Raw genomic sequence first — 135,596 nt, 5'->3', positions numbered from 1 at the left:
GCTCATCTCTGTTATTATTAATTATCTACTATCGGACATAGAAACGAAATCGTAATTTCATGTCTGTTATATATTTACGTTCTACACCTTTCTCTGTAATCCTCGAATAAATGGACCCCTATAAATAATTAAATGAATGTCTAATGAGCACCCGTAACTACAATGTCTTTTTTAAGCGGGTTTATTATCAACGCAAAGTTAGGTAACTGTTTCATTTGAATTCATTTAAAATAATTATTTAAAACGTAAAATATCATTTTCGATTTTGTATTTGAAGTAAGAACAAAAAACTATTTTGGATTTCCCTTCTTAAATAAATTTTGAATTTATTTCCATTTAAAATTAAACACTTCCAGGGAAAATACATATAAAGCTGAATTGTACATATACATATATTTATGCATAGTATTGTAGTTTGGATGCAAATGAGTATATTAGAAAAGAACCGATCAGAATGATACTTGTTCTATTAACTGAATCAACTCACGAAATAATAAAACAACACACAATTCAAAATAGCCACTTTCGCAAAAACTGATTAAATTACTTGTATTTCTAAATATAAATATCAAGTGTTACGGAGCGGCCGAGCGGATGCGAGGCCGGGGTGATTCAGATGGAGATTACCCAAATCTTGTGCTTAACGATTATTTTAAGTTTGTGAGGAGATTGATCCGAGTGGCTAGATCAATTCCTCTGGTGGGATCTAGGGGAGTGAGGAATAGAAAAGGGGTGCGGACGAATGGCTATGTGGCTTAAGATTTGCGTTTATTCGTACGGGAGGTCTGAACAACAATCAGGGAGGGCACCCGAGGTGCCTTGACCTAATTTCTCTAGATTAATATACTTCCGCGTCGCGGCGGTTCGGGTGTCGCGATAGCTCGCTTTAGTGGCGGCAGGTTACTGGACGCCGGTGTGCTGACGCGGGAATTCTTACTATTTTAATGGCGGTCGGCGCGTGATTCTATTTCGCTATGCTGCGATTCGAGCTCAGCTGTTTAATGGAAGTCGATGGATTCTTAATCTATCCGGTTAACCGGAGCAAGGCATGGAAATCGCGATAATGGTTAGAATTCGGTTTTGGTTGGAGATGAAGGGTTAATAAATAAACTAGAATGAAAATGAGGATGAATCGAGCTTGCGAAGGATCCTCTACCTGGCTTGTTCAGCGGGTTGTTAATCGGTGACAGTCTCTTTTGATCGACCCGGTCGGATGACTGTGCGTGAACACCTTCGTCCCGTGGCGTACCCTAAGGTTGGAGATCTCCTAGAAGCCTCCCGTCCAACGGAAGTCGTAGTGCTGCCGTCTAGTCCTGACTCGGTGGTTGGATCGCTGGAGTACCGGATGGCGCTACTGCAGCTCACAGGAAAGTGGTCCTTGCAGGGAGTCCAGTGGTCTCGGTCTCTGACTCGCTAGGAACGGAGTACCGGGGACCAGGAGCTCCACTCGAAATTTCGATGATGACTGACGTTGACTTATTGACGATTGACTAAAGACTTTCGACTAATGACATTATGACTGCCGTCTTGATCGGACTGCTGGTTTTATTAGCAGGATGTTCCAATTGGTGGGGGTTTCCTAGGGGCCAGGTGAGGGTGGCGTTTCTGAGTCGTGCTGATGCGCTGCGGAGTCATCAGGTTGTTTGCCCCGGGTCGGTCGATGACTTTTGGAGCCGTTTTGCCGATGAACTCGTTGGATCCTTTCGCATCTTTCTTCCTAATCACATTTCTGTACTCGGATTTCCATGGCTAGCTCCGGTGATTGAAAAATAGGGGATTTCCCTATGTTAGGATACGGAAGGTGCCTACGTTACAGTTGAAATACACAAGTTTTCAATAAAAAATTAAAACATCATTTTGCATTTTTACTAACCTATTTCAAATACACAATTTACATTTTCTGTTATAATGGAAAACTGGAAACCGATTTCTATTTTACAAATTAAATTGATTTCATGAATCTATTTTATCTCTTCCATTTTATATAGATTGAGAGATCTATTTTACCCAGCTCTGCATAAACGTTTGTGAAAATTGTAAATGTTTTCATTTAAATCCTTATACTGAGATCAAAAATTTCCTTCGATTCAAAGAAAAATAATTTCTTTAACTCGTGTTTATTCGGATTAAATAACAGGGTATTGGTAGAAAGGATATGAAATTACCCCAAAGAAATATTTGTTTTTCATTCAAGGCAATGATAATATTATGCGAATTTTTTAAAACTGTAACGCGTTTAGTTGCAGCAAATAACGGTAGCATATTTAAAAACGATCTGTAGAAAGAAATAATTTCTCAGTTATGAGAACATATTTTATTTCTTTGAACTGAGAACAAAAATTCTAGAATAAGAAATTGTTTACGAGGAAGTTATTTCATTGAATGGAGTTAAATGAATGTAACACATAGTTTCGATTTCATACTTTATTATTTTGAGATACGAACTTTTCCATTGCAGTGCACCACAGTTAAATATTTTGAGTGAGGACTGTATTTCTTTGATTTTATGCTATAGTTTCTTTAACTCCCTGCGAATAAATAATTTCTACGAAAAGATTTTTGGCTTGGTGTTGTTACGAGGCTACCCGATTTTCCTCAAAATAGAGAGGCGCGCATTCTATTAAGTATGAGTCAGTTACCGGAAGATAAATATCGAACCCAAAGCAACGACAGTATCGTCCGATTAAACCAAAAAATAACAACGAGTGGAACAATAATCGAGGAATGTTTTGGCTTATTCGCACGCTCTCCGCATCGAACTGCACTCTGGACCAAAACACGGATCTACGCTTCCGTCAACATAGTGACTACCTCAGCACTTCCGATCAAGCTTCTAACAACAAAATCCAGAAACAAAGAAACCGGACCCTGTCCTCACGGGCATCGCAAGGTTGAAATCTCGTATAAAAGCGGTACCGAAAAGCAGCCATCAGTAGTATAGAAGAGTTCAAGACAGCGTACAGAGCAGTCTCAGGAGCGAGGCTGGAGCTTTCTGAAGAGCTGACCCTACCATAGTAACAGTTATGCGTTTCGGTACGTCGACATCCACGAGCCAACAATGAGAAGACCGACGGTGCTGCGAATTCCGGACCAGCGGGAGAATCTTAGGATTCTCCAACCCTAGGGCACGCCCCGGTTTGAAGGCGTTCACGTGCAGTTCATCGCAACCGGCAGGACGTAGGAGTGACGTCACCGGAAGTAAAGGCCTCTGCGAAGCCAAGATACAGGTCCTCTTCGAAGAGTTCCACTCTTCCACTCTTTTATCACTCCATTTCGAACCCTATTCCAAATTACTAACCCGCAATAGAATTCGGTATCTACCTTCCGGTAACAACTATGAAATTCTAACTCTTCAAGTATGAATCACAACTCATTAGCCGCCTTTGCTGAATAAGGCAAAGCGCACCTTGCAAGCAAAGAATCCCGTGTCAGCATTCCGCAATTGATACGCGGACGTATCTCGAGTACACGTCCGCGAGGCGCTAGCGCGCGGCCTACAACAATGGAACAATTAATGTTAGTCCGATTATCGTGAAGAAAACATTGAACCCCTCTCAGCAGGAAAGTGGATAAGACCTGAGACTTGATGTTTGGGGATGAGAGTATGAATAATCAACGGTTAACATTACGAGTGCATAATAAAATTTATTCGAGTTAATAGTTCTCGCAGAGAAATCATTCTTGATCGCTGTCGTCGAAAAAATAATATTTCACCTTGCGGGCCACGGGAGGAAGGGGGATAAGATCCGAGGGTAAACGATTGCAAGAGACAACACCGTCGGGAAGCATACGACCCGGGAGAGAGCAAGGGAGAACGCAGATCCGAACGGGCGTGTGACCCGAGCCCGTAGGGACGGAAGGGCCTCCCTCGCTAGCGTGAAATAATGAATGTAAATCCGATTATCGGGAAACCAACATTGAACCCCTCTCAGCAGGAGGTTGGATAAGGCTTGGGACTGGAGTTTTGCAAGTGGTGATGAAAGTCCGGGGCCTTTGTGGCTCATAGGAGTAAGTGAGAACACCACTTCCAGGAACTCCGAGCCTCGGGTCGTGTCAAGCCTTCGCTAGCGAAGAGAAATCATTCATGCTCGAGACCCCATACCCGGCTGCATAAATCTGTCCTCCTCAGAGGAAAAGATAGCGCATCAAAAGATTATGTGACTCGCACACGCAGCCTCCAATGCAGATAACGAGGGATAAGTATCCTATCGCCTTAACACACCGACCCACCGTACATGTGCTATCAGTAAAGGTTTAGTGTCGATGAATTCAGCCGCTGTTTCAATTGGTTGCTGCCATTGGATGAAGTTCTGAAAAACGCATGGCTCTGATAGTTACCCAACTTTGCGTTTATGAAAAAGCCGCTGAAAAAAGGCTTATTATATGTGCGGGGTCTCATCTAGAAGTACATTTAATTTTCTGCGGGTGTTCATTTATTCGAGAAGTACGGAAATTGGTGGAGACCATAAATATATAAGGGACATGAAGATATGAATCGGTTTTTATGTCTGAAAGTGAATGCAATAAAAATTTCCCTGCTGCATTTAACCGTATAAATATCAACACTATTTTTTGCAATGCTAATATAATATTCATACTTTGTTTCAATGCATAGAACAATATTCTTTAAGAAACTATTCACTTTTAATCGGTCGTGTTTTAATATATCGTTTAGGATATTCTGTCCGTATTCATGTAACAAACACTATGTTAAATGGGCAAACACACTGTAGGAAAATATTTTATTCATTTTCATTAATTTCGTTTGTTTATAAACATTATTTCCTTTGGAGAAGCTATTCTGCCGCTTGGGCGATTCAAAATCCGCGCTGCTTCTACCGCTAGTACGCTGCGCGACCAGAGGGGGAAGTAGGTCCACAGGTAATCATGGACATTAGAATATAGACTACGTCTCCATCGTACTTTTAAATCCAGAATTTATTGAGTCCAGACCCAGTAAATTCGAATTTAAGTGTCGATCAAGGTGCTCGGAACATGGACGTAAAATATATGGACCGCTCATTCCCTGTACTTGAATATGCTCTGCATGGGTCTAACAGAACAGTGAGAAAACGAGAATGTTGGCGATTGGGTCTACGCTTGTCTTTGCAACAGGCGTGCGCAATGAAGTAATTTGAGCACGTGAATATGTATATTGCTGTCAACCAACTATTAAGAACTTATTGCACATGCGACCAGCGTAGAGAAGCGTAGACTCGATTATCACAGTTCTCGTTCTCTCACTGTTCTGCGAGCGACATTCAATGAGTTCATATATTATAAATCTATGGCTCATTGTCAGAATCAAATCTGTGCATTTATTAATCCGATGGAGACATACGATTTGCTGGATCCAGACCCGATAAATCCCGGATTGAGAAGTGCGATGGAGACGTAGTCATACGGGACTGGGCATTAGCCTGCGCTCATGGAGACTAGAGACCAGGTGGACGAACACAATGTTATAGAAGTTTCCTCAAAATCGAATACAGATTATTCTTTGTTAGGTGGCGCCACATTCGCTTAGGGACCACCACCTGAATAAAGCGCGGCATGGATTTACAGACATACAATTGCGATACAGTCATATTATCCAAATAAACTAAAATAAAATATTCCATGATTATTTTATCTATAAATTATGTTTATTAAAATTTATTTGTGACATATGTAAGTATTGTAATTAAAAAAGTTTTAGCTCAGGTAGTAGAACGTTAAGTTTTCCGAGTTTTTAATTTCACAGATCTTCCGCATTGTCTGAGATTCATGAGATTGAGTACTCCACGTTGGTCCTTAGAGATAGCGTTACCACCTATAGAGAATATTTGAAACAATGTTCTGTATCCTTTTTTGTGGACACGAACTCTCATAAGGGACCCTACGCAGATCGTTCTCTTGGTCTCTGGTCACCATACCTACGCTGTTGAAGGCGAGGGAGGATGCTCGGCCATATTGATATGTCACGTGCTAAACATTACAGCGTCAAACAAAGTGCTAATTTAAATGACAAAATGAAAATTTTCAATTTTGTTCTCTAAATGCGAAGATGGTGTTCTGTGTGGTGTGTAGTTACAAGGAAAGAACTGGGAAAGCGAACGAAAGAAAACAAGATGAATCCGTCGTTTCGTTTCATATGAAAATTGAAAAATGAGTTCTTTTTAAATTTCGTAACGTTGTTTTTCATTTTAAAAAAGTAATGGTGAAAGAACGACGATGTATGTTAAATTATCTACGAATAATTATCTATTCCTATTAATTATAGAGAAAACACTTAAAAACCTAACATAGGCTACGCTAGTTACAGGTTTGGGTTTAATTTTTGCTGTTTTTGTTATGTAGGTACCCCTTACGAAATAATCATAACCCGGTAACTCGAAAGGTAGCCATGGAATTCCATAAATTAGCCCGCGATTAAGACATACGCTTGCGAAAGAAGTCTTGAGTCCGCCTGACAAAGATCCCGCCACCGACTCAAGTAGACCGTGTTGTGATTAACTGACCCGAAGCGCATTCTGATGACTCTGCAGCACATCGAACACCCCCGCACTCACCGCCCTCATCTAGAACAAGGAGCCCCCATCAACTGGAACGCCGTCCCAAATTCACCGATAAAAACCAGCAACCACCTCTGGAGACAATTCAGAGGATTCAGAACAGTTCAGAGCATCTAAGTGTAACAAGTCCCACGACTCATTATCGTCATCCACCGCGAGTTTGGAGTCTTTAGTTTTCGGCTTTCAGTTCCTAGCGAGTCTAAGATCGAAACCATCGAACTCGGAGGATCCCCTACACCTCGAGCTACAGTGGTGCTGCTCGGTACTCCGGCGGTCCAAGAGCATCAACCTAGGAAGGGACGGCGGCATTACTACATCCGTAGGACGGGAAGCTCCTAGGAGACCTCCAACGCTACGGGGACACGGGCGGAAAGTGTTCACGCACAGTCATTCGATTGATCGATTTAAGGAGGACGTCACCGAACTTGGTCGCTGATTAAGCCAGGTACAGGCCCTATCGCAAGCGCGGGTCACTCTCATTCTCCATCTTAACCTCATTTTGCACCCTAACTAGATTATGCGAATTCCATGCCTAGCTCCGGATAACCGGATAGATTAAGTCCTCTTTATACCTCCGATCAGACATTTCAATATTTCGCCTTGCGCTAGAATCACGCAAACCGCATAATTGTGACGAGCCGCGTTGCCCGACACCAGGGCTAGGGCAACACAACGCGCACAGGCCAGCCATGCACCGTGCAACGCCGGGATGTACACGACCGGACGCACGCGGTTACAGGTAACGCAAGCGGCCGCAGCGCGGCGCAGTTAAGGTTTCGGCGCTTCCGCATTCGACGTGAGGCACAGGAGACCATATAGCGACGCCCACAACAGCGAAAAGGCAGAAGCTACGGAAACGCGATTACATGCACTACCGATGGGAAGAAACCCAACTCAGCAGATCCGAAGCATCCCACAGGGACAGCAGGACGAGACCTCGGTTCAGGACAGTCGCGAAATTCGAGTCACGACTACACGAGACGAGCAAGCGAGACAGACCTTTGATCGAATAATAGGATAGAAGTCACAGCGCATATATCAGAGCGAGTAGCATACCATCTTGGAAACGCCATTCCACTTGAGGAATGGCGAACAAATAGTGAAGTACAAATTTGTCTTTTTTCTTTTGTAGCTCGACGACGGAGGTTTCGGCAGCAGAGCCGCCCGGGGAACACCCCTATCAATAAACGTTGTTATTGTTACACATTGGCTAAGTTACTCCACCCAGACTCTAGCCGCGCACGTCAAACGCTCCGAACGGCTTCTGTCTCAGGAAGAGAACCGAACGCAGACCGCGGCGTACAGGGTGCCATCTTACCTGTGGGTGCCACCGGCCTACCGTTACATAATTATAAATATGAAAAACTCCGCGTTCGTATATAAAGCGTCCAGTGACATACTGCCATTGGCCGCCTTATCGTGTTACCCGAAGCTTCGCAACGCGGAACACCGAAACGATAAGAATTAGACTCGGGGACCTCGGCAGATCCCTATAACTTGTAGAAATTCCACCTGACAAGGGTCAAATATAGTATTCCTCGTCAACCTATTAACAATCTCCATTTATTGAGTCCTCTTCAGCTCCTCATTCCTGTATATCCCACCAGGGTATTTGGGCTAGCCGCTCGGACCATCTCCTTACAACAATACTTAAAACGTTACGTGAGCGTACGAGGTAAGACCTCTTCAGGCAAAACCCAAATATTTCCCTCGGTCTCGCATCCCCTCGGCCGCCAAGTAATATTTTAGATATGTGTGGTATTAAATATAAAATCTGATTGAATTTTTTAGATTAAGTAACAGTATAAAGTAATTTATTTTAACATTTAAATTTATGTAGCAGAGCCATATTAATGTTTCGGATGTATTTGTTTGAGGATTCCGTCAGCTTTGAGTCGAAGGAAACAATGGGCAAACAGTTTATGATTAGAATTAGAAACCTTCAGTAAATATTAAAGAATTTGCTCGAAATATTTCGCAGAAGAAATGTTTGGTAGGACCTCTGTCAGTTGCATAAATAAACATGTTTACAAACTTATAGAAGTTAAAACACGGGGAGGCTTAGCATATCCTTCTAAGGATGTTATCCTACTTTGCCGAAAGCTGAAAAGATTTTCCAACAAGCCTTGAAATAAAGTGGAGGAAGCTATTTATTAAAAAGTTTTTCTGAAGCTTTTCTTCTAAATAAAGTTTGAGGAAGCTTCATTTACAGCGACAAAGAATTATTTGGCTTAGAAAGGAAGACAAGGATGAACACCTTTTAACTGTAACTTTTAATTTTAAAGTAATTACAAACTGAAAAGGCTCGTAAACTACATGTTGCTCTGATGGAGGACGGGAATGTACTGCTCTCGCTTAGCCGCCACGAGAGCCCTGAGAGTTCCCCCCCCCCCCCACATACATTTACGCACGCACACGGACGCGTCTGCGCATAAATACTCTCATTAACACAGAGATGCCGCTACTTGGCCCATTTACATTCTTATTGTATCTCACATTAACATCACGTATCGTATGCATTATGAATAAACTATTATTTCACCAATTTGTAACTAGAACGAATAATTCTATCAGACACTATTTGACAATCACTCATTGCATTTAACAAAAGCAGTTATTATCAGAGATGAGCAGGGTGCTCATCTCTGTTATTATTAATTATCTACTATCGGACATAGAAACGAANAGAAACGAAATCGTGATTTCATGCCTCTTATATATTTACGTTCTACACCATTCTTCGTATTCCTCGAATAAATGGACACCTGTAAATCATTAAATCAGCATGTAAATGAGCACCCGTAAACATAAGAAAGACTTTTCTTATCCGAGTTTATTATAAACGCAAATCGAAGTAACTCTTACGAATTGATTTCATTCGAAATCAGGTATCCAAAACGAAAAACCCCATTTCCATTTCGTATTTGAAATAAGAACAATAAACTATTATGGATTCCCAATTTTAAACAGATTTTGAATCTATTTGCGTTGAAATTAAATACTTCCAGAGAAAAGTGAATATTAGAAAAGAGTCGATCAGAATGATACTTGTTCTATCAACTGAATCAATTCTCGAACAAGTTAAGCCACACGCGTAACTCGAAATAGCCACATTGGCAAAAACAGATGAGATTAAATTGTTTACTTGCATTTTAAATACAAATACAATTCATAAAATTACGTGTCCGAAAAAGGCATGGACAACGGAGGGTTAACATTACGACTAGATGGCACGGTTAATTCGAGACGACATTTCTCGTGGAGGAATTGATCCTCCATTCCCTCTGTTAATTACTTGATCGCAGTCGCTGCAAAATGACAATCCGCCTTGCGAGCCGCGGAAGGAAGGGGCGATAAGGCCCGAGGGTGAACGAGAGGCATAAGATCCGCGAGAGAGCAACGGAGAACGCCGCTCAGGATGGGACAAGACCCCACCCCGGGGTAGAGAGAGAGTCTTCCTCGCCAGAGTTGTAGACATCGATGCTAATCCGATTATCGGGAGCCGATACCGAGACCCTCACAACAGGGAGTAGAAGGCCCGAGACAGGAGTTTTAAGAGCGGTAGAGAAAGCCCTGTGGCTATGCGACCCGTAGGAGTAAGAGAGAACGCCACGTTTAGGACCCTCGAGCCCCGAGCAGGCGGCCAAGCCGAGCCGGACCCGACGACGGGAAACTTATTTTTGGTCTTCTCCTTCCCTTTTCCCTCCACGTGTCGCGTTTGTCAGAAAATTCATATAACGAAATATTGGCCATTTAAATTTACATTGGGCTGTAACGGGACTGTTCGACCATCGCGAAACATTGTACAACTGGTTTGCGTATAATATCATATTGCAAGAATGTCAATTCCTTCGGAAATATAACATTTTATTTCCAATCGTGTTTCCTCTATTTACTGTGCTTATTTTAGTTTACGTTTTTTGCAAAATTTCTCTTTATATCATTTTGCTTTAATGTCAATGCCTTCAATTTGTTTTCTTTTAAGCCACGGAACTCTCAAATTTCGTCGTGTTTCAGTTCCCACATGGTTTATAAATTTACATGTCTTAACACTCTACCGACCGGTAGCGGTTCGAAAATCCTATGCCCTTCTCACCGGCCACTCAGCCGCAGATTTTCTCAAGCACCGGCTCGGTTAGCGCTGTGGACAAAAAGTCGATGAATCGACTGCTGGTCGGTAAGCGCGGGGAAACAAATATTCGATTAATCGACTGCCGGACGGTAAGCGCTGGGAACAAAAAGTCGATTAATCAACTGCCGGTCGGTAAGCGCTGGGAACAAAAAGTCGATTAATCAACTGGCGGTCGGTAAAGTGTTAATAAAGCAGGGACGACGAAAGGTTAAAGTTACGAGTAGACAGCATAGTTTATTCGAGACAACAGTTTTCGCTAAGGAATCGACCCTCCTTTCCCTCTGTCGATTACTTGATCCCGGTCGTCGCAAAATGACAATCCACCTTGCGAGCCATGGAAGGAAGGGGCGGTAAGGCCTGCGGGTGAGCGAGAACGCCGTTGGGAGACATAAGACCCGCGAGAGAGCAAGGGAGAACGACGTTCCGGAAGGAATGAGGCCGTAGCCCGGGGCAGAAAGAGAATCTTCTTTGTCGGCGTGAAAGCATTGACAATAATCCGCTTATCGGGAAACCGACATTGAAACCTTCACAGCAGAGGGTGGGAGGCCCGAGACCGGAGTCTTGAAAGCGGTAGTGGAAGCCCGGGGCCTATGCCGACCCGTAGGAGCAAACGAGAACGCCACGCCCCTCGAGCCCCTAGTCGGCGGCCGAGCCGTGCCGGCCACGCCAATGCGAAAGCGTTATCTAGTTGGGACTCGAAGTCTGGACGCATATGTCTGTCTCTACTCTGTGAGGTGGATAGCACAACAAATAGGCCATCTCTCTCGGACGCACGGCCTCCAGGGCGGATATAGAGAGACACAAGTATACAGTCTCCTTACCGCACCGGCTCTCCGTCCACGTGCTACCGCCGAGGCTGAGTGTCGACAGACTCGAACGCTTTCGGAATGACTCATCCCCCTATTCCCCTTAGCCCACCATGGTTGGTTCCCACAGTTGGTAATGGCCTGTATTGTAATCTGCCATTCAAAAGCGGGTGAAGACGTAAAGACCCCGGAAGGGGTATAATCGTTTTATTACCTTGCGGCGGTAGGACCTTTTCCCTGTTTACCCTGTCAATGAGCACGGCGAGATCGGCGAAAAAGGAATAAATTTTATAAATATTAACACCTGCAATACCGTCACACGGGGTCAATCGGTACGATTTTCAGATGTTTATGTTAGTAACATTTATTTATTTCTTTTAACAAGTTGGTTTCAATTTTAGATAACTGATAAATATCCTTGAATGCCATTAAGAAGTAATTTATAGGGTGAACCATAGTTTTGATATAATTTTTCCTGTAGATGCCCCAATAGACTCCAAGTTGTAGGTCAATAAATACAAAAAATTAGAAATATTAGGTCTACACTCAAGAAACAAGTTTTTTTTCCAATAGAAAATACAATCTGCTATTAGGAAGACCATGTGCAACCCTCATCAAACATATGTTTTCTCGTATTTTTTAGTAAACCGAAAAAAAAGGAGAGTAAATTCGTTTAATTTTCTGAGTTAAATGTGGCGAACTCAATAAACCAGTTGATTCAATTTAGATTTGGAGCTATCAATTCTATTTCAGTCAAGTTTGGAGTTGATTCAACTACAAAATGTGATTTCTCACTAAATGTAAGTTGATCCAACTCACTTATTGAGATCGCCATATTTAACTCAGAAAATGAGTTGAATTTACTCATTTTTTTTCCGCGCAGAAGTAAAACAACATAAATCTAGAAATTCATGAACGAAAACATAAATGCTAGTCTTCGTGAATGTCTTAAAATACATTTTATTCTCCTTAAAAATAAGCAGCCAATATAAAACTTTATAAATTTCTTTAGTATCTGTCAAAGTTATTTGGTCCCGTTTTTCTCGCTCGAGGGCAGTCTGGAAGATTTCTTGGGTGCCATTTTTATACACTCGATGACCAATCTGCTTAACGTAGTTTGTAATTGACAGTTTGTTTGTAATTGCGAATTGACAGTTTTGCAATATGATACTGCATGCAAACAAGTTGTAGCGCATTTCGCGACGGTCGAACAGTCCCGCTACAGCCCAAAAGTAAATTTAAGTGGCCCATATTTCGTTATATGAATTCTCTGACAAACGTTACACATGGATGGTACAGCGGCGGAGGGGGGTCAGTCATTCGGATAGCATTCGAGTCCGTCGACCCTCACTTGTCAGCCTCGGCGGTATCACGAGGACGGAGGGCCGGTGCAGTAAGGGTACTGCATACTTGTGTCTCTCTATATCCGCCCTGGAGGCCGTGTGTCCGAGTGAGATGGCCTATTCGATGTGCTATCCGTCTCATACAGTAGAGTCAGACTTATGCGTCCGGGCTTCGAGTCCTGACCAGAAAACGCTTTCGCGTTGGCGTGGTCGGCCCGGCTCGGCCGCCGACTAGGGGCTCGGGACGTGGCGTTCTCGTTTGCTCCTATGGGTCGCATAGGCCCCGGGCTTCCACTACCACTCTCAAGACTCCGGTCTTGGGCCTCCCACCCCCTGCTGTGAGGGTATCAATGTCGGTTACCCGATAAGCGGATTATTGTCAATGTTTTCACGCCGGCAAAGAAGATTCTCTTTCTGCCCCGGGCTACGGCTTCGTTCCTTCCGGAACGGCGTTCTCCGTTGCTCTCTCGCGGATCTTATGCCTCCCGACGGCGTTCTCGCTTGCCGTCCTTCACCCTCGGGCCTTATCGCCCCTTCCTTCCGCGGCTCGCAAGGCGGATTGTCATTTTGCAGCCACTGCGATCAAGTAATTAACAGAGGGAATGGAGGATCAATTCCTCCACGAGAAATGTCGTCTCGAATTGACCGTGCCATCTAGTCGTAATGTTAACCCTCCGTTGTCCATGCCTTTTTCGGACACGTAATTTTATGACTTGTATTTGTATTTAAAATGCAAGTAAACAATTTAATCTCATCTGTTTTTGCCAATGTGGCTATTTCGAGTTACACGTGATGTTTAACTTTTTCGAGAGTTGATTCAGTTGATAGAACAAGTATCATTCTGATCGACTCTTTTCTAATATTCTCATTTCTCTGGGAGTATTTAATTTCAAACGCAAATCGATTCAAAGTCTATTTAAAATTTGAAATCCATAACAGTTTATTGTTCTTATTTCAAATACGAAATGGAAATGGGGTTTTTCGTTTTGGATACCTATTTCGAATGAAATCAATTCGTAAGAGTTACTCCGATTTGCGTTTATAATAAACTCGGATATGAAAAGTCTTTCTTATGTTTACGGGTGCTCATTTACATGCTGATTTAATGATTTACAGGTGTCCATTTATTCGAGGAATACGAAGAATGGTGTGGAACGTAAATATATAAGAGGCATGAAATCACGATTTCGTTTCTGTGTCCGATAGTTGATGCGTCGTAAATTTTCCGACGGTATTTCACTGTATATATATTTAGAAACTATTTCTTTTAAGCTAAGATAATATTCTAACTTCGGTTCAGTGAATGGAACAATTGAATCACTAAGAAACTTGTTAACATTTAATAGAACATGTTCTATTATATTCTTTATAAAATTCTGTAAATTATTATTTAACAAAAACTACGTTAGGTGGGTCAGGGACGCTCCACAGTAATACTAAAATAATTTTCATTAATTGTTTTTGTTTATAAATATTTATTTTCTTTAGGAAATCCATTCTGCCCCTCGAGCGATTCGAATTCCGCGCTGCTCCCGCCGCTAGTACGCTGCGCGGCCAGAGAGGGCAGTGCGGACCAGGTGCAAGCCATCGATGGAGTCCAGTGTACATACCTCGTCGCTGATTTGCCGTCTCGTCTTTTCGACCGTTTATTGGTCGGATATGCGCCATTTTAGCAAATGTCTAGTCGCGTAGTTCGAAACTGGCCGTTATCGCCAACAAATGGACATTTTTCTGAACACCTTCAAACGTGGTATGCATAGACAACTTCAAAGTGTCGAATTGTGCTCCGTCGCGTCCTGTGACACAGTTGACTGTTTAAGAAGCCGATTTTTCCATTTTCTTGGCGAGGTTTTAACGGTTCTGCCATGTCTAGTGTGTATGAAAATTTGCTAGAAGTTCGGCGAAGTCGGCGTATTCACATTGAGCAGTAAAATCATCGCGATAAGTGCAGTGGACCCGAGAAGCGGAACCCGTGCCGTGTGTCCCGTCAGATATATTTGGTTTATTGATATTTTGAGTGTCATAGGCTTCTCGGTGTCTATGCATAACCTGAGGTAATTAAATTATTTGCTAAGTTATTGTCCAGTTACCGAATGATCGAATGCTGAGGACGGCCAGGTGTTTCTTTGCGACTATTATGAATTCTTTGCGAAAATTAAATTTGTTTACGTCAGTACTTTTACCCTTGCTTTTCGAGCCAACATAACCTTACATGAGACAATTTTGAGTAGGCGCTGAGAAACTCCAATACAAACGTTGATAATTTAGGGTCTTTGTTAGATCCAATGTGTTGTAGACCCAGTGTTTTGAAGAAACTAATGTTCTTTCTATATTTACATGCATTATGTTTCAGGGAAATTTTAACCTGGAGGAGTGCTACGATATATTTGTGTCTTATGAATAGATGCAAAATGTTTTGTTTATGCGTTTTTTAAGTATCCAAATTAAATTTCTCATTATTTGTGATACTATTGAAGGTAATGGACTTTATTTAGAATGTTTAACACTAAATTTACCACGAGCCAGTAAAATGACTGTTTTTAAATGATATTGGTAATTGGGGTTATAACTTGTTGGTTCTTTTAGTGTTAATATATGTTATGAGGAACACGAAATATAATAAATATAATAAATGTCTAAGTTTATTTAGAACGTCGTTTTATCCTTTCGATAGAGATAAAGTTGTCCAGCAAGTTATTACTTTTACCGATGTATTAGACTTCTTTCTGGTTTTATAATCTGGGTAACAAACTTGATCGATAAGGTTTCAATTGAGCACTTGAAAGATTTAGATCGCATTTCGTAATTGGAGAAAACAAAACCCATATATGTTGTGATCACTTGCTTTAGTCGATACATTTTGAATAAAAAATGATTTGGTATAAAAAGTCAAACTATCCTTTATCTGTTACAATAGAATGTACAATATTTCCATATAAATCACATAGTGATTGTGTTTTGCCAATATTCATATTAAATATATATAGAGAGGTTTCTCTCTCTTTTTTGTATGCTTATGTATATATGTACTTCACTTTAGTATATTACATAAATAAGTTTCAAAGAAAAAGTTGTAATTGATTTAAGATTGATGTGTTTGAATGACAAAAAAATGTTGGAAAGTTACATGTTAGATTTTTGTTTAATTAGTGTATTAAAATGTAACTTTATTACAATATCAACAGCAATATTGTTTCATTTTACTGTTTTAGATGTTTTTAAAGTTATAGCAGTTTTAGAAGTATTCATAGGTATCATTCTTATTATTAATTACTTTTGTTACAGAGTTTGGACAGTGTTCTAGTTAAATCTTTAGACTGAAAGATTTGCAAAACTAATTGGACCAATCGATTAACACAATGTCAGAAATAATTTACCCTCAAGGGTGTAGGTCCGTTACCGAAGACTTAGGTCAAGATGAGCTCATTCGGAGACTTAAGGTATATCCAGAAATTTAATTTATTTAATTGGTATTCACTGAAATTCATTTTCATAGAATAGTAAAAGAATAAATTTAAAACATGTACACAAGACTATAGTTTGATAAAATTTGATCTGCTACATATTTTTTTAATTGCGCAAGAAAAGTAAAAAAACAAATATCTTCTAAAAATGTTCCTGTTACGTATATGGTTTATAGTAATTGATTTCATGAGGTTTTCAGAAGCAAAACCTTTTTTTTTTATAATAATAAAGTCTCTTGAGTTTTAAATGACAAATTGAGGTAAATAAATACATAAAACTTACTTGCCACTTTCAGTTAAAATAATATAAATTTATTTGGTTTACAGACACTTGCGCATACCTTACAAGCAATGGGTCAGGATGAGGGAATGTATCAGCAATACATTCCTTTGGCACTGCATTTAGCAGAGGAACATTTCCTGATGCATCAAAGCAAGGACGTCCAATTACTCATAGCTTGCTGCATTGCAGATGTACTAAGAGTATATGCTCCTGAAGCTCCTTATAAGGATGCTGACCAGGTAACCAGTGAAACAGCTTTTATGGTGTTTTAATTACTTGTTCTACTACCCATATTAGACATACTTTAAGTTTCTCTTATTCAATTATAAACAAATTATTAAAGCATTGAAAATCTAAGAGTTGAACTGAAAGACGAAAGGGAATAAGATTCATCTAATTATTATATGCTAAATCAGCTTTTACATATTGTTATTTCTATTTTCATGATACATTAATGTCTGTTTCAGGTCAAAACAATATTTCTATTTTTAATTAAACAGTTGGCTGGATTGAAAGACCCTAAAGACCCAGCGTTTAAAAGATACTTTTATCTACTTGAAAATTTAGCATATGTCAAATCATTTAATATGTGCTTTGAATTAGAAGATTGTCAGGAAATTTTCTGCGCTCTCTTTTCATTAATGTTCAAAATCGTTAAGTAAGTATCTTTGTTTTATTGTTTACTTGCCCTTGTATTATGTTGAATTGCATTTGCATGCAACTGAATGATGTTTTCAGTGACGAGCACTCTGGGAAAGTGAAGAGTTTTATGTTGGATGTTTTGTGTCCACTTATCACCGAGTCTGATATCGTCAGTAACGAGCTGTTGGATATCATTCTAATGAATATTGTAGAGCCCAACAAAACTCAGAAGAAGAATGCATATATGCTTGCTAAGGAACTTATCATTAAATGTAGTGATACTTTGGAACCTTATATTCAAGCGGTGAGTCAAATGTACAACATAAATCGCGTACATGGATCTCATTTTCCCTAAAAACATAAATAAAGCTGAAATTTATTTATGTAATGATTTTTTTAATTTGAATAGCCTAGATCTTTGAAACACCTTGCAAATTAATAGAAAACTAATGTCATTCAATTGTAAAAGCATTGATATTCTTTTTTGTTTTTAAACATCATATATTAACATTTTTTAATCGTGCATTTTTCAGTCAATCTTTCTTGAATGAACTTACATGTATATTAATTTTTTTTTAAGCTGGTATGGTTAAACATTTGAAACATTAGAAGTGACAAAGAAGTAAATTATTAAGGGGGCTTGGTACTAACCAGATCAGTAACACAAATATCTAATTGAATGGTAATAATTTACAATATATTTATAATCTAAACAGTAAAAAATTGGATCATATAAATGGCATCATGGAACCAAAAATTAATGATTTTCAACGCGTGCGTTTCGATCTTTTAAGGAATTTTCTTTGTAGTTTTGTTAACAAAGAGAAATTACAAAAAATTAAGTAATGGGAAAGGCTACTATTCAGTGTAAACGCATTGAAAGATTTACAACATAATCAGTATATTTGACACGACGTTACAGGCTGTTTTAATTAATTGAATCGTCATGAGTAAATAGCGCTAAGTAACATGTGGTAAGGGAGTGATTCTTATTTCGAAAAATTGACTGTCCTTGCGTCTCACATACAGTCATTCTTATTCGATAAAACATTGTTTCGATTGTGGGATTTAATAAAATGGTGTAGACTTTCTGAATGCAAAAAACGACGGATTTAATGCTAAACGAGGTCAGGAAGCAACGGGTGAGCGAAGTCGGACAGCATCTCATGAACATCGATCAGAAGCTGGTTAATGTTGGCTGCAAATGAAAATGGGCAACGTGGTTAATTGTCACTTCACCAGAACGGCAGTTACATTGACGGTCAACGAAGTTGTTAATATAGATGAATGTACTAAAAGATTGCTAAAATTGTGGAAAGGGATCCAACGATCAAATCTGCACACCAGCTTTGGTTCCAAAAGGTTTTTTAAGGGGGAACCCTATTTATCTTAGTTTTATCTTAAACTGGATTAATTTTGGGATTTTTTTTTCGTACAAAAATTTAAGCTTATTTTTTAAAAAGATGCTAGGTTTACTGATATTACAATAGTGTATTTGCATACATTTTCTTTTTGACCTACAAAATTTATTAGTCGACTTACGAGAGGAAACGTGTACCGAGGTTAAATGGTTGCACCGATATGGTGGGCACGATAACTGCTAGTAATTTTGTCTTAAATCAAAAATAAAAAAAATATGTTGTAAAACACACCTTTCTTTAGGAGATGGACCTTTTTGAAACAGAATTATGAAAAATGTGATAGATACAGGTCGGTTTCCAGAAAGTACCATTTATTATTTTTTGTTTTGTTTTAGGGCACATAAAAGAGTTTAATTGACAAAAGTTAGCATAAATATAGCATCCCCAGCGAAAAGATATTTTACAACATACCTCAAAATTTGAACTTGATCGGAGGATGTCTTTGAGATATCCAGCCCACCGAAATAGAAAAAGTAGTTCCTAGAGAAAGGCGTTTAAAGTTTGAGAAATGATTTACATGTAAAAAGTCCATAAAATATATATAGCATAATTATACTGTAACATATATATAGTATACATAATGTATATAGGTATATATTGCAATTTTAATCTGGAAGCGATGTCACATGCCTGCCAAGCAAGGCTGATGTGCTCGCCACGGGTGGGCCGCGCAGTATCATTTATCTCTCGTATCTTTTACAATGTTTATTATTTTAACATAATATGTTAACTAGGTGTTCTTTAAATACGAAACTTTAAGAAAATGCAAAAAGAAAATCGATTGCTTTTCGCTGGATTGATGGGGTTCTCTTTTTAAGGTGATGTGAAAGTGGCGTCAAAGAGTATGACATTTTTGTCCGAATTGGGCATATCGAATCGTTTCAAATTTTACAATGAACAAACTTTACAACGTGAATATGGAGGCTGTTAGGAAAGTCCAGACAACCACATTTCAATTTTTTAAAAATTTGTTTATAAATATTTAAAACATTTTTTATGAAAAATGAAATTTCATAGTTGTGTAGACTTCCTTGAAACCTTCATATTCATATTTTAAAGTTTGAAACGATTCAGCACACGCAGTTTGAAGAAAAGTTTCGTCAACGATTCATCCCACAGATGCTACATTCACATCCCCTTAAGTGATAAAGACACTAGCCATAGTTTTCGTTTCTATTAGCAGTTTCGTATTTTAAAATATTTACTTGATAAGTTTTTGATTCCGAAGTGATTAAAAACTCTAAATTGATTAAGTGATTAAGTGAATTAAGTGATTAAGAATACTATAGTTATTAGGAAACAAATGAGCGTAATTAAAAGTGACAATGTTACTATTCTTTTTCATTTCTAACATGTACCGAAATTTTTGTCGTCTTCTCTATCAGATCTTCACAAATTCTATGATATAATTGTTTTTATAAAACGAAATTGAAGTCTAACTGAAAATACTTTACAAAAAGAGAACTGTTCAAATTAGTATCATTACATATAACGCCAGCATTGACATTATTTTTCCTCCTATAAATGTTTGCGTTTGAATTAGACGAACTTATTATAAGCTTAAGATATTGATTGACCATTTTTTTCAGTTCTTCAACCACGTCCTAATCTTGGGTAAAGAGGAGAAGGGCTTACAAATTTGCAGGAAGGTGTATGACTTAATCTATGAGCTGAACCACATCTGCCCAGGCGTATTACTATCCGTTCTGCCCCAGCTAGAATGCAAATTAAAATCCGCTATCGAGAACGAAAGGCTCGGAGCGGTTGCTCTATTGGCCAGAATGTTCTCGGAGAAGGGTTCTCAACTGGCCGTTCAACATACGCAACTCTGGCGAGCATTTCTGGGCCGATTCAACGACATTAGTGTAGCTATTCGTATAAAGTGCGTGCAGTACTCGATGCATTTTCTGCTGAATCATCCCGAGCTCAGGAAGGACATTACCGATACGCTGAAATTGCGTCAGCACGACGCTGACGAGAACGTTAGGTACGAAGTTGTCATGGCTATTGTGACCACCGCAAGGAAGGACTTCGAAGTCGTCTCGGACAGCGAGGATCTCCTCGAGTTCGTTAAAGAGAGGACTCTAGACAAGAAGTTCAAGATTAGAAAGGAAGCCATGGCGGGCTTGGCAATGATTTATAAAAAGCATTTGAATGATGCGGACGTGCCACAGGCCACAAAGAAGGCAGTCACGTGGATTAAAGATAAGATTTTACACGGGTATTATATGGTTGGAATGGAGGACAGGTTGCTAGTTGAAAGGCTTTTGAACACCTGCTTGGTTCCTTACCAATTGCCGGCCGAGGAGAGAATGAAGAAGCTGTATCATTTGCTCGGTACCATTGATGATCACGCCTCGAAAGCGTTCGTCGAGCTTCAGAAGCACCAGCTTGCGTGAGTATCACTCGTGTTAATTCTTCAGTACTTTATTGACAATTTTATTGCATAGGTTGATGTGAAATTGAGCTTATAATGGTATTTTAAGCTTTTCGATTAAAAATGGTACATTTTCAGGGTGAGAGAATTGTTAGCCTTGTACACTGTATCATAAAAGAAAAATTGTATCATGGATGTGAGAGCCTCTTCCCATAATGTTTCTGCAGCAATCAAATTTGATATAATGTAATGGTACGCAGTTTTGATCCGTGCCCATGCACTGAAAAACTGCATCCTTCGAGGGTTCGAGCCTCACGACTCCTAAGACCGAAATTAATTTAAATTCTAATATATAAAAGAAAAAGAGACTGCGGAGAGAACGAGGAGAGTGTTTCACGAGCGATCAGCTCAGCGTGTCTATATTCCGGATTTCGGGAGGCCCGTCCGCTAGAACCGGTTCTAGTGGGTTTTTCTAAGGCTAAGCGCTCCGGCGCCGTCTGGTCTAGGGTAGAATTTGGCGATTTCAATTCCTGGGAAGGTTCTGGAGTTTCCGGCCTCTTTAATTTAATTAGCTGCTGCCCTAATTGGATTAATGGGGTTTTCCCTGACTCACGTGCTCTGATCGGGAAAGGAAAGGAAAAGGAAATGATTCTTAGTGAGAATGACTTATTCCATCAACGGTGCGTTCTATTTGTTCATCATCGAATCCACAAAGGAATATGAAAACATGTGAAGTAAAGATTATTTGGATAGTGTGGTTTGGGGTAGGATTCAAATCGGACTTAATAACCGTCCTCGCGTCTCTCCGCATTTCCCCTTCCCCACGTCTCGAATTCTTACCGTCGCGTTTGATTTGAAACTCGGCCGTTAGTAGGATCGAAATAAAGAGTTGTTAGTTTACAACTGAGATGAGAAATTGGGATTTAATTTGGGTGACTGATCAGCCTAACTTGAAATAATCTTCTCCAATCAATTTGGACTCGCGGACTAAAATCAACCGCGGATTTATGTGTCTTCCGGAGTTATTCCCTCCGGATTTTAGTATTACTTACACTATGTTATCCAGCTGCGGTATTGGCTGGGTTAAGGTTTTGTAGAATAGGAACTCCGATTTCAATCGCAACGTGCGATTTAGAGGACACGAAGGTACGATTTTCGTATAGGATTTTAGTGAACTAGGATGTGGGTGTGGTCGTTATGCCAGGCCCACTGGAACACGGGACCTGAAAATAATTATATCAAAGCTCATTCGTTCTTGACGAGATGTTTTGTCCGCACTCGAATCGTGAGCGGCAATGCTTGGTCATCGAGGAACGAGCAGTCTCCCAACGAAGTTATTTCCGCGGTTTTCCAGAACTTCAAAACGAAATTGATTCCAGGCGCAATCATGCGTCTTCGCGTCGCGGAGGGTTTTCGAGAACTCTCGTTGATCGTTACAATATCGATATCCAAGAGTAAGACCCGTTGATCGTTACACGATCGATATCCCAGACTAAGGTGAAGTGAAACTCCCTTCAAATCAGTCGATTCGAATACAATACTTTTTTTTAAGGGTATTGGACCAAACTGTCCGAAACTTCGACACATGACTCGTGATCATCTAAGAATTGTCCTGACACATTTAAAATTTGGGTTTTTGGAAAAAATTGTTTAACTTAGCCCAGACCAGAACCAAAATGGCGTCGAGCTCTCATATTTCGATCGATATACAATTATCAAAGGCTCTGATATGAGAAACGAAAGGGTCAGGACAATTTTACGACAATTTAGAACACTCTGGTAATTGATAAACTCACATTTCAACGGGATAAAGGCAAAAAAAAGTGTTGTATGCGCTTCTATGTTAAAACGATGGGAATAATGTTTCGGAGTGAAAATTCAATTGACGAAATCACAGATGGCGCAGGGTGGGTCTTTCTGCAATCAATTAGGGCCTCAGAAAGCATGAATCCATAGGATTCCTGATGTTTTACTTCCGTTTCATTACAATTAATGTACGAAAACGACAGGTAGAGGATGCCATTTGGTACAATACCCAATATAATTCGACACAACTGTCAATATAAAAACAAACGTCGGCAACGTAGGCATTTAGAAAAATCTTCTTTATCGACGTCGATCAAGTTCCTCGACGTGTTTCACTTCACCTTAAGGGTGCTCTCTCGCGATGCTCCGCGCTCGAGAGCCGCGCTTCCCTCTCCCGAGACCTCTCTACTCGTACGGCATTCTAATTGCACATGTCCTACGTATGCCGAAATAATGGCCATAGTACAATTTCGCGCACTCTTAATTTGGACCCGTTACAATAATTGAAATAAATTAGGTAATCTTAAAATTGCCGCTAAGGCTCTAGTAACCGCGACTCGGCCATTTTAAATTAATGACGTCAGAAGTGAGGAAATTGCATGAATTTCCTAGTAGCTATTTTTAAAAATGAATGACATTTTCTAGCGAAGATTAGCACTGCAAGAAACTAGATATTCACGAAATGTGTTGAATGGCCAGTTTTTTACGGACCATGCACAAGGAAACGAGGCATAATTTTCTGAAAATCGGCCTGCCAAGACCAATGATAGACTTACTATTCCGAGGCAATAATTACAAGATAAACACAATATCATGACAAATACGGACCGTCCAACACATTTTACACATCCACTGATCACTTCGGCACCAACAATTTGACGTCAAAATCAATAACTTGGAAGAATAGTGGAGGGGAATTTGCTAATGCTCCAGCTGTTATTTTTCATACCTTGAGCTTGGGGCATTTATCCTCAGATGGCAGACTAGATGGTATATCTATTAACGAAGAATTCAGAAGTCTTCATAGAAGCCCAGAAGGATACGGACGTTCGATGCTCGATAAATAGTATGTTAGCCATGCATGGCGGCGCTGTAATCATCTCTCTATCTCTCTTAATCTTATGGCGATATATAGTGAATTCCATTCTTTCTTTCTCTTACACACAATACTCGTCTTTCTATATGCGTCTCTTTTCCTCCCATATGTGAGATGTCGTTGGTTAACACGTGTGATTTCTCTTTTACCTCCACTCCTGGTTTGTTAGCCAACTTTTAGAGCATCAAGCACTAACATAGGATCTGGGCTTCTATGGAACTTCTGAATTCATTTATCAATCACTTATTTAAATATTATAAAAATGAAAACAGAAACAGAAATATAAATCCATACTTTAATGAAAAAATATTCTTTATTGAATTCAGTCTTGAAATCATTTAGAAATTCAAACATAATGCATTTATAATTATAACATTAATTTTAGTATGTCAAAGCCCAAATTGATACAAGGTGATGTTGTCAGCAGTAAGTAATCCATAGTTGCCATGATTGCCTAGAGCCAATCAATCGTGAGGATTTTGATTTCTTCCGTAGCCCAAAATTTCGCTCGAGCGTCGTATGAGAGAATGAGGCAAAGAAATAGAAAGACAGAGCAATTGAGTACACAAGCAAGTACACATAAACATACAGGGACAAATCAATGTATAGCAACGTTGCTTATTTCGCTCGGTAGTTGTCACTTTGGTATAAAGCAATAATAGCTAGAATTTGATTTTTTTGTAACCTGACCTTTCGCCTTCGAGCACGTGCGGGAGTCGTTTAACAAAGAGAATCGAATCAGACGTTTAAGTCTTCGATTCAATGACCATTGGTGAGCTTATAATGCCCAGTGCAGTCTAGCCGATGTTTATTCAAATAATACGGATATTCTATAATGCATTTCCGATAAATTAGATTTAGAAATGTAGAGTACATCATATGAAATTATCTAAAATTTGGTTAATCGTGAATGGTATAACCTAATCTGTAACACGCTAGGTTCCGAAACAAAGTCAATCGATTTTAGGATAATGTATTTTTTTCGACTCATATTTGTGTATTTTGTATGGCTTATGACATAACAATACTGAATTAAAAATAAATATGGGCAATTAAAAATTAGTCGTATACAACAGAAAAGAATTGAATTTGAAATTATTTAAACAATGAATTGTCTGTGTTTAAAACTGAAATTTCATCCAGTGACTTAAACTCTTCTCTACTCTTCTTAAAAATGTGAACACATTACACACAAACACGTGATATAGATTAAGTCCTGCGCTCATCGCACGGTAAGCATCGGTCAAACGCATGTTGGCAAAATTAGACAAAATCAATGTCGCTAGTATCGCCATCTGTAGGAATCGTTAGAATGTCTGTCTGTTAAGGTGATAGTGAAGGCGCTGAGAAATTTAATCGATGTCGATAAAATAAAATACATCTATACTCTTTTTGGTAGTAATGGGTGCATTCGGAGGTGAAAAGCGGTTACCGATGAGTTGGGAACATGTTGCGATTTTCTGCTGAATGGACTGTTCAATGATCATAATATGGCGGCATCCAGTGTTGTGTAACCTAACCTCCTTATAGCACTGGCNTCCTTTTTTACAAGAGATATTAAGCCGTACTGTTTCAGATTGGTCTATATTAGGAAGATAGAGTACATTAGATTAAGGTTAAGTATACATTTCGAAATAATGTACCATTTTGTAACATTTAATGCACTTCTGCACTCTGTGTATGTATACTCTGTACTGAAGACCGTTTACTTCATACATTTCACTGTAATAACTGATTTCATTTGCCATCCTTGCTTCTTTAACTTGAATTTACACGGTTTGGATTTGAAATTGATCTATCCAACACGTTGAGCGTAGGTAGCGTCGAAAATGTGTGATACATAAAATGGCGTCTGATCAATAAACATGTTGAGTGAACGTACCCATTCAGCAGATGAGCGCTAACCGGTCACTCAACAGTTGTCTCCTCTGAATGCACCCAATGTTATTTTTGATATTCACTATACGTTGGGAATTATACGAAATGAAGCGTTCCACGTGTTAGTGTGAAGTGTTAATTTCAGTCGAATAATTATAAAGAGATCGATGTAAAAATGTCGAAATCCCGTGGATTCATGATTGTTTATACCCGAATGGGCCAACGGCGCCATCTGTGACGTTTAGTTGCAACTAAATTTTTGCTCTAAAAAACATGTTACCCACGAAACATGCCAATATTCTCTTGCAATTGTTGGTGACAGTATTTTCCATATTTTCCCATCTGACTCTGTAATATTTCATTTCCGTAGTATACTAAATTGTTTGAATTAGGTCCTGAAACTCTTCATGTTCGAGTCTAAGCCTTCAAAAAGTGTGAAACATCAAAAAAGTGTATAGACCACGCTATGTTGGTTCTAGTTCATGATAAATAAATAAGATTTTTATGAAAAATAAAATTTCATGAGTTTCAGGATCTACCTAAGGGTCTCCACATTCACGTGGTAAAATTTGAAAAACGAATTGGTGCACCCAATTCAGAGAATACTTTTAAGAACGATTTGATGTCTCAGATATATATAGGCTGACTCTTTCATATCACCTTCATCTTATATTTCGCACAAGTGGCGTAAAGATCATTTATGACTTTCTCGCTACGGTTACTAAGGTCTTAACACTTAGCCGACCGAACGGGGAGATCTCCCTGTTAAGTGTTAATATACACGGTGTCCCATTTGAAATAGTACGGCTTAATATCTCTTGTAAAAGAGAAAGGACAGCAAAATTGTTCAAATAAAAGTTGTGGTGTTCGGAAGGGGAAACTCAGTCCTGATGGTATCCAGGCCCTCGTTACTTATGTTTTTATGCTACGAGCATAAAGTCAGTTTTCTTAAATGGCAACAACATTTTTCACCCCTACAAGAGTTGTTCGTCATGCCGAGGAAAATTCAACTATACCATTTTTTTTTATTACGTCATCGTTTTCACATGAGTAATCGTACAAAAATCAAATGAAAAGGAAATAGTTTTATTTGGATTATCTTACATGTATTTTTGTGTAAGTGTCGCGAACTGTCATTGCAGAAGATGTTCGACGTTACCGGCATTAACAGCAAGGCACACTTCAGCCGGCGAAGAACAGACCGAAGGACTTTAAGTGGAGTGTTCGCGATTGCATGTCTGATCCGTTTTTGAAAATCCACGGGGGTTGTCGGTCGATTGGTGTACACATCTTTCACGTAACCCCACAAATAAAGATCGAGTGGTGTGAGTTCAGGAGATCGAGGTGGCCACTGAACAAAACCACTTCGACCGATTCAATGATTGGGGAAAACAATGTTTAGATGATCTCTCACAGATCGGCTGAAGTGCGGTGGTGCACCGTCTTGCTGGAACCATGCCTGTTGTCTAGTTGCTAAATGCACATTTTCTATGCGAATTGGTAATTCGTTCTGTAAGAATCTCATGCCGTTAACATTTTCATCAAACAGGGTCCAATCACTTGATCATCAACAATACCGCACCACACGTTAACACTTCACCGATGCTGGTGATCAATGCTCTGAGTCCAATGAGGGTTTTGGATTGACCAATAATGGCAATTGTAACGATTTAAAGAGCCAGTACTCTGGAATGTTGCTTCATCACTAAATACGACGAATCAAAAGAAATCTGGGTCTTTGTTTAATCTTCTTAAAGCCCAACGACAGAAGTTGATGCGGTTCTCCATATCCTGGGGAGATAATGCTTGCGTGAGCGTGATATGGTATGGATGATACCGACCAGATCTCAAGATTATGTGGGCAGTGGTATTCCCAAATCACGTTCAATGTCCCGTAAACTAACGTTAAGATTCATATGTATCATTGCTATAACAGCAATGCTGCCTAAATCGTCAGGGTTGAAATCTGGCTGGTGTTGTCGTTGCCCAATTTTTCCCAGTCGACAATTCCGTTTGATTTGGCGAATGACTGCAGCAAAAGGATGTCATCGATTTGGAAAACACTGTGCATACAATCGTGTCGCTATCCGTTACACTCCTCGACATTCACCTAATATTAGTAAAATATCTACACATTCACTAGCTGAATAACCCATTGTAAATGACACTGTGTGAATTCGATAAAAGATATTTTGTTACCGACAGAACATGAAGAATAACAAGTGACTACAACGTTCCTTACTCACCTCGGTCATCTTTTGTTTACATGGTACATTGACAAGATAGTAAAGCGTGGCAAGGTAGTCCAAATAAAGCTATTTCCCTTTTAATTGATTTTTGTATGATTATTCATGTGAAACATCACAAAAATCATAAAATCATCATAAAAACATCATAAAAAAAAGGATACGGTTGAATTTTCTTCGATTTGACGGACAATTTTTGTAGGGGTGAAAAATGTTGCCATTTAAGAAAACTGACTTTATGCTCGTAGCACAGAAACATAAGCAACGGGGGCCTGGATTCCATCAGCACTGAATTTCCTCCTCCGAACCCTACAACTTTTATTTGAATAATTTTGCTGTCCCTCCTTTTTTACAAGAGATATTAAGCCGTACTGTTTCAGATGGGACACCCTGTATAATAACTAGATATACCCCGAACGCCGACGCGCTCGGCTTCGGCGGCACGGCTCTTTACGGTGGCTTGACCGCGCCGAGTTTGATCAACCAATCGCCGAATCTCGATCATGCGATGGGAATTTTTTATTTACCTTTGTTCCGTCACACACACACACACACACACACACACACACACACACACACACACACACACACACACACGCACGCACGCACACGCACGCACGCACACACACGCACACGCAAACGCACACGCACACGCACACGCAAACGCACACGCACACGCACACGCACACGCACACGCACACGCGCGCGCGCGCGCGCGAACACAGCGCTACATTGTTACATTGCATTGCATACAAAATTGTTTATCTACCGATCGCCGAACCTCGGTCATGCAGTCGGAAGTTTTTTGATCTAATATTTTTTATGAGATCCTCGGGGTCGATTTAGGGGGGACATGTTTCAAGGATTTTCGATTTTGGGGCCGGAACCCGTCGAAATCGCGTTAGGTTAGTTTCGCGATGTACATACATACATCCAGACGATAACAGGGCTTTAATAATGTCAAAGAATACAGATGTCTCCATAGAAGCTCAGTTTCCGTGTTGGCACTTGATACCCAATAAATAATAACCAAGTGGGATGCTAGATGGCAGCACGGGCGAATTAAAGCATTACAGAGTGAGGGGAAGAGCGTGGGCGACGTGAGCTGCCCTAAGCGGGGGTTCGTCCCCCTCTCCTCTCCCCCCAACACGCCACGCGATACGGGACAAAAAACAGATTTAGAACCGAGATACCACAGAAGGCTCCATAGCTGTTCGCTGAGAGATTGAAGCTTGTGCTGAATCGCACATTCCTTGCTCATTATATCTTAATACGATATAATTATTGAAGACTTAAAAAATGTGTGACATCCACGATATACAGAAACACTTTTCAATGGTATTCTGTATTGCAATATTACTCTATTTATGTATAGAAATATACACGTGGTATTTAAAGGACCTAACTCGTAGCATATGGACGCTTGAAACGAATCACGAGACGTCAAGAAAAGGGGAATGTCGACATAAATGAATGCATGGTTAGCCCACGTATATTAAATGATAGGAGAAAGAAAGGCAGACATAAAACGGCGGGAACTTTGTCCGTCAAGGCATACACGAAAGGGGAACAGGCGATCTGTAAAAAAAGAAAGAATGCACGTGTTAGTCGACTTATCCTGCATGGTGGAGAAAGAAAGATACGCATCGATTGACGGAAGGGGCATGGAAGATCTGTAAGAGAGAGAACGCATGTGTTAGCCAACATATCCTACGTGGTAGAGAATAAGAGATGCCCATAAAATCCGGGAGGGGTATATGGAACGGGAATGGACGATCTGTAAGAAAGAGAACGCATGTGTTAGCCAACTATATTCGACACCACGGGAGAAAGAGAGATGTATAGAAGGAGACGGAGTTTCTCAGATTCGCCGAGAAGAGTGAGAGAGGCCCGGTAGACAGTGTAAGACGAAGAAAGGATATGTTTCCATCATAATGAGAGAACATGAGATAGAAAATGGCAGGGGGAGAGGGTGTGGAAGATACCGCGGCACCACCATACAATTGGCTAACATAACTAAAATGTTAGCCAACTTTTCCTAGCATCGGAGGCCCGTATCCTTCTGGGCTTCTATGGAGTCATCTGTATTCTTTGGTAATGTAGAAACCTACTGATACGGATATAGTGATGATAATATTAAATATAATAACGGATTTAAAATATTGAATGATGCGTTATTACGAATTAAGAGAATATAAAACTGACGCTTTACGGACTCATCAATGTCCTAATTCCCCGATATGTTTCAAACTGTCAGTTGTTGCCAAAATACTGACTGAAACATTTACATGCCGATATCCGAATTCGGGATTTTGTTCGCTGACCGAAACATTTCATTCAGTTGCACGAAATTTAATGTTAAAAGTATATCTTCCTCCAATATTTCTTATCGTCTTACGAGAACAAACTGAATTATGGTAACGAATAAAAATTTCATATCTTTTAAACGGTAATTCCGAAAAATTGTGATAAACTAACATGATTAGGTAACTTGACAAAACGCCTCTTTCAAATTTCTTTAACCTTTTGGCTACGGCGGGCGTCGCTACGGAATCCCTCCCGTAGAACAGGGCGCCGCGTCAAAAGTGTAACCATTGCGCGCTTCAGTTCGTATGAAGGTGGCGTTTTGTGGTGGGTGACTATAGTCATCCGTCGGGTGTAAGTGGCGTTTTGTGGCGGGTGACTATAGTCACCCGTCGTAGCGAAAGGGTTAAATGGCATATGGATTGATGATCTCACTTAATAAAACAAGGTAATTTCGGACCACCTTCGATAAGAAATCCGATGAAATGAATCGTTTTTCAGAGTGCGCAGAGCAGTTATCGAATGGTTAGATATTGTAAGAGAACCGGACACGCAGAACAAATTAACACAGAAGATTCTTCAGATCTCGCGCTTTTTACCGGACCCAATGAAGGTGCAGGAATTCTTGCAAAAATTTAGCTCAGAAATGAAGAAGGATTCAACTCTGCTCAAAGGCATGGAAACAATTGTTCAACCGAACGTCTCTTGCAAAGAATGTGCGGACACAATTAGTTTGGTCCTTAAGAAACTGGGTCAACCCGTGATGACGAACCTTTACTACAACACAATAAAAATGCTTCTCGAGAGAGTGAGCTCTGTAATGATTGATAAAGAGGCGATCAAAGTAAGTCGATTCTGTATAGTTATTTTATTAACATTTAAAATTGTGACTCGTGACACTTTTTACCTTGTTGCAGATTTTAATCGGATACGTGTTAGATTGCTTAAAAGGCGGTAACGTTATAGAAGAGGTTGGCCTGAATCCTAACAATGCAGGCGAAAAAGGGCTGAGATTACTTGTGGTAAGTGCACGTGTCTTCCGACTCATTAAGGGGCTACATACACCTAGGAGTAGGAAAGAAAAAGTGAATTTGGGACTTTTTTCATATAAAAGTTTCTTTTATTACAGAATCTTTAATTTCGTCTTAAAGCTCATACTTTTATGAGTCCAGTAAAATTTTCATAAATGAATATCCAAATAAAACGGGTACATGTGATCCCGTAGTATCTATTTGGTGATACGGGCTTCTGTAGTGCCTATCCTAATTCTGACAGTTCTTATCTCCAAAAATTAAAATATTGTCTTAAAGTACATAAAAAAAAGACTTTTTATTCTAGTCGCATTTAAAAATTTTAATTTTTCGGAAAATGGCGACCATTTGAAGATGTAGGTGTCATTTTCAGGTAACAAATCGATGTGTTTTTATCAATAACGAAAAACTATTATGTTAAAAAAAAACATTGACAACGTGTAGATAATTGTATAAAAAAGATCTGTGTAAAATTTCTACTGAATCGGTCCGTTGGTTATCGAGATAGGTTGGGCACCATTTTTGAAAATGTAGATTTAAGAAAAACGTGTTTAAAGTTATCGACATAGGTATTACTGATGTTATTTTTTCGTTTCACACATTGAATCGTCAATTCCTGAGCCGTATAGCTGCCTGGCTTTCAATATACCATATTTCACCTATTTTGCTAGCGCCCTGACTTCGTTGGATGAACTTGCGGGACAATGTATATTTTCGAACATTTGGCCTGCGCGCTAGGCCCTAGCACGTACCTACTTGTCACAGGTAGTAACTTCGTTAATTTCACGAATTTCGGAATGAAATTCGCAGGGGCTATAAATAAAAGGTTGAATTACCGAATAAAAATATTTGAAAAAACTCTACCTTTTCAACCCATCCAGGTGTATGTAGCCCGTTAAGGTGATATGAAGGGCGCCGAAAAATATAACCAACGTCGACAAAATAAAGTTCAGGTAGAACTTTTTCGGTGATAACTCTATTTTGGATACTCGAGTGGTAACAGATGAATTGGGCAATTGCTCACTGGCAAGGTCTAGAGCTCGAAAATTCATGGTAACATACAATTGGAGAAGGTAACTGTGAAACATACCGTAAGTTACCGAAAACATTGAGAATATTTTAGTCGCCAGAGTCATTGCAGTATAGGTAGATGGTGTAAATATAACCTTAGTACAACATTTTTCGTAATTGGTAGAGAAATTAAATTTTAATGAAAAAGCTCATAATTCTGTGAAATAAAAGTTTTAAGATAAATAGAAGATCAAGATTGTAATGTGGCAAGCAATAAAATTCTAAGTGGTGAGTTATGTGTCGTGTCAGGTTATAAGACTGGTTGTCGATATGATTTGTAAAGTGTAAAACGAGATTCGAACGGTTAAGTCATTGCTGAAGTGAGTTTAGATTTGATAAAATAGTACATGTAAAGACATTATGTGATTTGTGTGACATGTGTATTTTCTCGAAGATTACATATATTCACCCGAGGCTCAACAAGTTTGACAATTCATCACAGTTTGATGACGTTATCATAACAGAGGATTGTGCTGTTTCGTTAGGTAATTAATTCACTGCACTTAGTAGAATTACCATTGGGCACTGCTAGATGTCCCTACCATCGCCAGTGCGCGACCTTGCCCGTGAGCAATCTTCCATCTCATCTCTGGTGGTAATATACGTTAACGTGTCACGTTATCGACATTTATATTTACATTGACGTCTATTACACTTCATATTGAAAAGTATACGAAATAAAATATTACATATATGATTTCAGTAGAGTAATCGTAAAGATATCAAAGTAAATCTCAAGAAATCTTTTGGATCCATAAATTTTGATACTCTAATCGACCAACGGCATTATCTGCCATGTTTAGCGGCAATTAAATAATTGCTTTATTGGTATTTGCAGAGCATGTGTTGCTCATGGAATATCCGAGAATTTCACTATAGACATTTATAAAACTTTATTCGGTATTCCCCACAAGAAGCTGTAATGTTCGATTACTATAATATTCTAAGTTGTTATACCTAAAACATGAAGGCCCTTGTTTTCGATTCTAAGCTCTCAAAAGGCGTAAAATAAAAAAAAAGTGTCCTTGATTCAAGTTTTGGATAAATAAAAACATTGTTGTTTTGAAGCTTTGGCGCGTGATTATGGAGGCCTTAATGAAGAAAAAAAATTCATGAGATTTCATTTCTCAAACAAATTTTTTTTTTGTCACGCACTAGAACCAAGCTGGCTTCGTCAATATATATTTTTGATATTTTTCACTTTTTGAAAATTTAAAATTGAAAACAAAAACTTTCAGGACGTAGGCTAATTATTTAGAATACTATAGAATCGATTATTCCAAATTCATGTGGGAAATATCGATAAAAGTTTTATAAATGTGTGTAGTGAAATTCTCGGATATGTCGTGAGCAACACGTGTTTTGCAAGTGTCCTTAGAGCAAAAATTTAGTTGTCATTAAATGAGACAGATGGCGCAGTTAATCGATTAAGGTGAAGTGAACCCCCTCACATCAATCCATTCGAATAAGACACTTTTTTGAAAGGTATTGCATCAAACTGTCTGAAACTTTAACACATTACTCGTGAGCACCTAAGAATGATCCTGACACTTTAAAAATTCGAATTTTCGAAAGAAAACCTTTTCTACTTAGCCTAGACCAGCACCGAAATGGCGTCGACCTCTCATATTTCGATCAATATACAATTATTGGAGGCTTCGATACGAGAAACGAAAGTGTCAGAACAATTGTACAACAATTTAAAATACTCTGATAATCGAGAAACTCGCATTAGAACGGGATAAAGGCAAAAAAAGTGTCTTATGAGCTTTTATGCTGAAACGAAGATAACATGAGGTTTTGGAGAAAATTTAATTGCCACTGAAATCACAAATAGCGCAGAGTAGCACTCTGCAATCAATTAGGGCATCAAAAACCATGGATCCAAGGGATTTCTGGACTTTTACTTTGATTTGTTTATAATTATTGTACGGAAACGACATATGGAGTATGCAATTTAGTAAAACTCTCAATATAATTCGATGCAGCTGTTAATATAGATATGAACATCAGTAACGTAGGTATTTGGATGAATATTTTTTACCGACGTTGATCAAATTTCTCAACGTGTTTCACTTCACCTTAAAGCATCAGAACTCATGTGAATAAGGAATTTGTTGAGTTTTACTTTGATCCCTTTAGCGTCATTCTACTGGATTATCATTTGAAATATTTAATTGCATATGATTCTGAATATAGAGTGTATCAGACGTCAACATGAATATAAATGACGGTCACGCCTGCTTATGTTACTTTTTGAGTATTCAAAATGGCCTTATCGACGAGAATGGTATAAATAAATTTTATATTATCGACGTTGATTAAGGGGGAGCGGGACAACATTTTCTCTTTGTGCTTTTTCACACTTGCGGAAGTTGAAAGCGAGGAAATGAGAGCCCCCAAAAATGTTTGTGCAGGATGTACTTTGAAAAATTTGAACGGATAAAATTACAACCTACCGAAAATATAATTTTTCCTGCGAAGCCAGATATTTAAAATATTTCTTAGAAAAAATATAAATAATGAGTAAAAATTCGCAGTAACAGTGGGAACATGTAAAGGCGTCAACGAGGACATTTCCCTCGCATAAAACTTCTGCAAATTTCTGCTTCGAGTGCTAATTGTACGTCATGATATCGGTGCGCTGTAAAGATTGCGTAGTGGGAGAATGGCAGAAACAGCCTGGTACTTGACCGTAGTTATCGGGCCCCTGTACGATTTTCCATTGGATGCAGTACGTAAACGCATCACGAAAACGCACAAAACTTTTAAATGTTGAGTTGTTTTGTTACGTAGTACAGTAGATGTCTGTTTTCTAGTGAATTTCTTAATAGCAAAGTCTTTATTTCGTTACGTGATACATGACATTTTTATTGAGACCTGACGTCCGAGGACTCTAACGTTCGACATTACTGCGTTATGGCTGCTTGACATCAAAATTGCGGGGACACAACTTTCACGGCACGGCACAACAATGACGCTTGTTATATCACAAGTGTTGCCACTGCTTGGCGTTACGTGGCAGCATGGTCAACATGGGAGTTTTCAAGTAGTGCTATTCCCCCTTTAAATTTCTCGGCATCATTGATACCACCTTAATACGTTTGTTAATAAAATTATTCGGGCGAAGGAACGGAACTAACTTTTTAATAAAATAATGTCTATATATATATAAAAAAAAAAACACGGTTTTGGAGAATTATTATTCGCGATATTTTATTATATAGAATGCTGTATATTAAGAGGATGTAAAATTTGCATATGGGGGGTCAATTATTCATGAAACTTCTCTCCGAACTGAGTGTACTGAATCGTTTCAAACTTTTCGATGTGAATATGGAAGCTAGGTCCTGATGCCCATGAGATTTCATTTTTTCTGAAAAAAATTTTAAAATACCCATAAACAAATTTAAACCAAAATTTAAATTTTGTGGGTGTCACGACCTTCCTTATCGATTTCACATTTACACGGTAAAGTTTAAAACGATTCGGTACGCCCAGTTCGGGGAAAAGTTTCATAAACGAGACCACTTTGACGTCACTTTCACATCACTTTAAGGACGTGTGTGAGGCTTTGTTTATATTTATAATTCACGGATAAACTTTTTTTTCTCTTTCTCGGGTTGAAATGTATAACCTTCTGTGGCTATCATGTGTCAAATGATTCAGTAGGATTTCCGACGCTTTCAATTGTTACTTTTGGGCCTTCTCGAAATTAATAATGACAAAAGTATTACTTGTTTCTAGTTTGTTAAATAAAAAAATTTTCGGAAAATGAATTTTTTTTTTAGTATCAGGAACGGTCTTAGCAGCTCTACACTCATGTGTTAATATTTAAGACGAATCGATTCGTTTATCTTTTAAAAAAATGTATCCTCGCATCTGTCTGTTCAAGTCCACCTTTTACATCACCTTTACATACTCCAGGACACTGCATCCGTTATTAGGGTTTTATATTTTCCATGAAATTACAAAGAAGTATTCAATAGTCTAATTTTCTTTGGCGTTTCCAGATGTTATCCTTCGTGTTTGGTCCACATTTTCTGCACAACGACATCCTGATGCAATTAGTTCAATTTTTGGAACTCGAGGATGAGATGGTGGGACCACTGGTCCTCTCGATATTTACATTCTTAGGGAAATACAAACCTCTCTGTGAGGTAGCTCCCGAAATTACGAATCTATTGGTTCCCATTTGCAAGAGCTTCGCTGAGACTGGCACTCCGAAGCAGGCCAAGCAGGCTATTCGATGCCTGTTCGTCAATATGACCAACATCCACGATACTATCTTTCCAGAGATCATTGAAAGAATTAAGAACACCCTGACGCCTACGTCGGAGTATTATCGCACGTCGATCGTGACACTGGGTCATATCGCTTACAACTTACCTGACAAATATCAAACACAGATCAAGAATATGGTCTCTAGAAAGGTAGGTTAAATTTTGTTTACATTTGGTTTCAAGCAATGTAAAGTCTTGATTGATTTGAGGTTGAACTGGAACTGTGCATTCGTTTTTCTTGTAACGAGTCAATTCACGTCACCATTTAAGGCGTTATGAAACGGTTAGCCCATATACAGGGTTTGTCCGAAAAATATTGTCAGTGAGTCGATTTAAAAAAAAATGTATAGATTAGATCGGTACAATACATTAAAAGGATTCAAAATAGACTCCTCCTGCGTCGATACATCGCTTCCAGCAAAATTTTCGGGCATTGAAGGCGGCATGGTAGTCCTCCTCCGGAATGTCCTTTAGAGCCTTGGTGCAAGCCGCTTTGACGTTGTCAACTTTCCCGAAATAATGTCCTTTCATGTGAGTTTTCAAACGAGGAAACAAAAACAAGTCTGGGGGAGCCACGTCAGGACTGTAGGGTGGGTGGGGAACCGTTCGCACCTTTGAATCAGCAAGGAGCGGGTTACGAGGAAGGCAGTGTGGACTGGTGCGATGTTATGGTGAAGTTTCCAATCGTCCACGATGTCAGGCCGGACGCGATGAATCCTTCGTTTCAGTNAAGTTTAACCAGTTAACCGTGGCGACCTGTGGGCAAAGCGCGCACCAGTGTGTGTCGCGATAATCAAGCGATGACGGGTATAGTCGTCAAACACAGAGTAAGTGGCACTGTTGAAATATTGGGTCAAAATGACGACTTGATTTTAGAAAATGAACAATTTTATTCGTAATACTTGTACAGTCGCTTAATGTGAACATATATTTATACATAATGAATGGAAAACTTTAAAAAGTTGAACAAAATTTTAAATTGTTTCTGTCGTGTGATATTCACGAAAACAAGGAACAACGCATAGTGGCACTTGGCACGTCGGACACCAATACCGCGATTCTTTTCTAATCTTTTTTTTATAACAAACAGCACATCTTCGCGAAGGATTTGTTGTTCTTGAACTGCCTGGTATGTAATCCGGGAAATGTTTTTCGATCAAGCGCGAAACATTAGGTGCCGTTGATCGAGATTTTGGTAAGTTTCGCGATTCGATGGGATACGATGCAATTGTATCCTCAATATATTCTAATAAAAAGTGTATTCGGCTTAATTTTCCACCATTCATTTTGTATATTAGATATGAATTTAAACATATGACATCTAAAAGGTGGAGAAATATTTTTTTATAATATTTCTTTAACCTTTTTCTTGCAGTTGAGTATGCAATAATTATGCTGTCACTCATATCTACTCCACCCATTTTATTATTATAATCAAAAACTACTTCGGGGACTTTTTTTATTACATTTCTTTTTTGCATCTCTACGATGTTGTCGTTATGGACGGTGCTTACAAGATAAACTTCCCTCTTATCACGCCATTTCAACAACATAATTTTATTTTTGAATCTTGCAATATATTCGCCTTTTTTGATACGCGTTTCTCGAACTTCTTCACAAATGCCAATTCTGTTTTTCCGAATTGTGCCAACAACGTCCGTTTTATGTGCACACAGTTTCTCTATGAATGGAACACCAGTGTACCAATTATCTAAATAAAGTCTATATCCACGTTCGAAAAGTTCATCACATAATTGAAGGACAATACGAGCTGAAATATTAAATTCTGAATATTGTGAATCACAATAGGTTTCTTTTCCCGTATATATAAAAAAATTCCAAATATAACCCGATTCACTCTCGCATAGGACGAAAAATTGTATCCCAAACCGACTTCTTTTTGAAGGTATATACTGCCTCCATGATAACCGCCCTTTCCACATTAGCAACGATTCATCAATACAGATATCCATTTTTGGAGTATACAAAGATTTACACTTATTTATCACATATTCCAAAACAGTTTTAATTTTACAAAGCTTTTTCGATGGCATATCATTGTGGGGTGCGTTATTTTCAAAATATAAAAATTTGCATAATAGTAAAAATCGATCCGCAGAGAAAATTTTGCCAAAGAACGGTGAACAAATGATTTCCCTTTTCAAAAAATACATATCAAGTGCTGGCTTCTTTACAATACCTTGCAAAATCAAAATCGCGATAAAACATCTAACTTCATTATTAGTTGTTGAATACCATTTTCTCATTCTTGATCGCGGCTTCAAGTTCGGGTGACTTTGCAAAAATTGATCCGCATATAAATTTGTTTCTTTTACTATAATGCTAATAAGATGATCATCTAAATATTTTTCTACGTAAGATGAACATTTGGATCGGAATCTTCCTGGTACAATTTCCTGCTGACCATTGTTGGCAATAAAATCAAATGGTTTTCTGTTGCCACTTGTACTCTTCCACTTAACATTTGTATATTGATTTTCTTTGTTGTTTTTATTGTCCTCGGAATAAATGTCATCAGAGTCATATTGGTCGGTTTCACTGTCGGATTCGATGCTTTCATCGTTTTCCTCAGAAGACGATGGAAATATATTCACTCGTTTTCGCTTCATTCCAGGTGAAACAATGTCATCGTCACTGGAGTCACTCATTTTGGGGATAAAATAAGCTAAGAATAAAAAAATAGTGGGTTACGAAAGTTTTCTGGATAACTATAATAATTAGACACTTGAAACACTTACATTGCACTTTATATGACTTGGCACGATTCACTGACTATTTCAGACACACTGAAATGCACTGCATCGTTCACGTTCAAAAATTGAAATGACAAACGTGGGTTAGAGTCTAGTAAACCGCGGAAGAGTGAATAAACCTAAGTGGGGATATCTAATCGCGGCCTGCGCTAAAGTTTGCACAAGATGTGAGGCTAACAATATATCCGGGTGGCCCCCGTTTACGAATTCTCGGACAACTGATAAAAATCAACCGTTTCATCTCCATCCCCGATAAGTCCTAGAACTGCGCTGAATAGCAACAAAAATTGCCTGATCCAAAACAAACAAGGAGTGAGATAGCGCACATGAGCTGTTTCCAGGTATCACCGCAAATAGAGAATCTAGTATAAAAAAGAATACAGAATCTAAATTAAGAATCTAATAAACTTTTTTTTGGTTTTGGTACATCAAGATGAAAATCGGGATAATCAAATATCCAGATATAACTGCACTGTTCACGAGTTAGCTCTCAGACCGTTATGAATCAACTTAAATTATTTATAATTTTTATTTGCTTGTTTCATTTCGTTGTGACCTCTGAACATTTTAAACATATTAAAATTTAGGAATAAAATTTAATTTTCTCCAGAACTACAATTTAAATATCGAATTGTAACAAAATTTTACACATGACGGATAAAGTCGTCATGGCACAAAATTCTGCCAAATCTCCATGACGGATATAGTCGTCAAACACGGTTAACTGGTTAAATGCCTTGGCGCCTTTCATATTACTTTAAGGTGAAGAGAAACACCTCGAGAAATTTGATCGACGTGAAGTAAAAGTTTCTTCTAAATATCTACGTTGGCGGCATTTGTATTTATATTGGCAACTGTGTCGAATTATATTGGGTATTGTACTTGAAAACTTGTAAAAATGGCATACTCCATCTGTCGTTTTCGTAAAATAATTATAAACAAATCGAAATAGAACTCCAGAAATCCCCTGGATTCATGGTTTTTGATGCCCTAATTGATTACATAGTGCCATCCTGCGCCATTTGTAATTTCAGTGTTAACTAAATTTTACTTCCGAGATCTCGTGTTCCCATCGTTTTATCATAGAAGAATATAAGATACTTTCTCTTTCCTTCATCCTGCTCGAATGCGAGTTTCCCGATTACTAGTGTTTTAAATTGTTGTACAATTGTCCTGACATTTCTATTTCTCATAACAGAGGCTTCAATAATTGTATATCGATCGAAATCTACGAACTCGATGCAACTTTGGTCTAGTGTAGGCTAAGTCAAAAAATTTTTTTTTCGAAAAACAATTTTGAAAGCGGGAGGATAATTCTTAAGTGCTCATGAGTTATGTGTCAAAGTTTCAGACAGTTGGATTCAATATCCTTAAAAAAGTGTCATGTTTGAATCGACTGATTTGAGGTGGGTTTCCTTTCACCTTAACGGTGTCGATGTTGACATTCTACGAAGACAATTTATCAATATCATAGCTACTCAATAATTTTCGATGCTTCTGCGATGAGCTGTACTAAAAGTTACCTCTGGAATTAGATATACACAACCATCAGATATAAACAACTTCCTTCGATAAGAGAATGTGTTTGTTTTTCATTGTTTTTTATTTCAGTGCTGTAAGATACTCCGAATAGATTTACATTAAAAAAAAAAATGTATTTCTCTTAGTTTGAAAGTAGCGATTACAAATGTAATTTAAAATTGACAGTGAGTGATATAGATCATGCGTTGATTTAATGTTTTTTAAAATTACATGAAACTTGAATAATTGTTTACATTCCCACATTACATTCGAATAAAACATATGCTTAAAATCTACTACATTTCTCGTGATTGAAATTTTACAAAGTTTAACATGTTTATTAAGTAATTATTTCCATGTTAATAAAAAATCATCTCCTTAGTCCCGATTTTTAAATTTGAATGAAAAATTAAGAGCACTAAGGTCACCAATTATGGAAAGAAATGTTAAACCCCTTTAACACATGCAAGAATTTATTTTATCTCTGTCAATTTTTTGTCATACAGATAGTAAAGGAGCTCCTTGTTAAAGAGAGTACCGAACAAACAACCGATGCCATTGAAGGGGACTGGTGTAGAGAGGAGCAGCTGCCGGAGGAAACACGGTGTAGGTTAGAAGGGCTAAAGTGCATGGCCCGATGGTTATTAGGACTGAAAACCGACGTGCTATCCGCCCAGAAGACCTTCAGGATGTTAAACGCCTTTGTGGTGAACAAAGGTGACCTCTTGCAACAAGGACGACTAAGTAGGGCAGAAATGAGCTGGTTACGTTTACAAGCAGGCTGCTCCATGCTCAAAATCTGCGAGCAAAAAGGAGTTGGCGATCAATTCACTGCCGAACAGTTTTACAACCTTTCGCAATTGATGGTGGTGCGTGTTTATAACTAGTAAATAGAAAATTCCACTCGCCCGAAACCCTTGTTGCTGCAGCTTTTCATTAGATGACCTTAATTTCTGTTACTTCCAGGATGAAGTGCCGCAGGTAAGAGACGCCTTCGGTTGCAAATTGCATAAAGGTCTCTGCAGAGGGATTCCAAATAAGTGTCTACCTCTCGACTTCATGGGATATTACGCTCTTGCTGGAAAGGAGACCGACAAGAGGCTCAAGTACTTGTTGAAGACGTTCATGCAGATGGACATCAGTAAGCGGAGAGATTACGTAAAGACGCTATCTTTGGGAACCGTGGAGCGAGCTATGGGTATGTAGCTCAAATTTTCTTTATTATTGACAAATCAGTTAATGAATTACTTGTAATACGGTACTATATTGTGCTGAATTTAATGATTAATATTATAACTACCGGCGGCTTTGTTTTGTATAGGATGGACCATCTTAAACCAGTCATTTTGACTAGCCTTGGTAGTTCTAGTGTTAAACCATATTCTTTATTCCGGCTCGCTTTTATGGTACTTTTGCATTTTCTGCTTTGCTATATAGAGCAAACAAAAAAGTATCTTTAGGAAGGAAAAACTGATATCAAAATTTGACACGTGGTTAATTTAGTACTTAATTAAGGGGCCAGAATTTTAACGTTACAACTAAAAAGATTTCGGTTACTTCCCATACAACCAAATTTTCCGAACAAAAATCCATACAAGATGGTTCACAAAATTTGTGAAAGGCATCGAGACATGTAATCAACATGGGTAATATAAAATTCATCTGTACCCTTTTCGGCATTAACGTTATTTTGGATACTTAAGTAGTAATATAAACCGCCCTCCACGTTATTGACATTTATATGTATGTTGATGTCTGTTAAACTTTCCATTGAGATTTACACGAAATAAAGTACTCCAAATGTAATTTTAGTAAAATGATTGTAAAAAGGTCGAAGTAAAACTGAAGAAACCCTTCGGATAAATGATTTTTGATACTCTAATCGACCAACGGCGCTATCCGTCATATTTAGCTGCAGCTAAATTTAATTTAGTAATTTAACTAAAAAGATTAAAACACGGGCTCATTGGTCAACTTGTCAACTAAAATTTCGAAAGCTTCTAACTGCTCTTTCGAACGTAAACTTCGCTCCCTTCCTTAGAAGCTAGTACTGTTATGCCGCGGAGAGTGGTAGGATTCTTCTCGAAGAATCTGTTAACCTTTTCTTGTCATAGGACTTTATTCTTTATTATGCATAATGTGTTCACGACTTACGCTGTGATCCGACAGGTTCGGAGTCTAGAGTAGGACTGACTTTTCTAAGTTTCATAAAGTTTCTCGTAGGGAGATGTGGGCTCCTCGTTGTCGTGGCGCCGGGCGTAACCGCTACCGGACTCCGTTTCCGTAGACATAGAGATCTTTTCTCACGGGGTTTTCCGACGCCACGCAGTTCTCGGAACTCACATTCATTTAAATAATCTTAAATTATTTTTAAATGACAGCATTACAGTACAACGGTCGGGCAATGAATGGGAAATGTGCCACGTATTTACGGAAGTATCCAACGAGCCCTAAGAATCGTTGGACCTCTTTCGGATTCCTTGGCACAGGGCAGTTTCGGATAACTTGTACATGCTCGTGGTTCGGCTTAATACTTCCCTCTGACACGGTGTATCCCATATACTCGATTTGTTGACTCCCAAAAATGCATTTATCCGCTCATAACTCTAACCCATGTCGTGGCATCAGTTCAAGAACATCCTTCAAGATCTCTAAATTCTCATCTACCGTCTCAGATGCAATCAACACATCGTCCAAATATGGTAAAATCTTCCTTTGGTCTAAAATAAAGTTGGAAAGTTAGGTTCAGGTACCTCTGGAACACAGACGGTGCATCTACCAACCAAAATGGCATTCGTCGAAACTCAAGTTGCCCGTTAGGCGTACTAAAGGCTGTGTACTTCACCGAGTCTTCCGCTACTCGAATATGATGGAACCCATCCTTCAAATCTAAACTAGTGAACCACGACTTCCCTGAAAGACCATCTACTTGGTTATTCACTCTCGGTAAAGGATAACGGTCTCTCACGGTAACCCTATTCAAGGCTCAATAATTCACGTATATCCTGTACTCGCTATTTTTCTTCTTCACCAACACAATGGGACTATTATAATCTGACTAACTCGGTTTAATGATCTCGTGTTCCAACACATCGTCCACGATCTCTCGCGTCTTCGACTACTCGTACCACGATAATCGGTAACATCGAAAACAAAACAGTTCCGCGCTTGTCAATACAATTCTTATCTAGTAATTAATCTAATCGTCTTTCGATCTGTCTACCTCGTTAGCACGTAACATATTCAGGGTCAACTCCTCTTTATCCAGTGGCACGTCCCGACCCATCTTGTAACTCGCAAAACTCCCAACTGTATCCTCAATCGCATCCCCAGATAGGTATACACAAAGTACACGGCCTCGCGTACATATCGTCGTTAACCCCCATGTGCTCAAGAAATCCCTTCCTAACAAAATATTATACGGTATCGTTGAGTCAGGCACTATCGCAAAATTGACTATGAAAATCGTATTGGGAATAACCTCCAACTTAACTGACTTTAACACGACCCAGAATTCACATTGGTGTGCCATTGACACTTTTGCACGTGGTTTCGCTCCCTATGTTTCGACCTGGTTCGCAATCGCTAAAATCTCTACTAAATACGACCTCGGGCATTAGTGATATCCTACTACCCGTATCAAGTAACGCTTTTGCAAAATAATCGTAACCATCTTCTCTACAAAATAACACGGAATACTCATGTCTTGATTTCCGCAACGGCACTCGCACCGATGGTACCGCAACCATTGGGTCCGTCGTCTTGTCGCCGTGTTCCGCTGTTCGTTGTGGGTTTCCCGCATAGACTAGTTTCTCCTCTACAAAAGCTGTCGAATTGTCGACCCAAGGCTTTACTGAAGGTGAATCTCCTATTGGCCTCGTCACAGCACCCTCCGCTGTCCCGCTTCTTCCATCGCTCCTCTCGTTCGATGATGCCTTCCTCTGGCACTCTCGACTTCGGTGGCCAACCATCCCATATCGGAAGCATCCACTTATCTCTTTGGCGGGGTTGATGCACCCTGTCGACACGTGACCGTACTCGGCACGGCACCTGTAACACCTAGTCTGATTAGGCTTCACAGTAGCATCCGATTTGTAAACGTTCCCTTTGTTCGTTTTGACGTTCTTCAGCACGTTGTTATCTCGCCCCTTTTAGACGTCTTGCCTCGGCTCGTTTCTCGTAACGCGTTGCATAGCGTCCAACAAGTCGATTGGCGTCTCGTAATTACCCGCCCTGGCATGTGACTTAAGAATGAAGTCTGGAATCCCCTCGATGACATATTCGGTTTTCATCTGCTCGGTGAGAGCGTAATGGCTGTTGACTGCGGTTAATTGCTTGATTAATTTCAGCTTTTCCTGAAAATATGTAGAAAAGGTTTCCCCCACTCGCCACACGCGAGCCTTCATTTTTCGTACCCTCGTCAACGGGTCGTCGTGGCACTTGTATAGTCTCCGCATCTCCTCTTTAAATTTGGACCATGACTTAGCAACCACACCCGGTACATTGTTGAACCAGTCTAAGACTCTACCCTTTAATTGTTTCGTTGCGTACAGTTTGAGAATGTCATCCGGAATTTGATACGCCCGCCCAATCTTCTCCACTCGTAGTATCCACCGCTCGACGTCGTCACATCGGAATGATGCTGCCAACGTCGCTGTATCGTACTCTCGGGCCAGGGAGAGCGGCCACCTGCATCACTGCCGCAACCAGGCCCTGCCTATTCATCCACAAATCGACATCCTCCAAAACGTGTAGGTGCTGCGACTCGTTGGGATGACCTACGTGGTCATCACCGTACTCGGACTTCCTGATGGTCGCCTGTGCCGTCCATTGTTCACGTTCCGAACTTGTGTGACGTCATTTGCCTCTGCCATTATCCTTCACCCGCCTTCATTTTCGAGTGGGATACCCGACCTCGGGCTATGTTTTATTGGCATTCTCACGGCCAACCCGATTTCCTCCAGAGTCGTAAAACCAAGACACCCCGGCAACCGATCTCGCGAACTTCGAACACTAGGCTAAATATCTCGTTAATCCCGCCGTGCGTTCCTTTATCCGGTCCTTGGTCCCACGTAGTGCGTGCGACCGTTCGCACTCACGACACTACGCCCAATTCACGAAGTCTGCAAACTGTTTTTACACGTCGGAAACACTTTCTGAGATAACACGAAGATCTTCTCTGATCCGCATTGATCACGACACGTCGGAAAATTCTTCCGAAAGGGGAACACAGAGGATCCCGGCACGGGGTCCCCTTGAAGTACTTTTCTCTCTCACACGTTTCTCATTCCATAGGCCTCTTGGTCCAGTTCCACTTGGCTCTCAACCCCACTTCTGAAAGAAAGGGTTAACAATGTAGGCGTCAGGAAAGGCACTAGCCGTAACGGTAGACCTCGAGTCTTGGGGTATACAGTCTTTATTCACACTTTCCTTACAGATCTCGTCTTTGCTTCTCCACGCGCCGCTCGTTGGGTTCTTGGCAGTCTCTACGGAAATACAGTGTCTTCTTCTCATCATAAGCGCCGATGTCTCCTCGCTACCTCGTTCCTAGCGCCGCCGTCAGATGTCGGTGGCACTGCCCACAGAACCCTTCCTTATATTTATATATTTATCATATTAGAGGGCTATTATATTGTCATCTTTGTTGATGACTCCAAATTGAATGCTGACCTTCCTTATTTACGATATAGGATTTTCACGTGTGAATGACACGTGTTAAATAAGTTCATCTATTTTATCTATTTTTCCGTTTCAAACTTGGTTTAGAATGGTTCATTAACGATTTATCACTGTTTCTTATGAAAGAACGATCATCCCAAGCGTGAGCAGATCTCAGATGCTTTTATCTGGACATAGATTTGTTGTTGGTGACAGTTTGGGTGATAACAGAATCTGTACATTTTTATACTTTTTTACTTCAGTATGGTTTGAATAATTATTTATTAATCTGGTAGTTATCTAGCAGTTCGGAAAAGAATTTTTCTCTTTGCTGAGGAAAAATGCTCTTTTTTGTGAACTCGTAAATCGACTTTCAGCTGGTATAGTAGGAAGGTTCAGTTTTCTCTAAACCTTGTAGGTACAACAAGACTTTCAGCGTATTGCATGTAAATAATGTACTACTGCAATTTGTGTTTGATGATGTAAGTGATCCACGTCAGTTGCGTTACCCCCAAAGAATTCAGAAGTCTCCATAAATTTCGAGAAGAATGCGGACATTTGATGCTCGATAAAAAATATGTTAGCCAACGGATGGTGGCGCTGTAATTATCTTTCCATCTCTCTTAATCTTACGGCGATATACAGCTGATTGAATTCGTGCTTAATCTTACACTACTCGCCTTCCTATATGCGGCTCTCTTCCTCTCGTATATGACATACCATTGGCTAACACATGCGATTTCTCTTTTGCCCCCCCCCCCGCTGGTTTGTTAGCCAACTTTTAGAGCAACAAGTGGTAACTTATGATCTTGGCTTCTACGGAACTTCTAGATTCTTTGGTACCGTTGGCATTCACGTGACATCCGCTGACATCTATGGAAGTCGCAATAGTGGCGTTTCGTAGTCAAGAGTTTAAGTTTACATGAAAATAATTGAGGGATCAAATCGTTCATGAAAGGGTTCTCCTAGTTGAGTGTACCGATTGGTTTCAAATTTTACCACATGAATACCCAGGCCCTATGGGTCCTCAAATTCGTGAAATTTTATTTTGTATAACATTTTTTAATTTGTAATAGACTAAAACTAACATGGTGTTGTACACGCATATTTTTGCTGTTTTACGTATTTTGATGGCTTAGGTTTCCAAATAAAGACTTTCAGAACCTAACTCGAACAATTTAGAATACTATGAAAATCGAATATTATAGAGTCAGATGGGAAAATATGGAAAGTACATTGATGTAAAATTGTAAAACAATGCTTAACTGTTCTGAGGGTAACACATGCTCTTAGACCGAAAATTTAGTTGCAGCTAAACGTGACTGATGGCACCGTTAGTTGATTAAAGTATACAAAATCATGAATATGACGAATTTCATTGATTTTACTTTGATCTCCTTGTAATCATTCTACTGATTTGACATCTGGGGTACTTCATTTCGTCTAAGGTTTCACTACAACCGATCGGATCAGTTCAAATCAGACCAGACTTGTCCCGACCAGATCCAAATAAGAAACAAACGTATTAGTTCTTATAGACGTGGGTACACTTTGTCGGAATCTGATCTGTTCTGACCTGTCATCTAGATAGATGTGTATACACTTCGACCGACAGTTTAAGCTGGGTCTGGTCTGGCCCGGTCTGGTCGAGACTGAACAGATCTTCTTAATTGTAATGTAGCCGCAGCCTTGTTTTTAATAGAGATGAGTTGGGAGATTTGCTCACAGGCAGCGTCGCGCGATTGCGTTCTGTGCTGCTCTCGATGGAGAATGCAGGCGGCTAACGCACTTGCCCCTAATGGCGGCCCAAGTCGGAGGTAAGTTGGAAGCGGAGATGAATTGGATCCCTGAGTTGGGTCGCCATTGGGGGCAGTTGGACTAACCGCCTGTATTCTCCACCGAGGGTAGCACAGGGCACGATCGCACAACCTTGCCCGCGAGCAATCGCTCAACTCATCTCTGGTTCTTAATGAGTTAGCTTACACCATGGCTCTCATTCCCATTTCATCCCGACTTCACATCGGAGTGAAATGAATTGTTAGCGCGTTAAGAGCTAAGCTCTTTTGGCGTATGGGCAAATTTCATCAGAGCGTGCAAGCAATATTGGACGCACTTATGCTTCCACAGCACTCAAAGGGTTAGAGAGACGCGACATTTGATACTTACTAATTAACCCGATTTCGTCCTGATCGAATTTCATAAGAAACAAAACTGTCGACGTTAACACCTAATCGTTATCCATGTGAAAAGTATCCCACTAAAAACAGTTTCATGTAAACAGCACTCGCTGACTACAAGTTCGCAGTATGTACTGCGACGGGAATTCCTATCCCTGATCGTCAAACTGTCCTACGCCCGGGGTCGAGCCCGATATTTGGCCCTTCCGGTAAGCCCGATTATTTGTCGGCGCGTCAGGCGCGCGCGAGCGCACCTCGGGCTTCCGGGGCCCGGCTGTACAAGCACGCAGACCCGGCCCTTGGGTCAGGGCCACCCGGGTGTAGCCGGGTGGCCTGGGAAATTAAGGGAAATTAAAACATTACAGGAAATCATCGCCAGCCAGATTGATATTAAATTGATACGCTAAATCAGCATGCATGAGTAATAATCTACTTGACTCGAAGTATTTGATACGTTCTCGGAATCTTTAAACGACACCAGAAATATTACTATGCACCCAATCTACGAAATTACGCCAAAGATATACGAAATTGGCTATAAACAAGGAAAAATTGCGCCAAACATATAAAATTACACCGAAGATATTTAAAGTTCGTCAAAACGTGGAAAATGCGCCAGAAATACGACTTCGAATGAGCAAAATTGCGGCGCGCTAAATTCTAGATAATATGCGCCAGAAATCGGGACTTACGCTCCGCACACACGGAACGCGATGCGGGCGATCACGCGGTCGCCGCACGGCTTCTTCGCCTCCGACCGCGAGGAACTTAGAAAAAGAAATGAAAAGAGAAAAACCGTACGACGCAACGACTCAAACAGTCGAAACGATTTTCCCTGCACCAATCGCGAGGAAATTCGAAATTACTCGTGATCACTAAAAATTTATTTTCACGATAATCTTCAACGCACGAGTCGAAATTCTAGCAAAGTCTCTACAATCAGGAAGAACGTGAACAACCTCGGAGACGACACTTGGCCTTTTTCCGGGGAGACTCGGCCTACTCTATAAAGCAATCGCGACCAGGACTTTTTTTTCTTTTTCTCTTCGATTTTTCTACCCGTCGGATTCTCAATCCACCTTAAACACGACGCGAATGCTTACCCGCGCGAGATGCGGAAAGGCCGCCTCCGCGACTCCCAGTCCGGCCGCCCACACGATTCTTCGGACTGGCTGCCTACGCGACTCCCAGTCCTGCTGCTAGTACTTGACTTACGCAATAGAAGCTATTCATCGGGCGCGAACGAAAGCCGCTTAATAACCCGGGTTACTAATTTCCCCCAAAATTACTCAGAAAATCCGGCAGAGAAAAAGGAAATTCAGATAATTATCATTCATTCGGTAATCTACTCTATTTAAGAAATTGACCTCATTCCCTCAATATTCCTTAAAATGGCTCCCCGCGACCTCAGAAAACAGGCACTTACTTTTTGACGCACCCTCTTATATCTAAGGAATAGTAGGATTTGGATATAGAGGGGAAGCTAGACTAAGCCCCGCGTCCTCTTATACACAGAGAAAAAAAAAATCTGTTAAACTTACAGAAAAATCTGTAAAATATACCGATTTTATCTGTTGGAATAGGGACAGCAAATTGTTTCTGTTAGCATTACAGTCAAGTTTCTGTTACTTGATTCTATAAAGATTACACATAACTAGCTGTAGAGATTACAGGAAAATATTTGTAAGTGTTACGGATAAACATCCAGGAGTATTACGGACAAGTAATTGTAAAGAATACAATTTGATATATGGAAAAATAATAGAACAATGTCTGTGAAGGCAACATGAAATTTTTGTAAAGGTTGCAGATAAAATTCTGTGATAGTTACATATATACATGTGTAAGGTATCACGATATTCAAATATTAATATTAGAACCTCCTCAAATTCCTAAATAGTTCTTTTAATGGTATATTCTACCATATGTCAAAACAGAAATCTAAAACTCCTTTACAATCATGAATGAGTCATATTGAATCTTTTCGGTGGTTATAAAGGAGTTTTTGATTTTCGTTTTATCATCCTGGATACCTATAGAATATAAATATACCATTAACCCTTTGCACTCGAGGACTTTGCCATCCACAAATTTATTTATGTATGAAACAGTCAACTTTTTAAAAATTTAGTAAAGAATACTTTCCTTGAATTTTTATGTATATAGGATCTTGATAAGGTTTGTCACGATCTTTACAATTCCCTGAAAAATATGAAGTAATATATCTTTAGAACTTCGTATAACGACATTGATATACCTGAATGTGGAGTTATATATTATGGACACAATAATTAATGTGAAAATACTGAAATTGAACAGGAACCGAGAATTATTGGCAGCGAGGCTGATCGAGGCTTCGCGAGCGTCATTCAGTAGAAGAAAGACATTTCTGATGCGCAACTGCTTGCATGCACATTCGACAGTTTATGTGGATGCTTGCATATGATACTTCTACGGAAGAAATCTGTAAACTTAACAGGTTCAATCTGTGAAATCTTCAGATTTTATCCATAACGCTTACCAATATGTTTCACTTTTCCGAAAACGATAACCAGAACAGAGTGAATCTGTAATACCAATAGATATTTTTTGTTGCTGCTACAATTTTATAATGCTTCAAGTATACCATTTTTATCCGTGTCAATATTAACAGCCATTTTCACCTGCATTTACAGATGGCTCTTACAGAAATGTTTCTGCTAACTGTACAATATGACGGGAAAATTTGAGGGATAGGCGACTTTGACGCCGCGGAGCTCGCTCTGCGCTAGGCGATGCGGACACGGGCCGTTCGGCCCCGAGAGAGAAGGGAAATGAAAAGCGCGCTCGCAACGAGTGACACGGGCGGCCCTCCGGCCGCCTCGCGGCTTCCTCGCCCGTTGCCCCGTGAACTCGAGAGTTCTGTTTGAGACGGATTTTAAATTGGGGACCCGAGGAACACGCGGGGTCCGGATCACATGATCCGGGCCCTTAAAAGGGGACTCTAGCTACGGAAACCTTTATTTAATTACATCCTGAAACTTGAAATAGGGGAAACCTCGCCGCGCGGTCGCCTAATTAGGCCAAGTTCTGAGGAAGGTTCCGGTTTCCCCGGGGCCCACACTTCCTCTTCGTTCTCCTGAAACACGTGGTTCCCGGCGGTCGGCCCTAGGAGGCTCTCTAACCGGCGGAACCGAAAAAAGAAAGGGGATTTGGGGAAGGGCCACCTTGCGTGGCCCGTTCCTCCCCCGAGAATTTACCCGGGCGGTCGCCCCGTGCGACCGCGACCCGGCGTGGCCGTCAGTCGCCCCGCGCGACTAAAGGGCCCGAAAAAGAGAGGAGAAAACGGACAGAAGAAAGAGAGGTAGAGACGAAAAGCCCCCGATAGTTGAACGCGACTCTAACGGCGGGAGGAGGAGCCCGCGGCGTGGGCCCGTGCTCCGGTTACCTTAATGTCCTAAGGGTTTATCGGCCCCGGCTCGGCAGGCGGTCCTCCGGCTGTCCCGATGCCTCGGCGAGGGCGTCGGTCCAGACTCTGTGGCGGTGGCGAGGATGCGAACTATATTGCGCCAATCTTTGTGGGCGAAGAAGAACGGGCTGCGTTAAGTGGCCCGATTTGTACGGGCTCCCTCTCCGTTGGTCCGGCGGCTTTCGCGGGGTCCCATTGGCCTAATTTTGCGTCGGTTGACACAATTAGCGGCTCCGATGTCGCTGACAGGGATCCTCGGCCGGCGCACTCCCGCGATGGGGCGTCGCCGGGGGCCCGCGGGTTGCCGGCTGGCGCCGTGCGCGAGGTTCTGGGCCGACACCTGTGAGGGCCTCCCCCCCTCGGATCGGTCTCTATATTTCCTGAAGATGTCTCTTGAGTCCTGGTGGCTAGTCCCGGTTGACCTGGGGCTCGATCGGGGCCTTGGCCCCAGGTGTCCCTCCGTCGAGGAGGTCGCCCTGGATGGCCTAGGTGGTCCCCGAGGCGCCACGTGATCCAAATCATTGTCGAACTTTTTGGCCCGTTCGCCACACCAATACATGGCCGCGGACGGGCTCCTTGGGGACGCAGAGACGCCTCCTCGAGGGTGTCGGCGGTGGTCGGGGTCTCGCAGGTGGGCTCCTGCCCACCGGTCCAGCGCTTGGCCGGAACGTCGGCACCCTACCCGCGGGTGGACCTCCTCACGCCGCCAGGGTGAACAGAGGTCCTGTCCCCGTGGATCCGGCATCCGGCGGCCTCTGCAGGTCCGTCCCCTGCGTGGTCCAGGTAGCCCCAGGGGAGAAGCAGGTGCCGCCTTTGGTGGAGTTAACTGGCCCTCGACGTCGTTCCCTAGGTCCTCCTCGTGGGTGCCCGCAGTCGCTTCCGTGGGTCGAGGTCTTAACGGTCCTGATTCCTTGTTATGGGTCATCACGCGGCAGTCGAGCGTCGCGGGCGCCGAGCCGGGTCGTCGCGCTCATCGATGTCGAACCTTTCGAGGCTTCGAAAAGTGGAAATATTCGCACTAGGCGAAGGAAATTAAAATTTGGATGGTACAGTTCCTAATATGGCTTCAGGCCAAAGAGTAGAGGAAAATGATGACACCGTTTTATTTTAGGTTCTCTCAGATACGCCACTTAATAGAGGGATGAGTTAATCGAATCCGATGTACCCAATTAAATAACTAAAACGCCTCTTTTCGGCAAAAGGGAAAGGAAAGGTACTTCGTGGACGATTAAGTCCTCTTAACATCAATTAAACAAAACGGCGCAAGAAAAAGAGGAGTTCTCAGCCTAGATCCCTACCACGCTTTCTCGAGTTCGCGTGCCCTTAATAAAGCAAAACAAAATAAATAGAGACAAAAAGGTGTGATTGACATGAAAGTATTCCCCGTCACCGTCACCGTCACCGTCACTCGGAACCATAGTTTTCCGTGGCCGGTTTAGGTGGCGGTAAAATGGTCCCGTTTTGTGACGGCATTTCCCCCTTGGAAATGCCACATCACAGTGTATAGATGCGTCTCTTTTTATACCGTTTCCGAGGTGCGTTTTCTCAAAATTTCGGAAGGGGGGGGGGACGCTGCCCTCAACTTAAACATTGTTCTTGTACGTGAGTTTTAATGTGTACTAACAATATGTATTTGGGGCCCCAGGTTAAGCTACCACTGGCCTGGGTCTTCGTTGTCCGAGAGGATTTAGAACAAGGAACTTTCTCATTCCACTTCTAGACAATGGTTACCTAAATTTAGGATATTTCGGACGCATGTATTGTAATGGTATGCAGTTTTAGACCCGTGCCTATGCACCGAAAAACTGCATCCTTCGAGGGTTCAAGCCTCACGACTCCTGAGACCGAAATTAATTAAAATTCTAAGATATAAAAGAAAAACAGACTGGCGAGAGAGCGTTTCACGACCGATCAGCTGAGCGCGTCAATATTCCGGATTTTGGGAGGCATGTCCGCGAGAATCGGTTCGAGTGAGTTTTTCTAAGGCTAAGCGCTCCGGCGCCGTCCGGTGTAGAGCAGAATTCGGCGATTTAAATTTTTGGGAAGGTTCTGAATTTTCGGCCCCTTTAATTTAAAGTAGGTGGAGTCCTCGTTGGATTAAGGGGGTTTTCCCTGACTCACGTACTCTAATAAAGAAAAGAAAGGAAAAGGAAATGATTCTCAGTGAGAACGACTTATTCCATCATCGGTGCGTTCTATGTGTTCATCATAGAATCCACAAGGAATATGGAAACATGGGAAGAAAAAGGTTATTCGGATAGTGTGGTTTGGGGTAGGATTCAAATCGGACTTAATAACCGTCCTCGCGTCTCGCCGTGTTTTCCCTTCGAATTCTTACCGTCGCGTTTGATTTGAAACTTGGCCGTTAGTAGGATCGAAATAAAGAGTTGTTAACGGCATTCACCACCAAAGTGGGGACAATGACTTCCACCGCTAGATGGCATTAGCATCGAATTCGGTGGGAGGTGACTAATGCTCTTTCTCATTCGGGTTGAGAGAGATGAAATGTCTTATGGGCGGAGCTTAGATGACGCGGCAACAATGTGTGCGTACATCTTGCACATATACTACACAACTAAAAGCATCTTCGCCTCGGTCTATGTTCAGCCTGACACATTGTGCACGGCCAGTACGTGACTCTGAGTTGGCTTGAGTTTAAAACTCATGGAATTTTGGCCGAAGAAAATAATACATTATTTTCACCGAATAATTTGAAACATTAACATGTGATTAGAGCGGTCCTTAGGAAGGTCTCGAAATTCGTGACATTTCACCTTTCAACCAACAGTTTTTTATTTATCTTGGATACGAAAACAAATTTCTTGTTCGAAAAATGAAATTTTGTGAGTTTTAACTCTTTGTACTCCTTTATCGAATGTGACTCGACATCAGCAATCGGCATCTCAATAATTGGAAGTGCAAAGGGTTCGTCGCAAAACCTTCGTTAGGATTTCAATAATCACGTGCTAAAGTTTCAAATGATTCGGTGCACCCAGTTTGGAGAAAAGTTTTATCAATATTTTGATTTTATATGTACAATGACTTTTTCATATCACCTTAAATATCTCTGTGGATATTGATTCAGGGTATCTGAAATTGGTATCAATGTAATCATTGACATATCCTGTTTCGTGACCATTCGTTAAATATTTATTTTAATGCAAATGTTAAGAAACATTTCGGATATAATTGTCTCAGTCGTCGAGTTGCCGATTTCGGCTGCCTGTCTATGTTATTGAAATTGCTTTGGGTAAAAGAGTTTCTATCGGCCCACTGGTACACCTAATAGCTTGTGCTCGACTTGAGACTCGACCAAGCCTCTTAACCCATTGCACTCCTTTGTTGAATGTGACTCGACATCAACAATCGACATCTCAATAATTTGGAGTGCAAAGGATTAGTAAAATATAACGAAGGACAATTTTACAGGGCAATTACCACACATACTGCCAGATTACATGTTGGTCTTCGCCGTGCCCGTGTTGGCGCACGATCCCGAGTTTACAAACTACATGGACGTGAGCCAGTTGAAGATCATCCAACAATGTTTGTGGTTCATTCTTGAGCCTCTTATCACCAAGAACGAATACTATTGTTATGGGTTCTATAAGAATCTTGTAGAAAGAATGAAAAGTCATAAGGACGCTCTCAGGCCAGACGACGACAACATGAATTGCGTAAGTGAATCTAAACTAATCGATCCAGGAATATGTTAATCGATTTCGCCTCTTGAAAACTAATAGAATGAACGACTCCTTCGTCAATCTGCAGAAATTGTGGGCGGTTTGCGACCTTGCTATGAACGTCATCTTTACGAAGACGACCAACTTCGACATGAAGGAGTTCCCAAGTGAAACACGGATTCCCACGATGTACTTCAAACGGGCCGACGAATTGTTGGCCAACACGAAAAATTACCTGCCCCCTGAAATGCAAATCAACATGTCCAGTCCAAAGGGAAAGGGATCAATACACAACGCGCACACGATCAGCGACAGACCTCAGCGAAGGGCCAAGGGCAAACAAAAGGAGGTCGGCATCGGCCCCAATGAGACCGATGCAAGGGTAATATATTTGATTTCTCAGGATTGTAATGCTATTTTAATTCTATTGGTTAACAAGCGTTGTTACTTCGAGTGTGTCGAGGAATCCGAATTCATTTGGAGAGCTGTGCAATTCGAGTATTCCGGGAATAACTTTTTTCAAGACTAGTATTAAGGAGGAAGGAGTAGGTTTTTAATTCGCGTTTTTTTATTTTACAAACATGAAATTTCATCTCTTCTGCGTGACAACGGGATTGTCACAATGTGTCAATTCTGTTCCCAGAAATTGTAGTAATGCCTTTGAAGGGATGAATTAACAAAAAATAAATCAAAATTACAAAAAAGTTCTACGGAGTTCCCTAATGCGATTGATTGGCTGTGCTTCAATTAGTTACTACCGGAAAGTTATGCACTGTAGGAAAAAATAGTCCAGGACTTTTCGATTCATTTTCCAATAGGGATAGCGCTGTCTAAACCGTGACCAGCATTTCTGTTAAACCCTGTATAAAAAATCAGATGTTACAAATGATCACTTTGTTATCTAGGGCATTTGCTTCCAGTTCTTGCGGACGGTGATACCAGCAGACACACGGAAAAGTGCATGATCTTGTCTGATACAAATATTTTTTGTTCAAATCAGCATGTTAAGGTGACGTGAAACACATCGAGAAATTTGTTCGACGTCTGTAAAAAAGATTCTTCTAAATACTTACGTTACCAACGTCCATATTTATATTAACAGCTGTGACAAATTAAACCATTTTTATAATACCTATATACAAATTAAAAAAAAATTGAAATTGCGTGAGTTTCAAGACCTTCCTTAAAGCCTCCACATTCACGTTATAAAGTTTGAAACGATTCGGTGCACCCAGTTCGGAGAAGTTTCATAAACGAGACCTCTTTGACTCCATTTTAACATCACCTTAAGCCCTAAATTTATACATCTATAGTCCATAGGGGAACTGAGGAGTCCATGTATATAAAAATGATTTCAAATTGAAAAGTAATTATTACTTTGTCGTTTCTACAGTATAAATAAAACAATTTTGTTTTTGCTACAAATTCATCGATTGTTTGACAATATAAAATAATAAACACTATTATGTTATATTTGTGCACTGACGTTAAGGGGATGTGAAAGTAGCATCCCGAGGAGTCAATCGTTCATGAAACTCTTCCCCGAATTGCGTGTGCCAGATCGTTTCATACTTTATATCGTGAATGTGGAGGCTTAAAAAACGGTTTATACACTCGTAAAATTAGTATTTTTTATAACAAATTTTAAAAATATCTATGAACAAATTTTTAAAAAAATTTAAATTTCATCAGTGTCAGGACCTTTCTTACACCCTCCATATTTATATTGTAAACTTTGCACCGATTCGGTACACTCAATTTGAAGAAAAGTTTCATAAACGAGAACTCCGACGCCACTTTCACGTCACCTTAACATACATACATAACTCATTATCGCAATCGTGTTGGATATTGTCGCTAATGCACGACAGATACCCTTTTCAAAAATTAAAGACATCTAAGAAAGAAATTTGTGATAATTTAAACAATTTGTTCTGCTTTTATTCTAAAATCCGTTGGATTATAGGTAGCTTTACTCTGCTCTCAATATCGCTGCGCTGTTATCAGTGTTCACACGAACTGGAAAAAAGTGGTCAAGCTAACAAAGTAATCATTTGTGATACCTGATTTTTTTGCTATAATAATTTAAATGATTTAAGTTAACAAATCAATCGAAAGAAAACGTGGAACACCGCGGAACTTTTTTGTAATCTAGATTCAAGTTCATTACTTGACGATATCATCACGCAATTACGACACTTACCAAATTCATCATTAGATCGATAATAAATTAATAAAATGAATAATTTTTAACATAATACGGAAGCGCATACCTATTGCTACTGAATCCAAGTCGGTAAGTCACTTACGTTATGTTTTAATAAAAATAAATAATGTATTTGCCTAGGCGTATCCGCGCGTAAATTATGGCGGCCAAGTAAATGTTGAGCGGATCGATGCCTTTCAGATCTCTTCCTGGGGATGCTAGTATCAATACGCCAAAGCTATCTGCCGAACTTAGAGCTAGGATTATAATAATATGTTCCTAAATGCTTTGTTTCTGATTTTGTTACAACTCGAAAATTGATTTTTGTCAAACTAGATCATGCATTTTTTCGTGTGTGCGGTGGACGAAAGCTCGCAGAATTATATGAACTTTAGTTCCGAGTAATTGAGATGTTGTGAAAAGCGTCTTTAAAGGTCAATTTCACGGATACACTTTTATTATGAATGGGTGAATCGATTCGTCTAAAATGTTAACACATGATAGTGGGGGTGCTAAGAGTGTTCCTGATGCTAAACAAAATATATTTTTCGAAAAAAATGTTTTATTTAGTACAGAGCAGAACCAAGTTTCACATATTTTTTCGGTATTTCACATCGAGAAGACCCTAAAGTAATAATTGAGAGTATCAGGATTCAGGCTCAATCATTTGAAACACGACGGTCACAGAAAATTATACATTTGAACCCGAAAAATGTGAAACAAATTTATCCATGCATTTGAAGTATGCGATGCAGGTCACTCATGCACTGTAACTGCCGTGGGAGCAAAAATTCGTGGCCGCTGAAACAACACATAACGCTAAAGTGTCGATAAGACTATTAAAAATAACGAATTCAAGGGATATCTTGAGTTTTATTCCGATTACTTCATAATCATTCTACTGGAATGATATATAGAATATACCATTTCATATAAGTCGCAATATAGAGTGTAACTTACAACAGTATAAATATAAATGTCGGTAACGTGGCACGCATACTCAGGTAATCTCTCTGGTTAAATGATATACTAGAATTCTTATTTACCGACGTCAATTAGATTTTTCTACGCCTTTTACAACATCTTAATTCTCAGACAGAATATAAATATTCTCATGATTTTAATCGTGAGATTTCTTATTACTACGGACAAACATAATACTACAACATAAATTTCGATCACATATGGTAAATATTTGGGTTTAGGGAATAATACACTAAAGAGAATTAAACATTCATTTCTGTTTTTTTTTATGCCAAATTTGACACAAAACTTTGGGAAAAGAATTGAAAAGTTGCCGTAGAAACCCAAAAAAATACGGACGTTTGATGCTCGATAAGCGGCACGTCAGCCAACGGATGGCGGCGCTGTAATCATCTCTCCATTTCTCTCAATTTAATGGCGATGTGCATGTAACGGACTACATGCATTATTTACCTTATTTACAGTACCCACCTTGCTATACGTTATTTTTTTTCTCCCATATATGAGATGGCGTTGGTTAACACGTGCGATCTCGCTTTTAGCCCTACTCCTGATTTATTTGTTAGCTTTCAAAGCATCACGCGCTAAAAAAGAAGCTGGACTTCTGTGGAATCTCTGAATTATTTGCCTTGAACAGAATTTTGCGCGATCGCAGCTCTGATTTAAGGTAATTAAATTAAACTGAACGTATCTTTAAGGTGAAATGCAACATGTCGAGAAATTTTATCAACGTCGAAAAAAAGATTCTTCTAAATCCCTATGTTGCCGATGTTCGTATTTATATCGACAGTAGCGTCGAATTATATTAGGTATTGTACTAAATGGCGTACTCCATATGTCATTTCCGTGCAATAATTATAAAGAAATCGAAGTAAAATTCCAGAAATCTCCTGGATTCATGGTTTTTGAGGTCCTAATTGACAGCGGAGTGCCACGCTGCGCCATTTCTGATTTCAATCACAACTAAATTTTCTCTCCGAAACCTCGTGCTACCATTGTTTTAGCATAGAAGCTTGTAAGATACTTTTTTGCTTTTATTCCGTTTAAATGCTTGTTTATCGATTACCAGAGCGTTGTAAATTGTCGTACAATCGTCCTCACACTTTTGTTTTTCATATTAGAGCCTTCAATAAATGTGTATTGATCGAAATATGAGAGCGCAACGCTATTTTGGTTCTGGTTTAGGCTAAGTCAACAAATTTTTTTCTCGAAAATCACAATTTTGAAAGTGTCAGGATAATTAGGTGCTCACGAGTGACGTGTGAAAGTTTCGAACAGTTCGGTCCAATATCCGTAAAAAAAGTATCTTATTCAAGTCGGCTGATTTGAGGGGGTTTTTATGTCACCCCAAAAGATTGCAACAGAAAGAAATAAGTAATGAAAACATGAATTTTACATTAAAAGAAAATTCTTCGCATTATTTTTATAATATATGATATCTTAACGTCTACGCTCGGTAATAGTTATATTAAATGTTTTATATTTATAAGATTTTTTCTAATCAGAAGAAATATTCGAATTGCACATCTCTTCAAGTCATACACTGAGCGAAAAAAATCACTTTCTAGAGAGAGAGAGAAAAAAAAAGAGAAATTCTTGTGTCGAATAGATCTTTATTGACTACTGTCAACAAAATAAGATCAAATGAAATGAAGGCAAATTACAAATAATACTTACTTTTCTTCAGTTCAATTTTGCTAAATCTGTTGGACTCATCATCGATACATTTTCTGTGCATAAATGTGTTATAAAGAAAAATTGATTCACTTCAACAAGGAGAAGACTGTGGAATATTGAATAATATTCTTGCAAGAGTCTAGAATTTAAGAGATTTATCAATGTGTTTGATGGCTTTTCTTTAACAGTTATCGGTGATTCTTGTATTCTTTCATTAACATCAAACAATATTCATTCTCTATTCAGAATTTTCTTACATCAAGTATTAGGTTAAATTCATTACAACATTCTATCCGAAATGTGATATAATTTTCATTAATATTTGCAATACTTAAGACCAATTTTGTATATAAAATCCTTTTTGCAGAATCATTTTCCCTTGATGTTAACTTGCCATAATTTTGGTTGCAACACTGATGATTCTTAGTAAATCAATTTTACTGGAGCCAAGAAATTTTCTTCAGCACGAAACATTTACATTGCCGCAAATAATGAATTTCGCCTTGAAAGTAAATTTTTTCGCTCGATATGTAATAAATTCCCTCTGCATGTAGTGAGACACGATTTTTCCTTCCCTTTAAATCTGAGAAAAGGTAGCGCCCTATCAGAACAAAATGAATTTCTATAAAGGGGACTCTAAATTACTAGCTTAGGGTGCCTTGATACAAAAGCCAGTTGGCTGAATCAATTGTTGCGCCTCTTTCCGAAATTTTATGAACATTTTGGCAAATCAGTTTACGTTATCGACAATAGTGATCATCACTTTACAGTGTTGCCACATTTATTGTCAGTTGAGGGTTTACCACGTTGCAAGTAACACATTATGCCAAAGAATGAATCGGTCTTTGCTCGGCGTTCACTTAATATCGGAAGATCCCCCGCCATCCCTTGTGGTGGGATTCAGTACGCCAATTCGATAGCTACCGATATCGTTAGCGGTGTTCTTTCAATGGACTAACGATATCGATAGTTATCGAATTGACGTACAGAATCTCAGTTCTGGCCTGTGACATTTTCAAAACGTCTCAAGCTTGATCGATTTCGGCTCGACGATCGCTTATTGTTGACCGATCACCACGTCCCGTTTCCCCTCGGCCTATGTTAGTTCGAAATCGTAGATTCACGAGACCCCGAAGTCTGTACCATGTGATCAAATCCCGCAATTGAAGCAGTTACCAATGCATTTTTGAAAATTATATAATCCATTAACACTGACTAGTAAAATAAATGACGAGTGCACTATTGCAAAGCAGTTGCTGGTCACTGGTGACCACCGTAGTAGTCAACGTGTTAATAAATACATTTTTATAAATATTGGTATTGTAAATTACTTATAATAAACAATAATAATTATCATTAATTTATATCACAATTAGTATGAATATTTATAATATCAATCTGCTCGTTGTTCCCAGCCTGGGTAAATGTTACGTTTAGGGGACCCAGCTCTGATGACCTTGACCTTGACATATGTTGTTAAGGTCAACCTCCTAAGTGACCTCCACAAGGTTTTAGCCATCGCCCGTTGTTTATTAAAAATTTATTAACAAAATTATTGTGGTGAGTTGAACGTACGTTTTCGATCCTAGGTATACATTTAAGGACTCAGAACTTAGTACTTACGCGTTGTATACAAATATTCATACACTTACTATTCTGTGTTGACTTTTCTGTCGAGATTCTGTCATCACTCATAGTTAATTATTAAAAAATACGTCGCTTCCAGTTCAATTGTGAACATTTCACACATAGGACAGTAAATCATCCAAGTAATTTTGTAGATCCTGAAAATGGAGTACATACACAACATGTAGAAACATTATGGCGTGCGAACAACATTCCTCGTTATGGTATCTGCGATGATCATTTTACACATTATCTCCTGAATACTTATTTAACACGTTTCCTGCCAGACCGTTTTTTGAAGACTTTCCGTTCAGGCCGGTTGGGGCGTATACGCCCCACGATCAAATGAGCGTATCAGCAATATCATTAAGATGCCCATAATTGACTGCATAATAAATTTTTGTAAAAATTCTTCGTTTTACAATGATAATATCAAATGGCTTGAACGGAAAGTTCAGCGTGGGGCGCATACGCTCCATGCGGCAGGGAACGTGTTAAAAGAAGATATTTCGGTGATCCTATAAACACTTTCTTCGAAATTATGAATTCGATGTATCCGTTAGAACCTAATTAGATAATTAAAAATCATTAAATGAATTAGAATCGAATATATTGTGCTAGTTAAGAGATGGCCGGCTGCCTCACGGCGGTGGATTATAACTACTAAACTAACCTAAGCCCAAATTAATTCAAATTAATTCGTTCTAAAAATGATGAAAATATTAACATATGTTTAACTTTATATATCGTATTTCTAATGTTTAGAATGATTAATTTGAGTTAATGTGGATATAGGTTAGGTCAACAGTTAGAATACGGCGGCCGTGAGACGGCTGGCCACCAATTTCAGTGATGCACGAGTCTTTAAATTGATATTCAACAACAAGAAGCAAACAAACGAACAACGAGCGACGACTAAATCTTCCGCAGGTTACTCAGGAGGATGACCTCGACAATACATGCAAGGCCAAGGTCATCGGAGCTGGGTCCTTTAAACGTAATATTTACCCCGGCCTGAACCTGGCAATAGAACACGCGGCTTTTCTTGTAATCGAAACCCGCTAAATTCAAAATTGTATACCCAAGAACTGATCTGACCTCAAATTTTGAGATGGAGAAAGAAACAAATACAATCTCAGATTAGTAGTAATGAAACATTTTTCTATGATGCTGTTCGTAACTTAACCGTTTTAGTGCCACGCAGCGCGATCGCGCTTTTCGCGTACTGTGGTGAACTGTGTCGCGATGTTTGGTCCCGATCGTCAATTCGTAACGCTATCGCGCTTCATGGCGCAGTCCGACACGGATTTCTAAAAACCCCTGGCACTAAAACGATTAAAAACCGCGAGTTGGGAGAAAATTTAATTACATTCTACATTCAAAATATTTTTACCAACCGAATATAATGAAAATGGATGTAATAAAAATTACGTTCTGCACTTTTTATATTATCATTTATCGCGAACGGATCGGAGTTTATGTTATAATCGTTTTATGTGAATACTCTTTTTCTAAGCAAGATTACACGGAATTTCGTAAATATAGTGTCAATTAGTGTTGTTACGTCTGGAGATCGGAGTGAAAAGGATATTTAACGTGAAAGGAAAAGAATATTCATATGTGGAAGGTGAGGCGAGACCTAGCCCCCGCGTCCTCGGTGAAGCCGAGAGGAATTATGGGAATAGAAATTTTGTGTGCCTCTCAGCGAGTCCTATACGGACTTCTCGATATTGGTGGGGGTGTGTCTTACGAAATAAATAAACTGGAGTACAATTTACTTAGTTTATGGGATAAATAGTTGTGGAAGATTTATAGGAACTAACAAATTGAGCGCGGGTGCGAGTGCGTGTGACGAGTGTGGGTATATTCTAAATACCTTGATTTCGCTTTCTGGGTTTCCTGTCCGTTCGCTAGCGTCGCACTAAGTTTAAGATGCGTGAGCGCGCGAAGTGAAACTGACTAGAAGTCGATGCGAAGGAGAATAGTTTCGGAATCTTGATCTAACGAAAAATTTGATCTATCTTTAAAAAACTCACGAATAAGTAAAAAAGTAGTAACAGTGTCTCTAACATCTAACGGAAATCTACTTGAAATCTGACGAATAAGTGTCGCTCGCTGCTTAGATTCTAACTCTAGGGTTTCCATCTCCGACTTTTGACCCCCGAAATTCCGGCAGTGGGGCATGAAAATGACTTAAGTCTCCGATGGTGAGGTTTGGAAAGAATCTCCCATTGGAGGAAAGAGTTAAAACCATGTCTTAGGGAAAGGAGTAGGGTTAGGAAAAATCTCTTATTGAAGGAAGGAGTTGAAAAGTATGTTTTTAGGAAGAAGAGTTCGGAGGGAAGAATTTGAGCGAAGTATCCTCGGGAGACGGAAGTTAATGTTTACTTTTCTGGAAATAGATTATTAATATCGTCGTTCTGCCGGGATTTACGAGCTTGCCTGTACAGGGGTGGTATCCGACGTCGCGGGGTCCCCTTTTCCTAAATATTCTGAATGTTACGAGGAGCAGCTAGGCTTAAGGTCTTCGGGACCCCTTTCGACTTATCTACTATTTACGTAGTGGTCGCGTCAGCCGGTCGCGAGAATTAAGATGGGGGGCCTTCGGTTGTCTGGACTGAAAAGAACGTGCTATAGATTCGATGTGTCTATTACTTTGAGAAAGAAAAATCCTGAGCCTCCCGCACTAGTTCGATACGCAAGCCGATGCACGCGTAGGGAGCGTTACGTGAGACTTAATAGTGTCTTATTCATAAACTAGTCGTTTTCGTAATGAAGTTGGTTAAAAATCATTTGTACTACCCACTCGAGCATGGAAAAAAGTTACAATGTTCTTCAATTTCTATTCCATAATTAATAAATATTCATAATGATTGTTCAGGGTGTCCCAAACCTCACAAACAAGAAACACACGGCCATAATCTCTGTTTAATTCTGAAAAAGAATATTGAAAGCTAACTTTAATTCGAATTGTAGTTTAAAAAATATAGTAGTTTAAAGTTGACCAATTCCCAAGCAATATTAGTCGCCGAACAGTATCGGTTCAAACATCCCATTACCTGTGACATCTTCAAACGAGGCTCAAATCTCAATGTTGTGTGAACTCGCATCCAGATTCTCTTCTAACATGATAAAATTCAACAATCTCACGAACAAATGACACATGTTTTTTGTTAACTACAAATACTTAACATAAATGGCAACAAATAATGGAACGATTGTACCAGCACTGTTCGGCGACATAATTGGTTCGTGATTGGCCAGCTCTAAAGTACTGCAGTTTTAAAACTACAATTCTAATTCACCTTTGCGTTGGATATTCTTTTTCAGTATTACATAGGGATTATAGTCACGTATTTTTTATTCGCGAGGTATGAGACACCCTGTATAAATTATTGATAATTACAGTTGATTATTATAATTATTGTACAGTATAAGTATGAATAGAAATAGATTTTTTAATTAAATATGATTAGAAATAAAGTATATTAGTAACTACTGAAATTAAAGAATCTGATCTCATAGTGCCATGTTTACGATCTCGGGAACCTACGTTTTGAAATGAAGTGGGCCAAGGGGTAGCAGAGTAGAGAGATCTATAGATAGTAATGAAACGCCGAGAACGGAAACCACTACATGTCAAATAAAATGACAGTTCATTTCTCGAAATAAAAATAATTTTTGGGATGCGTGTCAATTGGTGCTGTTTACACGCGGAATTTCTGTGAAATAAAATAGTCCGAAATGTAATGTCAAATGTACCGACTATGTCGTAAATTTTCAATGTACTTAATTTTGTAAAATACATCATATATAGACTTGATTTTCACTTTGATGGGTTTCCTTTTTGTTGCTCTAGGGGGCATGACTCCCAAAGATATGAACAGTACTGCGGATTAGGAGTAAGTAGAATACATGGTCCATAAAGATGTAATCTAAGAAAAAAATGTGTTAGGAGGATGAAAAATAAAATAATATTGGGTTGGCAACTAAGTGATTGCGGATGTTAAATAACCATCTATCGACAAAATCCGCAAACATTTAGTTGCCAATCCAATACTTCCTAAATCATCCAATTTTGGTCTCGAAATACGATTTGTATGTTCTAATTATTTATCGTTTAGATTTTAAGTGCATTGTAAATTTATGCCAACCAATTAGATATCGGTATTACTGACCTGGTCAGTAACAAGGCCCCTTAAGTTTAAAAGAAAGAAGCTCAGATTTGGCTACTTATAAATTGATAGGAATATTTGGAAAAACGGAAAACCCCTTAAGCAATTATTACTATCGTTTCAAGCTGCAAATCGGAGAAATGGAATGTATTGATGCGCAGGTAAAAACCTCCAGAAATTGACTCGATGTAATATGTGACCTGTGCTTTGCAACGATCATTCCTCAAAAGGTGTAGAGCGCTCTTTGAACGCCAATCGTTTTTTAAATACTCAATTGTATTATTATTTTTGCAGCCCGCGGAAGCGTCAGAGACGAGGATTCAACTGCCTGGATTGGAAGACGAGGTAACAAATCAATTAATTATACAGGGTGTTACAGAACTGGTAGTCACGGTTTATACAGCGCTATCAGTTAAAAAAAAAAGAGTTGAAAAGACGTGTACTATTTTATCGTATAGTGCAAAATTTTCCTGTAGTAAGTAATTGAAACACAGCCAATCAATCGCGTTCCCCAACGGAAGATATAGTGCAAAGGACGCCGGTAAGGCTGCTACGGCATAGACAGCCGAACACAGCCCTACCGGCGTTCTATCAGCTATGTGTTTTGTTCGGGAACGCGATTGATTGGCTGTGTTTCAATTAGTTATTACAGGAAATTTATGCAGTGCAGGAAAAAATAGTACAAGACTTTTCGACTCCTTCAACAGGGATAGCGCTGTATAAACCGTGACTACTAGTTCTATTACTCCATGTGTAACGATCAAAAGAACATCCTCAGAAATCACTGACGCTAGTTCGTTGAAATCACGATAATTAACATTTGTCCGCGGAAGAATTTAATCTAACATTTCATAAAGTATTTTTCAAATTCTGAAACTATATATCTAACAGTTTATAAATTATCTTTTATATATATATTTTTTTTCAATTGTCTTCATTTTATTCTTCATAATTCGTATTTTCATTTTATTACCCCCCATCATGGGCAAATTATATAATATGAAAAGTATTGTACTCAAAAAGGTGTAATTCACCTGGAATATCATTAATCATATTCTGCCTCATTCGGTGTTGATATTTCTATTTAATAAGATTTACTGTTTCAGATCGAGGAACCGCCGGCAAAGAGGGCATTAAGGGAATCGGATAAAATAAATGTTAAGTGAATTAAATGTATCGCGGGGAATTAAGGACTGGGGGGAGGGGGGACTTAAGGGGTGCGACGATACTATGATAAGCATTAAATGAAGAAAAGAAAAAGCTAAAACACTTTACAAATTAGGAAACAGAATATTTTGGTTATGTACAACAATTAATACACGTAAGTTCACGTATTTCTAGGAGGTAAGCTCGTTAAGGTAACGTCACTCACTTTTTCTGACCTATTGGCACGCGTCGGCTTAGCATTATTTAAAGGATGTGTTAAATAGGCGACTTGCGTACAGGGCGAACTTGTGACCATTTTTTTGTATACCGACTTTTTAAAGTTACATACGCGCGCGTGCGCGAGTTATATGCATACGTATATACACATATACACATATGTATATATACACGTATATAACGTGTATATATATATTTATACATGTATATATACGTACACGTATCTAAGGACCTGCATACACAATAATCGTCTTGAACTTCATTGTACTTCGCGGACGCGTGTCAATAAAAATAAACGGAAAATGCAAAGAAAAGGAAGGAACGCTCGGTGAGGCGACGCCGTCGATTTAGATATAGTAACCGTCGACGAACAAATGATTCGCATAAGAAAAGAGAGAGAAAGAATGGGAGAGAGAGATCAAAGTTTGTTCAGTGTCCCTCTTTTGTGGGGATTTTCGAAAGCACCAGAATACTTCGTGCTGGTTTCCTTTCTTTCTATGTTTATTTATCCTGTTTTCTTCTTTATTTAGGGAGAGAAATGAAATCCCTAGCATTTTCTAGGAAATTTTCTGATCAAGGATGAAGAATGACTCGGCTCGTAAATTGTATAAAGTTAGTCAGGGGGTTTACTTGTAAAAGTGTGTCGACTTGTATTCGTTTAGCGTGTTAATTGAGAAACATTTGGGAATGTTTTGCGAAAGGACTTCTCTTGGTTGACTAGGATGATAAGTTATATTTTCAGTAAAAAAAACGCTTGTCCGAAGTGTTCCAAATTTGTATTCTTTCTTGATCTTGTTTAATTTTTGTAATCTATTCATTACCTGAAACTTCTTTAATTTCTGTATCAGAATTCTTTATTTTCTTAACTGAAAACGGAATGCAAAGAGACCTTTTACCTTTTACTTTCAATTTTCTATCTCGAAAGTGAGGTGCAATTCGTTATGAGAATTATATAGAAAAGTAGCTCGGAATAGTATTGATTTTAACATACACCGACATGTGTATAGTTGGCACGTTAATTCGATCCCGGAATGGAGGAGTTTCAGGTGAAATCGTTCTAGAAGAAGCGGGGCAGTAATGTTTGGGTTATTGTAACGATACGTTGCAATTTCAATGAAAAAGAGTACCCGAATCATCTCTCAGTGTTATAAAATTATTTTGTCGTTAAGGGGATGCTGAAGTGAATTAAAATGATGGAATCGATCCGAACGTTATTTGGCTAACTAAAAAAAAGCTGCAGCAGCATTATCGGGTTTATGGCATCCCGTGAAAAAAATAGGAAGTGAGTTCGTGCACACACTATAAACAACGCAAAGTACTGCGATTAGTTATTTTCTTATGCCTACTTTGTGCTGGAATTTGAATTAAATTGGGCAAATTTTTGGCAACCACTCATCAAGTATTGTTTAATTAAAATTTTCCTAGTTTATTATATGATAACATATTTATTATATTAGAGGACTATTATGTTGTCATCTGTGTTAATGACTCAGAACTGAATATTGCCTTCCTTATCTACGTTGTAGGATTTTCACACAAAATATGTGTAAAACAAGTTCACAAATGTTATCAATTTTTCAGATTTAAACTTGTTTGAAACTGGTTCATTAACGATTCATAATGGTTTCTTTTTATAAAAGAATGGTTTTCCCAAGCGTAAGCAAATCTCAGATATGTTTACCTAGACATAGATTTGTCGCTGGTGACAGTTTAGATGTTAACAGAATCTGCACATTTTTTTTCGATTTCAGTATGATTTCATTCTTATTATTATTATTCCATTAATCTGTTAGTTATCTAACATTTTGGAAAAAAAATTTTCATTTTGCTGAGAAAAAATGCCCTGTTTTGTGAACTCGTAAATCGTCTTTTAGCCGATAATAGTAGGCAGATTCAGCATCCTCTTAAAGAGCAATGTTTCCTTTCGCTTAAATTTGTTTTTTTCTTTAATCTTTTTCGAACAAAAAGTCTTTAGTTTTTGGCTTTTCTTTAAGGTGTTATAAAAGGGGCAATCTAAATGTATCAAAACGTCAAAATATTTATAAAATTTTTCTCCAAAGTGGGTGCATTGAATCATTTGAAATTTCAGCGCGTGATTATGGAGACCCCAAGGTAGAACGCGATGTTTCTGAAATTTTCTTACTCCAAAAAATATTGTATTCAACTCAAACTAGAACTAAAGACACATTTTTGTTGAAAAATGAAATTTCATGATGGCTTTCCTCCTTAGGGGCCTTTATAATTACGTGTTGAAGTTTCAAATGATCCGAGCACCTACCCAATTTGAAGAAAAGTTTTATAAATATTTTGACGCTCTGGTATACAGGATGTCTCAGACCTCGCGAACCAAAAATACGTGACGGTAATCTGTATTTACTTAGTCACGATTAATATCCAACGCAAACTTGAATCCGAATTGTAGTTTTAAAACTACAGTAGTTTAAAGTTGACCAATTACGAAGCAGGTTTCGTCACCGAGCAATGTCTGTACAATCATCCTATTACATGTGCCACTATTTACATTCAGTGTTTGTAGTTAGTAAAAGACGTGTGTCGTTTGTTTGCGAGATTCTTGAATTTTATCATGTTAGAAGATAATCTGAATGAGAGCTCACAAAATCGGCAAAGTAATGATAACAAAAAATATAATGAGAAATCCGTGTTGTATCCAAAATTGCATTTAACATCAAAAATAATAAGCAAAATAATGCCTTGCTAAACGAAAGGTGGACTTTACGGGTCCAGTAAAGGCGAGTCAGTCATTTTGAATTGGTGACCGCAGAGTCGAGGAAGTCACGTAAAATTCCTAACTACTGTTCTGCGAAACGAATTATATTCATTTGCAAATACTAGGCCTGAAAAGAAACTAGATGTTCAGGAAATGTGTCAGCCGGTCAGTTTTTTACGGACCGTGCACTAGCAAACGAGATATAATCCGAAAATCGGCTCGGTAGGACCAGTGATAGACTCCCGATTCCGAGGCAGTAATACACCAATAAACACAATATCATCGCAAGGCGGACCGGCTAACACATTTTACGTGCTTACTGATTAATTCGGCACTAATAACTTGACGAGGAAATAAATAACCTGCAAGAATAGTGGAGGGAAATTTATCACTGCTACAGCTGATATTTTTCACGCCTTGAGCTTCGGGCATCTACCTCCAGATGGTAAAGTAGGCGCCACAGCAGGCTACCAACCACTTATTTAAATATTATATAAATTAAAACGGAAAAAGAAATATAAATCCATACTCTAATGAAAAAATGTTCTTAATTGAGTTGTGTCTTGAATTGATTTAGAAATTTTTAAAATAATGCAGTTATAATTACAAAATTAAGTTTAGTTTCTCGAAGCCCATATCGATACAAGACGATGATGTCAGCGGTACGTAATCCATAGTTGCCAAGATTGGATACAGCAATATCAGTCACTAGGATCTGGGTTTCTTCTGTAGCTGAAATTTTGCTCGAGAGTCAGTTGAGAGAACGAGGCAAGAAAAGAGAACGACAACATAATTGAGAAACGTGCAAACAACACACATCTGGGGACAAATCCCAAATTGATGTAGAGCAACATGGCCAACGCGATCTATAGTTTGTCACTTCGGCATAAAGCGATAATTGCTAGAATTTGATTTTTTCGTAACCTGACATTTCTCCTTCGAGTATGTTGCGAGAGTCGTTTAACAAAGAGAATCGAATCAGACATTCAAGTCTTCGGTTTGAATAAACTTTGATAAAATAATTTTATTTCAATCTGCATTGGGCATTAGCCCAATGAGACTTGCAGATATTTATTCACACAATAAGGATCTCCTATAATGCGGTTCCGAAAAATTAGTTACTCAAAATACAGGGTACACATCGTATAATATTATCAGATATTTGGTCTGTCGGGAATGACAATCTAATACGTAGGACGCACAGACCACTATTCTATAACGCTAGGTTCCGGGAAAAAGTCGATTGATTTTTGAATAATGTATTTTCTCCGACTCAATATGTTTTTTTTGTATTTCGCTTTTTTCATGATATAACAATACTACATAAAAAATAAATAGAGGTGATTAAAAATTGTTCGTAAATAACAGGAAAGGATTAAATTTAAAATTATTTAAACAATGAATTATTTGTGTTCAAAACTACAATTGTACCAAATTTGATTTGATTCGGAGACTTCAACGTTTATCTATCTATCTCATCTATCTCTACTCTTGTTAAATATTGGATCACACATCGAGCATGAACACGTGCCAATTATGTTTAAATCCCGCGCCCGTTGCACGGAAAGAAGCAGTAAGAGGCAAGTTAGGAAAATTAGGCGAAACATCGTCGCTAGTATTGCCATCTGTAGACATTGTCAGAATCGATTAAGCTTCGCATGTTTTACGTAAGGGGCGTTACAATTGTTCACGACTTTCTGGCTGGCCTTACTGGACTCTTAAAATAAGAAAAAAATGTATTTATAATTGAGATTTGACTTCAAGATGAGACGGGTAATGGGATGTTTGTACCGGCACTGCTTGGCGACTAAACCTGCTTTATAATTGGTCAACTTTAAACTGTTGTAGTTTTGAAACCCCAATTCAGATTCCAGTTTGCATTGGATATTCTTTTTCAGATTTAAATAGAGATTACTGTCATGTATTTCTTGTTTATGAAATCTGGGACACCCTGTATATAGAATGACCCTTTTATAACATCCTAAATATTCTTACAGAATGTTCTTAAGGAACTTGTGGTTCACATCACATAGTAATGTGAAATACTTCGAAATATCGTATAATGAAAACTAAGTTTAGGTCTCTTGATACCATCCAGTAAAACACGACGCGAAAACAGCGTTATGGAGTATTCGCTTTTGAAAGTCCTAAAAATGGGTATTTTATAGAAATTTATTTCTAGTAGAAAATAAATGCAAATAACGTGTAATTTTTATAACTTATTCATAAGTTCATTAAGCAACATTTTTTAAATTTTCATTGAAAAATTAAAAGATTTGGCTACAGTTTCTATTAAGCCTAATCATATCAGCCCTTCAGTTGCCCATGGTTCCTATGATTTCAAAAATTCTATTAATGTGAAATAAATGAAACCATTTTTTTTATAACCAGAAAGACAATGTGTTTATCGCACCTGTAAAAATTAAGAAAATAATTTTCACAGAAAAAAGTAATGGCTGAAAGAAGAACGCTTTTTGCTTTTCTCATAACTTTCATTCAATCTTATCGGCTATAAAAATTGAAATTTTCAATCGAGTAATTTTGTTGATGTAAGGGTGATAGAAAATTCATTTACGAATTGAATGAGTCGAAATAGAAGTCAATTGGTATATCTGTTCTTAAAATATCGTGGGAACCATCTTGAAAAATGTAGTTTTAAGAAAAAAATGTTTAAAATTTTCGATCGGATTTTTTTTTTACAGTAACGATTTATTACAGTAACGATAAAATTTGTTCAATTATAATTAAGCAATAATTCCAGGGCCTTATAAAAGTCCATCCTGATCCTCAACAATTTCTTCTTTCTCTGAATTATTTTTTGTTTGAATACATTTTCATTTTTTTCATTTTGTATTTATACTATCAGTTTACTTCAGACGCGAATCTAAAACTCAATTTAATGACATCATAAAACAACGTTTAGAACAACCGACACTTTCGTGCAAAAAATATCAGCAAACGTTTTTGGACCTCTTTCACTAATATTCAAGTTGTATAACAAAAGAACTCAACTAAAGTTAGAACATGGTAACAAAATGATTTTAACGTGTATCACGAACAATTACATTTTTAATTTATTGCTATAGTTTTCTTGTGTTTTAAATAATATAAGATATTGAATTATTTAACACACTCAATGAGTTTATTGCGAAAGCAATGAATATGGATCGCAGCTGAATATTATCTGAAGGCTTGTATCCACGAACAAGTAACTTGTGTCATTTCTTATTAGAGCAGCATTCTGTTGCGTCTACACTATCATTAAATTTGCAACAAATTTATAGACGCAAGTCTCTCTGGCAAGTTCTTGGAAGACAATTTACTACTGTAATTTGCTTTAGCGTTCATATTGTAGCCACAAACTTGCGGCAATTTTTCATGGTCATGAGACATTCGGCATTGAAAATGTGCAACGAGAGAGTAGTTGCTACAGTTATTGTTGCTGTCATTATAACACAAAAAAGAAGAAAACAAAGCCCTTGTAAAAAATAAAAAGTATACGGATTACATGTAAAATAGTTTGAGTGAAGTAGTTTAGGCGCTCACGAAATGCTGTTAAAAGATTTAAGAATGGAGAACCCGGAACAGTTAACAAATTTGTCATCATTAAAATCATTTGAAAGATAGACGTCTTTTCTGCTTCAACTATTTTATTCTTCCATCGTATGAATCACTGACGAATCCGGACACCTGAAACTTGCAGCAAGAATTTCAAGACCTATTCGAAATCCCCCTGCGCAGCTTCGGCTCTCGCAAGCAGACGTAAACGAGATTCTTGTAAAAAACGGCAAGAGCCTGTCGAATAGTGCAACTTCGTTTCCAAAATCGTGTATACTATCGGCAATAAATGTTTAAGAGCAACTTTAGCAAGTTTCACTTGCTCGTGGACACGAGCCTTAATGTGGTCTGAAATTCATTCACACTATATGTACGTTTTGTTTTAGACTTGTTCAGACACCTAACACATCGGATAAAGCCTTGCTAGCAATGCTGGACGGTGTATACACAGAGTGTTCCCGACTACCCGGCTACCCCTGAACTCTTTCGCTCCAGTAGTTCGCTCCACTGAACGAGACGGCGCTCGTCTCTACAGGTCTTTCTATGGATGCCGGATATATCCGGTGCTAAGACCGAAACAGTTAAAATGGAGGGAAATGGTTGAGAAGGGAAATTTGTAAAATTCTAATAAGTAAATCCGGTATGGAGTATCGAATGGTGAAAATTTCAATTTTCAGTTCTAAATATAAATGTGATATCCACGTCGGAAGTACTTTGCATTGCAATTGTAGTTTCTACGTCTAAAATAAGAAAGTTTAGTCTCAAAACTTTGTTTTAAAAATGCCTCTATCGTGTTTGAAATGGTCTTGAAAGTGTAATTCTACGTAAAATTCGAAACCAATGAAAATTACTATGTACCATTTGCAAAACTTTATTTCCAGCATAGATATCCCTTTCCTTGTAGTATCGGAAGATAAATTGATGACCATTCAATAGAGCATAACCGATTTACTTATTCGAATTTTTTGAGTTTTCCACATTATCCCTAGAGGCTATTCACTCTGAAATCAGGGAAAACGATTTCCTTTGAGAACCGATTGCCTTTGATTTCATATGATAAACAACAATGAAATTCGGTAACAAATGACGTTTCACCTTAAAACTGTAAGAACATGTAGGTGATTTCTAACGATTTCCAGTGATTTCCGCTCTCGATTTCCAGCTGATTTCAACGTGATTTCAAGCATTGAAATACACGATTTTCTCAGTGATAAACCATTCCTCTCCATTTGAACGGGAGTCAAGGGATGGATGGTCAAGAACACCCTGTATTACCGAGTACATATCTGAGGAGTACGAACGCGAACAAGGCAAAGCAAGGCGATACGAATGCGTCGTTCACATATTAAGAGCTGGCTGCAAGAAAACTCATGTTATTTCAACAAGGAAATTTGGATGATCAATGGATAATGTTTTCCTCTCATGAACGAAAGTAGAAGTCTGCCTGGCTGCTATGGATAGCTGTAGTTATGACGAGCTTTCAAAGACAGTTGAAAATGGAGGAATTAAAGTAATTTCAGCAAGGTTACTTTTTCTATTATCTCGAAGATTTTGATGCCAAATAACGTTTTATAAAATCGCCAGACCTGTAGGCGGATGGTAAAATACTGCTAGACATTCCTTGGTACGAAATAGCATAAAATTCAAGGTATTTCAACAAAGAGGAATATTTTTTTATAGCTTTCTGTACTATTGAAAATATTATATCTCCAATGGCAGACTAGAATTTTGAAATGATCATATCGCCAGATTATGATAAGGAACACATTGTCCAGTACAGGGAAGCAAATGTTTCAGGCGCAGGAATGTCATCCTCTTCCTCTACCTGAGTCTACCTTGCTTTCTCTCCTTGTAAAAATGCACATATATCTGAGAAGAATTGAAAAATAAGGGGGGGGGGGTAATGCTGAACGACGTGCAATTTGAGGGGTTGCCATGTATTCGGAGGTATTCATTCGATCGGAAACCGATCGGAGCAAGAGCGTTTTAGTTATCAGTCGTATGTCTTAGTAGTTATTTGTACGCTGTAGAATCATTATGGTTGCACAAAATCAGGGCTTCATCCCAGTTGACTTGTGTCATTTGCGAAAGCCATAGTGAAAAGATCTTGTTATTCACTGCTGAAAGTTTACAAAAATGTCCGAAAATACGGATTGAGAATAATGAAATAATAGGTAAAGATGATAGCAACGTTTCATCCTAGTTGCAACCCTCCAACTCTTCTCAACTACCCAACACGTCTCGGCCAACTTCGTCTGCACCAAGTTCTGTGGAATTGCAAGAAGAATCGCTTTCATCCACCTCGTCGTAGGATGCTACAATGGAAAATGTAAAGATTCCGGAAGGTTTGCTGAAATTATGCAAATTTATGATAAATAAAGAAGAAAATTCAAGGGAAAAGAGCAGCCTCTACATGTTTCCACGAAAAACATTTGAGAATAATTTCGTAGAGTACGCGTCGGCATTAAATGATTTAAGAATGTTGGTTAAAATTAACAGTAAATGTGCCGCTGCACTTCAAGTGCCATATATCAATATTTGCAAAATGGATTACTACAGTCGATATAAGGTAATTTCTGATCGTAAGCAAACTGCATGACACGCAACAAGAGATTACCATAGATCGGCTTTCGAAGAGATCTTCAGTACTCTTCACCACTCTCAGAATCGTGGTTCTGTTATCATCATCGTCGTCGCCCCAGACAGACTATTCTTTCGCAGAGAGGATAGGTCGACGGTCATATAGTTTTTTGGCAGCCAACATACGTCACCGCCTCGCTCGAAACGAAAAGGAACTATACCCATCCCAGCCTTAAACTGATTGTATTTTTGTAGAAAAAGGATTTAATGAAGTTTTTGAAATCGTTGAAGCCAAGTCAGATAATATAATTTCTAAACTTAAAATGGCGGACAAAAAGTTTCAGACTAATTTGATTTTTATAAGAAAAACTGATTTCTCTAGAATCTTGGAATCGATAAATTCAAATATGACAGAATGCGAAATTCAAAATTCAAAATGGTGAATAATATAATTTCAAAATGACTGGATTATAATAAAAAAACGGTTCACCATGCTTTTTATAATCGTTTAATCCAAATCTGGTAACGGAAGTTTAAAATTCAATATGGCGGATAAAAATATAAATTTTTTATATATTATTAAATGATATATTTTTATAAAAATAAATTTCTCACGGTATTCGTGGCCGCTGAACCCAAATCTAACATCATAATTTCAAAATTCAAAATGGCAGACACGAAATTACATAGTGATTGTATTTTTATAAGATAAAAGGAGTTTTGCAGATTTTTGAGGTCGCTGAATTCAAATCTGGCAACAGAATTTTAAAACGCGAAATAGCGGATAAAAAGTTTAAAAATGGTTAGATTTTTGTTCGAAAAAAAGATTTCTCAAGATCTTTAGAGTCATTGATTCCAATTCTGGAAACAGAATTTAATGAATGAAAATAGTCGACCTAATATGGTGGATAAAAATGGATTTCTCACGGTTTTGGTGGTCGCTAATTCCAAATTTGATACAAAAATTTCAAAATTCACATTGGCGGATAAATTATGCTGCCATTAAAAATGTTGAGGGTGTTAATATAAAAANACACGCCATTCAACTCTTTGTCGTAAGCCATTAGAATTAGGAATGCAGTTCCAGTTTATGGAATTAACCTTGAGTCAGCCACCTCACACGATCGCGACAGAGTTCGAGTCCAGGCTAGGGCGTTAGAGTAACAATTGGATGTAAGCACGCGTAAATTCGAGTTCGCGATGGGCCAACGACTGGCGGAGGCCGAGCAGTGGAAGGTAACAGTCCTAAGGTGCACCCGCAGTCAATAATTATAGGGGCGACAGACGCGATTACTGTGCGCCGCCTAATGCAGTGCATGACAAATCCCAATAGGTGTCCATTAGTTTCGCGGTCGGTATCGAACCATCAGCGTAGGAACTGGGGGGGGGGGGGGGCACGCAAGTCAAACAATGACATTCCAGGGGTCTCCAGGGCGTCTAAAAATAGATTCGCGACACAGTCTCTTGAGGACCCATCGTCACCGAGACCCCCGCGTCGGGGGCCACACCCACCTGTGTGACGAGACAAACATGGGGCGTCCCGAACGTCTGATCCTACCACACGGACAAACCACAACGTTATTTATTTAAGAGAAAACGTAGAGGCGCGGTAGACAATATCTTCAGAATGTAGCCGTTACTCTGTGTTGGCGCCGTGTTAAGCGAGGCCCGAGTTGCATTTTGTTTCAGTAACTATATATCACAAAATAAACCGAAAAGCAGCGCGGAACGACGCCGTCCAATTCATTCGCGCGGCGGAGACTGCTATTGTTTATAAACAGTGGGTCCCCACCCACTCGAGCTCCCGAGCCCACATTCCGACCGAGCCGAAATTACGCGCAAACGGCTCGGAATGCGTTGGTCCATATGGACGCTGCATCAAACTACCTATTGTCCAATTATTGAATATTATTCGTTATACCGCGGGTAGCCATCGGCATACTCTGCCAAAATCCTTTTTTTTTTAAGCAACGCGGAGGCGAGAAACGAACGTTCATACCACACCAAACGAGCCTTGATTCGCACTACTTGTGCGAACCAAGGCCATTCTTTTGTTTATGAAAGCAAGGGAAAGGTTGGAGTTAGGGGTTCTCCTTTTTTTTATGCCAGGGGACGAAAGATTTTCGCTTACTGCTAGTCGCGAGGAAAGTAACTTTTACTTGCTTGGTAAATCCCCCAAAATCATAGTATATCACGTATACTTTATGGCAGGGTGGAGGCTTTTCCTTTCAGACCTTTCAAATTACCTTTTTACTGTGACGCCCGTCCTGAGAAACTAGCGAAACTCGAGACTCGAATTTTATCTTAGCACATGTGTTTTGCAACTGTTGCAAACGAATGTTAACTTTAGATGAAATTATGTTTTTTTTTTGCAAATATTACGTTCTTGAGACATAGCAAATTTTTGACGTTTTTCTTATCTTTTTTGTAGTTTTTTCGTATTTATGCAAAATATGGCAATCACAAGATGCTACACTTAGTTACAACAGTATATGCTATACTTGCACAGTAAAAACTTTCGGCAAACCTTATAGCGTTTTCAGCTGAGCTACACTGAGGTGCACTGTTGTAGAGTAACACTACTAAACGTGTTCTACTGGTCAATGCAGTACATCCGGTACGTGTATCCTGACCACACCTTCACCGCAGTCCTAAATCCGGGATTTATCGGATCCGGATCTAGTAAATCGCATGTCTTCATCGCAGTAATGAATACGCAGTTCGATTCTGAGCGTCTCGATCGACATTTAAATTCGGATTAACTGGGTTTAGACCCGATAAATCCCGGATTTCGAGTTCGACGGAGACGTAGTTCATGTTCAGATTGTTAGTGGTGGGTTGACGGTGCGATTACATTGCATTCGTTACACTTTTACCGTCGTCGCAGGGAGCAAGCATGGACGTATAATACATGAACCGCTCACTCCCTGTGCTTGAATATGGCTCTGACTGGGTTTAAGGGGGGTTTTATTTTTTTTTCATTAAGAAAATCGATTTTTCAGCGACCGATGTTTCATATTCTTCAAGGTGTTAAGAATATGTATGCCAAATTTTGAATCAAAATTCTCAAAAATGGCCGTTATTTTATACCTGCTTGCCGACTCACGGTAGCCGCGCGGAAACCGTGGAGCGGTCGAAGCGCCGGGTAACAAACGCGTTTTTCTCGAAACACCTTTCTTTGCAGCTGGTGTGCACGATATCTAAAAAAACGATTGAACCGATTATCTTTAAACTTGGGCAGCATGCTTAGTCGGTATCCTTTTATCGTTTGATGAACCAAAAAAACTGTACGCTAAATATTTTTTTCTTTAGAGTAAAAAGATCGGTCAATTTTGTTGGATCAATCGATAGTTCGGGTTTAAAACATCGCCGTGTCCTCAATTAAAAAAAATTTTTTCCTACATCCAACGACAGCTACATGCGTGTAAAGTAAAAAAAGTTCTTGGGTTTTTGTGTGGGATCAATAAGAAGACTGGAATCTTACACACCATCGACTGAGGACCATTGCGCGCCGGGGGGGATGGGGGGAGTATTTTTGGGGGGAATCAATTGATTTTTTTTTTTTATGTATATGTAACATATCAATAAATCTTCATGCCAGATTTCACATTGATCCGTTGTATAGTTTCTTCGCCAGAAAATTAGAAAAAAGTGGTAAATTTAGCGAAGAAAAAAGAAAATTCCCCCCTTAACAGAACGGTGAGAGAACGAGAATGTTGAACAAGAACCACAAAAATGAGTTTTACTGGAACTTGTATGAGGTAGGTGAGATGGTTACTACGAACCTTTTGCAATCGAAGAAATGGTATTTTAATTTTATTAAGGTGAAGTGAAACACGTCGCGAAATTTGATCGACGTCGGTAAAAAGGATTCTTCTAAGTACCTACATTACCGACGTTTGTATTTGTATCGACAGCTTTTTCGAATTATATTGAGTATGCAACCAAATGGCATACTCCATCTGTTCTTTCCGTACAAAAAATTATAAAGATATATTAATACTCCAGAAATCTGGATTCGTGATTTTCGATGCTCCAATTGACAGCAGGGTGCCACCCGATCCCATCTGTAATTTCAATGCCAACGGAATTTCCTCTCTGAGACTTCGTGTTACCATCGTTTTAGCATTGAAGTGCATAAAACATTTTCTTCGCTTTAACCCTTTCGAATGCGAGTTTCTCAATTGCTGGTATTACATAGGCACCCTTAGTACCCTCGAACCTAGGGAAACCCATATTCCGATTATCGGAAGCTAGCCATGGACATCGAGTACGAGCATGCGATTAAGGAACTCTTGCGAAAGAATCCACAACCAGGCTACCTGACACGACAAATTCATTGGCCAACACGACTCCAGAAGTCGTCAATCGACCCGAAGCAAACAATCTGAAGACTATACAGTGCATTAGCACGCCCCAGAAACGCCACCCTCACCTGGGCCCTAGGACCTCCCACCAATTGGAACACCCTACCTATAAAACGACTTTTCGGCCTTCAGCATGCGCAGAGTCTTTTAACCGTTTTTGCCACAAGCTAGTAAACGTCGACGTCAGTCGTCGATTTCGAGTGGAGCCCCTGATTTTGGTACTCCGTTCCTAGCGAGTCAAAGACCGAGACCACCGGACTCCCCGCCGAAGATCATCTATCCTACGAGCCGCAGTAGTGCCATCCGGTACTCGGGCGATCCAATCGCACCGAGCCAGAAACAGACGGTGGCACTGCGACTTCTGTTGCACGGGAGGCTCCTAGGAGACCTCCAACCCTGGGGCACGCCACGGGGCGAAGGTGTTCACACGCCGTCATCCGGCTGGGTCGATCAAAGGAGAGTATCACCGAATTCGGCCGCTGATTAAGGTAGAGGATCCTTCGCAAACCCGACTCATCTTCATTTCATTACTTCTTAACCTCCATCTCCGACCAAACCGAAGACTAATCATAATCGCGATTTCCATGCCTTACTCCGGTTAACCGGATAGAATAAGACTTCGTTAACTCCCTTGGAACAGCTGAGCTCGAAATCTCAGTATTGCGAGATAAATTAGAATCCCGCGACGCGTAAGTACAATAATCGAGATAAAATTAGGTCAAGGCAACTCGGATGTCCCTCACGGCTGATTATGAACAAAACGTCACGTTATTCTCACCATTATTTCGAAGATCCAGCTTTCCGAGAAGGAACTAAGATCCAGCTCCGAGAAGTATTAAAGTATTTAAGAAACACACACTCACATACATACATACACACTCGCAACTACCCTTGTATCAATTTTCCTTTTATTTTAATCAACCTTGTAAACCTTGTAAAACAAATCTCCATTTCTTTACCTTTCCTTAATCCCGATAACGATAAAGTCCCCATAGGACTTGCTGAGAGGCCCACAGAATTTTCTATTTCCTTTTCCCTTCAATTCCTTAATCGTAAGAAAGACGCGGGGGCTAGGTCTCGCACTCCCAAGGAGGCCCCGAAATCATAACTATCGAATAAAATTAGATTTCCGAAATTCTTTCTTTCTATTTCTTTTCCCTATTACGATTCTCCCAGACGTAACAGCTCAACTATATAATAGGGATATATATAATTTTTGGTGGCAGCGGTGGGGTACCCTTAGCATTCGTTATTGGTTCCTTTCTTTCAAAACTAAATTCTCTTAACCCTTCCATTTCCTAAATATCCTCTACACGTAATATATGAGTGTACACTACACATTACACAAACACTTAAATTAACATCATGGTCGTGACACGTGACAGAAAAGACACAACCCAGCCAAAACCCGGAAGCAGAGATTTGCCTACGGGTCAACAAGGAATCGTAGGTTTTGATAACCCTGCGGCTCTGGGATCAGTACCCGTTTCGGGGGAACAACCAGGTGCAGCAGCTGGTTTTGGGCCAGTACCTGAGACGAGGGAACCACCCAGAACCGGGACGATACCAAGGACCTCAGCACCCGGAAATCAAACCACGGACACGTCGCGACAGCAAACTCCAACTCGCGAAGAATCGAGCCAACAGCCGAGAATCACTTATCTACAAAACCCCTACGTCCCGATTCACGAAGTCCTCGACGTAGTTCCGGTCTTCGATGGGAAAAATATCCCAATCGAAGATTTCGCAGAGGCATGTTACGAAGCCGAACATCTCTGTCCTCCTAATCAGGAGACGTCTCTCGTCAGATTGCTAAAAAATAGATTACGCGGAAAAGCGCGCCAATGCACGACATACCTAACCTTCGAGAACGTAAAATCATTCGTCGATCATCTTTTACAATACTACGCACCTACAAAAACCGTGGTCCAATGCCAAGGCGAATTAGATCGCCTAAAACAAGGACCGACGGAAAGCACTCTGAGCTACATCAATCGAATGCAACAGATCATAACGAAGACGAAGGACGCATTTCGCCGCCAACATCCAAACGGTAGCAATCCCGCAGAACGGCTCACCTTCGAAGAACAACTCAACAAGGAAGCAATATTCTTTTTCATGCGCGGTCTGCGTCCCGAAATCGAGTCCCGTATGCAGAAAGGGACCTACCCTTTGTCAACCATTACCAAGCTTGCGGTCGACGCTACGCGGGAGGCAGAAGAAAAGGACAGACTTTTCGGACCTCCTAAGTTTTTCCCGCACGAAAAACCTCAATCTTACCAGGGGGCTCGTCTTACACAGGTGCATGGAAAGCAATGCACCTACTGTCATAAAACAGGTCACCTAGAGTCGGAGTGCCGAACGAAGGCCAGCCACAATAACACCTCAAGACCGCAAGCGCCTCTGAATCCTCCTAATCTTCCGAACCCGCCGAAACATTGTTCGTTCAGCCGAAAAAACGGACATCTGGAATCAGAATGCTTCCTCAAGAACCGTCAACAAACAAATCCACCGCAACTTCGGCAGCCTTCCGACCCCATGAAGCAGTGCAGATACTGCAAGAATGTCGGTCACACCATCGACGAATGCCGTAAGCGCGAATATAACAATAAAATTCGCGACGAACAGGGATTCGGAAATTCATCGGGAAATGGCAGAGGTCCTCGATCAACGGACGCCAATCGGGGATCGAACCATCACGTGCGTCCAATAGCCACCGAAGCCGTGGAATAATTCCTAGAGTCACCGTTATCGAGACATCGGCAATCCACAGACCGCCCGTAGTCACCATAAATTCAGCCGAGTTCGATCTCCAAATTATTTTTATGCTTGATACGGGCGCTGAGATCAGCATCATCAAATCCAGATGCATTCGAGAAGACGACAGGATCGACAACACCACTTATTACCGCATAAATGGGATCTCTAAGGGAGTTGTGTACACCTTAGGCGAAACCTACATCAAAATCAACGACACTCTGATTCCATTCCAAGTCGTCTCCAACGAATTCCCGATCGATCAAGATGGAATTCTCGGATCACCCTTCTTTGAACTCGAAGAGGCGAGCATCAATTACCGAACTCGAACCTTAGAAACCAAACGAGGTCATATTCCATTCGAGATCGACGGCACGATTACCTTACCGCTACGGATGACATCTCAAATGTGGATCAACGTAAGCAATCCGCAAGCAAACGAAGGCTACGTTCCCTTGATTAAAGCAGGATCAAGCGTATTCTTAGGACGAGCCTTAGCCAAAAACCGGAACGGACGAGCTTACGTAATGGCGACCAATACGTCCGAAGACCCGGTCACGATCATAATCCCTACCATAGAGTGCGGAGAATATTCTATACCGCAGGCATCCGAGCCGACTGACCCTGGTCGACCACAAGAACCTGCAAATTTTGCTAAATCCACTGAATCTACTAAATCTGGGAGATCGACGAAACCTCCTAAACTTACTATATCTACTATATCTACTAAATCCACTGTATCCTCTGAGTCTACTATATCCACGAACAGTACCGCCCGTCGCGACCTCAAGGGCTCGGTCCCATCCCTCAAACACGGGAAAAATATCGGACCGAAGCACCTCAAAAACGGCGATGAAAATTATCACGCTAATTCTATGTCTCGCGAAGAATCCTCTGTATCGGACGATTCGACCTCGATCCGAGGGCACGAGGAAGGTCGCTCCATTTTTTCTATTTCCAATGGTGCTCGAAGGCCATCATCCTCCGAAGACGATGAGCAAAGCATCCTCGATATCCTGCGCTTAGATCACCTAAATCAGGAAGAACGATCAAGCGTTGAAACTCTAATTCGCGAGAACATAGACCGCTTCTATATCCCTGGAAAACATCTGGGAACAACAAACGTGCTAACGCACCCAATTCCAACCACCGACGATACGCCGATCAACACGAAGCAATATCGTTATCCGCCAATCTACAAGGAAGAAATTCAACGCCAAGTCGGAGACTTAATCGATCAAGGTATCGTCAAACCTTCGTCATCTCCCTACAATTCTCCGCTCTGGGTTGTACCCAAAAAACCAGACTGACAAGGGAATAAACGATGGCGAATGGTAATAGACTAGCGAAAATTAAACGAAAAAACAATCGGAGACGCTTATCCTCTCCCAAATATCACCGAAATCCTCGATCAGCTGGGAAGCGCCAAATACTTCTCAGTTTTCGACCTCGCGTCCGGTTTCCATCAGATACCTATGGATCCGAAAGACCGTCATAAAACGGCTTTTACAACACCTCACGGTCATTATAAGTTCGACCGAACGCCGTTCGGACTCAAAAATGCACCTGCCACCTTCCAACGACTCATGGACAGAGTCCTAATGGGATTACAAGGGGCAGAAATGTTCGTGTACCTGGACGACATCGTAATATACGCCAGATCGATCGAGGAACACGAAATCAAATTTAGAAAATTAGCAACACGGTTAAGAGAAGCTAACCTGCTGCTACAACCGGACAAATGCCAGTTCCTGAGAAGAGAAGTCGGATATCTCGGTCATTTGATAGGAGAAGACGGAGTGAAGCCCGATCCTGCAAAAATCGTAGCCGTGAAGGAGTTTCCGACGCCGAAAAATCCGAAGAACATAAAACAATTCCTGGACTCGCCGGCTACTATTGAAGATTCATCCGCGATTTCGCGAAAATCGCGAAACCTCTTACGAATCTATTAAAGAAAAATGTCGCGTTCGAGTGGGGTCTCGAGCAAAATCAAGCATTCAACAAATTAAGAACTGCGCTCTGCTCGGAACCAATTTTACAATATCCGGACTTCACCAAACCTTTCATCTTAACCACCGATGCATCAGGATTCGCGATAGGAGCAGTACTGAGCCAAGGAAAAATAGAAAAAGATCTGCCCATCCCATACTCCTCAAGAAGCCTCAACGGAGCCGAGAAAAATTACTCAACTATCGAAAAAGAATTACTGGCCATCATCTTCGCGGTCAACCATTTCAGATCGTACTTATACGGAAGAAAATTCACCCTAGTAACCGATCACCGACCACTAGTCTGGTTACACTCCGTAAGGGATCCGACATCAAGATTACTACGATGGAAATTCAAACTCAACGAGTACGAATACAACGTGGTATATAAGGCCGGAAAAATCAATTCCAACGCCGATGCCTTATCACGGAACCCTATCGATAGTCACGCGCTTCCAGTCGCCACCATCCAACCCTCAGAGGATCAAGAAAATTTTGGGAGAGACGCAATCCCTTTTACCGAAGAGGAATTACAACAACCGCCCGCAGAAACAATCACCGTGGAAGCGCTCGTACATCGAGCCGACGATGATCAACATCTCAGAAGGAGCAGCAGAATTCGCTCCAGGTCAACAGCGCCGAGATACGACGATATATCTCCGTATCCCGAAGAGGAAGATAACGAGGAAGAGTCGAATCAATCCCGAAACCCTAAGCGCGTCGACAAATATTACAAGGATGAGGACTGGACGCCCCCGTTACGCGAGAAGAAAAAACTCGACGAGGAACGGACGCTTCAGAATAAGGATGCAAGCACCTGTATCGACGAGCAACTACTGTTAAATTCGGGGACAATCACCCCGAAGGAAAAGGATCCTTTCCCTACGGATCCAGATAGACGACCCCGCGGTCGGCCAAGGAAGGATCACCGAGACTTCAGGACGAACACTGAAGAGCCGACTGACCGCCGGAGGTCACCGAGCCGATCATCCTCCGAATGAGACAATGACCCTCCACCTGCTGAAGAAACAATCGCACCTGACCCTCACAAAGAAATCCGATGAATCCTCCGACGAGGAATCGGAACTTTCAGAGGAAGAAGCAGAAATCATGGACAAGTCAACATCGGACGAAGAGGACGCGCTGCAAGAAGACGTTCCGATTCCAATAAATCGCGATCTTCCGCAAATTCGCGAAGATATAAAATCCCAATCAAGATTAACCATAATTACAGACAATATTACTCTCCGAAAGGACAATATTGTATGCTTCGTAACGAGAACCTGCCGACGAAGGATCGAGCAGACTATTTGAAAAGGATCGATTACCTCCCGTATTAGAAGGCGACGAAGGGTCGATCCTAATCTCCCGAGAAGCAAAATATTTTCTTTTCCAACTGGTACTACCCAATAGAATCACGAAGACAACCGATATCAACAAGTTACTGGAATCATTACGCAACGAAACCGACCGTCTAGGAATTAAACAAATCAGCATTTCGAAGTCATCCGCCATCGAAGGAATCTAGTGGCAGACAATTGAAAACTTATTAAGAATACAACACTTCGTCAATTCGGCTACAGAAATCTTCATTTGCGAGAACCGAATTATCGAACCCTCGGTCGAACAACGGTACGATATAATTCGAGAATACCACGACACACCACTGGGAGGACATAAAGGAGTAAATAAAACTTACAACCGTATTCGCCAGGATTATTACTGGAATACACTCAAATTCGACGTCCAAGCATATATTCAAGCATGCTCAAGTTGTCAGACGAAGAAACTGACACGAGTAAAAACAAAACAGCCTATGATCATCACCGATACCCCGTTAAAACCCTTCGACAAGGTATCAATGGACATAATGGGACCTTTACCTCAAACAACGAAAGGACACGAGTACATCTTAACAATACAGGACGACCTCACCAAGCACCTGACCGCAATACCTTTAGCCGAGACCTCTTCAAGAACAATAGCCCAAGCACTGGTCAAGGACTTCATTTGCCGACACGAAACTCCAAAGGCAATTTTAACCGATCAAGGAGCAAATCTAACTAGCGTAGTAATGAAATCTCTAGCCAAACATTTTCGAATCAAAACGCTTCAAACTGCCGCATTCCATCCTCAATCTAACGGTTCAGTCGAAAGATCGCAATAATAACAATAACAATAACAATAACAATAACAATAACGATAACGATAACGATAACGATAACGATAACGATAACGATAACGATAACGATAACGATAACGATAACGATAACGATAACGATAACGATAACNAAATAAGCAACGGGTGGATTCCGGGGGAGACCTCCTGGGCAGTCTGACCCGGACCCCCGTCATCCCATAATCTCCAACTTACGAGATAAACAATCCTAATGATGATGATAACAATAACAATAATAATAACAATAATAATAATAATAATAATAATAATAATAATAATAATTTCGATGTGAATAATAATAAAATCTATAAGTATAAACTTAAAAGTCATAGAACGACTATTCTTCTTCATTCCCCTCCCCATCCTTATCTCCCCTCGCGACATAATACGAATTTACATTTCAGAGAACATGGGAACAAGATTGTTCATCTACAGCCTCTGCGTATGGGCTACTGCTAGCGGAATGATAGCATACGACTGCGGATCAACCCACCTCAACTACACTACTCTCTCCCTCTCCTGGATGTAGGGAATTGCGACATACCGGTCACGGAGCCAGCGCAAGCAAACCTCAACATCCAACTTCTACAAACCAACGAATACACGACTATACACGTCATCCAATGTATGGTCACAATCGGGAGCACAGTGTACTACTGCGGCATGCACTCCCACATATCAGTGGTGGCGAATGGGAAAAACGAATACATTCAAGGAGTCATGGCAGATGAGTGCAAACGGATGCATAACACCAGGACGTACACGATAGGAAGCACAACCATCACCGGATTACGGATCAACGGCAGCATTGTTCGAGGAGTAACCCTGGCAGGTTCACTCGGCTCAGACGGGTCATGCGAGGGGTCACAATACTCCGACCCATGGGGAACTTGGACCCAGGCCGTGGTTCAGGGAATCGTCACCATCACCCTGAGGGAGTTCCCAGCAATAGCGAAACTAAATTCAAATAAAATTGCTTTACGTTCCGGAACAACTTGTACCCTCACGGACGAAACCTGCATCGACGCGGAAGACGGGTATACGTTCTGGATTGCCATACCTGAGGACAGATGCGGAACTCGACAATACTCCATACTGTATCAAGGATTGGGAACGAAGGTCTACGACACCAACCCTCTATCTCAAGGGCATACCCAGGAAATCTACGCCATCACGCCTGGAGAGACTGCGTTTGCACTCGCACGAGAAGGAGAATTAAAGGTCTGCGGTTACACCATCATCAAGACTGAGCATCCAAAGTTATTTATCATCCAGACCGATACGTCGGGAAATTTCATCTCCAAAGGAATAACGGACGTAGCGAACCTGGACATATTCACCTACGTAAACTCAAAGTTCGTCTACATCGAAAGGCACTTCAAGGACCAGATCACGGCCTTGTACCATGACGTCCTTGTCCAGCGATGCCAATTGGAACAACAAGTACTCAAGAACGTTTTAAACCTCGCCACCGTAAATCTAGATGAGTTCGCGTACCACCTCATGAAGGGACCCGGATACCTGGCACTCACAGCCGGAGAGGTAGTGCATATTATAAAATGCATACCGACCGAAGTCCGAGTCCGGCAAGCTGAAAAATGCTACCAACAGCTTCCAGTCTACAAGGGAAACAGCAGGCTCTTCATCTCACCAAGAAGTCACGTACTAATGAAGACAGGCACGGAAATCGACTGTAATGCCATAGTACCACCAATGTATCGACTAAATGACCTATGGTACAAAATGTTGCCGAAACCAGTTCAAACGTCGTCGCCCGAAAGGTTGGAGCCAATGTCGAAGCCAACCTGAAAATACGCAAGTCCCGAGTCCCTGGCCATCAGCGGAATGTACACACTAAGCGATCTCGAAAAGCTACGATATCACATTATGTTCCCTGCCGAGAAGCCAGCCATCCTGAATCAAGTGGCCCGTGGAGTTACTGGACAACGCAGTGCCAATCAAGGAATATCCCTGTCATCCCTCCTGGACGAAAAAACCCTGGAAAATATAATCCAGTCAGCATGGGCCAGGACCTGGGGATGGTTCGTAGGATTCGGCACGACCAGCGCAGGCCTTTTAGGGCTATGGATAACCCTAAAAACTTTCAAATATATTCTTGACACCGTTATCCACGGGTACGCGCTCCACGCAGTCTACGGTTGGAGCTTATGGCTACTCGGGGCCATGTGGGACTCAGTCACGAATTTTCTACTGCATTTGAAAAACCGTCCGGGACCTACGGACGAAGCCTTTTACAATAAAACCATAAAGGCAAACCCGTTAGGACCAAGCACCGAGGACAACAAAAACTCCAAGACGTCACCACCAGGACCCAGCGTTGAAGACGGGGGCGCGCCAACAGCACCCCCTGCCGATATGCAAAGACCCGAAATCCAACAGGAGAGAGAGAGAGGTCAACCTATGTATCCAGTTATTACGACGCCCGATCGAGGCCATCGAGCGACCGACCATAATAATTTTAATTCGCATGTAATCATAGGCGACTTTCACAATGAATACTGAACACCGTTCAGCATTCATTCCCTAGGGGGGAGGTGTTACGTCCAGCGTAACGCCTCCTGCACATGCATAATAAATAAATAGATATTCAACATTTCTTCCAGCGAATATAATACTGCACGTGCATCGGCTTACGCATCGGACTGAAACCGGGAGGCCCATGTAACTTAAGGGAATAGTAAACATGTCATTTTTTGTTTAGACTCAAGCAACCGAGGGCCACCCTGTTTCGGTCCCGCGACCCGCCGACCCCGAGAAATAGCGAGTAAGACAGCGGGGTCCCAGCACTTGAAGAACCATAAAAAAAGGGACCCCCGCGATAACCGACACCACCCCTGCACGTGCGAGGCCATATATTCGGTTTAAATCTTAAACATTTAGTCTTCCCAGAAAAAGAACGTCAAACTCCCTCTCCTAACTACATTCTTCCTAAATTTCCCTACTCCAAGCCAACTCCTCCAACCAAAACTCCCAAAATCCCACTCATCCCCCGAAGTCCTAATTTTCCAACTCCTCTTCCAATTCCCACTTTTACCCATTTTGTCCATTTAACAATTTTTCCAAGTCCCACCACCTCGAAACAAACCAATAGGAATTTGACTTTTACCCTTACCCGAATTTTGGGGCCTCAAGCGTCGGGAGTGGATAGAGTATGAAGGGCGGCGTTCGAGCTGCGAGCTCGCTTGACTTGACTTGATTTTCCGACTAGTTCATCGAGTAATCATCACACACGCGATTTCACTCCAGTTTTGGATTCTCGAGTTGCGTACTAAGGACAGTTAGTCCACCTTCGGTGAACCACTTTTTCCTCGAAGACCCAGCTTCCTGAACAAGTATTAAGGTATTTAGAAATACACACTCACGCACACACACGCACCATACATCTGTGAACCCATTCCCTTTTTTAATAAACCTTGTCAACGAAACCTCTTTCTTTCTTCTTCACTCCCATACCAATAAGGATAAGCCCGTCTAGGACTCGCTGAGGGGACCCACAAAACTATCTCTCACGGATCCCCATTTCCCAGATTCCGTTCTTCCTTTCCCTAAATCGTGCAGGAGGACGCGAAGCCTTTGTGCGACTTCCCTTCCTCACAAATTTTCTTCTTTCCTTCCCCTAATCGTGAAGGAGGACACTAAGCCTTTGTGCGGCTTCCCTTCCTTTCACGAAATTCTTCCTTTCTCTAAATCGTGCAGGAGGACACGAAGCCTTTGTGCGGCTTCCCTTCCTCACGAATTTCCTTCTCTTAATTGTGAAGGAGGATCCGAAGCCTTTGTGCGGCTTCCGTTCCTCACGAATTTCCCTTTTCCTAAACAACCTCAGAACTCGCACCCACGTGAGACATGAAACTAGACAGAGGCAATAACACTACTAAATTTTTCTCGTAGATGGCCAAACGCGCGGGAAAAAGGGTTGCTCTCCGGGGACTATTCGCGAGGCTAGAAAATCGGCCCAAACCCCCTTCGCGTTACCTCCCGCATCGGAAAACCGCGAAGAAGGCGGCAAAAAAAGCAACCAATGTGCCTAAACCCCCGGGGAAGCCCCTCCTCCTATCGGACAAACAACTAGCCGCCGTGAAGGCACTTGTCCAGGCCTCAACTGCGCGGACCACGGAACGGCCAGTTCCCCCGCGACTGACGTCCGTGGAGATCCGGACCCCCGTCTGGAAACTTATCCCGTTGAATCTCCCTCCAGTGGAGAACCGGAGAGAAATCCCCGAGAAAAAGGGCCAAATTCCCAAGAAAGCTCCCGAAATAATTATCATCGATTAATAAAATTATATTGAACGAATTTGTTACGAATATTTTTTCTTTCCTCGCGATCCCAGACGTAACAGTACATGGGAAATGATTTCAATTCGAGTAAAATAGGAATCATACCTTATTAACTACGACGTCAACAATTTGTATGGTGCAGCTATGAGTCAGGTTTCGCCATCACATTCCTTAGAGCGGGTGGAAAATTTCGAGTAATTGGATATTCATCAAATTTCCCATGACTCCATTACCGGTAACATATTCGAAGTCGACGTGGAATATCCAGTCGAACTTCAGGAACTTCATAAAGATTTGCCACTATGTTCACATCGATACACTACTCCGGGCTCCAACATCTCTAAATTGATAACTTCTCCCAAAAGAAAGATATATAATTGATCACTTCTCCCAAAAGAAAGATATATAATTCACTACAAGAATTTGAAACAATGTTTAAAATTAGGTTTGAAATTGATAAAGGTACATCGTGTCCTAAAATTTAAACAGACCTCGTAGCTAAAAAAGTACATATATTTAAATACCGAATTGAGAAGAATGTCTGATAATGACTTTGAAACGAACTTTTATGACCTGACAAATAATGCAGTCTTCGGTAAAACGATGGAAAATGTTAGAAAACAAAAGGACGTTAGACTTGTCACGAAATGGGATGGAGCCTATGGAGCAAAGGCTCTAATTGCTAAACCAAATTTTCATAGCTGTACCGCATTTGACGAAGATATGGCTATAATCGAATTGAATCGCACAAAAATTAAATTCAATAAACCGATATACGTAGGATTTTCCATTCAAAACATCTCTAAAACGTACATTTACGACTTTCATTATAATTATATCAGGAGTACCTATGGTGATAAGACGAAATTAATGTACACGGATACCGACAGCCTCCTCTATCATTTTACCGTTCTCAATATATACGATGACATGGTGCGCTACTTAGAGAAATTCGATACTTCCGACTACCCTGTAAATAATATTTTCGGTATACCATTAGTTAATAAAAAGGTGTTAGGCTTAATGAAGGATGAGAACAATGGGAAAATTATGACCGAGTTTGTAGGATTGCGAGCAAAATTATACTCGTTCAAAATTTTCGGAGAAAACAAAGATCTGAAACGTGCAAAAGGGGTCAAAAGGTTTACGTTAAGAACCGTTATCTTTGACGATTATATACAATGTCTCTCGCATCATCAAAATTTAGTTGAAAATCAAAATTTAATTCAAAGTAGAAAACATAATGTTTATCCTACACAACAAAGAAAACTAGCACTGAGCTGGAATGATAACAAGAGAATCATCGTTTCGAGCACGACTGATACAATCCCATGGGGTTATAAAAAAAAAGTGTAAGAAATTAGAATTTTGAAGGTTCACGATTAACGTTTAATATTATCATCTTGGAAAGAGTACGAGCACCTCGATCATTTGATCCTTTAAAGAAGTACCGACTCTGAGCAGTCAAAACAACTCAGATAGATTGCAACCCTTTGTTGAACCGAAAAGTACCGAGTGGAGGGGAGATCTTTTAAATAATGCTCCAGAGTGCAGCAGCAGCTCATTCGTCGCCAAAATGTCTGGAACACCCGGATACGCGGAAATTCTACCAAACGTCATCGTACCATTTGAGTGGCTGGAAGGGGACTTAGAAGAAGCGCGGATGGCGATCATTACCGCCATAGATGTCTACTCCCGCCTGAGTGAATTCTCAGGCCCAAAATTCAACTGCGTGACGGAGATTAACGATGTCCGGGCTAGATTGAGAAAAGAGACGACGCATAGTCTTTCAAAAAATATAAGGTAAGTACTCAGTGTAAAAAATGTTTTTTTTTATTTTCATTTTCTTTTCATTTTCTTTCTCTTTTCTTTTTCTTTTCTTCTTCTTTTCTGTTTCTTTCCTTTTTCTTTTCTTCTTCTTTTCTGTTTCTTTCCTTTTTCTTTTCTTCTTCTTTTCTGTTTCTTTCCTTTTTCTTTTCTTTTTTTTCTTTTTCCTTTTTCCATTTCCCTTTTCTTTTTCCTATCACACATCATTTTTTAAAAAATGTTCTATTTATTTGGTTTATTGATAACTTTCACTTTTTTATTTCAGATATAGCGGTGGTTGACAGCGGTGACAGCAGGCGACAACGGTTGACAGCAGCGGTAGCGGTTGACGACTGTCACCGCCGTCATTATCGTTCGACGACGTCGAAGTAGCCACCACCCTTCGGGCCCCTTCGCCCACCTCGCAGCCCAGCGGGTCACGTAGGTCATGTCCGTGTTTACATGATCATCGTACACGTGCTAGAGATTCATTTCGTTCTGCTATAAGAGTGTCAACAGATGCGCTTTATCGCGTACAAGGTGTTTAGGAATCCGAGCGTACGTCTGGCAAAGACAGAAACAGTCGACGTGCTTGTGCCGACCCATGCTGAAGAAGCACCTAAGGTTATCTTGCTTCTCGCAAGCTATAACGTCGTAAATAATTATCGAGTTTCGGCGAGCCTCGTTCGGTAACAGCACTTGTTCGTGTTCCGTACATGGAAAGTATCCAACGCCGTCCACGGAATCAAGTAAACCTTCGAGAAACTTGTATTTCGATTGATTCAACAATTTTGAATATACGTAAACGTTCTGGAATCTCAATCAGTTAGGATGAGTTATGAGAGTGAATAAAGCGTTCGTTTTACTACAATTGGATGGTCCGCAAAATACCGCGCGTACGTTGTTCGGTAATAATTCACCGTGCCTCTTCCTTCCTTTCCCCACTCGCGCCAATTCGTCGAAATTCATTACAGACAACTTTGAAGACTGTGTCCCGAACTTCATATATTCGTAATCGTTACACGTATACGGGAAGCTGGTTAAGGAAAATGGGTATACGGTAACTGCTAGTACGGTTCTGCTTAATAACGCCATCTGTCACCTCTTCGATGAGCTTTCGTAATTGGGAGTTGTACGAGTATTCTCTTCTTCCCATCACTTTAAAACACGTGTGGACCGTCAATACGTCGACACAGTTGGAAAAACCTCGATACATCGTCCTGGGTTTCCAGACGAACAGAAAGAATAAGAACGATAAGAACACGAGTCACTTTGATCTCTGTAACGTCAGAGACGTAAAATTCTTTTTGAATTTGCAGTGTTTCCCTTATGGAAGTTTGAACCTTGATATTGCCCGCAATCAGTTTGCTCTGCTGTACGAAATGTATGCAAACTTTCAGGCATCGTAATACGGTAAAGACTCTGAGTCGCTGTTAAAGAAAAATGAATTTTTGGAGCATGCACCTCTGATCGTCATCGATTACTCGAAACAAAACGAATCCCTCAAGTTCGGACCGGTCGACATTCGCCTTGAATTTGAGGCTGAAAAAAATTTCACTGCCGAAACATTGGCATTTTGCTTAATCCTGCACGATCGTATCGTGAAGTACAATTCAATCAGTGAAGAAGATGGTATAAAAAGCCTCGATCGCTTCCTTCTACGCAGTTTGCAAAAAGAAATGAAGGTCATCGATCTACAGGGATTTAAGAAACCGTCGAATAAATTTGTTTTAAAGGAATTTTCTCCAGTTGGAACCGGTAACTATTTCACCGAGCCGGTAACGTTCCTGTTTCAACCACCACCGTGCCCATGGGAGCGTCTTCCGGCGAAATATAAGTGCATGAACTTGTGGCTGGAACGAAATTTTCATGGGATATCTTGGACCTCGGGCTACATATCGTGTAAGAGAGCTAAGAATAATCTTCGAGGCATTCTGCGAGATGCTACCAAAATTTACGTTAAAGGATTGGGGAAGCAGAAGTGGTTAGAAACTCTTATGGGACAACCCGGTCGTATCGTTGACTTAGGAGATCTGGATTATCTGTCGTTGCAGAAGTTACGAAATAAGACGAACACCCGATGTTTGCCTCATAATGCTCCACATTTTAATTGTTCGAACGAGAATGTTAAGCTCTTAAGGTGAAGTGAAAGACACCGAGCAACTCTTACGTAGCCGTCGGGATAGTAGTTAGTGTAATGGGGCGCCATCTGTCGATATTAGGCAGCTCTAGGTGTACTGTCGGTAACGTTACCACCTTATGTACCCTCTACACGATTACCGACAGTGGATTCTTTTTTTCGGTGGCGTAAGCGGCGGCTACTGGTTATATGCCACACCCTTAGTGCACGGAATAATTTGTAAATATTATTTTGCAATCTTTGCCAAATATCTCGAGCGATAGATTTTTTTAAGACGTCTTGTAGACTTCATTTAAAGAAATCAAAAATATTTGTTGAAGATCTCAATGACACATTTGGTCTGAGTAATTTATAAGGTAGGTGTATACAATATCGCCATGTTGACAATTTCGCCATATCGGCCCTTCTACCCCTCTCTGATAGATGGCGCCACGAATATCATTTCGATAATAAATCATGGTATACAGTGAATGCCGGTTGCATCATAACCTCAAATTTCAGTTCCGTTGTGATTTTACCGGCAAATAATTGATTTCTAGAACTTTTATCTAGGCCGTATAGAAATTTCGTGAGTGTTTAACTACAAAAATAAGTTGGTAAGTAGTTTTTTCAATTTAGTATTTTACACTCTATAGTTTTAGATATCTGATTGAAATTGAGTATTCATTTTAAAAGTTTTTGAACTTTAGTAAACAAACAAAGATCTAACTATTGTCCCTGATGACAATACCGCCCAACTTCACGGTGTAGCAATATCGCCAGTGGCGATATTGGTAGACCTTCAATCAACACTGTTTCAACGCTATTTTATTTAAACTTAATATGGATTTTTAGATTTTCAGTATTCTTTTTTACTTTCAGACTATGCCTAAAGAACGGAATCGAGATATAAGGGGAAAGTGGAACGAAGACAATATGCAGAAAGCTATTGCTGCAGTTGGAAATGGCATGTCAAAGAATTTAGCAAGTAAGCAATTTTCGGTACCTCGTGGAACGCTCAGAGATTATTTACGAAAAAATCGAACGTCAAAGTGTGGCATGGGTCGCAAGTCTATCCTGACAAAAGAACAAGAACAAGAACTGAGTTCAAGAATTATTCGATTGGCAGAAGTAGGATATCCGCTAACTTCTAAGGTATTGCGTAGATGCGTTTTTAATTTTTTCGATGCGCAATCCATAAACCATCCGTTTAATAAAGATAAAAAATTAGCTGGGCGTTTCTGGCTTAAAGGTTTTTTCAACCGAAATCCTGAAATTAGGAAGCGGAAGGCTCAGAGCATGAATCCTGCCAGGGCCCAAAAACTAAACAAGTTTATAGTCAATGACCACTTTGAAAAACTACGCAAAGTTCTGACTGACCTTGACATTATTGATAAACCTCAGTGCATATATAACATGGATGAGAAAGGTTGCCGTTTAGCCTTTCATTATCAACAAGTTGTTCTAGCAAAAAAGGGAGCCAAACGAGTTCATCATGTAGCAAATGAACATGGGGAAAATGTCACAATAGTCTCTTGTGGGAATGCTATGGGTTCTGCAAACCCTCCGCTAATCTTATTTAAAGGAAAACGAATGAAAGAAGAATGGATCGATTCTTTACCACCAGGAAGCATGGCGTTAATGACACCCAAGGGCAGTATGACCATTACAACTTTTAAGCAATGGCTTAAGCATTTTGCAAATTACAAAGCTGCTGGACCCTGTCTTTTAATTTTTGATGGCGCTAAATGTCATTTGGACCAATCCATTGTCACTGTCGCTGAAGAGCTGGGCATCACCTTATACTGCTTACCAAGCAACACAACACATGAACTTCAGCCAATGGATAAGGCAGTATTTCGCTCTTTTGAGCACTATTGGGATGATGAAGTCCTTAAATATTGGGCAAATCATAGACATCGTTTTCTAACGAAACAACGCTTTGGCACCATTTTTTCTGTTGTTTGGGACAAGTCCATGACCCCTTCTAATATTAAATCTGGATTCTCAGCAACTGGGATCTTTCCTTTTAACTCAGATATTTTACCGGTTGAGGCGTTTGCACCAAGCAGCGTAACGGACAATCCAGAGCCACCTGCTCAAAATAGAGATACTACACCGCCTCCAGGCCCATCAAATGTTACCAAACCGGTAACTAAGAAATCGTCCAATCCTCCAAGGAAGACTGTGAAACGTCGGTTACAAGAATTTAGTAGCAGTGATGATTCTGAGGATGAAAATTTTGCGATGTCTGACACCTCTGAAGACGAAACTTACCGATTTACCGATTTACTTGAAACACCAGATATGGCACAAAATCTAGAAAGCCAGCAATTAACAGTAGAGCGCAAGTTGTTACAAAAGACCTTTTCAACGAATCTAAAGTCGGAAGCAAGACTTCTAAGCCAATGGCCATAACTTCTAAGCCGATGGCCACAATTTCTAAACAGACTGCCACAACTTCTAAGCCCATGGCCTCAACTTCTAAGCAGACGGCCACAACTTCTAATCCCATGGCCTCAACTTCTAAGCAGACGGAAAGTTGGTACTGTAAAGCATGCAAAGAAGATAGGGTCGCCGATATGCGCCTGTGTGTCATGTGTAATTGTTATTTGCATGATGACTGTCTGGGATTAACAAAAAAGGACAAAATAGTTGCATACATGTGCCCTTATTGTGCCTAATTTTTTTATGTTTTGTATTTAGGTATACTTATCCTAAATAAACATTTAAAAAAAAACAAGTATTTTTTTTAATTATGTATCTACCATAAATTAATTTAAAATAGCAACATACAATAATGGCGATATTGCTAGCAGGGTGATGACAATATCGCCACTTTTCAAAAAAAATAAAAAAATTAATACATACTGTCTGTTTTTTTAAATTTCCCAAACAATTTAAAACTATTAGTAAACAGTCTAAATAATATATTACACATATATTTTTGATAAAAAATACTTAACTTTTCAAGAAACAAAATAATAATGCTTAGCATGGCGATATTGTATACACTTACCTTATTATCCGCGCAGAGCCGCGAGACGATTATTATTGAAATTGGAATGTCTACGGATTTTGAATAAATTGATTATTGGATTACTCGCGTTGAATCACTCAACCTTGGCGAGCGGAATAACCTGGCACCCAGAAGACACTCTCGCTTCGGATCGGTCCGACGGGCGAGCCAGTGAATGAATTGAATTTGTACCTTGGTGTTTAAAGGTAAAAACACCTGGCGACCGAAAAACGGAACGAAGATTCGATAAACGCACGGCGGACCGTGAAAATCAGCCCATTGTGGAATACGTTACAACACAGTTAGAAGGGAAGTCCGATAGCTGGGGCCGCGGTCAAATGCCTGCGCTGTCTACCGGGAAGTGATTGCCGACGTCGGTCCGGGAAATCGGTTGACCTCTGATTGCAGGGGATCGGCTGACCTTCTTCTCTGATACGAGAGGCCCACCAACCGGTCACACCACTATAATTATGTGACACTATTAAATATGCGTGTATAAATATTAAGCATTGATCGTACTCCTTCGAAGAGCATATTAATATAAAAATATTGCAGTCCCATAACATTTGCATTGGATATTTTATTTAGACATAGTAAACTAACTGTAGAGAATCGTCAATGTTATTTGAAAATGTGTTCATTTCCATACACAATTCCAGAAAATGATAATGTACTGATAGAAGATTTAAAATTATTTTAAAGCATACAATAAATGTATACAAATTCGTCTTTATGGCCTCGAATGTAACATTTTCATGCAACCTTATGCAACAAAATATATGACAATTATGAATATATTTAGCGATGTCGATAACCTGTATCTCGGAAAATTTAGATATTGCGTACATTTTATGAAAGAGAAATCTAAATGAACGTCTGCACGTGCGTCTTTAGATTTCTCCATGCCTGGCGTTTTGAGTATCGCAATTATTTACAGGCTAGCGACATGTGCATCTCTTTGGAGAATCTCTCTTACTACAGGGCATGACACCGTGAACGGAGTTCTCGCATTTTTTTTAAGAGAAACTACTTACATCTCTGAATATTGAGTTGCTGCGCATATGTCATAAAAGTGGAAATAAAACAAAGCAGTTATGCCACTGCCTTCTTTATGGCTCGTGCCTACGTGAAAGTAAAACTTGCGAGAAAGCTGCTCTCAGAGAGTTTTTGCCATCATGTTCACGGTTTTGCAAGTGAACTTGCACAAGAACTTGCCCTCTCTCGCAAGTTCGGGTACACGCCTGCTTGCAGAAGTTGCACAAGGTGATTTCGAATCGGTCCCGAAATTCTTGCCGCTAGTTGGGAACGAATTCGTATGTGTTTTGGATGTTTCGTTTTATGACTTTTTCAATACCAAATATCACACATTCAAATAAAATTGCAGTATGTTTGTGACTACCGTGTGCACGCCAAAGCAAGTCACTCTCGCAAGTCATTTTGCAAGCTCTTGCTAGAGTGACTTACAACAAGAAATTTGCTGTAAGTTTATTAGTAAGTGTACCCGCAAATGCTAATTGCTCTACCAAGAAGTGGCGCAAGTTACTTGCACGTGAGCACAAGCCATTAGAATAGTTTATTTTGTTTAAATTTGTGATTACAGTCATTCGGGGATTTGTGCGCTTTGGGTAAATGTGCGCAGTATTTGCATTACCAAGAGAATTTTTGTTCCACAAAATAAATGTTGTCTAAATGACAGTGCAACGTAAATGGGTAAATGCAATATGTGATTCAGAAATTCAAATATGGGGAAGAAACGAAAAATTAATGTTCAGAACTTAATTTTTTACGCCATGGAAAGATGTCCTGTAATTTCAGAAAGCGCACCTGTGTGCGAGTAATTATTAAAAGGACGATGTACAATATATTCCAAAAGAAAGTTAGGAGTAATGTTGATTATCGTCGAAATTAAATATGTATTGGGATGTCGGATAAGTTCGTTCGTTCTTTCCACCGTTCTCGAACCGCCGTTTGAAGACAGACTTATCCGACAACCTAATACATTGCAATTTTTTACTCGTGCGATAATTACTCGCGGGCAAGTATCCGCAAGAATACATTTATCCGCTTTGAGCTGGGTTATGAATTTTAATACATAATAAAAGCGTTGTAACATTTTGTTTCACCGTTAAGGAACAACTATAGTATGCCTCGAAATTAAATTTAAAAAAATCGTAGCATACGCCCTATCAGTGTGATGCAAATTTATTAAATATGAGAATTTATAGAAAAGAGAAGGAACAGAATCAGAGAAGATTGAAAGATAAAATTGCCCAAACTTAACCCGAAAGACTGTATTAATAGTCAAATACATGTGCGTCATGGGAAAAACTGCCTGACATCACATCATGCAACTAACATCTAGGAGTGTGAAGGAGAAAAGCCGACTTCAAGACTGACAAAAAGGAATGAAGAGCAACAGTTTTCGATTTTATATTCTGCTCCCCTTCGTGCCATTTCTGCCCCAGCGTGAAACTGTCATTCGTGAAACGAACAATTATACCTGCTCTTACTTGCAAAAAATACCTCAGCAGCATCCTTAGGGTGAAGAACTGCGGTAACATGGGGATTCCCTTGGAGCTCTCCACTGGGATCTATCTTTCCAAATACCATGTACGATGTCCTCTTCTAGGCGCTGACAATCAGAAGCATACCGCATGTGGTCTACGCCGCGCTGTTGATATTCGTTGGGATGTTTTAAAGCATCAAGAAGCACCTGAAAACCATTGGAAAAGTTGTGATAGGGGCAAACAATATGGGCAAACTAACAATCACACGTCGACTCATTGAACTGAAGGGCAAGGAAGTGACACTTATATAACTGACAACTTACCTGGGCATATGATATAAAAAAAAAGGGCTTAATATCAGCCCAGGTGTTCATTACCTCGCGGATAAGACACACAAAATCTTCAACGCGTTCGTTCTCACAATCAGAGATGTCTTTGTTTTGGTCGTCGCATACGACACGGCCAACCGAATGAACCTATTGATGAAAAAAAAAAAAATCCTTAGGATACTGAAAAGAAACAAATTCCATCATGTGCACACTGATGACAAGTTCAAAGGGAATTCAGATAAGAAGCCCCTATACATTGATTGAAGTTTACTACAAAACTTCTGTTACTGGACGAATCAATGTATTTATTTAACTTATGTGAACGTGTGATTTTTTTAATTATTTAATTGATGACACTAATAATATCATCTTCTGAAATAATCATTATTTGACGTTATAATATAGACAGAAGGAAAGTATCGTGTTATAAGTGCACTGTTACGTGGACACTACTTACGAAATAATCGCGACCCGGTAAATCGGAAGGTAGTCATGGAATTCCATAAATTAGCACGCGATTTTGCCATACGCTTGCGAAATGAGGTCCCACTCGACCTGACTAAGATCGCGCCACCGACCCAAGTAGACCAAGTCGCGATCAACCGGGCCCGAATGCATCGTGATGACGCTGCAACATGTCCTCCACCCCTGCAAACGCCGCCCTCGTCTAAACCATGGAACCCCCACCAATTGGAGCGCCGTCCCAAATTCACCGATAAAAACCAACAATCGACCAGTAAGAAGGGTCAATCGCAGTCAGTCAGAAGAAAGGTGAGACTCATACCGAGTCCCACGAAAATCATCATCGTCATCGACCTCGAAGCTTGGAGTCTTTGATTCTCGACTCTCAGTTCCTAGCGAGTCTGAGACCGAAATCATCGAACTCGGAGGATCACCTGCACTTCGAGCTACAGTTGTGCTGCTCGGTACTCCGGCGATCCAGGAGCATCAATCCAGGAAGGGACGGCGGCACTAGTACATCCGTTGGACGGGAGGCTCCGAGGAGACCTCCAACCCTAGGGCACGTCACGGGCGGAACGCGTTCACGCGCAGTCATCCGGTTGGTCGATCTAAGGAGGACGTCACCGAACTTGGCCGCTGATCTAAGCCAGGTACAGGCCCTTTCGCAAGCTCGGGTCACCTTCATCTTGAATCCTAACCTCATCTTTCATCGCAACTAAAACCACCCGAATTCCATGCCTAGCTCCGGTTAACCGGATAGATTAAGTCTTTTATATCTCCAAACATTTCAATATCCTGTTTCGCGCTAGAGTCACGCGAACCTCGCAAATTCAGAATGCCAGAAGTGTCATGTTAGCAGATTAAGGCGTCCAGTGACCTACTGCCACTGACCGCCTTATCGCGTCATCCGAAACTCCGCAACGCGGAACGAAATCGAATCGTACGAATTAAATGCGAGCACCTTCGAGGACCCTCACGACTTGTATAAACCCCATCTGTCTGAAGGACAAAAATATACATCCTCACCAATTTACTGATAACCTCCATTTATTGGGCCCTCCTCAGCTCTACATTCCTACAAATCCCACCAGAGGATTAAAATATCTAATCATTACGTGGACGTTCGAGGTAAGACCTTATTAGGCAAAGCCCGAATTTTCCCCTCGGCCGCCACGTAACACACCAAACTGCAAGCGTGAATGGTCAAACTTATATCGAAAGAAAATGTAATTATTTGTAATATGAGGAAAGTGTTAAGTTACCAGTACACCAAGCTGAAAATGTAATGTTAAAACGGGTATCGAAAGCAAACTACAAATTATTATAATACATACGAGGAAAGTATCGAGTTAATAGTACACTAAACTGAAGTGTTAAAACGTGACCTTGAATATCTTCAAATTGTCGTAGCGTATAGCGGATGGCTCTAAAAAATCTGATAAAATTACAGAATCTACAAAATGGAATGTACTTTCATTACGACAAATATTAACCCATGATAAGTTCTCTTATTCGAGAAATAAATATTGTTCGAATTGAAGTGCCGAACTTTGCCATTAAGTATTCGGTGTCGTTCGTGCATGTTGTTATTTGGTTCATGTTAAGTGCAACATATTGTTTATTACGTTTACTACAGAATAAACAAAATACTAGAACATGGTAGCAGAGGTCCGTGGTTTTTAAAGTTTGAAGGAAGGAAAGGACTGGAAGAAGTGAACCCCACGAAAGGCTGAAAAGGCTGAAAAGGCGAGGCTCAGAAGAGACAAAGGCAAAATAGCGTACGTGAAAAATGACGACGTAGCCATACCAGTGTTCGACGGGTCAGACTATCTCAACTGGAAGAAAAGGATTCTAAAGTTTTTGCAATTTAAAAAATGTCATGTGCTTGTTACGCGAGCAAGAGTGGACACAGATAAAGAGTCAGAGTGGGATGTAAATGACATCAAGGCAACGTACTATATATACAGTGCTATTTCGAACAAACAACTAGAATACGTGAGTGAATTAAAAACAGCCTATGAGATAATGAAAAGGTTTGATGAAATGTACATTAAAGAATCAACAGCATTGCAAATAGTACAAAGACACAATCTTGAAAACATTAAACTGAAAAATTTCTCAGAGAAAATCATTAAAGCTACAGTAAGGGAAAACTGGATGAAGTGCAGATGTAAAGAAGTGTGTTGAGTATGAGGTACATCTGCACTTGGTCTGGAGGTGCTGACATCTCAGCTTCCTTCCCGCGTACTAGTTAAGTTAAGAGTTGGTTGTAAGAGAGCCTCCGTCTGAAGCTTATGTATTGTCAAAGAAAGTATTTTAAGTGTAACATATTGTTCATTACGTTTACTACAGAATAAACAAAATACTACAACAAGGAGATTATGTGAACTCTGTACACTTCACTTTCGAGCAGAACACACAAATGACACGAGCATGTGATGAAACTCTGATAGTCAGATGCGCTTGGTGTAAAAAAAGCATTTCGTTTAAAACACTTTTTTCATGAATACCACTTTTGTGATGAATATGAACCATAATATCTCCGACAATATATATTTTAAGTAAATTGAATACTTTGTAAACCACAATACATGCATCTTGTAATAAATTAAAATGAAAATTTATAGTTAACGAAAACTAATGGAGTATTTATTGACATTGACTGTCTACAAACATTTAACGCTTCATCCTTGTGAAATGATGTTTGTTTGAATTCCCATTGCATTTGGACAGCGATTGTACGTATAAACATTTTCTTTTTCCAGACCGGACATAAGTGGCTCTATTGGAGTGGACTTTCTGTTGGGGGTAGTTGTTACTATGTTGACATTTTAGAGCTCCATCTTTATGAAATACTGTTCACGTCATGAATTTTAATTGCATTCTTTCGAAGATTACGCGCCTTTTACACTTTTTATTATAAGACAAACATAACTAATCAACTAGGAGTGTCTCACCCCTCAATAGTAATAGAAGGTCATTAAACCACTATTTTATCATCAAAAAATAATTGATGCTTAAAGTTTCTTAAGAATTTAATGACCATGTTCTACGTTTCAAGTCTCTATTCGTGTCTTTATATGGTTAGGGGTAGTTTACTCCCAGGAAAGGGTGAATACCGATAAGAATTATATACCAAGCAAGTTATGACGTATTTTAAATTTACAACAAGCTTTACTCAACACATTATTCTTCAAACTAGGAATTTTTATACCTCTTCTTATAAACTTTGAGGGGTTGTTTCACCCCCTAAATGTGAAACCGGCCGATATAATAATACACATGTTTCTTATTTCTTGGTCCACTAAAATATATCCAAGAACCAGAACAAAAGGAGGCGGACACCTGAAAACCCTTCCTTGTTAGACGCGGTTAGAAGCTGACTTTTATGTTGATGCCACATTTCGCTCAGTTTCTGCATCATTATGTCTCCTTCGATGTTTCCGATTTCTTTGAGCTTCATATAGTTATGTGAAATGAAGTTCTACGAGTTCGTCGTATATTCCTTTTAGAATATCCGGTTTGCTCGATGGCGGTCCATAATCTTTATCTGTGCTCTGCCACGATTTTCATTTTCGTGATGGATTCGCCTTGCGATTGAAATTTTGTCTCAAATTATTTTTCTTCCTCTCTTTTTCCATCATTAAAGCGGTATTGGGCACCACTTTTTCCATGTAAGTGTTCAATTTTGTTATAGCCGATTTTGTATTGTACTGTATAACAGCTTCTGCACAATTCCTCTTGTAGGAACCTTTCATTCCGCAATTAATCCGCTGTCCTCCAATATATTCGGCGATAACGGAATTAAATGTTTCCACCGGATTATTTGTCACATCACGTAAAAAGCTTTCTGCGAAACACGACAAGTAATGTACCGCACGCTCTATGGGGTAGTACATGCCCACTTTACATAGTAGTGGAACTTCATTCTTTTCGTTTTCTTTGCTATGTCCCTTGCAAGGCAAAACAAGTTTATTACATACACGGTGTTCACCGAACACGTGATTTGCTATATTCAAAATCTCCCGCTGAAGACTTTTCACTTTTTCAGCTATTGGACTTTTTCTTTCAATGTGTTTCTTTGGTGCTCAAACCATTTTTTGCTGGATTTTGAAAGTGGAACTCTATGCCAGTTGACGCAATGGAACGATACAACTTTTCGGCATTGCGATCTTTAACTTTACATTGGATGCGGCCACTATTTTACGGCACAGATTCCTCAACAAGTGATTCTTGCATTCAATTTTTCCTACACGGACGTTTTGATCGCGATATGGATTGCTATCTACGATCGATTTATAGACATTACTGTCACCATCAGCTATTAGTCTTGTAGATCAATCCATGCATTCCAAAGCTGCATTTGAATCCTTCTACAATTATGTCGCTCTCCATACCTGTTGAGCTCTGTTGGTGATCCCAATTCTTGTGACATTTATGCTTGGAAGGAGTTTTTCCTCTTTGTTTTGCTTTGAAACAAACAGCACAACATTTGTTTCTAACATCAGCGTACATAATTTTCTTTGTGCGTTCACCAATTATAGCAGTTAATCCAAACAGCGAATTGTGAACTCCACTCCTATACGATCTCTTCATCCAGCTACCGTCAGCTATTACAGCTATACACGGTATGCCATTGACGGTATCTCCATGCTCAATTGCTATTTTCTTTTCTTCTGCTCCTGCTGCTTTCATTTCTTCGTACGCTGTTCTCTTTAATGTCGAAACTAAATCTTCTCGATACTTTCTGTACGTTACATGAGACATGACGGGGACAGACATAGATGCAAGCTGTTCTTGCAGGTTTGAGTAACCCGCTCCCGACGTAACAGTCCTAATAACAGTACTTCTATTAATGTCCAATAAATTCGAACCTAGAGGATATGTCCATATACTAGCAGCATAGTGACACATTTCGCATTTGAAAAACAGCTGTGTTGTAATTCTTCTATCAATATATTTTTGCAGTTTCCAATTACGAAAGTGACACTCTATGCCGTTAGAATGATTGTCGAAGTTCCCATGTAACTGAGATAGGAAGTAACTTATATAGATTATTCGTCAACTTGTAATTGTTATTTCTTTTTCGACGTTCGTGTTACGTCCCGCCGTAGGCTAATAAAAGGGTAAACTTTAAAATTTAGATTTTAAATCGGGTTTAGAGGAAGCGAGCCCTGCACTGAAACGGAAGTAAGGTGCAGAGCTGGCATTCCAGAGATGCGCACGGGCTCGTGGTCCGAAGTCCACGCGCCGTCGGAAGATCCCCGGGCGCGAAACCCCGCGTCAGCACCGAGTTCGTTGTCCTGGAGGCGCTACCGAGCTCCAGAAATTTGAAGATGCAGCAGAAAATGGGCCCCACCTAGGAGGGCCTCTTGCCCCTACTCCTAGCCCAAGAGACCGCGGAAAACCTGGAGCTCGGCCGGGAGCGCACTCCGTTTTAAAATTTTCTACCGGCAACAACCCAAAAAAAAAAAAGGTGACCACCGTTGACGTGCAGAACTCCCTGAGTGACAGAAAATCTCAGAGAAAAAAAAGGGGAGGAAAAGGAGCAGAACAGATATCTGCCGTAAGAACCGGAAAAGGGCGTACACCTGAGGCCCACCGGATAATTCAGTCTCCACCCACCAACACAGAAGGTTAGAATTTCAGTACATCTTCATTTCAATTTGTCCTATTAACGCGACCGACCCCTCCCCCTTTTGTTATCAGTTTCCCGGATGAAGCAAAAATTTTCGGGTTCGAGTCGTCTTAATCAAATTTGAAATAGTGTTTTCGGAAAGTCCCGCCCGCCCTGATCGGGATTTGGTTTGAAGACTAATTGCATCCGGAAGTCGAAGCAGTGTTGAAAGATTTAGTCGATTGAAGCACCGTTTCTAATTTCAATTAAAATTGACTAATATTCTGTACTTAGTTGTTTGTCATAATTAATTATTTGGGGAACGTAAAGAAAGTTGAGAGTTAAATTGGTTGAAATATTATCGTGAGATATTTTATTTTGTGAACTGCCCCTATTAAGTTGTTAAGTTGTGCTATTGTTACTGAAATTGTATTGTTGGATTATGTTTCTCGTGAATCATACCGAACGACATGTTGAGTGAGTGAACCCTTTCGATGTTACCTTGTTTGTCGAATTTTATCTTTGAAATTGAGGTCTTGAGTAAAAATACTTTATATAAAATAAATTACTTTGCTGTTGATTGATTTAGATAAAACTTTATTACATACCGTTTTACATGCGACTCAGTTCGGTAGTTCTTGCATGATTGTCCAATACCTTAGTTATACTACGGTGTCGTTCGCTTAATATTCTTGTGAGCAGATAAATTTTGTGTTACTCGTAGAAATTTATTGTGTCATCCGTTGATTATTTTGACAGCCGTTGCTTAAATTTTCAATTTGAATTTGCTATTTAGTCATTTGGAATTATAGGTGAAATTTCCTCTGTTTCATAATTTTCAACTCTGGATCTTTACCATTATTTCACGATTAAATTTTATGCTGTCCGATTAAATTTTGAGTACTACTCTAGATTCTGTGTTGAGTTAATTGAGATTTTAAATTTTGTTTTTATTGTGCAATTTTGCGGAATTAAATTGTTTTGACCGAATTAGTCGGATCTCGCGCAAGTCTGTAATTTTAATTCGAAAATATAGTATTGTGTGTCTTTGTGATTTAAGATAATTATATATCGAAATACAATTGTTCACGGATCCTGTATTTGGTATTGACCTGTCCATATTGTGTATTTTGTTGAATGCGCTTATAGTAGGCCCTTCCTCCCTAAATTTGAGAGCGTTATTTGAATTGTGACTCTTGCAACTTGTTTCAATTATTTATTCCCTGATCGCTCAGTCTTCCAATTTGAACCAGGATTCCCGAAAGATATTACTAAGTCCTATTCCGAGTCACCGGTAATTGCTTGAATTGAAGTCACATTTTTTAATTTTGACATTAAGAATTTATTCTTGACCCTTCGAAATTCGATACTTATTCTCCACCTTTACCTTTTGAAATTCAATAGCTATTCTCTACTTTTATCTTTTGGAATTTGATACTTATTTTCTGTCTTTATCTTTGAAATTCGATACTTTATCTTTTAAATTTTGATGTTTAATTTCGACCTTTAGCCGTTGCAACTTGATATTTACCCCCGCCCTTTTCCCCTTGAAAGCTGATGTTTATACTCGATTTTGAACTTGAAACCCAGAATTTATTCCCGATTTTTGAAATACGATATTAAGGATTTATTTTCGAGTTCACTCCCGCACTTTGATATTAAGCCCTGTTCTTAACCTTTACTCCTGAATTTTGACATAAAATTTTACTCTTAACTTCAATTCGCAAACTTTGGAATTAACCTCTGTTCTTGAACTTTATCGCTGGATTTTAATATTAAATTTCGGTTTTAATTTCATTTTCTGAAATTTGACTTTTATTCTTGAACTTTGATGTTGAGGTTTTATATAGGGTTGTCATTCATGGATCTTGACATTGGTGTTTAGAAGTTGTAGTTTTTTGTTAAATTTTGTTCTTAGTTCTGTTCTCGAATCAAGGTGTTGAACACTGTTCCTGAGTAAAAGGTTTCCTGTGAACATTAAAATTTTACAATTTTATTCCTAAATATTTATCTTGGAAATTTGATCGCGAGTTTGTCTTTAGATTTTTATTCTTAGAATATGACATGAATTAGTACCTTCCTAATAGTATTTTCGGGTTTCGATATTTTTTGACTGTTCTATTTCTCAAATCCTGGTTCTCTGTTGTATCGGAAACTTTGCTATTGCTTCCCCACGTTAAGAGACTGGGGAGATACCTCCCTTCGGTTTTACTAAGGTAAGTCTGCGGATTTTGGGTACGAACTGAGCATCAGCTCTCCCGATAGTGACGTTTTCACCGATGGCGAGGAAAATGCGATGGTATCAGTCAAGCGTGAACCCGACGAGGGGGGTTCATCGAACGAGCGATTTGACGTTCGCCGCAGCGTTGATGATGACGACGACGACGACGACGACGAGACGATATCGAACGAGTGCGTTAATTACAGCCGCAGTAGTGGTAGTGGTAGTGGCGGTGATCGTGAATCAAGCGTGGTGGTAATGGATGATAGCAGCGAGCCCCTTATTTGCGACGATTCGTGCGATACACTGATTCTCCCTCGGCTTCCCGACGTGAGAGAAGGGGTGATACGACTGGCTCCCGGTAACGTGGACGACGACGACAACGACGACGACGACGACGTCGTCGTCCTGATTACACCCACCGAATCGTACGAGAGCGACGAAGGTTATCTTGACTCGGTGGGTACGAACCGCACGCCGGCTTCCATGAGCGAGGAAGAACAAGACGCTCAATCATAGGGGATCAGCGAGTCGCCGTCGCCGTCGCCGCCGCCACCGCGAAATCGTATCGAAATGGGTGAAGGTAAGTCCACAATTATCTGTTATTCATTTCCTCCATCCAGATCTTATTTATCTTTCTCTATCTGTTGCCGACGCGATGGACACTACCCGATAATTGCTGGGTTCCTTGGAGGGCCACTAGACCCGAGGATTCCGCGAGAACCCACACCTCAGGTAGAGCATTCACTTGTCTGAGGGATTACCCGGGATTTCCGGCAGGATGGGATGTATGGCAATGAACGGAGATGGCTGGTCGACTTAGATAGTTTAAGGGGCAAAGAGTGGGGAAGTAGTAAGTGATCGTTCGGGCAGTGCGGAACGAGCAAATGTGAAGAAAGTGTGAAGTGCGTGCTGTCGAAGAAGAAAGCAGACAGCCGGAAAAGGTGTGAAGTGCGAGTGCAGTGCACGTACCTTCAGAGCGAGAAAAACGAAGATCGAAGAGGCGGCCGTCCTCGAACTCCCGCTGGAAACACCGAGAAAAGATGGAAGCTCAGGTAATCGTGCGGGGCGGGCCCGCCGGGGGGACCGCCGTTTGGGCACCGAGGGTTCTGGAAGAAGACTACGCCGGCGGGCCGCAGCGGACTGGTGGGACCGGGCCGTGGGTCTCACGGGTTTCTTCCTCGGTCGACTTCCGAAGCCTGCTCAGGGGAGGCCGGCCTGTCATGGGGCCTTTGTGCCTCGAGATCGGCGCTGTCGGTGGCTCGGGTGTGTGGCGCACCCGACTTGGGGTTGCGCTCCATGAGGTCGCGTATCCGTGTCCGGGACCGGCGGCTGGGCCGTGACGAGTCGATCTGGAAGTCCCTTTGGCTGGGCGGGGTCGACGCAGGATGGACCGATCGGAGTGCGCAGTTCGCGGTTGGAGGTGTCTCATAAGTGAGGCGGGCATCACGCTGTGGCGCCGGTAATGCCCGACGGCGTGTCAGCCCCGGGCTGATAGCCATGACGACCCTGAGCGACCAACACAAGACCGTGATTATCCCGTAAAGCCCTGCAAGAGGATCGAGACCGGGTAGCCAACCAATCACCGACGAGGGTGAAAAACAATAAACAAACGATGCCGTGCCGCGGAGGGGGCGCCTAACCGCCGTTACCTAGCGGCAACGAGGCCTGGCGTCAACACTATTACTTATCTTCTTTCACTTCCTCCGCCCGGTATGAAAGATAGTAATAGCGTTTCTTTTTCTTGTTCCATTTTAACAGATGGCATTCTGCGCGTACGATTTCCGAGCGTGGAATCCAGCTTCGATTCGTTCGATGCCTCCTCGCTTCCTATGACGGTACGTGGGGCTGAGGAATAGTTAGTGTTTTTTCTTCCACATTTATAAAAACCTGCACGTAGATATTTTATATACTTTTTTCTTGCAGGAAGTTCCGGCACAAACCCGCAAGTCGGGGGTGGAACGACGACGACGCTGACGACGACGAGGAAAAGGACGTTCAAGCTCCGGGTAGGCGGTTCTCCATACGAAGGGAGACAGCGCGGTACTATAGGCGCTTCGCGACGCGTGGGACTGAATTCAGCATGGTGGTGCATCAACCACCGCGAGAGATGAACGTCGTCTAGTGGTTGCGGGGAGCGTTTCGCAACATTCACACATACGCGACTCAAAACTGTACTCGTGACGATTTCATCGGGATGACGTTCAGCAGCGATTACTTCGCTCACGGTCCTGCGTGAATTTCGTTTCGTCCCGTTAGCGACTTGTATACAACGACGTCTGGGCGCTAAAAGTAAAATAGCGCAGAGCACGGTCGAATTTAACGTCGACGTATCGTTCACGATTTGCACAGCCGTCATACGCGGAATAAGAAGACGCGGTCGGGTATCGTCCACCCACGAAGGAGTGGAAAAGAGAAGCATTCTAACGATCGTCAACTACGACGGAAGGTGTCTGCAGCGTTTCCTAGTGGCCGTGCTCGCGTACGCTGAACGCGGGCAGGTGCGCAGAGGACGAATGCACGAAACGTGGAATCGAATAAGATCGTCAACGGGCGCTCTACAGCGCGAAAGGACGCGCAAGCTGACGCGAGTGGAACGAGTTACCAAACCGCGAAACGGTTGCGGAATACGCGAGATCCGCATGTTTCAGAACTACTTTGCGACGAATGGCATAGTGGTTCGACGGGGATGTTTCGGCAAAAAAATTATACGAAAATTTGCAGGTCATCACTCATCAAACCAAAACATTCGCGCGTGGGCGCGAGAAGGCTAATCTCCTGCGCAACATAATGAATCGGGAGATCATCAATTTGGAGGAGTCGGAGGAGTGCCCGGAGTTCAAAAATCTCTCTCAAGCCGACGATCAGTATAACACATTGTACACAAAGCGAACAAACATTTCTCTTGCTCGCTAAACAACGCGAAGCGGATACGCGAGTGGCTGGTGCGTCAGACGGATCCACAGCAGACCATCTGTCACCCGAGCTGCGTCGTTTGCACCACCACCACCGCCGCCGCGATGTCGGCGGATACGGCCCTCCAGGACTACGAGCGCAAACCAACCGAGGTAGGTAACGAAGGGGTGGACGAGCCAGACGCCGACGGTGGCTGCGCTACTTCGTGAGCAACAAGGACTGCAACGCTATTATTATTATTGTTAAATAAAACGGAGGTAGGGGTATGAGATTCATTCGAAAACTATTCGCCCGGCAGGCAACAACGGTCGAACAAACCGAAAACGGATGGTCTGCCGATTCTGCTGCGCACGCCCCTTCCATAAACAGCGTGGAGATTCGCGAGGCACTGAGTGGACTACCCTGCAGGACTATCGGCGTGTATCCGGCGTGTATCCACTCGATTAGATAAATTGACACCAGCCGACAAAAATGAAATCAAACGATTTTTTGGGCTATTAATATGGATGGGTTTGGCCAAGTTACCGAAATGGCGCATATTGGTGTACCAATAACACATACTGCCAATCCATTCCAAGAAAAGTTACGTCGAGAAATCGGTTTCAGTTGCTGTTACGATTCCCTCATTTTACCAATAATCAGACAGCAATCACAAATGATAGACTGTTTAAGATAAGAGGACTTGTTGATATACTAAATCAAAATTTTTCTAAATACTACGATTTAGATGAAGAGATATGCGTCGATGAGCCATTGGTACCTTTCCGAATACCTCAAAACACATCTACGGTGTACAAAAATTTAGCTAAATACATTTATCTTTATTCAATGAAGTGCAAAAATAGGTCAAATTGCTCCCTTCCCATGAAAAGCTCAAATCAATTACTTTGCCAAATATAGCTAAACTGTTCAAATCAATAGGTGAAAATCAATTAGCTATTGATAAAACCAACTCGAGTCACAGAGACACTAGAACGGTCCAGACGAACCTTCGAACACCCTGGCGCCTGACCGTCCGGTAAGGGTAAGAGGCGACTCTCGAACATCCGGGGCAGGGTACTCGTTCCCAGCGATCTGGGTGTTCCTCTCTTCCGAGTCCGCGTCTGCTTTCTGTCAACTCCGCACATGTCTCGCGTTATCCCGTAACTCTCTTCACATTCTTCTTGTCACGTAAATCTACCTCTTGAGCTCATAAGTTGAATCCTAAACTCCAAAACATCGACTCGTACCATCGAGTACTTCTCTATCACCGCGGTCCTTTAGCCCTTGAATTGTTCCTTTCCTAGAACTCCTCGTCCTGTAGCCCATTTTGGCTTTCCCCACCTACAACTCTCAAAATCCGCTTTTTTCCCCTTCCCAAAGGTCCTAACGCCAATCACATTCAATTATAATGTATAACTCCACTTCCTTAAGCCTATCAGCGTTGCTTCTCCAAAAACTCCGCCCTAGAGGACAGCATCCTGAAGCTACTTGGTAGCATCTTTCCATCGAGAAAGTCAGATTCCTCTCACGCATCAACTGACGAACATCTCCCGCGAGAATCGCTACACGTTCTCACCGCTCTACCGCGTATTCCGATCTTGCTCAATACTTGCTTAAAGTAAAGAGGATTGTACTGTTCTCGTTGTAGAACATATGTCAGATTGTGATCTTCTGTTATCAATTTCGATTGTAAATAAATTATTGTCCTTGTTAAATCAGTTCGCACCCGGCACCTCGCTCTCTCCGTTGGCGTTCGCGATCATACGAACATTGCCGACATTTTGATTGGTCCTTCGAGCCGGATCCGCGAGGTGGTGAACTTTGGACATTGACTCTTAACGATCGATTGTGACTGAGTGTTGTGAACAATCTACATCATGGCTGAGGAACAGCAACAGTCCTCATCCATCAAACCTACGATGCAGCGACTCCTCACCAAGCAGGACGATCTGGCTGCGTTTCTGGACACCTGCACTAGAAACATCCAAACGACGAGAAATCCAGCCGCCAGCTACCTGCACTCTCAGATCGAGGAACTCAACGCAACTTGGAGCGACTTTAAAATCAACCATGCCAAGGTACTGGAAGACCAGCATGCGGCGTCCCTCGCGTATCTGAAGGAAGGTTGACGCGATCAATTTCACGGGAAATACTCCACCGTATTGAACACCGTATACAGTCTTCTTGATTCTCGTGGCCACGCTCCGCGATCTACGACTCCGCTTTCAGTAACCGCACCGTCTGTTCATCTCCCGCGTATAAATTTGCCTAAATTCAATGGAAGTTACGTAGATTGGGAGTCATTCCGGGATACGTTTCAATCGGTAATTCACGAAAACGCGACATTGTCAAACGGCCAGCGTCTTCACTATTTGCGCACATGTCTTGAAGGAGACGCTCTTGCTCTTCAAGGAATTCCCATGACCGAAAACGAGTATGACGGTGCCTGGAATGCTCTTCGCGACCGATACGAGAACAAGCGCGTTTTATTGTCCAACCATCTCGACGCCTTGGTGAAGTTGCCGCTCGTGAAACGCGAATGTGCCTCCGATTTGAGGAAGATCCGCGACAGCACGATGAAAATATTAAGATCGGTCGACAATCTTAATCGAAGGGAAATGTTGGACAATGATCTGTGCATCTGTGCATATTTCACGATGAAAGAGTTTGACTCCCAGTTACGCAAGGACTGGGAAAAATCACTTGGAAGTAGCTCCGATCCTCCGCTCCTCGCCAAGTTAGTTCAATTCATGGACGTTAACGTCCGCGCACTCGAATCGTCATCGTCGACGCCATGTCTCACATCCCCGCTCCAAAATCGTGGCCCTGGTAACGTAAAACCGCGGCGCTCCGCGGCAAAGATGCATCACGCTGCCGCGAGTAAATTTAGTTTTTGTGCTTTTTGTCAAGGATCTTATTATCTTGGGCAGTGGCCCGATTTTCGAAGTCGATCGCCGCATCAGCGACACGAATTGGCCACGCAGTTAAATCTTTGCGTAAATTGCCTTTCTAATAGTCACAATCTGAAGGCCTGCAAATCGGAGCGCCGATGCTCCACCTGCAATCGGCAACATCACTCGATGTTGCATTTCCACGCTCGAGAGCATACCACCCCATCGAGTGATCCCATAAAGTCCGGACAATCTTCGTCTGGAAAAGCCGAAACTTCCGATTCATCCACGTCGGTTAAATCGTACTTAGCCGAAAAATGCGTCGGAAGCAAAGGCATGCTCCTCGTCACCGCTATTGCAATTCTGCGAGCCTCCTCTGGATTTCTTAATCTACCACGTGTCCAAATTAATGTCTCGATCGTACAACTCGGCGCGGCTCCGGCCGGAATAGCCCGATCTCAAGTTCGCGTGAGCCTCCAGTCCTCATGCCGGCCGGACTTCTCCTTAAATTTGGAAGCTCTGATATTGCCTAAATTAACCAGCGCATTCTCGCCTATGCACTTCCAATCCGCGACGTGGGGACATTTAGCAAACTTAACCCTCGCGAACGCGCACTATTCCTCGACCACGCGAGTCGACTTGATTACCGGCGCCGATGCTTACGGAGAGTTACTTCTGGACGGAGTCCGACGCGGACAGCCAGGCTCTTCCGTCGCGCAGAACACCTACTTAGGGTGGATTCTCTCAGGTCGCATAAGTCCCGATTCTTCCTCTCACGAAACGTCCGAGAACACCACCGCTAGGGTCTCCTCACACTTGTGTGAGTCCAACGCGAACGACTTAATTCGGTGATTTTGGAAGATAGAGGAAGTTTCGAACGCTCGCATGCCAACTGAGGATGAAGAGCAATGCGAGCGACACTTCCAACGCACTCACCAACGAGATACCTGCGGTCGCTACATAGTAAGACTCCCAATTAAAAACTCGCCGCTTCCAGATCTGCATTCGTCGGAAGGCATCGCCACGAGACAGTGTCTCTCATCGGGGCGGCGTCTTAATCGGTCACAAAAAATCGCTGCGGAATACAAGTTCCTGGAGGAATACCTGACTCTCAAACACATGGAGTCAGGACCTGCACGCGAATCCAGCCAAGCTGCGAACGCGTATTATTTACCACATCACACTATCATACGCGACGCAAGCCTGACGACAAAACTTCGTGTCGTTTTCAATGCTTCCCAAAAGGCAAACTCCGGCCGCTCGCTTAATAATTGCTTGCTTACAGGCGCCAAGCTGCAAAAGGACCTACCAGCAATCATAATGAACTGAAGAAATCACCAATTTGCCTTCACAGCCGACATTGAGAAAATGTATCGGCAGATTCGTGTCCATCCTGAAAACACCGATCTTCAGCGAATCGTGTGGCGATCAATCCCCCAACATCTTCTGACATCGTATCGGCTTCTCACCGTCACCTACAGTATAGCTTGTGCGCCTTACCTGACCATACGGGTGCTGCATCAGCTGGCCTCCGATGAGCAAGCCAACTTCCCGCAGGGCGCAGACGCCCTGCTGAACCATTTCTACGTGGACAACGTGCTGTCGGGAGCCGATAGTCTCGAGTTCGCAAAGGCGATTCAACAGCAGCTGATCGCCATCTTGAAATCGTGGGGATTTCACCTCCGAAAATGGGTGTCCTATCACCCAGCTCTTCTCGCCCAGGTCGCTAAGGAAGAAAGATTGCAGACCTCGCTTCGCTCGCTGCAGCCAGATCAAGAAATTCGGACACTTGGGATCGGATGGAACCCCGTTAACGATGTTTTCCAGTTCCAGATCAATCAGAATCCGATCGATGAAAATCCTACGAAGCGGACGATCCTGTCGGCTATTGCCCGACTCTTCGACCCACTTGGGTGGCTGGCACCGGTCATCATCAAGGCCAAGATTCTACTTCAAAGGCTGTGGCTAGCACAGGTTGATTGGGATCAACATCTTCCGGATGACATCGCTGAATGGAATCAGTACGCGCAGCAGCTGCCAGCCATTGAAGACATCGCTATTCCACGATGGACCGGAAAACAGCAATCCGCGACCGTCTGTGAGATCTATGGATTCTCAGACGCCTCGATGCACGCGTACGCGGCTGTCGTGTACTTGCGAACATGCACCACCGCCGGGACCCGAGTCACCTTATTAACAGCCAAATCTAAGGTAGCACCGCTAAAGCAGCTCAGCATCCCGAGGCTCGAGCTTTGCGGAGCAGTTCTGCTCGCTCGCCTGATCCGGTCCGTTCTCCAATCTACGGACTGCGAGAACCTTCCCGTCTACGTCTGGACCGACTCCAAAGTCGTGTTAGCTTGGCTGCAAGGGCACCCGTCGCGATGGACTTGTTTCATCGGAAACCGCGTGTCCGAAATTCAAAGTGATTCGCCGCAGATTTCCTGGAGACGTCTCGTCAGGCGATAATCCAGCGGACTGTGCCTCGAGAGGCCTCACTCCGATCGAGCTGAAGAACATTTCGCTCTGGTGGCACGCATCTCGATGCCTCAGTCAGCAATCCAGTTGCTGTCCTCAAGTAGCTCCAATTTCCATCGAAGAAGCAGGGCAAGAGGAGCGACCAATTCGCGCGCTACTCTCTACGTCTGACGACTCCTGGGAACTGCTGCAAAGGTATTTAAACATGCGAAAGCTTATCTGAATCATCGCTTACTGTCACAGGTTCGTCGCCAATCTAAAATCGCCATCCTCATCAAGAACGGCGGGACCTTTGTCAGCCGTGGAGTTGGCCGCTGCTCGCTCGTTTTGGACGAAACGAGAGCAACAACGACTCTACCCGGATGAAATCGCAGCTCTACAATGCAGCTGCCCGCTTCCACGACGCAGTCCGCTGCGCAAACTCCATCCGTTCCAAGCCGAGGACAAAATTTCCCGCGTTAGTAGGCGGTTGCGAAACGCTCCTCTCGCCTACGAGGAACGACATCCAGCTATACTTCCGAAACAATCGTCCTGGACCCAGTTATTTATCGCCGAAGCTCATCTCGTCACGCTACACGGAGGAATCCAGCTCACTCTTAGCCATCTATTAATAAAGTACTGGATTCTCGGAGGTCGAAGCGCAGTTAAGGCCCACGTGCATCGCTGCATCACCTGCTTTCGCGCGCGCGCACAACCGACGGCTGAACTTCTAGGGGACCTGCCGAGGTCTCGAGTCGTTCCTGCTCGACCCTTCCTGTGAACAGGTGTCGATTACGCTGGCCCAATCCAGCTTCAGGTAACCAAGGGCCGAGGCCAAAAATCTCACAAGGGTTACATCGCCTTGTTCGTCTGCCTCGTCACCAAGGCAGTGCACCTAGAAGTGGTGAGTGATTACACCACTCAATCATTTCTAGTGGCCGTTAAACGATTCACAGCACGCCGAGGTATCTACTCCGAAATGCTCAGCGATAACGGAACCAACTTCAAGGGAGCTGACGCCGAGCTCCGGGCCCTGTTTAAACAATCGAGTGCTTACTGGACGAAACTCGCAACAGGCCTCGCCAACGAAGGAACTAGATGGCCCTTCATTCCTCCTGCTTCTCCACACTTTAGAGGACTTTGGGAGGCCGGAGTCAAATCGACTAAATTCTATCTTAACCGAGTCATCGGTGCCCGCATCCTCACCTGCGAGGAAATGATGACGATCCTCGCTGAAGTCGAAGCTTGTCTAAATTCCAGGCTTTTATCGCCCCTGAGCAACGACCCTGACGACCTCACCGCCTTGACTCCTGGACATTTCCTGATCTGAGCATCGCTTACAACGGTTCCCGAGCCAGGAATCACCGACTGTCCGGCAAGCCGCCTCTCCCGCTGGCAGCTCACACAACAAATTTGTGAGCACTTCTGGCAACGATGGAGTTCCGAGTACCTGCATCACCTGCAGCAAAGAACGAAGTGGGCCTCCACTACCGCCAACCTTCCGGTTGGAACTCTGGTCCTCATCAAGGACGAGCGATTTCCACCCACCCGGTGGGCTCTCACTCGGATCACCGCCACGCATCCTGGAGCCGATGGGCTCGTGCGAGTGGTAACGCTACGCACGCCGACCTACGACTACGCAGGCCAATTTCCAAGGTCTGTCCATTGCCCTTGAAACCCGATCCATGCGGCGCCATGGATTCATCGAACTCCAATTTTTAAGTTTCTTACGCCCTAGGCATGCTAGCACGGCGGACGGCATGTCTATAAGTTAATCAAGTCTAAGCTCCTCCTATCTCCTTAAGCCATCTTACTCATCACGTACTCTTTCTTGATACCTTAAAATTTTTGCCCGCCATAGTTTAAGGTATTTGCAACTTAAATTCGGTAGTTTCTTTACTTCTCGCGCCGTGCCATCGTACACGACGGGCGGTAATCTCGTCAATAATCACGACAGTTAGCTTAGCATTTAAACGCGTCTATATTTTAATTCAGTTGCGAACTTAAACAACGCCACCATGGCTCCTTTGTTGAATTTAAGCATAAACTAACATTAGCATGTCCTTATATAGGATTTATTTCGTCCGTCCGGACGAGGCGGGCGGTATGTTCAGATCAATAGGTGAAAAATTAGCTATTGATAAAACCAACTCGAGTCACAAAGACACTAGAGCGGTCCAGACGAACCTTCGAACACCCTGGCGCCTGACCGTCCGGTAAGGGTAAGAGGCGACTCTCGAACATCCGGGGCAGGGTACTCGTTCCCAGCGATCTGGGTGTTCCTCTCTTCCGAGTCCGCATCTGCTTTCTGTCAACCCCGCACATGTCTCGCATTATCCCGTAACTCTCTTCACTTTCTTCTTGTCACGTAATCTAGCTCTTGAGCTCGTAAGTTAAATCCTAAATTCCAAAACATCGACTCGTACCATCGAGTACTTCTGTCACCGCGGTCCTTTAGCCCTTGAATTGTCCCTTTCCTAGAACTCTTCGTCCTGTAGCCCATTTTTGCTTTCCCAACCTACAACTCTCAAAATGCGCTTTTTTTTCCCTTTCCCAAAGGTCCTAACGCCAATCACCTTAAATTATAAAGTACAACTCCATATCCTTAACCGTTTTAGTGCTACGCAACGCGATCGCACTTTTCGCGTGCTGTGGTGAACTGTGTCGCGATGTTTGGTCCCGATCGTCAATTCGCAACGCTATCGCCGTTCATAGCACAATCCGACACGGATTTTTAAAAACCCCTGGCACTAAAACCTATCAGCGGTGCTTCTCCAAAAACTCCGCTCTCGAGGACAGCATCCTGAAGCTCCTCGATACCATTTTTCCATCGAGAAAGTCAGATTCCTCTCACGCATCAACTGACGAACATCTCCCGCGAGAATCGATACACGTTCCCACCACTCTACCGCGTATTCCGATCTTGCTCAATACTTGCTTAAAATAAAAAGGATTGTACTGTTCTCGTTGTATAGTATATGTCAGGTTGTGATCTGCTGTTATCAATTTCGATTCTAAATAAATTATTGTCCTTGTTAAATCAGTTGGCGTTCGCGATCATATGAACATTGCCGACATGAACATTCATTCCATTAAAATCCCAGCTAAAATCGTTTTGCCAAATGTCACAGTACATTTAGTTTCACGTATGCTGCATGTATAAGATTTTCTGCTTCCTGAAACCGAAGACAAATATTAAAAACTATATCGCAACGAATAAAAAACTTAAATTTGAAAACCATATTTTATTTGGCGAGCACCCAGGATATACTCCTAGCATATGATCATTTTGTTGCTCGCGAAATACAATATTGTTTTCAAATTTAGTTTAATTTGTTTATTCGTTTCGATATAATTTTTAATGTTTGTCTTCGGTTTGAGAAAGCAGAAAATCTTAAACATGCAGCATACGTGAAACCAAGTGTACTGTGACATTTGGCAAAAAGATTTTAGCTGGGATTTTAATGGAATGACTGTTCAGCTATATTTGATAAAAATAATTGATTTGAGCTTTTCATGGGAGGGGAGCAATTTGACCTATTTTTGCTATTCATTGAATAAAGATAAATGTATTTGACTAAATTTTTGTACACCGAAGATGTGTTTTTAGGGGATAATATTATCGAGGAAAATGCACATATGAAGAAACTTGTAATATAATCGTTACTTAAGATACTAATTTTGTGAACTTCATTTAAACTGAACACTTTATGTTCATTTAATATAACAGTTGATTAATTACTCTAATTTCCGGTAAACTAACAGTTTCGTGTTGTTATTTAGGTACGTATGTTATATTCGGTAGGTTGCGATACTCCACATAAAATGATCTATGCGACGATGGGGAAATTATTAGATAAAATGTTATGCTTGCAATATTCTGGTCGAGGAAAAAAAAAGGTGCCATTTTGCAGCACCAAACTTCTTACCGCAATTGCAGGTACTAAATTTATTCTAAAAGGAAAAAATAAAAGGGGAGGTAAAGAATTGAATATTGAATGACGCATTTTATATTTTACATACTTTTTCAGCTACGTGCGGTGCAAGCATACTTCAACTACGAATGCCGAAATAAAATGATCGGTGGCTTTGTACTCAGCTACTGCAAAGTCAAGATTATGTGCTACACAGAAAATTACTGTCGATGAAACCTGAAGACACTTTTAATTTCTAATAATAATACTTTGGTGTTAAAATATACTTTACATCATATTTTAAGAATACAGTTTATCATTTTATATATTAAATCTTATTTTATATTTCAGAGAACAAAGTAATATTTTTTATGAATCAAATGGTTTGCACTAATGGCAAATAAACAATAACAATATGATTACGTTGCTCATATAAGAGTTAACTAGTATTTTTATTATAACTATCAATGATAGTGACATTATCAATAATTTCATAGATTATGAAAATGGACAAGAAGAACCGGAATCTATTACAGCAGATAAAATATATGCAGAGATCCAGATTTCTAAAAAATTGGAAACGCATTGATATCTTCAAATGAAGTCTATAGGAAATCTTAAAAAATCTACCGCTCGAAATATTTAGCAAAGATTACAAAAAATATTTAGAAAATATTCTATGCTACTAGGGCCCTTTAAGGGTGAACACCAAATTCGCAATTGTGGCACCAAATTAATACCAAATTAGCGTAAACTATGCACTAAACACTATACAAAAATGGCAATTTTGAATGTGATTGTGCTAGCTTAACTGAGGTACATGATGTTAGGTAACTGAGGCGCATGTTCAATGCAGAACTTTTTTATACAGCAAACATACGCCAATTAAAAATGTCATCCTTTGCAAATATATGAGCCCATAATTATGAAAGTGGTCTAAGTCCAAATTAAAAATAAATGAGTTAATCAGGTATTTCACCCCACATTATCTGAAGCTTAATTAATTCAATGTCATTTTTACGATATTGTCAAAAATGAACCATTAGAGAGTGGTTGTAATTTAAACATTATATGGAATTCATTTAGTGTTAATTATGAAAGTGGTCTAAGTCAAAAATTTAAAGAAATTATATAAACACAACCTTAAAATGGCACGTGGCCCTCTTTGGCGTGTTTTTGAACTACACGATAAGCCGACAAATGACAATCAAACGGTAACAGAAACGACGATACTTTCCGGTCTACCTAACAATACATGCAATTCATTTAGTTCTATTTTGAAAGTGCATTAATTCAGTTGGGCTCTTCCGATCTAATTATTGGCGGAAAAATAATTTATATATTTTACCACTATGTCCACGGATAGCGGTTCAGGTAAGTTAATGACAACGTACATATTATGTGAATATGTTAATTACTATTCGGATATGATGTGATTCGCAGATATTATACGACCACATAATACTTCATTAGATGATTCTAAATTCCACGTTTTGAATCTTTCGCCTAAAAGAGGAAGACCAAAAATATACGGAAATATTAAATTACTTCCATTATACCCCACCACTAGACCAGTAACGGAAGAAAAACAAAGATATTATGTTTACATATCTCCAATTTTTCAGGAACATTTTAAAAATCTTTAAAACTCATAATGATGAAAGCCTAAAATGATAAAAATGGATTACTTTTTAAAAATAATCAATAAATGTTCATGAATTATTTAATTAAAATTATCGTTTCTAATAAAACTCGTCGTTTTTTTATTGCTTTAAGTCATTTATAGGACATTCAGTTAATTTTGTAAATGGTCTAAGTCAGTTCACCCTTTAGAAACATTTTCCTATGAAATTCACCCAAAATTTCATATTCATAATAAATTTCCATTAATCAAGACTAATAAAACTCGAAATTAAAATGTTGCATAATATAAAAATATTATTTAATTTATTCAAATGCAATTCATTAAATATCTCGAAACAAGAAATATATGACTTAGACCACTTTCATAATTATGGGCACATATGCAAGAGTATGGAATCTCTACAAAAAGTTTCTATCCAAGAAATGGCAATGTAATAATTTGAAAATTGAACGGTTAACTTTCAGATTTAATTACGATCCTGCATAAATTCAAATCGCAATGCCACGAAAGCTGAAAGTGAAGTGGAACGCGTCGACAAATTTGATCGACATCGGTAAGATTCTTCTGAATCCCTACATTATCGACGTTCGTATCTATATTGGCAGCTGTGTCGGATTATACAGTAAAACCTGTTCTTGCACGGTCCATTTTTACGCGATTTGTTTTGTGCGATTTTATTTTTGTGCAACTTTTTTTGTGCGATTTATTTTTATGCGGTATCTGAATCTCAGCGGCGTTGGCACCAGTTTAATGTTTTCTATCAAGGTACATGTACATGTTGTGGACGAACTCTAATTATGTGGTCTCCTTGACGACGATGTATCTAGACTTCATGACGCTCTGTTCATTTGGTTTAAACAATCACCTGACAAAGCAGAGTCAGCTATGTACATATTCTCGCTCGACGCGCGAACAGTATACGCTTCGTTTTCAGAGTTTTATTCACGATTCACGTGATTAACGATCCATTTTATAGTGAGATTAAAGGTAAATAAATTAGTTACTTTTGTTTCTATTTATATGTAGTTTTTATGATTTTTATTTTATTTTTAGACATAAGTACTCCCTTAAAATGAATAATTACGGCCAAAACAAAGTAAAAAGGCAGACAATTCCATTAGAAACAAAAATTCTAATATTAAATAGACTAGCAGATGGTGAAGGATCCACAGCTGTTGCTAACGAATTTAAATTAGGTGAATCCACAATCAGAGCTATACACAAACGTGCGAATAAAATATACGAATTTCTTAATAGTGCAACAAACGACAGTAGTAAAAGAGCATCATATTCGAGAAATATTGTAATAGAGAAGACGGAAAAGGCACTCGTGTTGTGGATTAAAGATTTAACTAAAAAAATGAATCCCCGTTCACAAAGAATTAATTCAAGAAAAAGCTAGACAATTTTTGAACCAGCTGAAGGATTTAAAACCAAGTTCGTCATCCTGTTTACGAAACGTGAAATTTTCTGCGAGTCATGGCTGGTTTACTGGATTTTTACAACGATACGCACTTCACAATGTGAAGATAAAAGGCGAGGCAGCGTCCGCCGATGAAACAGCTGCTATGAATTATCGTAAAGTTCGTCATCCTGTTTACGAAACGTGAAATTTTCTGCGAGTAATGGCTGGCTTACTGGATTTTTACAACGATACGCACTTCACAATATGAAGGTAAAAGGCGAGGCAGCGTCCGCCGATGAAACAGCTGCTATGAATTATCGTAAAGTAGTAGCAGAAATCATTGATGATGGTGGATATTGCCCACATCAAGTATTTAATGCAGATGAGACTGGGTTATCCTGGAAAAAGATGCCCAGCTGAACTTTCATTGCGAAATCTGAGAAAACTGCAAGTGGTTTTAAAGCGGCAAAGGATCGAATTACTCTTCTACTTTGCAGTAATGCCTCTGGTATAAAAATGTTAAAACCACTCATTATAAATAAAGCTTTGCATCCACGTGCGCTAAAAGGCATAAATTTAGCTGAATATCCAGTACATTTCATGGCCAATAAAAAAGCATGGGTCACATCAGCTGTATTTGCAACATGGTTCAACGATTCTTTTGTACCAGAAGTTGAAAAATACATGGAAGAGATGGGCCTTCCGTTTAAAGTGTTGCTAATTGTTGATAATGCACCCGGTCATTCCTGTATAGAACATCCTAATGTACAAATAGTGTTTTTACCACCAAATACGACTAGCCTTACACAACCACTGGATCAGGGCATAATCGCAAATTTTAAGAAACATTATGTCAAATTAACTTTTAGCTACATTCTGAAAAGGCTAGAGAACGTTGAATTAAGTCTGAATGAAGTTTGGAAAAAATTCTCAATTTTACACTGCATAAACCATATTACTGCAGCAATTGGTAAAATAAAACAATACACATTAAATTCATGCTGGAAAGCGATCTGGCCTGAATGTGTAATTAATCGAAATGTAACCGAAAACGCGTCTACGTTATTATCTGAAATTACTGCGCTCGCACATAACATTAGCGGAGAAGGCTTTCATACTTTCGGCGAAAATGATCTGGACGAAATGATTGAGGACCAAACTATCAATGATAGTGACATTATCAATAATTTGATAGATTATGAAAATGGACAAGAAGAACCGGAATCTATTACAGCAGATAAAATATATGCAGGGATCCAGATTTCTAAAAAATTGGAAACGCATTTTCTTAAAATAGATACCAATGCGGAAAGAAGCTTGAAATTCCAAAAAGAGCTGCGATCGTGCATGTCTCGCTATCGTGACGTTTACAAGCAATTGACCAATCGACCATCGTCACAAAAACTGATCACTGACTTTATGGTACTAAAAAACAAATCAATTGAAATCCTATCTTCAAGCGANGTATTTCATCGAATGTTTAAAGACCCAATTATGATTATAAATTTTTATATTTTATAAAGTAAGATGATGTTACTGAATATAATAAATATAACTGTAAAATTTGGAAAACAAAAAACGACATCTAATTACTTCGTGGTATTCCGTACTTCAATGTCAACTACTCAGTAATGCGCTCCGTTCACAGCGATCACATTTTGACGCAAGCGTTCCGGAGCGAAAGGGTTAAAACTGACCCGACTCCGATTGAAAGTATGTACGAGAAGATATGACAGCTTCACTTTTTACATGTGCTCAGAATTGTTGTAATTTAACATCGTCGTCGTCGTACCATGATAGGTTGACTTTCGTATGGTTTTCGTACAACGTATTGAAGCGTACCCGGCGGCACGAACACTAACTACACGAATGAGACGTTCCATTCAGTTGTGCTCTCTCAATCACCAGTGGCACTAGTGTATATAAGTCATAGTCGGTACCTTCGGTTTTTTTGCCATAGCATTTTGCTTTGGTCGGGTAGACGTTTCCGTATCGAAACTAGATCAGTTCCACTAAAAGTATAAACTAAACTGTGGTACTCGGCTGAAATATCTGAACCGAAATCCATCACACGAATGAAAAAGAAGAAAATATAAACTCCAGCGATCAAATATTTTTGGGGACAAATAACCTAGAAATGTCAAACGACTGCAATCAGCAGTTGTTTGACTTTAATTTTGGAACAGAAATAACCTAAACATCTCAAATGATTGCAATTAACAGTTGTTTGACGTTAATATTCGACTCCGTCGATACTGAAGTGAAAAGACCTAATGTCCAGGTAAGAGAATAATAATACATTACAGATAAATTTATACAAATAACTTAAAAATGTCAAATGACTGCAATGAGCAGTTGCTTAACATTAATTTTGGAAAACAAATAACCTAAACATGTAAAAAGACTGCAATCGGTAGTTGTTCGATATTAATTTTGAAACTCCGTAGACACTGAAATAGTAATATCTAATGTTCAGGTTAGAAAATATTAGTGCATTTACATTTACAGATGATAGATATATACAAATAATCTAAACATGTAAAACGACTGCAATCAGTAGTTGTTTGACATTATTTTTGGAACTCCGTGGATACTGAAACAGAAACATCATGTTCAGGTTAGTGTTGTCCCGCGTAACGCTTCCTGCGCGTGCAACCTCAATAAAGGAATAAATATATATACTGTAACGGATCAAGCGGCCAGCAGGCCCCACGGTACGTTAGGACATTAATTCGGCGCTATTCGAGTATGCGCAGTAATATTTGCAATAAGTAGGGAGGAGACCCAGGGAGAGGCGGCCACGGACCGCGAGCGCGAAGCACCGCGGACGCAGCGCTCTCTTGGATCAGAACCTCGAAACCGTTTACATCGGGAAAATTCAATCTCCCAAATTGTGGGACTAAGTGGGAAACACTCGAGCGCGCTTATAGTCAATTTCTGTTTAGAAGTATTCGAAAACCGCGGAATAACCGCGTTGAGAAATTGTTCGTCTTTCGGTGACCGAGCATTGCCGCCCACGATCCGAGCCGGACGGTTATCTGAACGAGGAGCGTCCATTGTAGATTCATCCAAACTCGATGACCGAGCATTGCCGCCCACGATTCGAGTGCGGACAATTCATCTAGATAAAAAGGAATGATCTATGTTTTGGGTAATATCGGATTCCTTGTTCCAGTGGTCCTGGCATAGCGACCACACCAACATCCTTGTCTACAAAAATCCGATCTCAAAAAATCCTACCCTTTTGTCCTCAAAATCGCACGTACGATTAACAGCAGTTTTCCTAAGCCACAAAACCTGAATCCAGCTAATATCCGCAGCTGGATAACATAGGTTAAGTAATACTAAAACCCGGATGAATCAATTCCGGAAGACACATAGATCCGTGATTGATTTTAGTCCGTGACACCATTTGTTAGTACATTATTTCAAGTAAGGCTAATCAACCATCCGAATTAGGTCCCAATTTCTCATACCAGTTGTTAATTAACAACACTGTATTTCAATCCTCCTAACGGCTAAGTCAATTCAAACGCGTCGTTAAGAATTCGAGACGTGGGGAAGGGAGGCGCGGAGAGACGCAACGACGGCTATTAAGTCCGATTTGAATCCTATCCCAAACCACCCGATCAGAATAACCTTTATATCCCATGTCTCCATATTACATGTGGATTCTATGATGAACGAATGGAACGCACCGATGATGGAATAAGTAATTCTCACAGAGGATAATTTCATTTCCTTTCCTTTCCTTTCCGTATCTAAACACGTGAGTCAGGGAAAACTCCTTTAATCCAATTAGGATTGCACCTACTTTAAATTAAAGGGGCTGGAAATTCGAGCATTTTCTCAGAAGTTTAACCCTTTGCGGTCGCATTTTCCCAAGATCAAGAGAATTTTGGTGGCTGAGAGTAAATATACGACCGCAAAGGGTTAAATCGCCGAATTCTATTCTAGACCGGACGGCGCCGGAGCGCTTAGCGTTAGAAAAACTCGCTCGAATCGGTTCGCGCCTCCGCGACAGGCCTCCCGAAATCGGGAATATTGACATGATCAGCTGATCGCTCGTGAAACGCTCTCCTCGCTCTCTCGCCAGTCTCTTTTTCTTTTATATCTTAGAATTTTAATTAATTTCGGTCTCAAGAGTCGTGAGGCTCGAACCCTCGAAGGATGCAGTTTTTCGGTGCATAGGCACGAATCAAACTGCATACCATTACAATACGTATATTTACATACACATATATTCCTGAGCATACACAATAAATAAATACATATAAATATATATTGTAACGTGGTGCGCCCGATGCCCCCTCACGTTACGGGAAATCAGGTCCATCGGAGGATAGGTCTAGTCCCTCGCACCCCATATTTAGAATATATTAAACGCAAGAGGCCATCCGATTACCTCTTAGAGTTCGATGCTACCGACCACTACTTAAGGAAAAATCCCACTTGTCCTGTTAATGCTACGTAGGTCCAGGTGGGCTTAACTTATCATAGACTAGAACCAACGTGGCAAATTTTCGATATTTTCACGCCTTTTGAAGGCCTACAATCAAAAATGAAGAGTTTCAGGACCGAGCCTGGACAATTTAGAACAACATAGTCGTATAATTTTAGAGTCAGGTGGGAAAATATTGAGAATACTTTTATAAACGATTCCTGAAGAACGCACGCTTGTGTCGTGGATAACACGTGCTCTGTAATTGCTCTTAGGGTAAAAAATTAGTTGCCGATAACTGGGCCAGATGGCGCCGCAGAAAAAGTGCTGCCTTGGGGCCCAATTTGTCGGTAAGATGGTATCCCACGTACGTGTGGAGCCATCTTAGAGTGACAGTTCGGTACTATCCGTGGCGGCTCCGGAGCCGAAAATTAAAATCGTTCGTCGTTTCCGACAGATCCGGTTCGATCTAGTTGAAGAAAAAACAATTTTTGGGGCGCAAAAATGGAATTCGATGTGATCCATCTGGAAGCATTTAGAGTCCAAGCGGCACAATGCCCTTTTATCTTTGTTTACGCGGGGCGCGGGGGGAGCCGACCCGCTCCGAGACTGAATCAGACGCTCAAGCAGCTGATTATCGAGGCGCTCGGACCCGAAATGCTTCCAACTGAATCACATCTACCAATACCTTTGCGCCCCAAAAATTATTTGTCCTTCAACTAGATCGAACCGGATCTGTCGAAAACGACCAACTAGTCCCTCACAGGATTCAAACATTCGTTTTAAAATTCGAAAATTTGCAAAAATGCAAATTTTTCGATTTTTCGTTCTCGACTCCAAAAAACAGGAAAAAAATCGAGGTTTCGAAGAAACCCCCTCCCATGTTCGTCAGCCTTCGGGTTCCACCAAATTTAGGCCATTTGCACCTACGTTCGTGGGGCGTCGGAAGCATTCGGACGCCTCCGGTGCGACGAGTCCGTCTCGCGCGGGGCCGGCTCCCCCCGCGCCCCGCATAAACAAAGATAACCGAGCATTGTGCCACTGGGACTTTAAATGTTTCCAGATGAATCACATCGAATTGCATTTTTGCGCCCCAAGAATTATTTTTCCTTCAACTAGATCAAGCCGGATCTGTCGGAAACGACCAACTAGTCTCTCGCATTGTTCGCACATTCGTGTAAAAATTCGAAAATATGCGAAAAGGTAAATTTTTCAATTTTTCGTTCTCGGCTGCAAAAAATGGAGAAAAAATCGAGGTTTCGAGGAAACCCGTTCCCATGTTCGTCAGCCATTGGGTTCCATCGAATGTAGGGTATTTGCACCTACGGTCATAGGGCGTCGGATGTATTCGGAAGCATTCAGCCAGCTCCAGCGCGATGAGTCCGTCTCGCGCCGAGCCGGCTCCCCCCACGCCCCGCGTAAACAAAGATAACCGAGCATTGTGCCGCTCGGACTCTAAATGCTTCCAGGTGGATCCCATCGAATTGCATTTTTGCGCCGCAAAAATTAATTTTTCGTCAACTGGATCGAGCCGAATCTGTCGGAAACGACCAACTAGTCTCTCGCATGGTTCGCACATTCTTGTAAAAATTCGAAAATTTGCAAAAATGCAAATTTTTTTATTTTTCATTCTCGGCTGCAAAAAATAGAGAAAAATCGAGGTTTCGAGGAAACCCGTTCCCATGTTCATCAGCCATCCGGTTCCATCGAATGTAGGGCATTTACACCCACTGTTGCAGAGCATCGGAAATGTTCGGCCGTCTCCAGCACGACGATTCGTCTCGTGCCGCCTCGGCACGAGACCGTAATTTATTACTGTTTAAAATCCAATTGAGCATACAATAATATTAACATTTTTTAAGAATAGAATTTGTGTACAGTAAGACAAATTTTCAGTAAATCAAAGAAACACTTTTTGAATAGTACTATAGTATTATTATGCTATTTGTAAGAATAATTATTTTATTGAAATAAACTGGAATAAATTGGATGCAATATTTCTTCTGAATTATGACAATTTCTTTAAGTTTATTTGAGTCAAAACATTATTTGAGTTAACTAAGTATTTGTTTGGTACTATTCAATAAAATATTTCTTCGGTTCCATGTTTTTTGTTCTAAGTCTTTGGATATGAAACTTGCATCTGAGAGATCAATGATTCGTAAAAGTTTTCTCCGACCTAGGTGAATCGGGTCGTATGCGACAGTTCTGTTGGTATATTTAATAAATTTTTCTGCAACGTTGGTATTTGAGGTTTTCCTTCGGCTAAACCATTGAAGTTAGAAACGAAGCGCTGCTGACTTCTTTACAGAAAATGTTGGACCCTACACAATATGGGTTCTATGAATTTTTGCTGTAACTCGCAATTCGCAACGTTTGCGGTAAACGTACCCGTGCCGTGAAAACAATTTTCTTTAAGTTTTTATTTTTTCTTGTAAAAAAAAGCGGCGCCACTGTTCCAGCAACCAAGACCATTGCTGCATACATCAACCCTAATATTATCGACAATTTTTCATGAATTATAAAATTATTGAAATTTGATATGCTTCTTTAACTAACCCATGTGTTTTTAAATGCCGTCGCATTGATAGAACAAATACACGAGTACCGTCTGTCCGGCAACTACATATGTGCTTTGGTCGGCTGCGTAGTATCGTATATGCATTCACGGCGATGTCACCGCTCTCGGAGACACGTGATTACATGTTTTGGCAGGCCTAAACGTGTAAAGTCACGAGACGTCAGTCGCGCGAGTGTCGCTGCGAGAGACGGTAGGACCTGTTTCCTCAGACAGCACAATTCCTGATTAATTGTGTATTACGTATGTACGTAACGTATATTTATCGGATTAAATATTAACCCTTTGCGAACGCATGTCGGCAGAGAGCCGCCCAAAACCCTTTAGAAAGGAAAAGTCTCGTCCGCAAAGGGGACTAATTCTAGTATAAATAAAAAGTAGTGAAGTGATAAGTGTTACAAAGTTCACGGTCTGTCATCGAAATATGACTTTGGCGTACCAAAAGAAATCCTCCGGAAGATACGCCACGTCCTCGAAACGTCCAACTCGGAATCTGTGGCCTTCGAAATAAAGCATACGACTTTAGAAATAACAAAGTCCGTAAGAATAGTCGTACAATTTGCATGCTTGTACTGACATTTCTATATATTCAAAAGTAACACTCCCGACTTTTCGAATCAAAATCCCCAAACGAAAAGCAAATGACAAAGGCGCACTTTCAATGCAAAGGAAGGTTCACCTGCTTTCCTGTCGCCTTATAAATAAAGCATACGACTTTAGAAATAACAAAGTCCGTATGAACAGTCGTACAATTTGCATGTTTGTACTGACATTTATATATATATTTGAAACTAACACCCTCGGCTTTTCGAATCAAAATAACCCGACAAAAAGCACATAACAAAAGGCGCACGTTCAATGCAAAGGAAGGTTCACCTGCTTTCCTGTCGCCTTCGAAATAAAGCATACTACTTTAGAAATAACAAAGTCCGTAAGAATAGTCGTACAATTTGTATGCTTGTACTGACATTTTTATATATTCAAAACTAACACTCGCGGCTTTTCGAATCAAAATCCCCAGACGAAAAGCAAGTGACGAATGGCGCACTTTTAGAGCAAAGGAAGCTTCACTTGCTTTTTAATCGCCATAAAAATAAAGCGTACTGTTACGTCCGCCGTCTCATGTATCTTAGCGAAGACTCGGAAACGCGACTTCCTGTCCATCCGCGCATCAGGAGATTCATGTATCTTAGCGAGGACTCGGAATCGCGACTTCCTGTCTATCCGCGCATCAGCAGATTCGGGTTTCCGTCGATTCGACTGCACTCGATGGGAAAATATTCTCCCCCCACTACGATTATTCCGGACCATAGCAACAGCGAGACCTCCGAGACTAGGAAACTCTAAAAAGACATCAGCACTTCCATTTTCGACTCTGAAGAGAACAGACCTCCGCAATTCAATTTCCGACTCGGCGACCGTCACGAACCCGCGAATTTCCTTATTGTTAGCTTGAGAAACGTAACAGTACGACTTTAGAGATAACAAAGTCCGTATGAATAGTCGCATAGTGTGCATGCTTATATGAAAATCTCATTAATGTAAAAATTTCTACCAATCTCGACGTTCAAAATAAAAGCGACTTCCTTCAAAGTAAATCATGAAACGTACCCTTTGTTGGACGGAATCCATTCCTGTGCTTTGCAAGCGAGTTTTATAATTGCCGTCACTGTATATAATATGAAATCAAGTATGGTAGTTACGTTGTAAGACGACGCAAAAATATGCCCTTTCAGAAATTGATTTCCAGGGTACAACTTTTTTTTAAATTAATTTTTTTATTCGAAAATGGTAAAATCTCGCTAGCAAGCCGTTTTCCTTTTAGAAACAAATGATTATTTTCTTTTTTTAATACACAAACTGGAAAAAATTGTCTCAAAGAAATGACGAAACTGTCTATGAATGTTTTCTAATGATATTTCAGAAGTTTTAATATTGATCGCATTTGTTTTAAACAAATTACAGGACGAAGATCGTTTCTCAGTGGATAATATCATTTCATTATTTGGTTTATACTAAATTTTAGTCATTTATAAGCGAAAAGAGTTTTTCGATGGAGCGGATGAAAATCAGTAGATCATTTATTATAAACAAATGTTGCAAACAATTGCTCGTTTAAGTCATTTATAATTTGCATGAGGATCGTTTTCACAATATCCATCAGTGCTAGTATTTCAATTCAATTAACTTAGTTATCATTTTCGTTCATCCCTCATTAATTGAAAATTGTTTAAGCGGGCTTAATTATTAGATGTATTGTTTGCCTATTTTTCGACTTACGCACCTTGTTCCTTCAACATAATCGCCGCTAACAAATGCATTTTCAAATATTGTCAGAAAACTTGGATACCTGTGTATATATATAATTGTTGTGAATAATCTTATGAACAATATTTCTTCCGTTTTGCATGCATAAATTAAAAATTATACTTTTGTACTCGACAAAAATTGCCAGTTACTCAACCGACTACTTTCAGTTCTAACGTTTGATTAAAAAAAAAAATGTGTATTATTTATTGCAAGTTTGATTAACTTATGTTTCGTTTGATGAATGTTGACATGAGAACTCAGCTTTTTCTAAATGCATCCTCGCGAATAACCGTTTTATTGCTACAAGTACACATCATTCCGTGACGTTCTAATAATAAACAATATTTTTTTAATAACGTAATGTAATACCAGAAAAATCTGACTAAGTAATTAACAGCTTTTTTCAAGATCGAAGGTAGAATTATTTGTATACGCGGGAAGAAAAATTGTTTAATATATTGTTAATAAAAGTAATAAT

General features: G+C 40.6%; 3 protein-coding genes across 4 annotated transcripts; 2 read left to right on the top strand and 1 right to left on the bottom strand.

Annotated features, from left to right (window-relative positions):
* Nucleotides 1–14,595: 14,595 nt before the first annotated feature.
* Nucleotides 14,596–74,831, top strand: LOC105696045 (sister chromatid cohesion protein PDS5 homolog B). Of its 2 annotated transcripts, XM_012418190.1 has the most exons (16): nt 14,596–14,889; nt 15,189–15,312; nt 16,121–16,275; nt 16,627–16,821; nt 17,050–17,240; nt 17,321–17,528; nt 20,235–21,040; nt 30,854–31,196; nt 31,270–31,374; nt 36,468–36,887; nt 41,539–41,901; nt 41,999–42,230; nt 55,745–55,992; nt 56,087–56,380; nt 66,961–67,011; nt 67,773–74,831. In XM_012418190.1, exons 3-16 carry the CDS (start codon nt 16,195–16,197, stop codon nt 67,830–67,832), a joined length of 3,597 nt encoding a protein of 1,198 aa, XP_012273613.1. In that variant the 5' UTR covers nt 14,596–14,889; nt 15,189–15,312; nt 16,121–16,194; the 3' UTR covers nt 67,833–74,831. The 2 variants fall into 2 exon arrangements, with proteins under 2 accessions (XP_012273613.1, XP_012273614.1); XM_012418191.1 differs by lacking the exon at nt 15,189–15,312.
* Nucleotides 37,608–40,309, bottom strand: LOC105696046 (piggyBac transposable element-derived protein 4). The gene is made up of 2 exons (XM_012418192.2): nt 39,497–40,309; nt 37,608–39,423 (listed from the first exon to the last, which is right to left on the bottom strand). Exon 2 carries the CDS (start codon nt 39,404–39,406, stop codon nt 37,712–37,714), a length of 1,695 nt encoding a protein of 564 aa, XP_012273615.1. The 5' UTR covers nt 39,407–39,423; nt 39,497–40,309; the 3' UTR covers nt 37,608–37,711.
* Nucleotides 74,832–115,357: 40,526 nt separating the features above from the next.
* On the top strand, nt 115,358–120,155 carry LOC105694325. Its single transcript, XM_023432045.1, has 6 exons — nt 115,358–115,604; nt 115,872–116,309; nt 117,726–118,722; nt 118,808–119,041; nt 119,090–119,478; nt 119,611–120,155. The coding sequence occupies exons 1-6, from the start codon at nt 115,358–115,360 to the stop codon at nt 120,153–120,155; spliced, it is 2,850 nt and encodes a 949-aa protein (XP_023287813.1).
* Nucleotides 120,156–135,596: the final 15,441 nt, after the last annotated feature.

This window comes from Orussus abietinus, unplaced genomic scaffold (assembly GCF_000612105.2).
Source record: "Orussus abietinus isolate OABI.00-Male unplaced genomic scaffold, Oabi_2.0 scaffold208, whole genome shotgun sequence".
NCBI classification, from domain to species: Eukaryota; Metazoa; Arthropoda; class Insecta; order Hymenoptera; family Orussidae; genus Orussus; species Orussus abietinus.
Note: the sequence above shows the minus strand (reverse complement) of the source record. Positions and strands in the feature narration are given on the sequence as shown.

Excerpts from the sequence above, each read along its gene's own strand:
- LOC105694325 (XM_023432045.1), top strand. The coding sequence starts at position 115,358 with ATGGCTGAGGAACAGCAACAGTCCTCATCCATCAAACCTACGATGCAG. Across the intron at positions 115,605-115,871 it reads CCTCGCGTATCTGAAGGAAG|GAGACGCTCTTGCTCTTCAA; the intron begins GTTGACGCGATC and ends CATGTCTTGAAG. Across the intron at positions 116,310-117,725 it reads GCTCCAAAATCGTGGCCCTG|CCGACATTGAGAAAATGTAT; the intron begins GTAACGTAAAAC and ends TTGCCTTCACAG.
- LOC105696046 (XM_012418192.2), bottom strand. The coding sequence starts at position 39,406 with ATGAGTGACTCCAGTGACGATGACATTGTTTCACCTGGAATGAAGCGA.
- LOC105696045 (XM_012418191.1), top strand. The coding sequence starts at position 16,195 with ATGTCAGAAATAATTTACCCTCAAGGGTGTAGGTCCGTTACCGAAGAC. Across the intron at positions 36,888-41,538 it reads AGAATATGGTCTCTAGAAAG|ATAGTAAAGGAGCTCCTTGT; the intron begins GTAGGTTAAATT and ends TTTGTCATACAG. Across the intron at positions 55,993-56,086 it reads ACGACGACAACATGAATTGC|AAATTGTGGGCGGTTTGCGA; the intron begins GTAAGTGAATCT and ends GTCAATCTGCAG.